General features: G+C 39.3%; 1 protein-coding gene across 1 annotated transcript; it reads right to left on the bottom strand.

Annotated features, from left to right (window-relative positions):
* LOC102183296 (glycerophosphodiester phosphodiesterase domain-containing protein 4-like) lies at positions 4926–102880 on the bottom strand. The gene is made up of 15 exons (XM_005699509.1): positions 102807–102880; positions 95630–95723; positions 89806–89865; positions 85043–85141; positions 84878–84971; positions 83527–83604; positions 79479–79624; positions 79016–79098; positions 64834–64990; positions 48086–48307; positions 46919–47073; positions 25570–25717; positions 14980–15062; positions 14158–14210; positions 4926–5236 (listed from the first exon to the last, which is right to left on the bottom strand). Exons 1-15 carry the CDS (start codon positions 102878–102880, stop codon positions 4926–4928), a joined length of 1857 nt encoding a protein of 618 aa, XP_005699566.1.

Here is a 103989-nt window from a genome sequence, read left to right as displayed (position 1 = left end):
GAGATTAATGGTCCCTTGCATACGAGGGAACATTCCCTTCTTGTGATAAGGGCTCTGGACAGACTCTGCAGTAGGCTGGAATTTCACTCCCTTTTGCTGTACGATAACATTTATGCACATGCGCTATACTGAAAAGGCTTGGTCATACTGTCTGGAACTCTGCCCAGGGGGGCTATATAAAAGTAAACCGCAAGCCTGCTTGCTTGCGCAGTTATTATTTTTCCTCTGGCCAGAGTGTCTGTCTTTTGTGTGTGTGTCTTGTTTTGTGTCATTTCACTCATAATCTCCAACACATGAGCATTCTCCCACTCTGCCATCTTAATCTCTTAATTGTAATTAACAAGTGTATCAACTTCATCAATCCCAGAATCAAGGTGAGTAGTGACAGGGAAAAGAAAGTGGAGTGGACTTCTCTGTCTGTACTTCTAACAAAGGACCTCAGACTCAAATCCTGAAAGACCTTGCAGGCACAATCATCCTCACATCATCCACCCTCCTGGCCACACATCTTGAGAGGCTGTCCATATTTGCTTTGTCTCATTCCTTACCTCTCATCTCTCCATCCAAACCACTCTCTGAGTTACTAATAAAGCCCTTGCTACTAAATCAAATTAACTCTTTAGTTCTTGGTCTTTCAGCATCATCAGACACTACCATCCACTTCCTCCTTCCAGATTGCTCACTGCCAACACTGGTCAGGGTAGCAGGCTGTGCTGGAGTAACTGATGCTCAGATGTGAGAGCCTGAGCAATTCCTACAAAGGGGGCCAGGAGGCAGAGGCCTACTATTGACACAGGAGGGCACAACTGGGGCTGTTGGTGAAGAGAAAATGACTACCATCTTCCCCTTGGCTACATGGGCTGACCTTCCTGGCCACTGAGGTCAACAGCAGAGACATTAGCAATGAGGTCTCCTGGACTGAGCTCAACTGGTACAGCCTTTACGATCACTCCTGGAAATAGGCATCCAGAATTTGAGGGACCCACAAATTAGCACCTTGAAGTGGGGTCACAATAACTTAGAACCCTAGATGTCTGGATGGATGAATCCATACCTTCAGCTGTCTGGCTGGGGAGGCTGAGCCCAGGGGCGGGGCAGGATTTGTCTTTGTCCAGGCTTCTGTCCACTGCAGTTTCCTGGGAGCTGTCTGTGTTCTGGGTCTGAGTGGATGGCCGTGTCCTTCTCAGTACTCTGTTTATCTTCTTGCTGATGTTTTCCAGGCTACAAGATGGATGACCTCCCGACTCCGTATATTAGCCAGATGTTCACAGCCATGAGCAAACAGTGGGGCCCCAGAAGTGGTGAGGGAACAGCAGGAAGGCAGCCCTGGCCCCGTGCCTGCTCTCTAGGCAGCAGCTGGCTCAGGACCATTAGCAACCTCCATAGCCGGGGTAAGACCCTAAATACCCAGGCAGGGAGGCTGGGCTGGCTGGCCACCATGACAGTATCACCAGGGCTTCTGACCCTTCTTCCAGTGAGGTGGCCTTGCCAGGAGGCAGAACTCCCTCCATTCACCCTGAAGCACCTGGTTGGTTCTACTCCTGGCTCGCTGTGACCTTGCCATTGTAAGAGACTGGGCTCCTCGGATGTCATTTGTAACTCAGTCTCGTCCTACCATGTGACCTCCTTTCACTTTGTGTACATGGCCTGGAAATGTAACCAAGAGGACAACCTAGTTCTCCATGCTGGGAACAATCAAACCAAGATTATCCTGAAACCTAAGGGACTGGCTTAATTGACCAAAGTCCTGGAGCCTCAGCTAGGGTAGGGAGATAGACTGCTTTTATATATTACAGTGTGAGTGATGACCCCTGTTCAGATCTCCCCTGATGACCTCAGGCATATAACATGTGCTTTATCTTCTGCCCCCAGGTCTCTTTTGAGGGGGAAGGGAGGGGAAGCAGTGTGTGGCACCAGGACAAGGCCCTGTTGGGGAGTGACTCGTATAACTCTCTCTGTGGTCTGTGGATATAGGATCAAGCTAGTCTGGGATTTGGGATTGGGGTGCCTAAGCCCACAATGTGCTTGAAAGGTGCTTAAAGGGATGGGTTGGGACCAAGGCAGGATGGGCGGGGCAATGCTGGATGTCAGCCTGGGAGGTGGAGACCTATGTATGGTTGGCTGGAGATCCAGAGGGGAACCAGCTTCTGTGCCTTACCTAGGCCAGTGGATCCAGAATGGCCCTTACATCCTGCCAGAAATGTCTCCTTGGTCAATCAAAAAGCCACCAAGAACCCCAGGAACCAGGCTGCCTTGGATTAAATCCTTATGTCCAGTGGGTGCCTGTAAAATATTACTTTTTGACCAGGAGCGAACAGGCAATTTGGAAGATCCCCAAACTACTGCACAATTGCACTCATCTCACACACTAGTAAAGTGATGCTCAAAATTCTCCAAGCCAGGCTTCAGCAATACGTGAACCGTGAACTTCCAGATGTTCAAACTGGTTTTAGAAAAGGCACAGGAACCACAGATCAAATTGCCAACATCCGCTGGATCATCGAAAAATCAAGAGAACTCCAGAAAAACATCTATTTCTGATTTATTGACTGTATCAAAGCCTTGACTGTGTGGATCACAATAAACTGTGGAAAATTCTGAAAGAGATGGGAATACCAGACCACCTGACCTGCCGTTTGAGAAACTTGTATGCAGGTCAGGAAGCAATAGTTAGAACTGGACATGGAACAACAGACTGGTTCCAAATAGGAAAAGGAGTACGTCAAGGCTGTATATTGTTACCCTGATTATTTAACTTATATGCAGAGTACATCATGAGAAATGCTTGGCTGGAAGAAGCACAAGCTGGAATCAAGATTGCCGGAATATGAGGATATCAATAACTTCAGATATGCAGATGACACTACCTTTATGGCAGAAAGTGAAGAAGAACTAAAGAGCCTCTTGATGAAGGTGAAAGGAGAGAGTGAAAAAGTTGGCTTAAAGCTCAACATTTAGAAAACGAAGATATGGCATCTGGTCCCATCACTTCATGACAAATAGATAGGGAAACAGTGGAACAGTGGCTGATTTTATTTTTCTGGGTTCCAAAATCACTGCAGATGGTGATTGCAGCCATGAAATTAAAAGATGCTTACTCCTTGGAAGGAAAGTTATGACCAACCTAGACAGCATATTAAAAAGCAGAGACATTACTTTGCCAACAAAGGTCTGTCTAGTCAAGGGTATGGTTTTTCCAGTAGTCATGTATGATGTGAGAGCTGGACTATAAAGAAAGCTGAGTGCTTAAGAATTGATGCTTTTGAACTGTGGTGTTGGAGAAGACTCTTGAGAGTCCCTTGGACTGAAAAGAGATCCAGCCAGTCCATCCTAAAGGAGCTCAGTCCATCCTAAAGGTGTTCATTGGAAGGACTGATGTTGAAGCTGAAACTCCAATACTTTGGCCACCTGAATCGAAGAGCTGACTCATTGGAAAAGACCCTGATTCTGGGAAAGATTGAGGGCAAAAGGAGAAGGGGATGACAGAGGATGAGATAGTTGGATGACATCACAGACTCAATGGATATTGGTTTCAGTGGACTCCAGGAGTTGGTGATGGACAGAGAGGCCTGGTGTGCTGTGGTTCATGGGGTCACAAAGAGTCGGACACGACTTAGCGACTAAACTGGAGATGGAAATGGGAAGCAACTCCAGTACTCTTGCCTAGAACATTCCATGGACGGAAGAGTCTGGTAAGCTACACTCCATGGGATTGCGAAGAGTCACACATGACCGAGCAACTTCAGTTCTGGGCAGTTCTGGGGTGGGGTCTTCAGACAGGGAAGGTGTGATATGAGGGTGGGGCCTCCCTCTGGACTGTGGCCAGGCTGGGTGCCTGGAGAGATGACAAGGGAGAATCCTCTTGCCTCTGGCATGTTAGGGATCTGTCCTCAAGGCCCCTGATATTTCAGCACAGCCAGCCTAGCTCACTTGTCCTCAAATGCACAAGCATCTGGGGTCACCTGCATGTAGGTGACAAACCACTCCACAGGGAGTGCTATTCCTGGTCTCCAGATGCCTGCATGGGACAAGGAGGGGCTGTTGCTGAAACAAAGTCCCCAAACCACATGGCCCTGCTTTCTGGGATGACAATGAGGCCATCTGAGGCATCCCTGCCCCACCAATGTTTACAGGACTCCACAGTCAGCCCAGGGAAAGTGCTGTGGTGTCTGCCCCTGCCCATCACCATATACATGGGAACATGAGCCCTGGACAAGGAGGGTGAGTAGGTGATCGTCACACAGTGGAACACAACTTCCTGCTTCCAACACAGGGTTCTCAGCTCAAGTCAAAAGTCAGCTTTAAGGTCAAAAGCCACTGGGTGCGCATGGGATTATGCCCATAACCCCACTGGGGAATCAGCCAGTGACAAGCTATGAGGAAGCACCCCACACACACTGTACGACGCTCATATCCATGCCACCTCTCCTTCTCTGACTGGACGGCATCACACTGGCACTCCTCCCTTGACTTTGTCAGCCTGAGGAGGGCCCCAAAGATTGTATCAATTTCCTTCTCAGTTCCTAAGAGGCTGCCTTTATTTATAGGCTGATGTTCACCACAGCCACTCCTTTAGCGGGGAATATTATGAAGGGTTAGAGTGAGACAGATCCTCTGACTCCCGGAGAACAACCAGCTCCAACTCCAGGACCACACTCTTTCCCCTCTGCTCGTTCCCTGGAGAGGAAAGGCGAGACCAGAGTGGTTTTCCTGAGAGCCTCCCTGGCTCCTCCGCACCCCTTTCCTGATCTCTCTCTACCATCAGGTCACCCTGGGCACAGAGAGGGAGAAAAAAAGAGAAGGAGGCAAATTGTGGCTAATTATTCTTTGAAGACAGCCCAAAAGGGGGAGGAGGACATGCTGGGTGTGGTGGAAAACATGAAAGAGGATTACTGGGAGGAGTCAATGGTGGGAGGCTTTTCAGGTTATGTTTCAGGAGGAGGCTTCTCTACAGAGGGAACCACTGGTTCATTTGCCTCCAAGATAGGCAATACAGTTTGGAGGGTGGCCTCTCTGTTGGCTTCCGAAATGGGTGCTTGGATGGGTTCAAAGGCTGGCTCAGTGGGCACTGGTTGTCCAACGTCATTTGTGGGATGCACGGTTGGTGCAGTGGTTTCATTGACAACCTCTGGTATAACAGCTTTAGAACTTGCAGGTTCCCTTTCCCTCTCTGGAAAAGGTGCAGGGGTACCCATAATTTCTAAGACTTCATTTTGGAGGCTTGCACTTGAAGCTTCTGTGGGATAGAAAAGAAAACAACATAGATTCCTCCAAAGTCGATTCTCCAATCTTTGCCAGTAACTTGGTAAAATCCTAGTCATCTTTAAATGTCAGCTCCTCACTTACCATTTTAGAATCTTTCCCCTTAGTTTTCTCCCTACCCAGCCTTTGGGCAGACTTCGCTACATCTATACAACAAGGTGCTTAAGTTTAAGAGTCTATTGGGTGAGGTTCTAACTCACCACAGGAGCACTCAGAAGGGTGAAATCAACATTTGCTTAAGGTTCATGTATTTCCCAATCACTGACTCTGAAGCAGTGTAAATAAAAAACTGAATATATCCTCGATTGGAATGGGAGCTTTTTAAGAATAGAGACTTTGCCTTGCTTGCCACCCCATGTATAGTGCTCAGGAGTGTCTATCACACAGTAATTGCTTAGAAAATAGTTTCAGTTAATTTTCTAACTGAATAATAGAAAAAAATAGATGATGGAGACTTTTTCTTATAATGCAGCTAGGAAATAGACTCTCATCAAAGACAAAAACTGGATCATGTATAAAATGAAGAAAATATCTTAAAATTATTTAAGAATTTACAATATAAGGAGGAACCATGGACACAGAAGAGAGTAAGAATCCGAAGAAGAGAATCCAGTTATTTTTCCCCTGTGTATAATTTCACTCTTGAAGAAACAGTTGCACATACGAGCTTAATTTTAGCTTCACAGGCTGAAGGGGATTTTTAATACACCTGAATTGAATTTGTACTTCAATTCTATGACATCCAATATCTATGATATTAGGTTTTCAAATTTGTGAATGTGTTATGTTGCTCCATTTATCTAGGTCTTTTTTTTCTCACTAAACTTTTGTAGTTTTCAGTGGCCAATCATCTATCTTCTTTGCACGGGCTGACAGTATTTTCCTAAAATTCCTATTAATGTTTTTATACTGTTGTAGATGATGCTATTTCAATTTTTAAAGTATTCACTGATAATATATCAACATACAGTTGATTTTTCTATATTGACCTTGTATCAACATTAAAAAAACTAATGGCATCTGGTCCCATCACTTCAAGGCAAACACATGGGGAAAAAGTGGATACAGTGACAGATTTTATTTTCTTATTTTTCTTATTTTTTCAAAAATCACTGTGGATAGTGACTGCAGCCATGAAATTAAAAGATGCTTGCTACCTTGGGAAAAAAATCTAGACAGCATATTAAAAAGCAGGGCATCGCTTTGTTGACAAAGATCCATATAGTCAAAGCTTGGTTTTTCCAGTAGTCATATATGGATATGAGAGTGGGACCATAAAGGGCTGAGTGCCAAAGATTTGATGCTTTCAAGTTGTGGTGCTGGAGAAGGTTCTATAGAGAGTCCTTTGGGCAGCAAGATCAAACCAAATTCAATCCTGATGAAAATTAATTCTGAATATTCATGGTTTTTCCAGTACTCATGTATGGATGTGAGAGTTGGACTATAAAGAAAGCTGTGTGCTGAAGAATTGATGCTTTTGAACTGTGATATTGGATCTCCTTGGACTCCAAGGAGATCAAACTCGTCAATGCTAAAAGAAATCAGTCCTGAATACTCATTGGAAGGACTGATGCTGAAACTGAAGCTCCAATAATTTGGCTACCTGATGCAGAGAACTGATGCACTGGAAAAGACCCTGATGCTGGGAAAGATTCAAGGCAGGAGGAGAACGAGACGACAGAGGATGAGATGGTTGGCTGGCATCACTGACTCGATGGACATGAGTTTGAACAAGCTCCAGGAGTTGGTGATGGACAGGGAAGCCTGGCATGCTGCAGTCTATGGGGTTGCAAAGAGTCAGATATGACTGAGTGACTGAACTGAATTGAACTGAGCTGATTCATTGGAAGGACTGATGCTGAAGCTGAAGCTCCAAAATTGTGGCTACCTGATGCGAAGAGCCAACACATTGGAAAAGACTCTGATGCTGGGAAAGACTGAGGGCAAGAGGAAAAGGGGATGACAGAGGATGAGATGGCTGAATGGCATCACTGACTCAATGGACATGAGTTTGAGCAAACTTTGGGAGATAGTGAAGGACAGGGAAGCCTGGCATGCTGCAATCCACAGGGCTGCAAAGAGTCAGACATGACTTAGAGCCTGAACAACAACATTCCTGAGCTATTGCTTAAGTCACCAGTTGCAGTAGGTTTGTTTTTTGAGTCCTTTGAATTTTTTACTGTATATAATCATATCTGCAAATTAGGAGTTTTATTTCTCAATTTATGCCTGTTATTTATCTTTATATATATATTTAGTATATAATTTATATGTACTAAACTGGTTATCTTACTAAATGGACATGAGTTTGAGCAAGCTCCAGGAGTTGGTGATAGACAGGGAAGCCTGGCATGCTGTAGTCAATGGGGTCACAAATAGTCAGACATGACTGAGTGACTGAACTAACTGAAACTAGCTAGGATCTTCAGTACAATGCCAAGTAAAAGTAGTGAGAGCAGACAGCCTCGCCTTATTACTGATCGTAGACAGAAAATCCTGTTTCACCATTAAAAATCATACTGGCTGAGGTTTTATTCTTAAGTATCTTTCATCAGATTGAGGAAGTTTCATTCAATAACTAGGCTACTCAGATCTTGATCATAAATAGATGTGGATTTTTGTCAAATACACTTTATTTCTAGTCTATTTTGAATAGATGATAGATTGATTAACCTGCAAATAATATATTCAACTTGTATCACTGCAATAAATCTCACTTGCTCCAGATGTTTTATCCTTTTTTTATACTGATGGATTCAATCTGCTAATATATTGTTTTATGGCTAAGTTGGTGAATGATACTGATACATTCAGATGTTGCACTGTCTTTGTCAGATATTGTTTATATGAGATTATTGCTGACCACAAAAAATCAGCTAAGAAATTCACTTGTTTTTTTAGTGAGTATAAAATTGGTATTACTTCTTAAATATTCACTTAACCAGTGAAGCTTATCAGGCCTGAACTTTCCTTTGTTGTGAGGTTTTTGACACATGAATTTGATTCTGAAAGATTCTGATAGGTTATTAGAATTTCTATTTCTTTTTTCAGTTCTGGAAAATTGAATCATTTGAAGGAATTTTTTTACCTCATTTAAATTTATTGGCTTAAAAATGTTCCATGATTTTCCTTTTTGTGTCTAGGATATGGCGAGATAATCTCTCATTAATCATTCATTATACTGGCAATGAGTCTGTCTCTTCCTCTTTCCCCTTACTAAGCATTTATCAATTTTATTAATCTTTTCTAAGAACTTTTCACTTTAATTTTTCTCTATAGTTTGTATCATTTCTATTTTATTGTCTACGCTATCTTTATCATTTCATTTCTTTTACTTGGCAAAAAAGTAACTCCATTTTCTAGACTGCGACAGTAGACTCTTAATTACTATTAAGCCAGGCTTCCTTCCAAAAGTTAAAGTTACTAATTTCCCTCTAAATTATGGCTTAAGTTGTACCATACAAGTTTTGCTGTTGTATATGCATTACACTTTAAAATAGCTTCCAATTTCCCTTGTGATTAATCTCTTGATCAATAAAATGTTTAGAAATATATCAGTTTCTAATAATTATGAAATTATCTAGATACTTTTATGATTGTTTCTAATTTAACTACTTTAGTACTCAAATACTATATGATTTCAGTCTTTTGAAATATACTGATTGATGACACATTTTATATCTTATTTTAGGCATCCTTTACTAATTATTGCAATTTTAGTAATTTTTACTCCTTTTGTTTTTTAATCTTTATATTTGCTATATGTCATTCCTCCACTACCTTTATTATACATGAACACATTCCAGTGATATTTTTACTTTTGTATGCTTCCAACTTAAAGAACTCCCTTTAATATTTCTTGTAGAATTGGTCTAGTAGTGATGAACTCTTCTAGCTTTTGTTTATCTGGGAAACTCTTGATATCTCCTTCAATTCTGAATGGTAACCTTGCTGGGTAGAGTGTTCTTGTTTGGAAGTTTTTTCCTTTCAACACTTTTAATATATCACACCTTTCCTATCTGGCTTGTAAAGTTTCTACTAAAAAATCTGCTGATGACCTTATGCTGTTTGCCTTGATTACAAGTTGGTTTTTGTGTTCTCCTTTTAGGATTCTGTCTTTATCCTTAAATTTACCATTTTAACTTTAATTTTAACTTTAAGTGTCTTGGTATGTGTCTTTTTGAGATCATCTTATTTGGAACTCTGTGGGCTTTCTAGATCTGGATGTCTTTTTTTTTCCCCTAGATTAGGGACATTTTCAGCCAGTTTCTTCAGTCAATTTTGGGGGCATTTTCTCTTTCTCTTTTCCTTCTGAGAGCACTATAATGTGAATGTTATTACACTGGATGCTGTCACAACAGTCCCATAATGTATCTTTCCTTTTTAAAGTTCTTTTTTCATCCTGCTGCTCTGTCTGGGTGAGTTCCATTGTTTTGTCTTCCAGCTCACTGATTCATTCTACTACCTCACCTGTTCTCCTGCTGAGCCCTTCTAATGTATTTTTTGGTTCAGTTATTACTTCTGTTTGGTACTTTCTTGTACTTTATGTTGAAGTTTGCGCTATGTCCATCCATTTTTCTCCAAAGCTCAATAAGCATATGTTTATGACCATTATTTTTAACTCTGTCAGGTAGATTGCTCATCTCTGTTTCATTTAGTTCTCTTTCTGGGGTTTTGCCTTGTTCTTTTGACTGGAACATATTCCTCTGTCTCCTTATTTTACATAATTCAGTGTGCTTGCATCTGTGTGTTGGGCAAATCAGCTCTATCTTCCAGATCTGCTTTATGGCTTGCCACATGGTCTATTTTGCAACTACGCCATTTACATTTCAAAATATTGTACATTCTGCAGTTGCTGAATATAATATTTTCTGTCAACTAGGTCAGGTTGGCTGGAAGTGTTCAGACTTCTATATCCTTTCTGATTTTACTTTTTGATGAATTTAGTTGTTCTTTCAGGTACTAAGAGAGGGATGTCAAAATCTTTAACTATGATTTTTCCATTTTTTCCATTTTTGTTTAATGTGTTTTTAAGCTCTGTTACTAACTATATAGTTTTGGGCCTTCTTGATATACTGACCTTTCTTTCTTAAGAAATCTTTGTTTCAAGTAAGGCTTCATGTTTTAAAGTTTATCTTTCAGATATTATTTTCATGCTTGCTGTTAGTATGGCATATTATTTTCCATCCTATCTTTTTTCATTTTCCCCCCTTCTGACTTTTTAAATTTTCTGTCCTTTCACTATTAATATGTGTTTTTATATTTCAAGCATTTCTTTTGTGAACTACATATGGTTGGGTCTATCCAATATTACAATCTCTACTACTACTTTGAGTATTTGGTACATTTATGTTAACTGAACTTAATGGTTGAATTTATGACTACCATATTTCAATTTGTTTTCTATTTATTTTGTGTATTATTGTTTCCCTTTGTTCTCTTTCTCCTGAATCCATCTGCTACAAGAGATATTCTTATACTGGGTGTGAAGAAGTAAGATGCTACAATGTGAGAAAGCCTTATGACTAAGACCTGAATGGAATAACTAGATCTCAGAGAAAAGCTCAGTCAAGAGTGATTAAGAAAACACGACTGACTTCAGTTCTTGCAACTGTAAGGAACTAAATTCTGCCAACAATCAATGAGCTTGGAAGAGGCCTCTTAAGTCTCAGATGAGACTGGAGCCCACGCCAAGATCTTCATGAAAGCCTGGTGAAATATGCAGCAGACCTAGAAAACCCATGCCTGGACCCCTGGCCCACAGACTGGGAGATGATAAATTTGTGTTGCTTTATACTGATAGATTTGAGGTAACTTGTTACACAGCAATCAAAAACAACCCAAACTTTAATAGAATATATCCAAAATGAAGCATAGAAATTAATAGGCTAAAGATAAAAATAAACAGTCTTGTTAACTTATGAGATAATATGAAACCATCTAATACCTATGTAATTGGAAACCCAAAAAGAAGGTAATAGCAGAAAGATATTTGAAAAATACAGGCTGAAAATGTATACTCTTACTGATCTAAGAAGTTCAGCAAACCCTAAGCAGGTAGACACACTAATATACATTAAGGTAAATCATAATCAAATTACTGAAAAAAGTAATAAAAGAAACAACCTTAAAAAGGACATATTACAAGTAGAGGAACAATGATTAAAATAAAGGAAGATTTCTTTTTTGGATGACTTTTCATAAGAAACTATACAAGACAAAAGATAAAGGATCAACTTCTTTGAAGGGCTGAAAAATATATCCTAAAGGTGTGTGTGTGTGTGTGTGTGTGTGTGTGTGTGTGTGTGTGTGTGTGTGTCCTAAAGGGAGCAGCAGCAGGTGCAGCAGTACATGTCAATCTAAAAGGTAGTCATGGTGCAAGATGCGACATTAGGCTTAGTATGCAAGGCCGCTCTTCCCACCCTCCATGGCTCCAGGCTGTCATTGGAAGGACTGATGCTGAAGCTGAAACTTCAATATGTTGGCCACCTGATGTGAAGAACTGACCCACTGGAAAAGATCTGGATGCTGGGAAAGATTGAGGGCAGGAGGAGAAGGGGATAACATAGGATGAGATGGTTGGATGGCATCACCAACTCAATGGACCTGAGTTTGAGCAAGCTTTGGGAGTTGGTGATGGACAGGGAAGCCTGGCGTGCTGCAGTCCATGGGGTCACAAAGTGTCAGACACAGTTGAGCAATTGAACTGAACTGATGGCTCTAGGTTGTGGTTTTGGCTTCTTTCCAGTCATCCTTGTTCATTCCCTGATACTAAACTTCATCCCTTGCCTTCTAGTTGTCTCTTTTAGGTACTCAAATGATCTTTCTATATATTTATTTAGATCAGGCAAAATTGGTTTCTGTAAATAAGCAACTAAAATTAAAAACTTGAAAGATTCTTAGTTTATTATCTACTCACCTTATTTTCTTATTCTCATTTAAATATGGTGGGAAGTTGTTGTCAAGTTAATTTATTTTCTAAGGCATGATACCCACCATTCTTCATTCAAATTTAAATGGTTCTTTTGAACTTTCCTTCAGAACTTAGCCCATTCTTGCTTTCCACACCAATTCCATATTCTTTTTATTTCTTGATTAGATTACTATCATGGGCTGAACTGTGTGCCACACAAACTCATATGTTGAAGCCCTAACCACAGAACTTCAATATAGGACTAATTTAGGAGATAAAGCCTTTAAAGGCATGATTAAAATGAGGCCATTATGGTGATTCCTGATCCAGTCTGATCAGAGAGAAAACCTGGAGACACAGAGGACATTGAGGGGTTGTGTGTGCACAGAGGAAGGACTGTGTGATGACACAGCAACAAAGAGTCTATCAGCAAGTCAATTAGAGAGGCTTCAGAAGAAATCAAACCTGCTGACACATTGATCCTGCACCTCCAGCCTCCAGAAATGTGGGAAAAATCAACTTCTGTGGTTTAAGGCATCCAGTCTATGGTATTTTGTTTTGGAAACCCTAGTTTACTGATATAACTTCTGAATATCATAAGGCACCTGGAACACAGCCTTCAGTCTCCTTAACAGCCCGCAGAGTAACCTTCTTAAAATCCATAAAACTCAGAGTCACTGGAGATTACTCTATATCTCAATAAATTAGGGTGACTTGATTTAAACCTTCAGTTTTACAATACAAAAGACCATCACTCTTCAAATTTCTTATTTTTTCATAGTCCCTGATGCTGGGAAAGATTGAGGGCAGGAGGAGAAGGGGACGACAGAGGATGAGATAGCTGGATGGCATCACCAACTAGATGGACATGGATTTGGGTGGACTCTGGGAGTTGGTGATGGATAGGGAGGCCTGGCGTGCTGCGGTTCATGAGGTCGCAGAGTCAGACATGACTGAGCAACTGAACTGAACTGAACTGTGGATACATTCCTGAAAGTCTAAGTAATGTATGTGTTGAAGACTGATGGCTGATACAAAGTATCTCATCATCTTCACAACTGTTCACAAGAAATTAATTCATCAGTTTTGACTGTATCAACTTTACTCAAAGACTCCAAGAGCAATGGGAGGAAGCTGCATCATGTACTGCACCGTCCTCTGCCTCCTAACTGGCTTTCCCTTTAACATTGCGCTGGCTTCCCAAGCCAGTAACTCACTCTGTGATTATCCCCACAACCTTCTGAATAATAAACTCTAGCTTCCCTTCCCTTACTGGACCTATCCCACTTAGTCCTGAGTTATTCTGCTGATTAATAAGTTATTTTGCTATTCTATCCCTTTACACAAGTGTCTAAGCATAGGCTCCCTTGTCTGAAACTCACTTGCCATTTCCTGATGTTTATATGCAGAGTCTAGACTCTAGTCCAGCATTCCAGGATCTTGGCAATTTCCTCCTTCCACCTTCCAACGTACATCACAACTGAAGCCACATAAAGCACATTCAGCCCTGAGGAGCATGTCAGCTTCTCTGTCCTAGAACTAGATGGCTGAACCAAAGATGTCAACTGCTGCTATACCTTTTCCTACTTCCTCACTGCTCTCTGTGGACCAGAGCTTCTATTCTTGAGACACCCTCCATATACAAAGCTTTCAGGTACTTCAGTCTCACACTGCCTGGCACAAAGTCAGTATTCTATAGCTGTGTGATGAATGAATATATGACAAAGCAAGCAAATATACAACCATGTTCAAAGTCTTCCAAGGAGTCTCACTGCTTAGAGGATAAAGTCCACAATGTATTCTGATGTCAAGGGCCTCACAGAGTCTGTGCATAGCCTGTTTTTGCCCAGCTTCTCAGTGGTTCCCACCCTGTAACTTTAGACTCCTTCAATTCTTGTCAGAAATATTAAAGGCAAGCCCTGCCTCATGGAGGCAATGGGGAGGGATGAAGAGATGAGAGGGGGCTAGGCCTCTGACTTTACCTGTGTAACTGGTGATACCCTGGAGAATTTTTTCACTCTGGCTCTCTCTCCACCTAGAAGGAAGCAGAGAGTCCATGAGCCTCACAGACCTCTTCCAAAGCAACAATAACGCAGGCAGTGGCCAGAAAAGAATATTACCAGTCAAATGGTACCTTGGGCAGAGGGTATGAAGTTTCCTCCTTTAAAGGACAACTGAAATGAGGAAACAATGGGCATGATGAGATCTAAAGACCATGGTTTCTTCTAGCTAAAATTCTTTGACCAGATGTTCCCTCTCCCATCTGAACCTTATGATCTTGATGCATTTTTCCCCTCAAGAATTCTCAAATGTCATTTGATTGGGCAGATAAAAAGACTATGATCTGAAAAGGGGCAATGATTTTCCCAGGGTCACCCAGCAACTACAGGAAAAAACAGGACTAAAACCCTGGCTTCCTGGAGTGTGAGCTTGCTCTTTACACAGCACCCTGCTGTGTCCCATTCTGTGGAAGATGGGACACTTGTTCTGAACAACCTTCAGCTCTTGTCCTCTCCCTACTGATCCACAAGGGATATGTAGTTAAAAAAAAAAAAAAAAAGCTTTGATTAAGCTTTAGTGAGAGTCCTTATCCTTAGAATATGGTCTCACATCAAGGAGGTAGAAGGGGTGTGTGGAGCTGCACGAAGTTTGGAAGATAAAACCTTTAAAATCTTGTCTCCCTGAGGATTTGTCATGTGGGATTGTGGGAAGAGTGTAAGTTTTTTCACAAATTTCACAAAGTACAAAATCATTTATATCTTATTTTGGGAAAAAATTATACAAAATTACAAATGCATACTTACCAATGAAAATGAAATATGGAAACAATGAAAACTGCAGAAAGAATATCCATGAAAATCCACAAGAACAGGTAGAAATTTGGTGTCTGCAAAACAAAACACAGTTTTAGGCATTTACAGTTGGAGAACATTGTAGATCATGTGGATCAAGTCCCTTGCTTGAGCAGGAATGGAGAGGGGGCAGAGCAGGAGGAGGAACCTTGATTGCTGGGATTGAAGTCAAACACAGGGAATACCTGCTGCTAACCTAACATGTAATCCCCACTTTACATGTGCCGAGGGCTCTGCAAGGGCTAAAACATGTCACACACCTCATTTCCCTGGACCCTCGACAGAGGTCTGAGGGAGTCGCAGAGATGTCACAGAGCAAGCCTTCTCTGGACCCAGGACTACAGCCCAAGTTCCTGGCTTCCAGTGCGCTATCGGCACAGCTTCCCAAACCTGGCCGCGCATCCAAATCTACCTGAGCGCAGCCTTTCGTAAAACAGCTTCCTGGGCCTCATTAGCAACTCAGGAATCAGAATTTCTGCATCTTTAACAAGCTTCCTAGAAACAAGCAACCAGTCTGTGAACCAGCATTTAGGAATCATTCGTCTTAATCATGCTTCAAATAAAAATGTTGAAATTATCGTTCTTAACTAACATGTCCACTTCTCTAGGCTTCTTGCCTACATCACCCATTTCACAGCTCCATTATCTAGGTTCTACTGAATAAATTTTTTAATTCCCTGGTTTGACCCTCCCTTTCTATCTTCATTTTTCCACCTCCAGTACTACTTGATGGTACTAGGTCTGGCTTTTTTATCTTTCGTATGTCATTTCCATCCTAATTCAAGGTCTTTGCTTGGTCTGATTACTAATTATAACAAGAACAACAACAACAATATGAATGATCAAGTTAATGATGAGAACAACAATTAATATTAATGAGCATTTACAGGAGCTAAGGTAGTATTCTATGCATGTGAGGTATATTTTCACAGCTAATTCTCACAACAGATCTACTAGGCAGGCATAATAAAATCTCTTAACCAACTTCTACTAAGCCAAGGCTCCTAATCCTCAGTGGGCAACTGACTGACTGATGCCTTGGCCTGCTGCAGGCCACCCACCAGATCAGCTGTACAGTCACTAAGAATCAGTTGTTCTTATAATCCATATGACTTAGAACACCTGTACTTGTTATAAATGTACAGTGTAATTATTGTTGTTTTAGTCGCTACGTCATGTCTGACTCTTTTGCAACCCCATGCGCTGCAGCCCCCCAGGCTCCTCCGTCCTTGGGATTTCCCAGGCAACAATACTGGAGTTGCCTTTTCCAGTACTGGAACTGGAGTTGCCATTTCCTTCTCCAAGAAATCTTCCCAATCCAGGGATCCAACTTGTGTCTTCTGCATTGGCAGGCAGATTCTTTACCACTGAACCACCTGGGAAGGAGTTTAATTAATGTTATATGAAATCTGCATGATCAGAGTTTTAAAAGTACATTTTCCAAAAAAAAAAAAAGTCAATGCTTTGAAAAACTCAATGATGACAGAAGAAGTTTTTAAAAAATAAACTGCAACTGAGGGGTGGGAGGATTATAAAAATATGCAGATTCCTCATTCTCCAAATGAACTGAAGTTCTTGTACATCAAGGAAACTAAACTTAGAAGTCACAGTTGGTGCACTGGGAAGCACATACAAGTGACAGAATACAAAATTCAGTCAGCTGAATCCTCTCAAAAGAAAGACTTTGAGGCTATGTCAAAAGGTGAATGATCTAGAGTCATTTTTTTTAACATGATGGTGTACAGTTTTCCAAGCCTCATATATTGAAGAAATTGTCTTATCTCCATTGTATAGTCTTACCTCCTTTGTCATCAGTTAATTGGCCACAGGTGCATGGATTTATTTCTGGGCTTTCTATCCTGTCCCATTTATCTATAACTCTATCCTTGTGCCACTATCATACTGTTTTGATGACTGTAGCTTTTTAATATAGACCAAAGTCAGGGATCCTGATCCTTCCAGCTCCATTCTTTTTTCTCAATATTGCTTGGCTATTCAAGATACTTTGTGTATCCATAAAAATTTTAAGATTTTCTGTTCTAGTTCTGTGAAAAATGTCATTGATAATTTGATAGGAATTGCACTGAATCTGTAGATTGCCTTAGGTAGTATAGCTGTTCCAGAGATACCGATTCTTTCAGTCCATGAATGTGGCATATCTTTCTATTCATTTGTGTCTTCTTTGATTTTCTCATCTACATCGTACAGTTTTTGGAGAACAGGTTTTTTGTCTCCTTAGGTAGATTTATTCCTAGATATTCTATTATTTTGATGTAATGGTAAATGGAATTGTTCCTTGAATTTCTCTTTTGGACCTTTTGCTGTTAGTGTATAGGAATGCAAGAGACTTCTGTATATTAATTTTGTAACCTGCAACTTTACCAGATTCATTGATGAGCTCTAGCAGTTTTCTGGGAGCATCTTTAGGATTTTCTATGTATAATATCATGTCATTTACAAACAGTAACAGTTTAAGTTCTTCAAGTCTGGATCCCCTTTTTCTTTTTCTTTTATGATTGCCATAGGTGCAGTTCAGTTCAGTTCAGTCGCTCAGTTGTGTCCGACTCTTTGCGACCCCGTGAATCGCAGCACGCCAAGCCTCCCTGTGCATCACCAACTCCCGGAGTTCACTCAGACTCACGTTCATCAAGTCAGTGATGCCATCCAGCCATCTCATAGGCAGGATTTCCAAAAACTAGGCTGAATAAAAGTGGTTAGAATGGACACCCTTGTCTTGTTCCTAACCTTAAAGGAAATGTTTTCAGTTTTTCACTGTTGATTTATGATGTTATTTGTAGGTTTGTCAAATACTGCCTTTATTTTGTTGAAGTATGTTCTCTCTATGTCCATTTTCCGGAAAGTTTTTATCATAAATAGGTGCTGAATTTTGTCAAAAGATTTTCTGCATCTATTGAGATTATCATAGGGTTTTTATTTTTCAGTTTGTTGATGTGGTATATTACACTGATTGATTCGTAGGTATTGATAAATTCCTGAATCCCTGGGATAAACGCCACTGGATAATGGTGTATGATCTTTTAATGTGTTGTTGGATTCAGTTTGCTAGTATTGCGTTGAGGATTTTTGTGTCTATGTTCATCAGTGATACTGGCCTGTAATTTTCTTTTTTTGTGATATCTTTTGTTTTAGTATCAGGGTGATGGTGGCCTCATAGAATGAGTTGGGGAGTTTTCATTCCTCTGCCAATTTTTTTTTGGAATAGTTTCAGAACATGTGGTAAATCTTCTCTAAATGTTTAGTAGAATTTGCCTGTTAGGAGAACTTAATCACAGTTTCAGTTTCAGTTTCAGTGCTTGTGATTGGTTCGGTTCAGTTGCTCAGTCGTGTCTGACTCTTTGCGACCCCACGAATTGCAGCACGCCAGGCCTCCCTGTCCATCACCAACTCCCGGAGTTCACTCAGACCCACGTCCATCAAGTCGGTGATGCTATCCAGCCATCTCATCCTCTGTCGGCCCCTTTTCCTCCTGCCCCCAACCCCTCCCAGCATCAGAGTCTTTTCCAATAAGTCAACTCTTCACATGAGGTGGCCAAAGTACTGCAGTTTCAGCTTTAGTATCATTCCTTCCAAAGAACACCCAGGGCTGATCTCCTTGCAGAGAGTCCAAGGGACTCTCAAGAGTCTTCTCCAACACCACAGTTCAAAGGCATCAATGCTTTGACACTCAGCTTTCTTCACAGTCCATTTTCACATCCATACATGACCACTGGAAAAACCACCCTCAGAAGAAGTGGAGTAGCCATCATAGTCAACAAAAGAGTCTGAAATGCAGTACTTGGATGCAATCTCAAAAATGACAGTGATCTCTGTTCATTTCCAAGGAAAACCATTCAATATCATGGTAATCCAAGTCTATGCCCCCACCAGTAACACTGAAGAAGCTGAAGTTGAAAGGTTCTATGAAGAATTACAAGACCTTTTAGAACTAACACCCAAAAAAGATGTCCTTTTAATTATAGGGGACTGGAATGCAAAAGTAGGAAGTCAAGAAACACCTGGAGTAACAGGCAAATTTGGCCATGGAATGTGGAATGAAGCAGGGCAAAGACTAATGGAGTTTTGCCAAGAAAATTCACTGGTCATAGCAAACACCCTCTTCCAACAACACAATACAAGACTCTACACATGGACATCACCAGATGGTCAACACCAAAATCAGACTGATTATATTCTTTGCAGCCAAAGATGGAGAAGCTCTATACAGTCAACAAAAACAAGACCAGGAGCTGACTGTGGCTCAGATCATGAACCCCTTATTACCAAATTCAGACTTAAATTGAAGAAAGGAGGGAAAACTGCTAGACCATTCAAGTATGACCTAAATCAAATCCCTTATGATTATACAGTGGAAGTGAGAAATAGATTTAAGGGCCTAGATCTGATAGATAGAGTGCCTGATGAACTATGGATGGAGGTTCGTGACATTGTACAGGAGACAGGGATCAAGACCATCCCCATGGAAAAGAAATGCAAAAAAGCAAAATGGCTGTCTGCCTTAAAAATACCTGTGAAAAGAAGAGAAGTGAAAAGCAAAGGAGAAAAGGAAAGATATAAGCATCTGAATGCAGAGTTCCAAAGAATAGCAAGAAGAGATAAGAAAGCCTTCCTCAGTGATCAATGCAAAGAAATAGAGGAAAAGAACAGAATGGGAAAGACTAGAGATCTCTTCAAGAAAATTAGAGATACCAAGGGAACATTTCATGCAAAGATGGGCTCGATAAAGGACAGAAATGGCATGGACCTAACAGAAGCAGAAGATATTAAGAAGAGGTGGCAAGAATACACAGAGGAACTATACAAAAAAGATCTTCATGACCTGGATAATCACGATGGTCTGATCACTCATCTAGAGCCAGACGTCCTGGAATGTGAAATCAAGTGGGCCTTAGAAAGCATCACTACGAACAAAGCTAGTGGAGGTGATAGCATTCCAGTTGAGCTATTTCAAATCCTGAAAGATGATGCTGTGAAAGTGTTGCACTCAATATGCCAGCAAATTTGGAAAACTCAGCAGTGGCCACAGGACTGGAAAAGGTCAGTTTTCATTCCAATCCCAAAGAAAGGCAATGCCAAAGAATGCTCAAACTACCACACAATTGCACTCATCTCATGTGCTAGTAAAGTAATGCTCAAAATTCTCCAAGCCAGGCTTCAGCAATACATGAACCATGAACTCCCAGATGTTCAAGCTGGTTTTAGAAAAGGCAGAGGAACCAGAGATCAAATTGCCAACATCCGCTGGATCATGGAAAAAGCAAGAGAGTTCCAGAAAAACATCTACTTCTGCTTTATTGACTATGTCAAAGCCTTTGACTGTGTGGGTCACAATAAACTGTGGAAAATTCTGACCTGACCTGCCTCTTGAGAAATCTGTATGTAGGTCAGGAAGCAACAGTTAGAACTGGACATGGAACAACAGACTGGTTCCAAAAGGAAAAGGAGTATGTCAAGGCTATATATTGTCACCCTGCTTATTTAACTTCTATGCAGAGTACATCATGAGAAATGCTGGACTGGAAGAAACACAAGCTGGAGTCAAGATTGCTGGGAGAAATATCAATAACATCAGATATGCAGATGACACCACCCTTATGGCAGAAAGTGAAGAGGAACTAGAAAGGCTCTTGATGAAATTTAAAGAGGAGAGTGAAAAAGTTGGCTTAAAGCTCAACATTCAGAAAACAAAGATCATGGCATCTGGTCCCATCACTTCATGGGAAATAGATGGGGAAACAGTGGAAACAGTGTCCGACTTTATTTTGGGGGGCTCCAAAATCAATGCAGATGGTGATTGCAGCCATGAAATTAAAAGATGCTTACTCCTTGGAAGAAAATTTATGACCAACCTAGAGAGCATATTCAAAAGCAGAGACATTACTTTGCCGACTAAGGACCATCTAGTCAAGGCTATGCTTTTTCCAGTAGTCATCTATGGATGTGAGAGTTGGACTGTGAAGAAGGCTGAGCGCCGAAGAATAGATGCTTTTGAAATGTGGTGTTGGAGAAGACTCTTGAGAGTCCCTTGGACTGCAAGGAGATCCAACCAGTCCATTCTGAAGGAGATCCGCCCTGAGATTTCTTTGGAAGGAATGATGCTAAGCTGAAACTCCAGTACTTTGGCCACCTCATGCGAAGAGCTGACTCACTGGAGAAGACTCTGATGCTGGGAGGGATTGGGGGCAGGAGGAGAAGGGGACGACAGAGGATGAGATGGCTGGATGGCATCACAGACTCGATGGATGTGAGTCTGAGTGAAATCCAGGAGTTGGTGATGGACAGGGAGACCTGGCGTGCTGCGATTCATGGGGTCACAAAGAGTTGGACACGACTGAGAGACTGAACTGAACTGAACTGACTAGACAGATCTTGCTAAGAATCTGTCCATTTCTTTCAGGTTGTCCTATTTATTGGCATGCAGTTGCCTGTGTTAGTCTCTTATGATCCTTTGTATTTCTTTGATGTTAGTTGTAACTTACTACTTTTTGATTTCTAATTTTATTGATTGTGCCCCATCCCCTTTTGCTTGATGAATCTGGGTAAAGGTTTATCAATTTTTATCTTTTAAAAAGAAAAACAGCTTTTATTTTTCATTGATTGCTCCTATCGTTTTCTTCGTGTCTTTATCATTTATTTCTGCTCTGGTCTTACGATTTCTTTCCTTCTGCCAACTCTGGGTTTTCTTTGTTCCTCTTTCTCTACTTGCTTTAGATGTAATGTTAATTTATTTGTCGGTTTTCTTGTTTCCTGAGGTAAGTTTGTATTGCTATGAACTTGCCTCTTAAAACTGCCTTTGCCATGTCACATAGGTTTTGGATCATTGTATTTTCATTGTCATTTGTCTCTAGGTATCTTTTTACTTCTTTCACTTCTTCAGTGATCTATTGGTTGTTTAGTAACATATTGTTTAGCCTCCACGTGTTTTTGTTTTTTTACATTTTTTCCCTTGTAGTTGATTTCTAGTATCAGTATTGTGATCAGAAAAGATACTTGATATAACTTCAATATTCTTAAATTTACCAAGACTCACTTTGTGGCCCAGCATATGGTCAATCCTGGAGAATGTTCCATGTGCACTTAAGGACAATGTGTATTGTGTTACATTGGGATGGAATGATCTATGGATATTAGTTAATATCTGGTCTAATGTATAATTTAAGGCTTGTGTTTCCTTATCAATTTTTCTGTCAGGAAGCTCAGCCCATTGGTGTAAGTGAAATGTTAAAGTCCCCCACTATTATTGTGTTCCTGTCAATTTCTCACTTTATGGTTGTTATTGTTTGCCTTATGTATTAAGGTGCTTATATTTGGGTGCATATATACTTAAAATTGTTATACCTTCTTCTTGGGCTGTTCCTTTGATTGTTATGTAGTGTCCTTCTTTGTCCCTTATAACAGTCTCTATTTTATAAAGTCTATTTTGTTTGATATGAGTATTGCTACTCCAATTTTCTTTTGATTTTCATTTACATGGAATATCTTTTTCATCCCTTCACTTTCAGTTTATATATATATCCCTGGGTCTGAAGTGGGTTTCATATAAACATCATACATATCCATTCAGCCAGTGTGTGTCTTTTGATAGGAGTATTTAATCCATTTACATTTAAGGTGATTATGGATATGTATTTTCCTATTACAATTTTCTTAATAGTTTCGGGTTTGTTTTTACAGTCTTTTTACTTCTTCTTTTTTTCTCCTGTGATTTAATGACTAATTTTAGTGTTGTGTTTGGATTCTTTTTCTCTTTTGTGTGTGTGTATGTACTGTAGATTTTTGGCTTGTGGTAACCATGGGATTTTGACATAGCAGTCTATATATAAACAAGATTGTTTTAAGGTCTTTTAATTTCACACACATTTCCAATATCCTCCATTTGTGCTCTCCTCACAATTGATGGTTTTTATGTCATATTTTGGCGCACAGATGATTTCCTATCTATACTGTATGTTTGCCTTTACTGGTGAGTCTCTCCATTCGTAATTTCTTCTGTCTCTATTTGTGGCTTTTTCATTTCTGCTTTAAGAAGTTCCTTTAGTACTTGTTGCAATGCTGGTCTGCTGGTGCTGAATTCTCTTAGCTTTTGCTTTTCTATAAAGCTTTTCATTTCTCCAATGAATCTGGATGACAGCCCCACAGGGTAGAGTGTTGTATGCTTTCCTTTAAGAGTTTTAAAGTATATGGTCTTACATCTTTAATCCATTCTGAGTTTGTTTTTTGTGGTAGATTGTTTATAAAAATGGCCACATTATTTAATTCAAAATGCAGGCCTATATGAAATGTGACTGCACTGTCACTTTCCATTAAGAGGTAAAGTCTGTTTTTCCCCCTGACCCACCTTGAACCTGAACTCTTAACCATGTGACTTTCTTTGGCCAATGGTACATTTACAAACATCACACCAGGAGATCCTTAAGAAAGCATGTGCACTGGTGCTTGACCTCTCTTGCTGCTGGAAATCCAGTGCCACCAGGTGAACATGCACAAGCTGGCCTCTTTGAGGATGAGTGACCAAATGAAGAAACCACAGTCATCCCAGGTAAGAACCTAAACATGTGGATGAGGACATCCTAGACCACCTAGTCCAGTCAAACTGTCTCAGGCTGGAGAAACAACTCAGCCATCATATGGAATGTGACAGACAAATATTTGTTACTTTTAAGCCACTAAATATTAGGTGTGCTTTTTAAACATAATAAAATGGTAATAGACTATATATAATTTATTTCATGATGTCCTGTTCTAACTTTTTCAACAAACAGACCATTAAGCAGACCCATGTGTATTGGATAAAACTGCTTCTATTGTACTAGTTTCATCTCCAATTTACAAATAAACAATCTGAGGCCCAGCAGGTTAGATAACATTTCCGAGAGTTAACACAATAAGTAGTAGAGCCAAGATCTGAATCTGCATATTCTGACCCAGAGTATGGGCTCCTTAGGAAAGCCTTTGAGATGCTGGTCCCACCTCCTTGACCAAAGTTACCTTCAGTCCTTTAAACGTCCTTCTTTTAGAAATAAGTTATTTACTTACATCCTTTTACACTCTTTGATTTTGAAACACATGAATTTATTATAAATTTAAATATTATCAATCCAAGTACTGAAGTAAAAAGTTTTATTTACTATATCTGAAGGGACAGTTTTGAGCCATTACTGATTTAGGGGATAGGATTATGAAGGGTGCACTGCTTTCTAATTCACATTTTTGTAGTAACTGAATTTTATATAATGAACAAGTTTTCACTGCAATTTTAAAATCAAAAACATTAGGAAAGGATATAGTACATACAAGAAGAGGGATAATATGGGGAAAGACAAGTGAAGAGGCTTCACTTGTGCCAAGGGACCTGCCATCCTAGGTTTCCTTGAGGATCATCTGTAGAAACCTCCCCAAGCCACCAAATAAGAAGGGGTAGGCAATTTTACACTGCTACCAGAGGGCCTCAATGAAATACCAGCCCTACAAGACTGCCCTTTTCCCTAACTACCTTGCACCTGCTCCTGACCCTGAACAAGTCAGAAAAATAAGGGGGCCAGTAAGGCTGGAAGTATGGAGAAGGCAACCAAAAATATTCAGTCTTTTCATTTAGGTTTCTCTGCCTAAAGCTTTAATTTTCAAGGCAATTTAGAGTTTGAGTTATTATTCTGAACTACACATTTTGATCCTGAATTGAGGCTTTTTGGTGACTAAACAGTATGTTGAAAGATTATATAAGAATGACTAGAAAAACTATGGGATCTGAGAGAAATCTCATTCAGGGTAAGGAAAAGCCTAGCTCACAGAGCAGTTTAGAAAGTCAGAAAAGAGATATTAAGCTGCTTTCTGTTGTTGCCTATTGTGTCTGATGCAGTCATCCTATCTACACACTGATAAGAAAAATGGGCTCTGCAGCAGTTAATTCGTTAGCTGGGGTTCCCTTCATAGATAATAAGTGATGGGATTCAGCTGGAAGTGTAACTCAGGTGTTTGTGTCCCCATGCCTCTGATCATAAGCAGAAGCAGGACAGAAGGGGAAATCAAGCTAGGTGAGGGGCACTCACACTCCTTCTCAAAAGCATTTTGGTCAGGACCCGCAGCTCTCACTTTGGAATTCAAGTTCACTTGAATTCCCACACCTCATGCCACTGTCACTGTTGCTCTGCCTACAGGTGGGGATGCAGCATCAACACACTGGAGTCAGACATTGTGAATCCTGCATCATGTGAAGCTTCAAACTTCAGATTCCCATGTGTTACTCCTAGTGGCCAGCTCAGAGGGTTGAATTACAGTATCCAAGAAAGGCACATTGTGGGGATTCAATACACAGCCAATTATTAATACCAACAGCAATTTCTCCCTGAGAATAACAGGAGGATCTGGATGAGAGAAGGAAAACTGCCATATCTCCAATGTCACATATTGTTTCTGCTCTTAAGTAGCTACTCTGGGGACTGCACAGTGGGCAATGTAGGGGTAAGGTGGGGGACAGAGACTCCTACTGTATCAGTCTAGGAAGAATAATCTGAACAACCAGCTCACCATGAAGTAGTAAGGGTGAGTCATCCCATTCAGGACTTCAATGTTGTCTGTGGTCACGGACTGAATACTGTGGCACCAGACCAATGAGAAGAGCCAAGGTTCATTGACAATGTATAAGTTGATGCTGATGTTAGCTGCTTTATATTCTCTGGGAAGAAAAGGAACCCACAGGAGATTTAGATTTAATCTTATTTTTATCATCTAAAAGGTAAACAGCCACAATATTTGTGAAAGACTGTAGCTTAAATCACCAGAATTAGTTGGGCATGGGATGACTTATGACATGACATGTAGAATGAGCTTATGTTACAGTGAGACACAGAACTGCATTTACTACCTTTCCTCCTCAACCAACAGTAGTATGCATGTCCTAAGGGGAAAAGAAAGACAGGAAGAAAAGAGGAAGGAGGGAAGGAAGTGGGGTACAGAGTGAAGCAAAGATGGAGGAAAAAATGGGAGGAAGGAAAGCCCTACTAGAATTAGCCAATTTCCATGGTATAAATATTCCTACGTATGAGTGCATGCGCTGTCACTTCAGTTGTGTCCGACTCTTTGTGACCCTATGGACTGGAGCCCACCAGGCTCCTCTGTCCATGGGATTCTCCAGGCAAGAATAATGGAGTTTCCATGCCCTCCTCCAAGGGATCTTCCCAACCTAGGGACTGAACCCGCACCTCTTATGTCTCCTGCACTGGTAGGCTGGACTTTTACCACTGGTACCAGCTGGGAAGCCTTAGCCCAATTTCAACCACCACTGTTGAAACAGGTTTGCAAACCTCTTTGGCTCCAATAAGCTGGTATGAGTGAGCTCCACATACTACTATGAAGCAAATATATTTACTTCCTTCGGAGAACTTACCACTCTCTACTCTACCTGCTTTCCTATCAGTCTTCTTTACTTGAGTGTAAGCATATTAAAGCAGAGATTCTGCATTTCCATATGTTCAGTACCTGCTTCATAAAGAGTTAACTGAAGGAATAAGTAAATGAATACCTATCTGGTAAATATTTACATTTCAAATTTTTTAAAGAATTTTCAAAACAACTGAGTAGGAGAAATGGAACCCAAATTTCCCTGTGCACTAAATGTCAGTAGATATGCACACAGTATCTATAGCTATGGAAAGAAAATAAGTAGAAGAACATCTAGTAACTCTAATCAAGTTGTCATCTTCAGAGAAAACTTCTCACAAAATGTACCACATAAATCCCTTCAAAAATTTTTGTTTTAATCCTGAGATGGCACAGTATATTGGAAACAGCTCTGTAGAAGCCTGGGTGTGAGTGCAGTTTTGTCATACACTAGCTTGGCAGGGTCTTAGGCTCAGTGTATAAATTGTAAGATAAAAAATCATACCACTACATTTGCAGGAGTGCTTGCAATTAGTTACCTAGTATGTTGGAATTATCTCTAAGACAATTCTACATATCACCTAAAAGATTCTTTTTAATAGAAATAAGGAAATAGTAACTTTGCCATCTAAGGTCCATTTAGTCAAGGCTATGGTTTTTCCAGTAGTCATGTATGGATGTGAGAGTTGGACTGTGAAGGATGAGCACCAAAGAATTGATGTTTTAGAAATGTGGTGTTGGAGAAGACTCTTGAGAGTCCCTTGGACTGCAAGGAGATCCAACCAGTCCATTCTGAAGGAGATCAACCCTGGGATTTCTTTGGAAGGAATGTTGCTAAAGCTGAAACTCCAGTACTTTGGCCACCTCATGCGAAGAGTTGACTCATTGGAAAAGACTCTGATGCTGGGAGGGACTGGGGGCAGGAGAAGAAGTGGACGACCGAGGATGAGATGGCTGGATGGCATCACTGACGCGATGGACGCGAGTCTGAGTGAACTCCAGGAGTTGGTGATGGACAGGGAGGCCTGGTGTGCTGTGATTCATGGGGTCTCAGAGAGTCGGACACGACTGAGCAACTGAACTGAACTGAACTGAATAAAAACCTACTTTTCAAAACTTTTTGAAACCAATACACAAAACCATTCCATTTCTATATAGAAATTGAAATAATACCATAAACAATTACTCCAAAGAAAAGTAAATACTTAGGTACTAACTTAACAAAACCTGTAAGCCATAAACTACAAAGAACTGACGAAAGTCATCAAAGACGATTTAAAAAGTGAAGAGACATATGGATGTCAGTTCTCACAGTGATCCACAAGCTTAATGCAATTCCTATGAAAATACCAGAAAGGATTTTCGGACAATTAGCCCAGCTGATTCTGAAATGTATATAGTAAGGCACAGCCCAAAATTAACTAAAATGATACTAAAAAAGAATAAAGTGAGAAAGAATCACTCTACCCAATAAAGTTGGTTTAAACCTCAACATTCAGAAAACGAAGATCATGGCATCCGGTCCCATCACTTCATGGAAAATAGATGGGGAAACAGGGGAAACAGTGTCAGACTTTATTTTGGGGGGCTCCAAAATCACTGCAGATGGTGACTGCAGCCATGAAATTAAAAAACGCTTACTACTTGGAAGGAAAGTTATGACCAACCTAGAGAGCATATTCAAAAGCAGAGACATTACTTTGCCAACAAAGGTCCATCTAGTCAAGGCTATGGTTTTTCCAGTGGTCATGTATGGATCTGAGAGTTGGACTATGAAGAATGCTGAGCGCCAAAGAATTGATGCTTTTGAACTGTGGTGTTGGAGAAGACTCTTGAGAGTCCCTTGGACTGCAAGGAGATCCAACCAGTCCATCCTAAAGGAGATCAGTCCTGGGATTTCTTTGGAGGGAATGATGCTAAAGCTGAAACTCCAGTACTTTGGCCACCTCATGTGAAGAGCTGACTCATTGGAAAAGACTCTGATGCTGGGAGGGATTGGGGGCAGGAGGAGAAGGGGACGACCGAGGATGAGATGGCTGGATGGCATCAGTGACTCGATCGATGTGAGTCTGAGTAAACTCCGGGAGTTGGTGATGGACAGGGAGGCCTGGCGTGCTGCGATTCATGGGGTCACAAAGAGTCAGACACAACTGAGTGACTGAAATGAACTGAACTGAACTGATACAGTAATCAAAATACTGTGGTCTTAGAAAAGAAACAGAGATTAGTGGAACATAATTTAAAATCACAACGAGTTGGACACAACTGAGCAACTGAACAACAATTTAAAAGCCATAAACAGACCCACACAAACACATCAAAATGATAATTGTTAAAGGTGCAAAATTAAATCAATGAAAGAAAAAGTTTTTTTTTTTTCAACAAATGGTACTAGAGCAATTGTATAGGCAAAGGCAAAAAAGAAACAGAAAACTTTGACCCACACCACATAATTCATATAAAAATTGACTAAACATGGACCACAGAGTTAAGTACATGATGTAAAACCATAAAACTTTTGGGAAAAAAAGCCAGAAATCTTTGAGATCTAAGGGTTAGACAAAGAGCTCTTAGACTTGACATTAAAAACATGACTCATAAAAGAGAAAATAATCAAAATGTTAAAACTTTTGCTTTGTGGAAGACTCTGTTAAGGAGATGGTACACTCCTGAAACAGACTGGGACAAAATATTTACAAATCAAATATCCAACAAAAAACTATACTCACACAAAGAACTCTCAATATTTAACAATAAAAAATCATGCAGTTCAGTTAAAAATGGTATGATAAGACATTTGACTGAAGAGGATAGACCATGGAAACTTAGCACATGAGAAGATGTTTAATATCATTACTCACCAGGGAATGAAAATTAAAACCACAATGAGATATCACTACACACATAACAGAATGACTACATTTAAAAATAAATCACAGTGCCCTAAACTAGCAAGGATGGAGAACCTCTGGATCATCATACATTGCTGGTGGGAACATAAAATGGTATAGCCCCTCTGAAATTGTTTGGCAGTTCCTCATAAATTATATAAAACTTATAGAGTTCCTTATAAAACTTGCCAAACTATCATACCCCAGGATGCATTCTTGGGCAAACTTATATTCACAGCAGGCAATTCTGGGAAGATGGCAGAAAAAGAAGCACCAGGAACCTGCCCCCATCTAAACTATAATTACACTGGCAAAATCTACCAAATGTAACTGCTTTGGCTCTATGGGGTTTATTGAAGTCTTGCAACTTCCAGGGAAATTTTATAAGTTATACTTAACTTTGGTCAATTTCAGTAATTAGCACAGTATCAATTATCCACTCTTCATTCTCAGCCCTATCACAGGCAGCTGTGCCCATGTTCCTGGAGCAGCTTGCACACAGCCTATGGAAGCCAAGATGGGCCAAAAGGTCACTATCCTCCAATTATTGGAGATCTGTGCTCTGATGAAACATTTGAATCTAGCTGTATCTAGGGTACACCAAGATGAACTCAAAGAGATCCACCCTATGACATATTATAATCAAACTTTCAAAAGCCAAAGGCAAAGAAAAGACTCTTGAAAGCATCTTGTTACATATAAGGATCCTCAATAACATCCTGAGCAGATTTTTCATCAGAAATTTTGGAAGACAGAAGGTAGTGGATCCACATAGTCTAAGTGTTAAAAGAAAAACCAGTCAACCAAGACACTTATATCCAGCAAAGCCTGTCTTTTAAAAATAAGGGGTGTTATAGGAAAAAACAAATCTGACTCCATATTAGATCTGTTTATTCTAATATGCAAGTTAAATTGCATACTCTATTGCTCTGGTGACAAGACAAGAATGCTGCCTATGGCCTGATATATATAGCACAGTTCATTCTCAAGGCTATGACTTATTAAAGGATAACACTTTTCCATTTACGTGGAGATTGTATAACACAGAATAGCACTTATCTTGTTGGAGGTCTTCAGGAACACTGTGATGTGACCTACATGGACAGGTACAACAAAAAAGGATACCAAGAAGTTCCAGCAACCAACCACATTTTCTCTCCTTTTAGAACATAAAAAGCCCAAATTCTAGCTTGGATAAGATGGTGCTTTGGGACACTCATTCACCATATTCTCAGTCTACTAGCTTTCCAGATAAAATTGCTACTCCTTGACAGAGCATCTGTCATGTAGCAAGCAGTATGAGCTTGGATTTAGGTAACAAATTTTGGTGAATTTAGAGAGGATCCCTGTTGCTCATGGCCAGCTATCCCGAACTTAGAAATTATTGGATAAGGCCCTAGCAACTGGTGGGACCACTTATGCTGAAGATCTTCCCTACAAAATTCCCCCAAAGTGGCTCCAGCTATCCCAGCACTTGGCAGTTGGAATAAGCACTTGGTATCTGGAAGTCATTAAGTCAGGTAAGTTATTAATGTGTATAAACCAAAAACTTTTCTCCTCTCTGTTTGGGGCTTTTCTTCTCAGGAATAAGTCAATTTTTTTAATTTGAGTAGGGTACCCTGTTGGAGAGAGGAAACAGTTGCTGATTTTTATCCAATTTTCAAACTGGTTTATCTGTTTCTTTGAATGAAAGCATCTGTGTGTGCCATTTGTTTGTTTGTCTTATATTTCTGTCTTTAAAACCACTATTACTAAAGAAAGTCCTCTGGGGGGTGGTCTGATTACAGCTACAAACCCATGACTAAGAAAAAGAATATTCTATTGTAACAATGTGTGGTCACAGTACCTGTCTGGAACTCCAGTGGGATTTATCTGGTTATCTTGAGACCCTGTGTACCATGTACTGCCACCTTTGCTGTGTTAATTGCATCATCGGTGGTCTCCTGTGTCATTGAAAGTGAAAGTCACTCAGTTATACCTGACTCTTTGCGACACCATGAACTGTAACCCACCAGGCTCCTGTGGCCATGGAATTCTCCAGGCAAGAATGCTGAAGTGGGTTGCCTTTCATTTCTCCAGCCTGTGTCACTGGTATATGTAAAACCCCAAGACCAAACTTAAGGGTTTATTTAGAATTCTCTGTTTGTCTTTGAGCTTTTGTTTCACTTTGTTTTGGAACCATTTCTTCATTTACAGTCAAATCAGTCGGTGATATTTAAAACTCTTACTGATGTCAAATGGAAGAAAGGAACACACACACACACACACAAAATAAAACTTGTCTGTGTCTGAGAGTGGGACATTCCCAGGGAGAAGAGAAAATTCCCACTTTGTTCTTAAAACTGAAAGCCTCAGCCCAGAATTCAGCTGATAGATTTATGCCAAGGCAAAATGGTTAAGAGAAGATCAATTGCTATTTTTTATTTTATAGTAAAACACTCAAAAAGACTATACAACTCTGCAATTAGAGCTATTCTGTAAGGACTGTGGGGAAGAATGATGAAATGCCCTATGTGCAAATATTTGTGGTATTACATCAGGGAAAATTAAAGAAGAAAGGGAACTAGAGTGAGGATATGTTGTTTAAAACCTTCACCCCTCTGCCTGAGCCATCTGTGCCAGCCACTCTAGCTGCTATGTGAATATACCTATGTCTTATTATTTCATTACTTTCCTACAAAGCTAGAGTCAGTTCCCAATGCTGGGGCTCAGGGAATGTTCAAACTAGCTCCCACACCTTATAGGGATCAATTAGAAAGTCCTGAATTAGGTCCAGGAGCACAGAGACCTAGTCTGATATTGCCATCTTAGACCTGTTAGGACACCAAGTTTGGACCACTCCCTGCTCAAGCCAATTTCCCCTATGCCATTATCCTGTGAGGGCCTAAATGCAAACAGCCAGCAGGCTGGTTTTAATAAATTATTTTTAATTCAGTAAAAACCAAATAAAGACTCCTCTGAATTTTTTCAATGAATTTATCAAGCCCACGGCAGATCCTGGGGTCTCTAAAAGTGCTAGAAATGTAAATATGAGAAAACTGCAGACATGAGATGATGCATTTGGAATGAACCCTTCTCAGTTGGTAGATGCTTCTTTTAAAGTACTCGACAGCAGGAAACAATAACAGAAATAAGAAGATGCAAACAGAATGCCATTTTTCTGGCAGCAGCATTTGATTCCCAGAAGACAAGTAACTTGAATAGAGGTAAGCCACCCCTGAGGAAGGAACAATACACTTACTGTAAGGAGGAAGGACAGTGGAAAAAATTATTGCCCTGGGGTAAAATGCTAAAAACAAAACAAAGAAATATAGGAACCTTTCATATGACAGAAATAGATGATGATGAATGAAGAGGCTCAGATTCTCTCTTGGATTTGAGGCACCCAATTACAATTTCCCCACAGGAGCCCAAGGTAAAACTGACAGTGGGGAATGATCTGATTGACTTTCTGATAGACAAGGGTGCAACATACATTATGGTAAACACCGGGGTGGCACAGAAAACATCTCTATCCATCTCAGTCACAAAAGTCTCTAAAGAAGTATAAAATCATTCCTTCTTACAAACTCCAGAATGCCACCTAAGGGACCTCATCCTGAAACACAGCTTCTTATATATGCCAGAGTAACCAATTCCTTTGAGATTTCCTTTGTATATGAAATCCTCAAATAACTTTTTTGCCAGAACAGCTTGAGATCAGAATCCTACCAGAACATGCTTTAAGACTGTATTCTTAAAGACTATATTCTTTAAGCCTATATATTCATGAAATGCCCCCTCCAAAAAAGAGACAGAGCTCTTTAACCCCACCCCCAAGGAAATCATGATCTGAACTACATGGACACCTGCAAGAACAGAGGATTCATAAACCAAGAAATTTGCACCAACCAACCACACCCCTCCACTTGCAGTATAAACGAAGACTAAGTTCTAAGTTGGTGAGATGTTTCTGTGACATACTAGACATCTTCTCAGTCTGCCACTTTTCTGAACAAAGTTGTTAATACTTGCCCCAACAAACCATCTCAATTTACTGGCTTGTTATGGAGCGAGAAGTACGAGCTTGGACCCAAAAAGAGGTGGAAATTAAGACATTCTCAAACGAAAGCTGAGGGAATTCATGGCCACTAGACTGACCCTGTAAGAAAAATTCAAGGGAGTCCTCCAAGGTAAAATAAAGTCATGAGATAGTAAATCAATGCTGTATGGTAACATAAGGATTTCAGTAAAAGTAAATACGTGAGAAAATTTAAACTCTAGCATTGGTTTTGCCATGCCAATACAATATTGTAAAGTAATTAACCTCCAATTAAAATAAATAAATTTATATTTTTAAAAATTTTTTTAAGTATAAAAAAATCTAGCATTACTGTAAAAATGGTCTGTAAACACAACAACTTAAATATGTCTTTATTTTTCACATAATTTAAGACTGAAACACTTAAAGGGAAAAAAAAACACAATCATTAGTCTAAAAGCTAGTATTTTTGTAACTCTGGTTATCACTCCAGATGTTGTTTTCAATATCATTTGAGAAACGACTACATTTAGAAGTATTATTATTTTATATTTAGTGGCACACAATGAAAAAAGATGAAGTTTTCTGACATCAACAAGCAAAAGGGGTAGGACTGGTCCTGTGAAGGAAAAGAGCTATTGCATATCATTGAATTTAAGTTGGTATAAATTCAATCACAGTGTCATAATGTTACATGGTAAGTGCAATTCCCATGGTAACCATAGGGAAATTAGGTATATAATATATTAAAAAAACTGAGGGCTTCTCTGGTGGCTCAGGGGGTAAAGTGTCTGCCTGCAATGCTGGAGACCTGGGTTTGATCCCTGGGTTGGGAAGTTCCCCTGGAGAAAGAAATGGAAACCCACTCTAGTACTCTTGCCTGGAAAATCCCATGGATGGAGGAACCTGGTAGGCTACAGTCCATGGGGTCGCAAAAAGTCAGACACGACTGAGCAACTTCATTTTCTTATATAAAAAAGGAAATGAGAAAAGGATTTAAATGTTCCACTACAAAAATAACTAAACACAAAAGAAAACAGTAAGGCAGGAAATAAAGGGTAAAATATTATAACATATATAGAAATAACAAATTAAAACAGATGACAGAAACAAAATAACAAATATTTACAGACATGATAGAAGTAACATGACAACAGCCCCCCTTATCAGTAATTACTTTAAATGGAAATGGATTAAACTCTCCAATCAAACAGAGATTGGCAGAATGCATAAAACCACATTTCATGGTGTTTACAAGAGACTCAATTTTAGATCTGCTGTACAACAAAGTGAATCAACTATTGGCATACATATATTTCCTCTCTCTTAGACCTTCCTCTTACCCCACACACCCACCCATCTAGGTCATCACTGAGCATACACCTGAGCTCCCTGTTCTATGCAGCAGGTTCCCACTAGCTATTTTTTCCATGGTAGTACATATATGTCAATCCTAACCTTCCAGTTCATCCCACCCTCGCATTTCCACCTTTCCCCCCTTTAGTGTCCACATGTCTGTTCTCTATTCCTGCCTTGCAAACAGGTTCATCTCTGCCCTTTTTCTGGATTCCATATATATGCATTAATATGTGGTATTTGTTTTTCTCCTTCTGACTCATTTCACTCTGTATGACAGACTCTAGGACCATCAACATTTCTACAAACAACCCAGTTTTGTACCTTTTTATGGCTGAGTAATATTACATTGTATAGATTTACCATTTTTCTTTTTTTGTATTTTTTGAACATTAATAAAAGTTTCAATACAGCAAGAAAACATAATAATTATAAACATTTATGCACATAATACAGACAAGCAAAATTTATATAGCAAACACTGACAGAATTGAAACTATATTATAATACTTGGAGATTTTAATACCCCACTCTTATTAACAGACAGAACAACCAGACAGAAGATAAATAGGGAAACAGAGGACTCAATCAATACAAGAAACTAACTGTACATATGCAGACATATGCAAAATGCTCCACCCAACAATAGGATGCACAAACTTCTCAAGTACACATGGGACATTTTCAGGACAGACTAGGTGTTTGGCCACAAAATCTCAATAGACTTAAAAAGATAGGTAACAGGACAAAGTTAGAAGTCAATAACAAAACAAAAATGAAAATTTACATATTTGTGGAACTTAATGCACTTTCAAGCAACCAGTGGATCAAAAACATGTAACCACTAGGCAAACTATAAAATATTTGGATATGTGATGAAAAGAAAAACAAAATCCATGGGATGTAGCAAAAGTAATGCATGGGGGGCAATGCATATCTAAATGCAAACATTAAAAAAAAAAGAAAGCTCTCAAATCAACAACCTACCTTTAAAACTTAAGAAAATGGAAAAAGCAAAAGGAAGAAAATAATAAAGGTCAAACAGAAATACGCAAAATGAAGAACAGAAAACCAACAGAGAAAAATAAAAGAAACCTAAGGTAATTCTCCGAATATATCAACAAAATTGATAAGCTTTTAACATGATATACAACCATGAAAAAGAGAAAAGACTCAAATTACTGAAGTCAGAAATTAAAGTGGGAAAATTACCACCAATTTAACAGAAATATGAGGATTATAAGAGGGTACTATAAGGAATCATATCTCAACAAACTAGATAGACTCAATGAAATGGACAAATTCCTAGAAACATAAAACCTACCAAGACTGAATCAGAAAAGAAATCAGTAATGAATAAGAAAACGCAAATAGACCTACAATGGGTAAAGAAATTGAATCATTAACCAAAACTCTCCAAAGAAAATTCCTGGACCCAATGACTACACTGGTGAACTTCACCAAACATTCCAAGAATAACAAATACCAAACCATTAGGATGGCTACATCAAAAAAACAGAAATCAATTCTGGTTTCCTCCATGTGTATGCCTAGCAGTGGGATTGATGCGTCATAAGGCAGTTCTATTTGTAGTTTTTTAAGGAATCTCCACACTGTTCTCCATAGTGGCTGTACTACTTTGCATTCCCACCAACAGTGTAACAGGGTTCCCTTTTCTCCACACCCTCTCCAGCATTTATTGCTTGTGGACTTTTGGATCGCAGCCATTCTGACTGGTGTGAAATGGTACCTCATTGCGGTCTTGATTTGCACTTCTCTGATAATGAGTGATGTTGAGTATCTTTTCATGTGTTTGTTAGCCATCCGTATGTCTTCTTTGGAGAAATGTCTATTTAGTTCTTTGGCCCATTTTTTGATTGGGTCATTTATTTTTCTGGAATTGAGCTGCATAAGTTGCTTGTATATTTTTGAGATTAGTTGTTTGTCAGTTGCTTCATTTGTGCACCCCAGTGTTCATTGCAGCACTGTTTATAATAGCCAGGACATGGAAGCAACCTAGATGTCCATCAGCAGACGAATGGATAAGAAAGTTGTGGTACATATACACTATGGAGTATTACTCAGCCATTAAAAAGAATGCATTTGAATCAGTTCTAATGAGGTGGATGAAACTGGAGCCGATTATACAGAGTGAAGTAAACCAGAAAGAAAATCACCAATACAGTATACTAACACATATATATGGAATTTAGAAAGATGGTAATGATAACCCTATATTTGAGACAGCAAAAGAGACACAGATGTAAAACAGACTTTTGGACTCTGGGAGAGGCAGAGGGTGGGGTGATTTGGGAGAATGGCATTGAAACATGTATAGTATCATGTAAGAAATGAATCGCTAGTCTAGGTTCGATACAGGATACAGGATGCTTGGGGCTGGTGCACTGGGATGACCCAGAGAGATGATATGGGGAGGGTGGTGGGAGGGGGGTTCAGGGTTGGGAGCTCATGTACACCTGTCGTGGATTCATGTCAATGTATGGCAAAACCAATACAGTATTGTAAAGTAAAAAAATAAATAAAATTTAAATTAAAAAAAAAAACAGAAATCAATAAGGATGTGTTAACATGGAAAACTTGGAACATTTGTGTCCTGTTTTTACAGCCACTGTGGAAAACAGTATGGTGTTTATTCAAAAAATTTAAAAAAAAATGCATACAATTCAGCAATTCTACTTTCTGGTAAATACCCAAAAGAATTGAAAGCAGGGTCTTGAATGGCTATTCATACCCATGTTCCAAGCTGCCTCATTCATAAGAGCTAAGATGTTCAAGCAACCCAAATTCCATCAGCTAATGAATGGATAAGAAAACTGCGGTACATATATACAGTAGACTATTATTCAGCCTTAAAAAGAAATGAAATTCTGTAACGAATGAATTCAACATGGATGGACCTTGAGAACTTCATCCTAAGTGAAATAAGTTAGTCTTAGACAAATATGTGATTCTACTTACATGAATCAAAATCACAAACAGAAACACTCTGATGAGGGATTGATGAAGGTTCATTGTTTAATGAGAACTTGAGTTACAAGATGAAAAGTGTTAGGTAGGTAGATGATGGTGATTGTTGTATAACAGTGAATGTACATTAAAACCACAGTATTTTATATTAAAAATCATTGCAAAAGTAAGTTTTATATATATTTTAACACAATGAAGACACTTTTTAAAGAATGGGGGGTCTGAGTGAGTTATAGACTCTTAGTTAAAAAATCATGTTCTCATGAAAACCTATACTCAAATGTTCATAACATTTATCTATAATAAATACAAACAATCAGATATCTTTCAGTTGATGGATAATTTTACAAATATTAGTACATTCATACAATGGAACACTATCCATCAATGAAACTGAAAAAACTGTAGATGCATGCAAAAATATGGCTAAATGTCAAAGGGAATTATACTGAGTGGAAAAAAGGCCAATCACAACAAGTTGCATACTCTGTGATTCTTCTATATAACTTTCTTAAAATGACAGGATTATAGAAATGCAGAAGAGATTAGTCATTGAGAGGGGTTAGGGTTTGAGGTGAGCAGATGCAGATGGAAGGAAAGGGAGTGTAGTTATCAAAGGGCAACAAAAGTAATACTTCTGGTGACTCCAGTCGAGGTTCGAAGCATGAGACAGAGTGCTCAGCGCTGGTGCACTGGGATGACCCTGAGGGATGGGATGGGGAAGGAGATGGGAGGGGGGTTCACCCATGGCTGATTCATGTCAATGTATGGCAAAAACCACTACAATATTGTAAAGTAATTAGCCTCCAATTAAAATAAATAAATTAAAACACACACACATTTGTTTAAAAAAAAAAGAAAGAAAGAAAAGAAAAACTGGAGCTGGAAACTAAGAGCTTTGAATCCAAGGCTAAGGAGATTGAACTCTTTCCTATAAGTAGTGGGGGAATCCTCAGGGTGTTTGAGTGAAACACGGACATTTACATGTTTAGAAGCAACTTCCTATAGCACTGTGGCTAATAAGGAGGCCAGGCTAGTGGTATCTTAAGAATCTTTCTTTACCTCTCCAAAATACTGGAAATGATCATTCATGGGGTATGTTTACTGAGCCTATGCAAAACTGAAGGTATTCCTAGCAACTTTTCCCTACCTTACCTCCACATCTTTAAAATTCAGTAAGTCTGTATTATCTTAGGTCTTGAGATGTTAATGACTTTGAATAATTGTCAACACTTGCAATTATAATGACTGATACTTTATCATTTCTCATAATGAGCAATGCTAATTAAAATTGATTGTGCTAGAAAAAAAAAAAGTAATACTTCTGGTGATTAAACCAGTCTATCTTGGTTGTGCTGTTAAGATCCACAAACATATATATGATAAAACTGCACAGAACTATATATACAAAACATACATAAAATGAATGTAAGTAAAACTTGGGAAATTTGAGTAAGATAGGTGGGTTTTATCAATATCAATAGCTTGGTTTTGATATCATACCATTACAAGTTTTACCAATGGAATAACACATCATCACATCATCATTTGTATTATTTCCTACATGTTAACATGCAATAATTTCAAAATAAAAAGTTTAAAAAATACTATAGACTATTTTTCAAAATACACTACAAATGTACTCTGGGTCTGGTTTTTCTAGCAGTCACATATGGATGTGAGAGTTGGACCATACAAAAGGCTGGAGCACCGAAGAATTGATGCTTTTGAACTGGTAGTGTTGGAGAAGACTCTTGAGGGTCCCTTGGACTGCAAGGAGATCAAACCAGTCAGTCCTAAAGGAAATCAATCCTGAATATTCATTGGAAAGATTGATGCTGAAGCTGATACTCCAGCACTTTGGCCACCTGATAAGAAGAGCTGATTCATTATAAAAGACCCTGATGCTGGGAAAGATTGAAGGCAGGAGGAGAAGGGGACAACATAGGACAAGATGGTTGGATGGCATCACCAACTCAACGAACATGAGTTTGGGCAAGCACCAGGAAATGGTGAAGGACAGGGAAGCCTGGCATGTTGCAGTCCATGGGGTCACAAAGAGTCAGACATGACTGCGTGACTAAGCAACAACAACTTTGGGTTTTATATCAAAAGTATTATAACTTCACACCAGTCAGAATGTCTGCAATCCAAAAGTCTGCAAGCAATAAATGCTGGAGAGGGTGTGGAGAAAAGGGAACCCTCCTACAATGTTGGTGGGAATGCAAACTTGTACAGCCACTATGGAAAACAGTGTGGAGATTCCTTAAAATACTGGAAATAGAACTGCCTTATGACCCAGCAATCCCACTGCTGGGCATACACACTGAGGAAACCAGAATTGAAAGAGACACATGTACTCCAATGTTCATCGCAGCACTGTTTATAATAGCCAGGACATGGAAACAACCTAGATGTCCATCAGCAGATGAATGGATAAGAAAGCTGTGGTACATATACACAATGGAGTATTACTCAGCCATTAAAAAGAATACATTTGAATCAGTTCTGATGAGATGGATGAAACTAGAGCTGATTATACAGAGTGAAGTAAGCCAGAAAGAAAAACACCAATACAGTATACTAACACATATATATGGAATTTGGAAAGATGGCAATGATGACCCTGTATGCAAGACAGCAAAGGAGATACAGATGTGTAGAGCAGACTTTTGGACTCAGAGGGAGAGGGAGAGGGTGGGATGATTTGGGAGAATGGCATTGAAATATGTATACTATCATGTAGGAAACGAATCACCAGTCTATGCCCGATGCAGGATACAGCATGCTTGGGGCTGGTGTATGGGGATGACCCAGGGAGATGTTATGGGGAGGGAGGTGGGAGGGGGGTTCATGTTTGGGAACACATGTACACCCGTGGTTGATTCATGTCAATGTATGGTAAAACCAATACAGTATTGTAAAGTAAAATAAAGTAAAAATAAAAATTAAAAAAAAATAAAAATAAAAAATAGAAAAAAAATGCTGAATTAGGAGAAATGAAGAGACCACATGACAGTACAAGTGAGTGAAGCACAGAAGTGAAAGATAGTTGGTAAAAAATGTAAGCAAAAGACAATAACGGCTTATTTATGAGAGTGAAAAAAAAAACCCAAAAGTATTATAACAAGAAGAGCACAAAGGGCAGAAGGTAGTAAATAGAACTGTGTTGTCTTAAGGCTTTAATATTTTGTATTTTATATTATAGAATAATATTAATTTACAGATTATAATAATAATTATAATCCCTAGAGCAACCACTAAAAAATAATTCAGAAATGTAAAAGCCTATAGAAGAGACAGAAAAGAACACCAAAGAATTAGAAATTAACTAAAAAATTAAAACATAGGAAAGAACAACCAAAACAACTCACCAAGATTAGAGAGGATACATAGGAAAAAATGGTCCTAATTATAATGTAAACCCAAGTATATCAGGTATACTAAATATTAATGGACCAATGATTCTCATTAAAAAATAGACATTATCCTTATAAATATAAAAGCAAGAACCAATATTCTGTTTATAAAAGATGCACTTTAAACATAAATATGCAAAGCAGTTGAAAGACAAAGGACAAAAAAAAAACATAAACACTAACTATAAGAAAATGTAGCAATATTAATAAAAGCAATCTTTAGACACGAATTATAACCAGAGACCATGGATATTTCATAATGAAAGGGTGAATTCACCAAGAAGATCCAACAATTCTAAATGTAAATGTATTTTTTGAAGTGTTTAAAATATAAGAAGCCAAACAACCACCACAGAGCTAAAGTGAGAAATAACACAAATCAGCAACCAGAGTGGGAGATATCAATAGCTCTGTCTCCATAATTGACAGATGAGGCATTTGGAGACCTTAATTTCTCTGGTGTGGCAGACTGCTCACAGAAGAAGGCAGGTGACAATGTTCTAATCTTGTCAATATGAAAACTACTTCTATTCTAAAGAGAATAATATTTACTGCGAAGAGAGGCCTCATGCATAGAATATTTTTAAAAAAGAATTTCCTAGTTGAATGTTTATTATATATTTTGTAAGTAATTATAGAATGTGGATTTATGAGGCATGGTTCCCTGGAGAAGGTCACATAAACTACATATCTCTTTGGGAACATTAAATGCAGATGTTCTGTAATGTAAATGCTCCCCTCTAAGTGAAACAGCTCTGCAAAAACTCACTTGGAGCTCTTATCTATTACCGTAGGCCATAGAGTATGAATCCAGTAAAAGAAAAAGCCTGCAAAGCTGAAATCAATGACTGACCTTTCCTTGCTTTCTCTAAACCTCTTGATTGACTGCTGTACCTTTGAAATTAATAATGAAGCTTCAGAGTAGGTAAGTTCTATGCTGTGTGGGAGTTTGATATGCAACAAACAAAGCATTAGAAAAGAAGGGGAAAATACTGTATAAATGTTTAAAAAGACTGTCAACCGAACTAAACTGACCAATATTTACAGAATACCACTTCCATGAAATGAAGAGAGCTCATCATTTTTAGGTGGACATGGGAAATTCATCAAGACAAATGATTTAGTAGGCAAGGAGACCAGTTTAACTACATTTAAAGTATTGAAGTCATAGAGACTTGTTCTTTGGTCACAATGAATTTGGAGAAGGAAATGGCAACCCACTCCAGTATTCCTGCCTGGAAAATCCCATGGACAGAGGAGCCTGGCGGGCTATAGTCCATGGGTCACAAAGAGTCGGACACAACTGCATGACTAACACACAAACACACACACACACACACACACACACACACACAATGAATTTAAGTCAAAAACAAATAACACTAAGGATATGTGCAGTAATACATCTTTAAAAGGTTAGCAATTCATTTCTAAGTAATCTATGAGTCAAGTGTGAAATAAAACACTTTTTAAATATTTTAAATTAGATGTTGTGGAATGTAAGTAATGCTGGTATGGTAATTTATAGCTTTAAACGTTTATGCTAGAAGAGAAAATTTAGACTCAAACGCGCCTAATTTTCCACCTAAAGAAACTAATAAAAGAAGAGCAAAGTAAACCTAAAGAAAATATAAAAAAGAAAATAAAAACAACAGCAGTCAATGAAATAGGAAAGAAAATTTGCAACAGAATATAGCTAATGAAGCTAAAATTTGGTTTTTTGAAATGGTTAGTACAATTCATAAACCTCTATAAATAAAAATGTCTAACACTAATACTAAAATGTACTGGACCTAGAGGTGACAGCTGAACAACATTCTGAATGTACTAAATTCTCCTGAATTGTTACTTTAAATTGGTTAATTTTATGGGAATTTTCATCTCAAAATTAAAATTTTTTTAAACATTTAAAATCCCCACATCAGAAACAAATCAGAGGACATCTTTGTATGCATATAGTTTTGGTTCAGTTTAGTTCAGTCGCTCAGTTGTGTCCGACTCTTTGTGATCCCATGAATCACAGCACGCCAGGCCTCCCTGTCCATCACCAACTCCCAGAGTTCACTCAGACTCGCGTCCATTGAGTCTGTGATGCCATCCAGCCATCTCATCCTCTGTCGTCCCCTTCTCCTCCTGCCCCCAATCCCTCCCAGCATCAGAGTCTTTTACAATGAGTCAACTCTTCGCATGAGGTGGCCAAAGTACTGGAGTTTCAGCTTTAGCAACATTCCTTCCAAAGAAATCCCAGGGTTGATCTCCTTCAGAATGGACTGGTTGGATCTCCTTGCAGTCCAAGGGACTCTCAAGAGTCTTCTCCAACACCACAGTTCAAAAGCCTCAATTCTTCGGCGCTCAGCTTCTTCACAGTCCAACTCTCACATCCATACACGACCACAGGAAAAACCATAGCCTTGACTAGACGGACCTTAGTCAGCAAAGTAATGTCCCTGCTTTTGAATATGCTATCTAGGTTGGTCATAACTTTTCTTTCAAGGAGTAAGCATCTTTTAATTTCATGGCTGCAGTCACCATCTGCAGTGATTTGGGAGCCCAAAAAAATAAAGTCTGACACTGTTTTCACTGTTTCCCCATCTATCTGCCATGAAGTGATGGGACCAGATGCCATGATCTTCATTTTCTGAATATTGAGCTTTAAGCCAACTTTTTCACTCTTCACTTTCACTTTCATCAAGAGGCTTTTTAGTTCCTGTTAAAACACTGTTGGGAACTCATGTACACCCGTGGCTGATTTATGTCAATGTATGGCAAAACCAATACAGTATTGTAAAGCAAAATAAAGTAAAAATAAAAATAAATAAATAAATAAAGCATTCTCAGTCAAAATGGCAAGGTCACAATGTCTTGCATTAGTGGTCTGATCAAAATGAACACAGAGACTGCATTGGAAATGTGATTGGAATAAATATTCTGATTTAAACAGTATACGACTAACAAGGTGCAACTGCTGAATTTCTTAAAATTCAGTGTTTCTTGAGAAGTGTTTGGAATAAAGTCTGGCTCATGAATAATCATGATCTAGCCTGTAGTATAGTTATATTTAAAAAACCCTTATACTCCTCTACTAGACTATATGGATTTCCTTACAAAAAGAATCATATCTTGCTTGTGTTGGCTTTTCACTAAAACTAGTTGGTCTATATACATATTACTATTTGGGAAATATTTGCTGAGCTAAATTAAACTGCTTTTCTTTTTTGATGTTCAAAAACAAGATTCATTATAGACAATTTTTCAAAACAAGTAACTTCCAAAGTGTCATATTAAACCATGTAAAGTTTAGATAGTGAAATAAGTCACTGAATCATCAGAAATAGCACTATTCAGTTTCAGTATTTCTACTGCTTATGGCTGCTGATTTCAAGTACCTAGCCTTGAGGTTGGCAAGCTTGCCCTACAGCAGCAACAAACAAGTTGCAGGTCTCAAAATCTTTCAATAGTGAGATACAGGTTAGTTCAAATGAGATATGGCTTTTATTTTCAAACTAAGTGGGTTCTCAAATTGGACTAATACTCTATCATTTTGCTGGCTACGTAAGAAGTCACATATGGAAACCTGAGTTTTTTGGTGCCATTTTTGTGATATGTCTTTGTGCTGAGGGTACACCATTTTTGACTGCCTGACTGGCGTGCCACGTGGACAGCCCCTGCTTACCAGTTCCTAAGAGTGAAGATATGCCTGAGTGTTGGGACAGCATTTGCATCTCCTTAAATAATCACAAAATCCTGGGCTGAAGTTGAACATGCATCTGGACACATTCATCTAGCCTATGGTTCTCAATGAGAGCAATAATCATTTTCTCAGATGACATGTGGAAATATCTAGGGCATTTGAGATTGTCACAATGATGCAGTAACATCACTGGATGCTAAATATCCTACAATGTGGAGGAAGAGTCCTGATCAACACAGAACTGAACACTCTCCAAAGTTAGTAGTGTCTCCTATTGGTCCAACCCACCTTCAACCAAAACTAAACAAAAAGAGAAACTTCTCCAAGGACACGCTGCTTCTCAGAACCATTCACAGGAATAAACTAATTAGTCAAGACAGGAATAAGGGGTAAGATCCTTCAGACAGAAACTCTAGAAAATACCCTATTTGATTATAAAAATTTTGTTATGGGGATAACGCTTTGCTGAAACTTGTCCAAGTCATCAGTGTGGTCATCACTTGTCTGATGGGTAGGCCAGGATTTGAAAATGAGTCTGTGGTCTACCAACCACTTGACACATACTAAAATCTCAATAAATGGAAGCTATTATAATTAATTTCAACTACTAGTAATCTAAATAATAATTATGAGAAAAAAATTTAACTAGAAACATTTCCTATATGAAAATAAGTAAAAGGAGACAGAAATACATATACATATATAATTTTCTAATGTTGAAAGAAAAAAAAAATGACATATTTTTGATCAATTCACCTATGGTCAAAGAGCCAGGAAAAGTAAAACAAGTGCATCCAGCAGCCAAGTTCATGGCTTTAAATACAAAAAGGTATCTATGGGAACTCCTAATAACCCCAAGAGATTTTGGATATACATCTATAACTACAGCTATGGTGATATCTACATCTCTTAACTGATGCCTATGTACATCTACATCTGTATCTCCAAGGAAGCTGTGTCTTGGAAGCATTTAGAATTATCTGAAAAATTATTTTAAAATTGAATAGAAAGGGTATAGGGATTAACATGAGCAATGGCTAATAACAGTTGAATTTGCAGAAGTTACCATTTCATTCCCAGGTGCTTTTAATTCAGAAAATCTGTCCCTAATTATATATTTATAAATGTGGTATATAAATGATTTTACTTTATTCTCATACTAGGCTGTTTTAAGTTGTTTTTTTCCCTTTTATTTTTTTAAATTTATTTCTTTTAATTGGAGGCTAATTATAATATTGTAGTGGTTTTTGCCATACATTGACATGAATCTACCAAGGGTGAACATGTGTTCCTTATTCTGAACCCCCCTTTCACCTCCCTCCCCATCCCATCCCTCAGGGTCATCCCAGTGCACCAACCCTGTCTCATGCATTGAACGTGGACTGGCAATCTGTTTCACATATGATAATATACGTTTCAATGCTATTCTCTCAAATCATCCCACCCTTGCCTTCTACAGAGTCCAAAAGTCTGTTCTTTACATCTGTGTCTCTCTTGCTGTCTCACATATAGGGTCATCATTACCATCTTTCTAAATTACATATGCATGCGAAAATATACTATATTGGTGTCTTTCTTTCTGACTTACTTCACTCTGTATAATAAGCTCCAGTTTCATCCACCTTATTAGAACTGATTCAAATGCACTTTTTAATAGTTGAGTAATATTTCACTGTGTATATGCACCACAGCTTTCTTATCCATTTGTCTGCCAATTTTATGGTTTTGGAAATAATGATTTAATTATGCCCTGGGTTATTTCTATGAGATCTAGATATCTGCATCAAAAAGCCATTTATAAGGTACTGTAATCTATCTGGTAATGGCAGAGGAAATCATCAACTTTTTGAGCTCTGACTTCCACTGATATAACATTATATAAAAAGAAAAAGAGCAACAGTGATAAGAGATTGGAGCACAAGGATAAGGGGCTGAAGACTGTCCCAGGAAGAGAGCCTATAATTGATAAATGTTTGTTGGCAGAGGATGGGAGGGGCAGGAGGAGGAAAATAGGGGATTCCAAACAGATAACCACACACAGATATCCTGAGGAGGAACCTAAGTACCTTGGCTGGGATGAAGATTTTGTACAAGTAAGGCAATACATACCAAAAGAGGTATGATCAGTTACCTCAATCCATTGTAGTACAATCTCTTATAGTCAACATTTATTCTAGTGATATTTTCCTCCGCAAGTTCCTGAAGGGTATAAAATGTGCCCACGTGCTGAAAACCAGGAGCTTTGCTCTTGATATACTTTCTCTCAGAACCTGGTAACCAAGCAATCTATAAGGAGAAATAGGACGTCTTTCAGTGGATAATCAGCAGTCTAGACACAAACAGCCCCATGTAGAATGGGAGGAGACCCATTCCAGCATGGGTACATTTTACAGGGAGCAGAGAGATTCCAGCCTTTGGTGAAAGAGTCAACCTGACTTAACATTGTCTAATGAACTTTTTTACAATTTATTTTAAATTGGAAGATAATTGCTTTAGATTGTTGTGTTGGTTTCTGCCATACAGCATTTAATGAACTCCTATAATGAGGCTTTCACCAAGGTTGTTCTGGAGCTGAGTTTTCCCAGTTAACATCACGGGACCAAGGGTCCATGGTGATATCATACTAGCCAAAGTGGATGAGGAGTTGGTAGGTGTGGATAAAAAGTCAGACTTATAAACATCTCCTCTGGCTGATGATGCTAAAAGTCATCTTTGAGCGGAGTCATATCCTGCTAACAGGGGATGCTACTATGACTCATCTGTAGAAATAGTTCTATTTGCAGAGATACAAACTTGTTTTACTCATAGCATTTTTCCATATTTTGAAATTTTAAGACATTTGGAATGATTAGCTGCCAAAATGCAGCAAATTCTCAGAAACATGATGAACAAATCTCTGCTCAAATAAGAACCAGATGTCCTTTCTATATTACTAATGAAAACCAAATCCTCAAAGCCTTAGTGTTCCATGCCCAGGCCCTTTCTAATAGATGTATGTTGGTGATGGTGAAGGTCACATTGTGTAGCAATCATACACATTCCCTTTTAACACCCTGGTGACATTTCATTTGGTTTGGAACAGCAAACAGCCTCAATGTTTTCCCCAATGATGTAAATTGAACTGGGTCATTCTTAGATTGCCACATGTAGCTGTATAAGCAACCAACTCCCATTTCTATAGAGAGCAGAATTATTTAAGGATCCCAGGAAAGATCTACAAGGTAGGTCAGGCTCAAGTGCTATGCTCTTGGGACAAGCCACCTCCCAACCTCTATCATAAATACTGAGATAGACATACCAGATGTTGCTCAATCTTGGAGTCAAGGATCACTCTTACTACAAGGTGGATATATGATGATCTGGAAGGATGTCTTGAAGGAGGAGATTCAAGATCAAATATCACCAATTTTTTTTCCTTCTGTGCAATTGCCAATAAATCAGTTAGTTTAGCAATCTTCTGATTTCTTGCTCTTTCCTTATCAGCTTCTGATAAGGGTTTCATACGAAAAAATGGTTTGATCTAAAAATAAGTATATCAGAGAAAACATTGGCTCCTATCAGAAGCATTTTCCAATTCTCCTGCATTTAGCCCCACACCCAGCCCTACCTCCGTGTTGATCCATTACCATTCAACCCACCAGGACTTCTGAAATACTGGTCCTGAGATAAGAGTTGCCAAGAAGAGAAATTAGATGTAATTTCCATTGGAAGTGATGGTATTTGCAATGATTTAATCTATATCATAGAACCTGTTTTATTTGCACTAAAGGTTCTTCCTATTCTTTTCTACAGCTCCCTTTTCAAACTTTTTTAAAACTCAAGGTAATACAATTCATTTTTAGTTTCAATGGTTTCCCACATTCCCTCTCACTGTTCCAGTTATGGGCAATGAAAAAAAAAAAAAAAAGAAGAAATACGCTTTAGCTTCAGATTGAATTGGATTCAAACCCACCTCTATCATACATCTGCCTCCCTTGCCACATTCACCTGTTAAAAACCTTTCCTCTACTTGCACAGCTTAGTTCAAATGCTACCTCCTCATGAAGACATCCTGCAATATTTCTGAACTAAAGAGGCTTTGATGGCATTAAACTCCAATGACTAATTTTATGCCTCTTTAATTCTGTTCTCTATACTTACTTATTTATATATGTCTTAAACCAAATTCAAATCTTGGCTTCATATGCTTCTTGCTTTGTAACCTTGGTAAAATCATTTATATTCTCAAAGTCTTTATTGTTCAAACTACAAAATGGGAAAGGGGAGGAATAATCTATGTATTTCTCTTGATTATTTTGATGATTAAATACAGTAAAATATTTTCTGGTTCTAGGAAAATGTCTGGTACACAGAATACTGCACAATTCACAACAGTCCCCTCACTTTTCTACTTCTACTCAGTGTAACTTTCTCACAGCAGGAACTGTCAGCTTTTTTAAGACGCAGCATTTTATCTTACACCTCAGTCCATATATATATATACATAGTCTATATTAAACTTAGTAGATGGCTACTTTTACCATTATTTGCCAATTTTAGATCACTTGTTGGTAAAGTTGGTGACAGATGGATATCTTTCAGAAGGAAGCAGTAGCTACCTCACATTTTCTCAAGACTAAAGTATTCTTCCTTTGTCTCAACACAACTTAATCTTCATTTTATTCTACCCTCTGTATTTCTTCTCATTCCCATAACACCCTAAGAAAGCTGCCCTTTCTCACTTTTTTCTCAAGAAAGAAAGAATCATATTTCATAATGCCAACAAGGAAGATCATCAGTATTGAATTAAACCATGATCGAGATCTGAGCTGAGTAAATAATTGAGTCTTTTCTTAATCCTCATAAACATAGGAATTTGCTTCATAACTCAAGATTTCCTTAGACTCTACCAGTTCTAGACTAAATGATTCACTTAACTGCAAGACCTTCCTGTGGGGAAAACAGTGGAAAAAACTGGACGGGAAAGATAAAAAACAGATTTAAATAACTCATTTGTGCTTAATTTCTAAAATGCCCCCAAATGGCAAAGGGAATAGGAAATCCATTATACAAGGATATTCATGAAGCCTTTCCCTTAAGGACAACTTGAACAAAAAAAAAAAATTGAAATAGCAAAAACTATCAAGATTAACAGGAGGGTTTAAAACTAGATTCCAGTAGTTTTGAGTAGTAATATGGGTAATCTAATAGTTTATATAAATCAGGTCTCACCTTAAAATACTCAGAAAAATATACTGGAATGGGACAAAGCCAATTTAGACTATCTCTAGCCTATGACTGAACATTTGAAGGCTCTAGTAAGTAACACGCTAGAAATAAAGACAAATTCTCCACAAAACACCTTGTTTCTCAAGTAAAAAACAGTATTAAATGGTTCTCAGTTCTCTATGTCTGTGCTTAGAGAAATTACAAGTAGATGGGCTGCTAGATGATCCAGCTTATTAATTTGTTAAGAAACAGGACAATTAGAGTCGTGGCCAGTATGGCAGCGTAGAAAAACCCTCCACTGTCCTTTTCCCATTGACACACCAGAACTACAACCACTGGCAGAACAAGTATCTATGAGAAGAACCTAAAGACTTGTGGTGGTACAGGGGATAGAAATCCACCTGCCAATGCAGGAGACATGGGTTCAATCCCTAGTCCAGAAGGTTCCACATGCCGTGGGGCAACTAAGACTGTGTGTCACAACTAGTGGAGCCCATGCTGTAGGGCCCACAAGCCACAGCTAAGGAGACCCTGTGCCACAACTACTGAAGCCTGAGTGCTGCAACTACAGAAGCTTGTGCACCTAGAGCCTGTGCTGAGCAACAAAAGAAGCCACGGCAAGGGGAAGCATGTATACTACCATGTAAAGTGGCTCCCACTCACTGCAACTAGAGAAAGCCAGAACACAACAATGAAGATCCAGCACAGCCAAAATAAATTAATTTTTTTTAAAAACTAGTAGAGAACATCTCCACAATTACAGATATAAAAAAGGAATCTAGAGACGTTATACAGTTAAGACCCATATGTCAGGGAGGCAATCCACAAAAGGAAGGATAATCACAACTGCAGAATATTCTCCCCAGAATTATGGGGTCTAGGCCCCACATAAGACTCTCCAGTCCAAGGGTCCTCTACTGTCACTCAACAGAAGAATGGATAAAGAAGATAGGATACATATATACAATGGAATATTACTCAGCTGTAAAAAGGAACAAAATTGGGTCATTTGTAGAGATGTGGATGTATCTAGATGGTCACAGAGAGTGAAGTCAGTCAGAAAGAAAAAAACAAATATCATATATGAACATTAGCATATATGTGGAATATAAAAATGGTATAATTATTTTATTTGCAAAACAGAGAGATACAGATGTGGAGAACAAATGTTCCAACACCAAGGGGAAAAGGGCGATGTGTGGGATGAATTAGGAAGTTGGCATTGACATATACACACTATTGGTACTATGTATAAAATATATAACTAAGGAGAACCTACTGTATACCTAAGGGAACCCCATTCAGTGCTCTATGGTGACAAATGGGAAGGAAATCCAAACAAGAGGGGATATATGTATATGTATAGCTGATTCACTTTGCTATACAGTAGAAACACAATAGGGTAAAGCAACTATACTCTGATAAAAATTAATTTTAAAACACAAACACATGGATGCTAAACAATATGCTGTTGAACAGTCAATGAGTGACCAACAGATCAGAAAGACAAAATTTTAAAAATAGCTGGAGACAAATGGAAACCCTGAGATCCAAAAATCTATTGGATGCAGAAAAGACAATTCTTGTTATATTAAGTCTGCCATTACAGTTGGGTTAGATCTTCCTTAAATTCAGCACTAGGAAGATTTTAGGCAAAAGTTATCAACACAGATAATGTGAACTCTTACAGGTTTGATTCTAATTATTCCTGCTCTTTTCCCCTCAGGAATTCTGCTGCCATGACCATTTATTTACTTTTTGAATCAATATACTAGTGTCCATACTGATAGTCAAATAATATTCAGTAGAATTTTCTGCAACTCCTGATACTAATTTTTCTGTGGTCCTTTTATTCTGGCTATTCTTTTGCAAAGAGGATTCCTAGCATAAAAATTTTAGGAAAGGGCTGAGGAGAACAAAGAGGTGTTAAGACAGTGGTCTCAAAGTAAAAGTTATAGGTTGGTTCATGGAAAAGGACTTAATATTGTTAAAAATTCCCACCATTTGAGTGGTTTTAAGCACTAAGCAATCTGATTTTTTACCATAGTGGGATGAATAGTAAAGGTAGTGGTATTTGTTTCAATAAAAAGTGATATTGCTATTTATATTTTTGGCTAGTTCTCAGGATTACTTGTTGAGTGGTAGTGTTTCCTTCTAAATGGAGTCATTGAGAAGATTTTGCATAATTGTTCTTTTTTTAAAAAAAATGAAGTATAATTGACTTAGAATATTATATTAGCTTCAGATGGACAACACAGTGATTTGATATTTTTATGCTTTACAAAATGATCACAGTACGTCTGTTTACCCTCTCACCATAAAAATTATTACAGTATTATTGACTATATTCCCAATGCTTTATAACCTCCTTATTATTGCTTATTTAACTTTTATGCAGAGTACATCATGAGAAATGCTGGGCTGGAAGAAGCACAAGTTCGAATCAAGATTGCCGGGAGAAATATCAATAACCTCAGATATGCAGATGACACCATCCTTATGGCAGAAAGTGAAGAAGAACTAAAAAGCCTCTTGATGAAAGTGAAAGAGGAGAGTGAAAAAGTTGGCTTAAAGCTCAACATTTAGAAAATGAAGATCATGGCATCTGGTCCCATCACTTCATGGGAAATAGATGGGGAAACAGTGGAAACAGTGTCAGACTTTATCTTTTGGGGCTCCAAAATCACTGCAGATGGTGATTGCAGCCATGAAATTAAAAGACGCTTACTCCTTGGAAGAAAAGTTATGACCAATCTAGATAGCATATTGAAAAGCAGAGACATTACTTTGCAAACAAAGGTCCGTCTAGTCAAGGCTATGGTTTTTCCAGTCGTCATGTATGGATGTGAGAGATGGACTGTGAAGAAAGCTGAGTGCCAAAGAACTGATGCTTTTGAACTGTGGTGTTGGAGAAGACTCTTGAGAGTCCCTTGGACTGCAAGGAGATCCAACCAGTCCATTCTGAAGATCAGTCCTGGGATTTCTTTGGAGGGAATGATGCTAAAGCTGAAACTCCAGTACTTTGGCCACCTCATGTGAAGAGTTGACTCACTGGAAAGGACTCTGATGCTAGGAGGGATTGGGGGCAGGAGGAAGAGGGGATGACAGAGGATGAGATGGCCGGATGGCATCACCAACTCGATGGACATGAGTTTGAGTGAACTCTGAGAGTTGGTGATGGACAGGGAGGCCTGGCATGCTGTGATTCATGCGGTTGCAAAGAGTCGGACACGACTGAGTGACTGAACTGAACTGAACTGAACTGAATGGAAAGAAAAAATAACTAAAGTAACCTAAAATTGACCCTTTTGCAAGCTACATAAGACCTAAAATCAAACCCAAAACAAACAAAAGAAAGAAAACCATAGAGATCTGAGCAGAAATCAACAAAATCACATACTGTATCTCTAATTAGATCAATACAATGCATAAATCTCTAGGGCAGGGGAGGAGAGACAATTACAAACTATGAAAATCAAGAATGAAAAAATGGAATATAACCATTGATTCCAAAGTCATTACAAGGATAATAAAAAATCTTATAAACAACTCTATATCCATTCATTCAACCACCTTGGTGATATAGAGCCATTACTCAAAATACACAAACTATCAACAAATACTGAAGAATTTCAGGTGGCATAGAAATTTCAGTTCTAGAAATTCTATTCAGTTATTTTTATATCTTACATCTCTCTCATTATGTTATTTTTCTTTAAATCCTTGATACACCTTGAATAGCTTTTGAAAACTCCCTTTCTCTTAATTCTATCAACTCTTTCCACCCCCTCCCCCCACCCTGGATCTTTATGTATAATTTTTCCCTGGCTTTAAGCCACATTTTCAACCTTCTTTGTAGGCACAGTAACTTTATTACTGGATCTTGTACACTGTAATTGTTACACTGTTAGATGTCTGAGTATTATTGTCTCTCCTAGTTTGTTTGTTTGTTTGTTTGCTTGGTGGTGGTGATTTAGTCGCTAAGTTGTATCTGACTCTTGGGACCCCATGAACTGTATCCTGCCAGGTTCCTTTGTCCATGGTATCCTCCAGGCAAGAAAGCTGGAGTGGATTGCTATTTCCTTCTACTGGGGATCTTCCCAACCCAGAGACTGAACACGGGTCTCCTGCAGTGTAGGCAGATTCTTTACCAACTGAGCTACAAGGGAAGTGCTTTTTTTTGGGGGAGGGGGGGATGAACAAATCAATTGGATTTTTTCTAAGTGGGTCTAAAATAGCCTTTAATTTAGAGCTGGTTTAGGCTTGTTATTATGGTGTGACCTTTCTGGGGTTTTTACTGAAGTTCCCATATGTCCAAAAAAGTCTATCTTCTAATACGGCTAGTTAGAACTTGAGTATCTTCCAGACACAAGTGAGCTCTTGTTCAGTCACTCAGTCATGTCCAACTCTTTGTGACCCCATAGACTGCAGCATACCTGGCTTTATTTTCTTGGGCTCCAAAATCACTGTGGACAGTGACTGCAGCCATGAAATTAAAAGATGCTTGCACTCTTTCCATTGTTTTCCCATCTGTTTGCCATGAAGTGATGGGACTGGATGCCATGATCTTCATTTTCTGAATGTTGAGCTTTAAGCCAACTTTTTCACTCTCCTCTTTTACTTTCATCAAGAGGCTCTTTAGCTCCTCTTCACTTTCTGCCATAAGGGTGGTATCATCTGCTATCTGAGGTTATTGATGCTTCTCCCTGCAACCTTGATTCCAGCTCATGCTCACCCAGCCCGGCATTTCACATGATTCTGCACGTAAGTTAAATAAGCAGGGTGACAATATACAGCCTTGATGTGCTCTCTTCCCAATTTGGAACCAGCCCGTTGTTTCATGGCCAATTCTAATGATTGCTTCTTGACCTGCATACAGGTTTCTCAGGAGGCAGGTAAAGTGGTCTGATATTCCCATCTCTTTAAGAATTTTCCACAGTTTGTTTTATTCCACACAAAAGCTTTAGCATAGTTAATGAAGCAGAATTAGATGCTTTTCTGGAATTCTCTAGCTTCTTCTATGATCCAATGAATGTTGGCAATGGATGTGAGCTCTTGATGATGTTGTTGTCGTTCAGTTGCCTAGTTGTGTCTGACTCTTTGCAACCTCATGGACTGCAGCACGTCAGAACTCCCTATCCCTCACTGTCTCCCAGAGTTTGCCCAAGTTCATGTTCATTGCATCAGTGACGCCATCCAGCCATCTCGTCCTCTGATGCCCTCTTTTCCTTCTGCCCTTGATCTTTCCCAACATCAGGGACTTTTCCAGTAAGTCATCTATTTGCATCAGATGACCAATATACTGGAGCTTCAGCTTCAGCATCAGTCATTCCAGTGAATATTCAGGGTAGATTTCCCTTAAGACTGACTGGTTTGATCTCCTTGCTGGAGTCTTCTCCAGTACCACAGTTCAAAGGCATCAATTCTTTGGTGTTCTGACTTCTTTACAGTCCAGCTCTCATAACTGTATGTTCTCAGAATGGTTCAGATAAAAGCTCCCTATTAGTACTTTGACCAGCCTTGTAGAACTTCACCCTATTTCTGTGTCTCATAGATACTAACAACATACTCAAGCCAGTCCCATGCAGATTTCTAGAGGCCTTTCTCTGGAAAGCTTTCTCACTTTTGAACTTCATCCCTCAAAATTCCAGACACTCTTATCTCCCAAAAATCCAATCTCTTTCTCCTCAAATCCACAAGACAGCTATCCTTTGCTTAGGGTCCTCCTGCTATAAGACCTGGAAAGTACATCCAGGCAAAACACGAGGGCAATTATAAGGCTCTCCTAGTATTTCCTTCTCTCATGGATCACAGTTCTGCACTGATTATTGCCCAGTATCTAAGAATGACTATTTAAGCTCTTTGGTTTAATTTTCTAGTTGTTTAAGGCAGGAGAATACAACCAGCACGTGCAAATAGTCATGGCTAGAAGTAGAAATGTCCATGCTTCATATATAGCTCAACATTGTGCATTAAGCCCTCAATATGGGAGGAGTTGTTAAAAAGGAAAATTTTAAATTCCTAGTTAATACTGTGCAGGTAAAATGACAATAGAAATACATTTCAGAGATGGACAATTTTTTAATGTAATAAAGAATGGATTGGAAGTACCAGGAGAGCTGTTCAATGCCCATAATATGATCTTTCTTTTTGGGTGGGTTGGGGTGCTGAGTGGAATGCAGGATCTTAGTTCCTTGACCAGGGACTAAACCTGTGTCCCCTGTATTGGAAGCATGAAGTCTCAACCACTGAACCAAGACAAAAGTCACAACATGTTCTTACTTTTAAGGGAAAGAGAAACAGACCAAATCTTTTGAAAATAGTTATGCATTATAGCCTATTAGTAGACTACTTTATTCTCCTTTCTGACACTGCTATTTAGTATCATATAATAATCAAATTAATTTTAATTATCATGTGATTTCTGCTTTATTCCCATGTTCATCTGAAGGTTTTTCCTACATGATACAGAACAGAAATAGAAGGTAACCTCAAAATCATGTTTGAGGGGACCTTACAGATACTCTCTTATCTCCTGACATGCAAGGAAGAAACTCATGGAAGCAGCTTTCCTAGTGTAAGCTGACACTGCCACCTCAATTAGATACCAATCCAACTGATCAGGGGACTGAGTCAGAATTTCCAAGATTAAATTTTAGAGAAGAGCAGATAACTCCCCAGAAGTACATTGATAACCCTAGATATAGTAGGACATTACCTACATCAGATTGAACAAACTGATGAGGGCAATCTAATCATGCATATTCATTTTTTCTTTTTTTTTAAATTTTTAATATAAATTTATTTATTTTAATTGGAGATTAATTACTTTACAATATTGTATTGCTTTTGCCATACATCAACATGAATCCGCCATAGGTATACATGTGTTCCCCATCCTGAACCCCCCTCCCTCCTCCCTCCCCATACCATCCCTCTGGGTCGTCTCAGTGCACCAGCCCCAAGCATCCTGTATCCTGCACTGAACCTGGACTGGCAATTCATTTCATATATGATATTATACATGTTTCAGTGCCATTCTCCCAAATCATCCCACCCTCTCCCTCTCCCACAGAGTCCAAAAGACTGTTCTATACATCTGTGTCTCTTTTGCTGTCTCACATACAGGGTTATCATTACCATCTTTCTAGATTCCATATATATGCATTAGTATACTGTATTGGTGTTTTTCTTTCTGCTTACTTCACTTTGTGTAATAAACTCCAGTTTCATCTACCTCATTAGAACTGATTCAAATGTATTCTTTTTAATGGCTGAGTAATACTCCATTTTGTATATGTACCACAGCTTTCTTATCTGTTCATCGGCTGATGGACATCTAGGTTGCTTCCATATCCTGGCTATTATCAACAGTGCTCTGACATACATGATAGCAGGATTCTCTATGACCCATCTCCCAGAATATTGGAAATAGAAACTGGAGCCAATTATACAGAGTGAAGTAAGCCAGAAAGAAAAACACCAATACAGTATACTAACACATATATATGGAATTTAGGAAGATGGCAATGACGACCCTGTATGCAAGACAGGAAAAAAGACACAGATGTGTATACCGGACTTTTGGACTCAGAGGGAGAGGGAGAGGGTGGGATGATTTGGGAGAATGGGAATTCTAACATGTATAGTCATGTAAGAATTGAATCGCCAGTCCATGTCTGACGTAGGGTGCAGCTTGCTTGGGGCTGGTGCATGGGGATGACCCAGAGAGATGTTGTGGGGAGGGAGGTGGGAGGGGGGTTCATGTTTGGGAACGCATGTAAGAATTAAAGATTTTAAAATTTAAAAAAAATTAAAAAAATTAAAAAAAAAATAAAAAATTAAAAAAAAATAAAATAAAAACCTGACAACACTAAATGTTGTCTAGGATGGAAGCAGGTAGGATTCTCATGCATTGGTAATAGGAGTGCAAAATGGTACTACCAATTTGGAATCTGGAAGTTTCTTAGATATCAAAACATACTACTTACCTATGATCACATAAATCCCATGTATTTACCCAGGATAAATAAAAGAATATGTCTACAAAAAAAATAATAAATTTAAAAAAAAAATAAAGTTTGGCCAAACTGCACAGCATGTGGGATCTTGGTTCCCTGATTAGGGATTGAACTCATGCCCCCACATTGACAGGCAGATTCTTAACCACGGGACCTCCAGGGAAATCCGTGATATGTGTTGTTTGATTAAGTTAATAGGAAGAATGAGCAGGGAATCAGACAGTTTTCTTTTAAAAAAAAATTATAAATCTATTCATTTATTTATTTTCAAATGAAACAAAATGAATATTTTTTAATAAATAAAGGCAAAATTAAAAAGATTTTTAATTTTAGTTTTAAAATTAAAGATAGTTAGTTCTTTGCCCACTTTTTGATTGGGTCATTTATTTTTCTGGAGTTGAGCTACAGGAGTTTCTTATATGTTTTTGAGATTAGTTGTTTGTCACTTGCTTCATTTGTTATTATTTTCTCCCATTCTGAAGGCTGTCTTTTCACCTTGCTTATAGTTTCCTTTGTTGTGCAGAAGCTTTTAAGTTTAATTAGGTCCCGTTTGTTCATTTTTTCTTTTTGGAAATTGTTGGTACTCCTTTCTTCTTATTTGGCCACATCATGTGACTTGTGGGATCTTCGTTCCCTGAATAGGGACTGAACCCAGGCCTTCAGCACTGAAAGTGCTGAGTCCTAACTACTGTACCACCAGGTGGAGATTCCCTGTTAGTACTCTTTTAAACAGTCTACTTCCTCATGGGTGTATGAGAAAACTCATTCTCCTTTGACATTTTTTTCTGTTACACTTGTGCAAAACATTCTTTTATTTAGCAACTTGTTCTCACCACACCTCTGAATTCAGGTAAAATTTGTTTTTACTGAGCCACTATGTTTCATGGCAATGCAGTCTTTTGCAAAAGCTGAAAATATGTACTCCTTTACACCGGGAGTTGGCAATTCCCAGTTGGACACAATTGGAAAAATTGATTGTGTCATCAAGCTCATAACTGAAGGATCATATTTGAGAATACATGTCATTCAATCTGAAAGAACAAGCCACCAGTCCCCACTAAGGACACATGCATAATTGGTATTTAGAATCAAAGCCTACAGCTTTCCTAGGCAAACAGTTTGGTGTCCCTTGTTGTACTCTATCCCAGTATTACAGTAGGAAGAAAGATAACTGATTACCAGGAACAGGAGAGAGAAAGTTGCCCATATTTGTAGGTATATATGTGAAACCTGATTCAAGTGAACTTCTCAAGTTGTAGTAAGAATAAGAGTCTGGAACAGTAGGGACTATTTAAAATAAAATTCTAGACTCCCTATACATGCTCTAGACAGAACCTCATTTATTAAGCTTAATAGTTATTTAACACAATCTGAATCAAGATTTGCTGATTATACAACAATAAACCTTATGTGTATTAACTGATCCTTTAAACTGCACTGGATACAAATTGATAAGGTTAAATAACACAAAATCACACTAAGACCCTCCTCTAAATAATCTACAGAGGTTATTTATGAGCACAAGAGGGAACCTAAATTTTCAAAACTCAGAAATGAAGCATAAGTTCATCGTTGAACCCTCCAGTATCATTGTAGTACACTGTTTAACATGCACACCTAAAGATCATCTGATTCTTATGGGAATGTGCCTTTCTTTGAATTTCTGTGTCCAATACTTTGGCTACCTGATGCAAAGAACTGACTCATTGGAAAAGACCCTGATGCTGGGAAAGATTGAAGGCAGGAGAAGGGGATGACAGAGGATGAGATGGTTGGATGGCATCACCAACTCAATGGACATGAGTTTGAGTAAACTCTGGGAGTTGGTGATGGACAGGCAGGCCTGGCATGCTGCAGTTCATGGGGTTGTGAAGAGTCGGGCATGACTGAGCGACTGAACTGAACTGAACTGATTTACAATATAAAGTTAGATGTTGACTTCTAGAAAACTGATAAAAGAGGACAGGATTTTTGTCTAGTAGAGATGCAAATGAGTTTTCATAGAGAAGACAACTCTAAAATTAAGTTTTATTGTCACAGAGTGTATTAACTGAAATAATACACTAGGTTTGTATTCAACTTAGCAATGCAATTCTTAGCATTTCTTTGTTGCACTGAGAATTTTGCATGTTGGTTTCTCACTTTTCTGTTGACTGGGTTTCGTCATCGTGTTTGTTTCCATATTAATGTGCTAAATAAAACTTGTACCTAGTTCATTATCTTTATGCATGAGATAAATTTCTCAAGTAATTCCTCTGTAATCTTGAGATTTATCCTTTCACAAAAGGATATGAAAATATTCCACACAAAGGTTGGTTTTACTAAAAAATAGGAACTCAGCTGAGCTTCCAGGGACAACTCCCAGAACTTCAGTATCTATTTTTATTTCATTATAGATCAGATTAGGTATTTAATTTTCACAAGTAATCTCAAGAATAGTAATTATACTGACAAATAATAATCAACTCACCACCACCATCAATCCATTAACCATACCCAACCAATAAAGAACAACCAGAAAAACCTTCACAAACAAAACCAATTTCTTTACTATGAAAAATTATCCAAATATCCAAATCTTTTAAATCATGTGCCAACACCACTTTGACTTCCTGCCTGCACAACATGGAATCAAAGAAAGCTCTACTATGAAACCTAAAAATAAAGCCTCCTAGATAATCATATTTGAAGTCAAGCTTTCAGATACCTTCAGTAACCAGAATAATTGAGAAACTAAACACTGTAAACTTACCACCTAAACAAGCTAAAATAAAACTATTAATCCTATAAAATAAACAAAACTTTATAATAACATATCCAATTCCATCACTTACAATAAACACATCAGATTAATAACGGCCTTTTCATTTGGAATACATGTTTATTAAAACATTACCTATGGCAAACTAGTGAAAGTCGCTCAGTCATGTCTGACTCTACAGACTATGGAATTCTCCAGGGGTAGCCTTTCCCTTCTCCAGGAAATCTTCCTAACCCAGGGATTGAACCCAGGTCTCCCACATTGTGGGTGGATTCTTTATGAGCTGAGATGCAAGAGAAGAGTTTCCTATATGGCAAACTAAGCCTATATACATTATACATACTAAAGAAGCCTCTCAAGTCTGTATGTTCTATTCATTCATGTATGATGAGATTTACATACAGAGCCTACACACGCACACAGAAGCCTGGTATATCAGATGGATACCACTATTTCACACATGCAAACAGCATTTGTAGGCTATATACTCAAATGAGAATAAGTATTCTGAGGTGATACACTCATTATAAACCAACATTTAGCTGTCCCTTATAGTAATACTTGTTAACAGAATGAATTTGAGGTGGATAATCTCTCTTTACCTAAGTCTTAACTTGTCACTTTTTTAACATGAAAAAGGATCAAGTCAGTCTTCAGGATTAACATGCAATATAAATAAAAATCCATTCCACCTAGATAATAAACAAAATTATCTGAAGGTTTATTTTCCTAATTACACAATTATGTAATAAGAGAGCTATTACCACAGCTGACCCTCAAGTATTGTAGCCCTGTTTCCATAGGGGCTAGCAATATGAATGTCTGCTGTCTGTCCTCCTCAGATATTTGTTGTTAAAATCAAAGACTCAAAATGAGTATATCTGATTGGTAAAACCTAGGTTGCATGGATTCCCTGTAAACATATGATAACCTGGAAAATGTCACTTGTTTTTTCTTAAACTATCTTGAAAAGACAGGCGTGACTTTTTTACCCACTTTAAAATATTCAGGATAACTCTAAACTGTCTTATTTACACACTGCTATATTTTCCTCATATCCAATGCAGTACTTGTATGCAATCTCAAAAACGACAGAATGATCTCTGTTCATTTCCAAAGTAAACCATTCAGTATCACAGTAATCCAAGTCTATACGCCAACCAGTAATGTTGAAGAAGATGAAGTTGAACGGTTCTTTGAAGACTTACAAGACGTTTTAGAACAAATACCCAAGAAAGATATCCTTTTCATTATAGGGGACTGGAATGCAAAAGTAGGAAGTCAAGAAACACCTGGAGTAACAGGCAAATTTGGCCTTGGAATACAGAATGAAGCAGGGCAAAGGCTAAGAGAATTTTGCCAAGAGAACGTACTGGTCATAGCAAACACCCTCTGCCAAAAACACAAGAGAAGACTACACATGGACATCACCAGATGGTCAACACCAAAATCAGATTGATTATATTCTTTGCAGCCAAAGATGGAGAAGCTCTATACAGTCAGCAAAAACAAGACTGGGTGATGACTGTGGCTCAGATTATGAAATCCATATTGCCAAATTCAGACTTAAATTGAAGAAAGTGGGGAAAACCACTAGACCATTCAGGAATGACCTAAATCAAATCACTTATGATTATACAGTAGAAGTGATAAATAAATTTAAGCCTAGATCTGATAGATAGAGTGCCTGATTAACTATGGAATGAGGTTCGTGACATTGTTCAGGAGACAGGGATCAAGACGATCCCCATGGAAAAGAAATGCAAAAAAAGCAAAATGGCTGTTTGGGGAGGCCTTACAAATATCTGTGAAAAGAAGATAAGCAAAAAGCAAAGGAGAAAAGGAAAGATATAAGCATCTGAATGCAGAGTTCCAAAGAATAGCAAGAAGAGATAAGAACGCCTTCCTCAGTGATCAATGCAAAGAAATAGAGGAAAACAACAGAATGGGAAAGACTAGAGATCCCTTCAAGGAAATTGGAGATACCAAGGGAACATTTCATGCAAAGATGGGCTCGATAAAGGACAGAAACTGGACCTGACAGAAGCAGAAGATATTAAGAAGAGGTGGCAAGAATACACGGAAGAATTGTACAAAAAAAAATCTTCATGACCAAGATAATCACAATGGTATAATCACTCACCAAGAGCCAGACATCCTGGAATGTGAAGTTAAGTGGGCCGTAGAAAGCATCACTACGAACAAAGCTAGTGGAGGTGATGGCATTCCAGTTGAGCTATTTCAAATCCTGAAAGATGATGCTGTGACAGTGCTGTACTCAATATGCCAACAAATTTGGAAAACTCAGCAGTGGCCACAGGACTGGAAAAGGTCAGTTTTCATTCCAATCCCAAAGAAAGGCAATGCCAAAGAATGCTCAAACTACCACTCAATTGCACTCATCTCACATGCTAGTAAAGTAATGCTCAAAATTCTCCAAGCCAGGCTTCAGCAATACGTGAACCGTGAACTTCCAGATGTTCAAGCTGGTTTTAGAAAAGGCAGAGGAACCAGATATCAAATTGCCAACATCCACTGAATCATCGAAAAAGCAACAGTTTCAGAAAAAATCTATTTCAGCCTTATTGACTATGCCAAAGCCTTTGACTGTGTGGATCACAATAAACTGTGGAAAATTCTTTAAGAGATGGGAATACCAGACCACCTGACCTGCCTCTTGAGGAACCTGTATGCAGGCCAGGAAGCAACAGTTAGAACTGGACATGGAACAACAGACTGGTTCCAAATAGGAAAAGGAGTACATCAAGGCTGTATATTGTCACCCTGCTTATTTAACTTCTATGCAGAGTACATCATGAGAAATGCTGGGCTGGAAGAAGCACAAGTTCGAATCAGGATTGCCGGGAGAAATATCAATAACCTCAGATATTCAGATGACACCACCCTTATGGCAGAAAGTGAAGAGGAACTAAAACGCCTCTTGATGAAAGTGAAAGAGGAGAGTGAAAAAGTTGGCTTAAAGCTCAACATTCAGAAAATGAAGACCATAGCATCTGGTCCCAGCACTTCATGGGAAATAGATGGGCAAACAGTGGAAACAGTGTCAGACTTTATCTTTCTGGGCTCCAAAATCACTGCAGATGGTAATTGCAGCCATGAAATTAAAAGACACTTACTCCTTGGAAGAAAAGTTATGACCAACCTAGATAGCATATGGAAAGCAGAGACATTACTTTGCAAACAAAGGTCCGTCTAGTCAAGGCTATGGTTTTTCCTGTGGTCATGTATGGATGTGAGAGTTGGACTGTGAAGAAAGCTGAGTGCCAAAGAATTGATGCTTTTGAACTGTGGTGTTGGAGAAGACTCTTGAGAGTCCCTTGGACTGCAAGGAGATCCAACCAGTGCATTCTAAAGATCAGTCCTGGGTGTTCTTTGGAAACAATGATGCTAAAGCTGAAACTCCAGTACTTTGGCCACCTCATGCAAAGAGTTGACTCATTGGAAAAGACTCTGATGCTGGGAGGGATTGGGGGCAGGAGGAAAAGGGGATGACAGAGAATGAGATGGCTGGATTGCATCACTGACTCAATGGACGTAGGTTTGAGTGAATTCCGGGAGATGGTGATGGACAGTGAGGCCTGGCGTGCTGCGATTCGTGGGGTCACAAAGAGTCGGACATGACTGAGTGCCTGAATTGAACTGAACTGATATTCTCCTCATAACTTTTTTCTGATTCTTTTCCCAGTGTATATCCAGTCTCCTCTGTACCTCTCCTTTTGTCTCTCTCTCCCTCCCTTCACCTTTCCTTTCCTCTTTCATAAAGACACACACACACACACACACACTACACACCTTCTTGCTCCAGTCTACTGTAATATATGAGACAAACCACCATTATTGCCCATGGTTCCCCTCAGCAATAATCTTCTTTTAGATCAAATGATAACTTTGCATGACCTTCTCCAATTCTCTCAGGTAGTACCACCTCACAAGGGCATCAAAATTATACTGTACACAGTGTATTTATTTCTAGGAGAGTGTGTGACCATGTGTAATAAAAGGATTCAGTTTTTTGACCTGGGAAATGCATCTTACCCATGCATCTGAAAACCATTTGCCTGCATTCAGAGTCGTCAGGAAACTCCATTGAAACAAGGAAGGGTGTCTACTGGAGGCATTTGGCAGGACCTCCTTTATATTGGTTGTTCTTGTCAAGTCATAGTCATGCATGAGAAAAGGCACCCCATCAAAACTGTAGGCATGGGGAGAAAGGGAAAATGGGAGAATTGGCAAAATACAGTCAACTTGGCAGACAGAGTTCTCAGAAAGCCCATCAAGGTCAAAAGTCTAACTAAGGTTCCTTACTCCCTCCCATATCACAACAAAGGACTAAGTGCCAATAATTCACATGATATCAGTATTTTTCTGCCCTAGGGATCTCTTTTTGGGCTTTGTAAATATCATATTATTTAAGGTGAAAGTGTAGCTTCCCTATCCAGGGATTGTTAGAATGAAGAAAAAGGTATGGTTTGAGAGTAAGTAAGCAGGGTAGGGATGAGGTAAGGCCCTGTGCTCCCTGGGGCCATACGAACCAGTTCAGTTCAGTCGCTCAGTCCTATCCAACTCTTTGCAAACCCATGGACTGCAGCATGACAGGACTCCCTGCATATCACAAACTCCTGGAATGAACTTAAAAGTCACATCCATCCAGTCGGTGATGCCATCCAACCATCTCATCCTCTGTTGCCCCTTCTCCTCCTGCCTTCAATCTTTCCCAGGATCAGGGTCTTTTTCAGTGAGTCAGTTCTTCACCTCAGGTGACCAAAGTATTAGAGTTTAAGCTTCAGCATCAGTCCTTCCAATGAATATTCAGGACCAATTTCCTTTAGGATACACTGGTTGGATCTCCTTGCCGTCCAAGGGACTCTCAAAAGTCTTCTCCAACACCACAGTTCAAAAACATCAATACTTTGGCACTCAGCTTTCTTTATACTACAACTCTCACATCCATACATGACTACTGGAAAAACCATAGCTTTGACTAGACAGACCTTTGTAGGCAAAGTAATGTCTCTGCTTTTTAATATGCTCTCTAGGATGGTCATAGCTTTTCTTCCAAGGAGCAAGCATCTTTTTAATTTCAAGGCTGCAGTCACCATCTGCAGTGATTTTGGAACCTCCAAAACTAAAGTTAGTCACAGTTTCCATTATTTCCCTATCTATTTGCCATGAAGTGATGGAACTGGATGCCATAACCTTAGTCTTCTGAATGCTGAGGGTTTTTTTTCTTTTTTAATACAAATTTATTTATTATAATTGATGGCTAATTACTTTACAATATTATATTGGTTTTGCCATACATGACATGAATCTGCCACAGGTGTATGTGTGTTACCAATCCTAAACCCCCTCCCACCTCCCTCCCCATCCCATCCCTCTGGGTCATCCCAGTGCACCAGCCCAGAGCACCCTGTATCATGCATCGAACCTGGACTGGCGATTTGTTTCACATATGATAATATACATGTTTCAATGCCATTCTCCCAAACCATCCCACCCTTGCCGTCTCCCACAGAGTCCAAAAGACTGTTCTATACATCTGTCTCTTTTGCTGTCTTGCATACAGGGTTATTGTTACCATCTTTCTAAATTCCATATATATGTGTTAGTATACTGTATTGGCGTTTTTCTTTCTGGCTTAGTTCACTCTGTATAATCGGCTCCAGTTGCCTCCACCTCATTAGAACTAATTCAAATGTATTCTTTTTAATGGCTGAGTAACACTCCATTGTGTATATATACCACAGCTTTTTATCCATTCATCTGCTGATGGACATCTAGGTTGCTTCCACATCCTGGCTATTATAAACAGTGCTAGATGAACATTGGGGTACACGTGTCTCTTTCAATTCTGGTTTCCTCAGTGTGTATGCCCAGCAGTGGGATTGCTAGATCATATGGCAGGTCTATTTCAGTTGTTTAAGGAATTTCCACACTGTTCTCCATAGGGGCTGTACTAATTTGCATTTCCACCAACACTGTAAGAGGGTTCCCTTTTCTCCACACCCTCTCCAGCATTTATTGCTTGTAGACTTTTGGATCACAGCCATTCTGACTGGCGTGAAATGGTACCTCATTGTGGTTTTGATTTGCGTTTCCTGAGAATGAGTGATGTTGAGCATCTTTTCATACGTTTGTTAGCCATCTGTTTGTCTTCTTTGGAGAAATGTCTGTTTAGTTCTTCGCCCCACTTTTTGACTGGGTCATTTATTTTTCTGGAATTGAGCTGCAGGAGTTGCTTGTATATTTTTGAGATTAATTCTTTGTCCATTGCTTCATTTGCTATTATTTCCTCCCATTCTGAAGGCTGTCTTTTCACCTTGCTTATAGTTTCCTTTGTTGTGCAGAAGCTTTTAAGTTTAATTAGGCCCCATTTGTTTATTTTTCCTCTTATTTCCAATATTCTGGGAGGCGGGTCATAGAGGATCCTGCTGTAGTTTATGTCGGAGAGGGTTTTGCCTATGTCTTTCTCTAGGAGTTTAATAGTTTCTGGTCTTACATTTAGATCTTTAATCCATTTTCAGTTTATTTTTGTGTATGGTGTTAGAAAGTGTTCTAGTTTCATTCTTTTATGGGTGGTTGACTAGTTTTCCCAGCACCACTTGTTAAAGAGATTGTCTTTTCTCCATTGCATATTCTTGCCTCCTTTGTCAAAGATAAGGTGTCCATAGATGTGTGGATTTATCTCTGGGCTTTCTATTTTGTTCCATTGATCTATATTTCTGTCTTTGTGCCAGTACCGTACTGTCTTGATGACTGTGGTTTTGTAGTAGAGCCTGAAGTCAGGCAGGTTGATTCCTCCAGTTCCATTCTTCTTTCTCTAGATTGGTTTGGCTATTCGAGTTTTTTTTCTATTTCCATACAAATTGTGAAATTATTTGTTCTAGCGCTGTGAAAAATACTGCTGGTAGCTTGATAGGGATTACATTGATTCTATAGATTGCTTTGTGTAGTATACTCATTTTCACTATATTGATCCTTCCGATCCATGAACACGGTATATTTCTCCATCTATTTGTGTCTTCTTTGATTACTTTCACCAGTGTTTTATAATTTTCTATATATAGGTCTTTTGTTTCTTTAGGTAGATATATTCCTAAGTATTTTATTCTTTTGTTGCAATGATTAATGGAATTGTTTCCTTAATTTCTTTTTCTCACTATTAGGGCACAGGAGTGCAAGAGATTTATGTGTGTTGATTTTATATCCTGAAACTTTACTATATTCATTAATTAGTTCTAGTAATGTTCTGGTGGAGTCTTCAGGGTTTTCTATGTAGAGGATCATGTCATCTGCAAACAGAGTTTTATTTCTTCTTTTCCAATTTAGATTCCTTTTATTTCTTTTTCTGCTCTGATTGCTGTGGCCAAAACTTCCAAAACTATGTTGAATAGTAGTTGTGAGAATGGGCAGTCTTGTCTTGTTCCTGACTTTAGGGGAAATGCTTTCAATTTTTCACCATTGAGGATAATGTTTGCTGTGGATTTGTCATTCAGTTCAGTTCAGTCGCTCAGTCGTGTCCAACTCTTTGTGACCCCATGATCGCAGCACGCCAGGCCTCCCTGTCCACCACCAACTCCCAGAGTTCACTCAGACTCGCGTCTATCGAGTCCATGATGCCATCCAGCCATCTCATCCTCGGTCGTCCCCTTCTCCTCCTGCCCCCAATCCCTCCCAGCATCAAAGTCTTTTCCAATGAGTCAACTCTCCACATGAGGTGGCCAAAGTACTGGAGTTTCAGCTTTAGCATCATTCCTTCCAAAGAAATCCCAAGGTTGATCTCCTTCAGAATGGACTGGTTGGATCTCCTTGCAGTCCAAGGGACTCTCAAGAGTCTTCTCCAACACCACAGTTCAAAATCATCAGTTCTTCGGCGCTCAGCCTTCTTCACAGTCCAACTCTCACATCCATACATGACCACAGGAAAAACCATAGCCTTGACTAGACAGACCTTAGTCAGCAAAGTAATGTCTCTGCTTTTCAATATGCTATCTAGATTGGTCATAACTTTTCTTCCAAGGAGTAAGAGTCTTTTAATTTGATGGCTGCAAGCACCATCTGCAGTGATTTTGGAGCCCAAAAAAATAAAGTCTGACACTGTTTCCACTGTTTCCCCATCTATTTCCCATGAAGTGATGGGACCAGATGCCATGATCTTCGTTTTCTGAATGTTGAGCTTTAAGCCAGCTTTTTCACTCTCCTCTTTTACTTTCATCAAGAGGCTTTTTAGTTCCTCTTCACTTTCTGCCATAAGGGTGGTGTCATCTGCATATCTGAGGTTATTGATATTTCTTCCAGCAATCTTGACTTGAACTTGTGTTTTTTCCAGTCCAGCGTTTCTCATGATGTGCTCTGCATATAAGTTAAATAAGCAGGGTGACAATATACAGCCTTGACGTACTCCTTTTCCTATCTGGAACCAGTCTGTTGTTCCATGTCCAGTTCGAACTGTTGCTTCCTGACCTCCATACAGATTTCTCAAGAGGCAGGTCAGGTGGTCTGGTATTCCCATCTCTCTCAGAATTTTCCAGTTTATTGTTATCCACACAGTCAAGGCTTTGGCATAGTCAATAAAGCAGAAATAGATGTTTTTCTGGAACTCTCTTGCTTTTTCCATGATCCAGCAGATGTTGGCAATTTGATCTGTGGTTCCTGTGCCTTTTCTAAAACCGGCTTGAATATCAGGAAGTTCACAGTTCACATATTGCTGAAGCCTGTCTGGAGAATTTTATATAGCTTTTGTTATGTTGAGGTATGTTCCTTCTATTCCTGCTTTCTGGAGAGTTTTTATCATAAATGGATGTTGAATTTTTCAAAGGCTTTCTCTGCATCTATTGTGATAATCATATGGCTTTTATTTTTCAATTTGTTAATGTGGTGTATTGCACTGATTGACTTGCAGATATTGAAGAATCCTCGCATCCCTGGGATAAAGCCCACTTGGTCATGATGTATGATCTTTTTAATGTGTTGTTGGATTCTGATTGCTAGAATTTTGTTAAGGATTTTTGCATCTATGTTCATCAGTGATATTAGCCTGTAGTTTTCTTTTTTTGTGGCATCTTTGTCAGGTTTTGGTATTAGGGTGATGGTGGCTTCATAGAATGAGTTTGGAAGTTTACCTTCCTCTGCAATTTTCTGGAAGAGGTTGAATAGGATACGTGTTAGCTCTTCTCTAAATTTTGGTAGAATTCAGCTGTGAAGCCATCTGGACCTGGGCTTTTGTTTGCTGGAAGATTTCTGATTACGGTTTTAATTTCCATGCTTGTGATGGATTTGTTAAGATTTTCTATTTCTTCCTGGTTCAGGTTTGGAAAGCTGTACTTTTCTAAAAATTTGTCCATTTCTTCCATGTTGTCCATTTTATTGGCATATAATTGCTGATAGTAGTCTCTTATGATCCTTTGTATTTCTGTGTTGTGTTATGATCTCCCATTTTCATTTATAATTTTATTGATTTGATTTTTCTCCCTTTGTTTCTAAATGAGTCTGGCTAATGGTTTGTCAATTTTATTTATCCTCTCAAAGAACCAGTTTTTGGCTTTGTTGATTTTTGCTACAGTCTCTTTTGTTTCTTTTGCATTTATTTCTACCCTAATTTTTACGGTTTCTTTCCTTCTACTAACCCTCGGGTACTTGATTTCTTCCTTTTCTAGTTGCTTTAGGTGTAGAGGTAGGTTATTTATTTGAATTTTTTCATGATTCTTGAGGTATGCCTGTATTGCTAGGAACCTTCCCCTTAGCACTGTTTTTATAGTGTCCCACTGTTCCAAATAGGAAAAGGAGTACGTCAAGGCTGTATATTGTCACCCTGCTTATTTAACTTCTATGCAGAGTACATCATGAGAAACGCTGGGCTGGAAGAAGCACAAGTTTGAATCAAGATTGCCAGGAGAAATATCAATAACCTAAGATATTCAGATGACACCACCCTTATGGCAGAAAGTGAAGAAGAACTAAAAAGCCTCTTGATGAAAGTAAAAGAGGAGAGTGAAAAAGCTGGCTTAAAGCTCAACATTCAGAAAACAAAGATCATGGCATCCAGTCCCATCACTCTATGGGAAATTGATGGGGAAACAGTGGAAACAGTGTCAGACTTTATTCTTGGGGCCTCCAAAATCACTGCAGATGGTGATTGCAGCCATGAAATTAAAAGATGCTTACTCCTTGGAAGAAAAGTTATGACCAACCTAGATAGCATATTGAAAAGCAGAGAAATTACTTTGCTGACTAAGGTCCATCTAGTCAAGGCTGTTTTTCCTGTGGTCATGTATGGATGTGAGAGTTGGACTGTGAAGAAGGCTGAGCGCCAAAGAACTGATGCTTTTGAACTGTGGTGTTGGAGAAGACTCTTGAGAGTCCCTTGGACTGCAAGGAGATCCAACCAGTCCATTCTGAAGGAGATCAGCCATGGGATTTCTTTGGAAGGAATGATGCTAAAGCTGAAACTCCAGTACTTTGGCCACCTCATGTGGAGAGTTGACTCATTGGAAAAGACTTTGATGCTGGGAGGGATTGGGGGCAGGAGGAGAAGGGGACGACCGAGGATGAGATGGCTGGATGGCATCATGGACTCGATGGACGCGAGTCTGAGTGAACTCTGGGAGTTGGTGGTGGACAGGGAAGGCCTGGCGTGCTGCGATTCATGGGGTCGCAAAGAGTTGAGCGACCTAACTGGACTGAACTGAACTGACAGGTTTTGGATTATTGTGTTTTCATTTTCATTCGTTTCTGATATCTATAGGACATTTCACCCCAAAACAATGAATTTCACCTTTTTCTCAAGAACACACGGAACCCTCTCCAGGATAGATCACACCCTGGGCCATAAACCTAGCCTTGCTAAATTCAAAAAAACTGAAATCATTCCAAGCATCTTTTCTGACCACAATGCAGTAATATTAGATCTAAACTACAGGAGAAAAACTATTAAAAATTCCAACATATGGAGGCTGAACAACACGCTGCTGAATAACAAACAAATCACAGAAGAAACCAAAAAGAAATCAAAATACGAATGTTGAGTTTAAAGCCAACTTTTTCACTGTCTTCTTTCACTTTCATCAAAAGGCTCTTTAGTTCTTCTTTGCTTTCTGCCATAAGGGTGGTGTCATCTGTGTATCTGAGGTTATTGTTATCTTTCCTGGCAATCTTGATTCCAGCTTGTGCCTCATCCAGCTCAGCATTTTGCGTGATGTACTCTGCATATAAGTTATATGAGCGGGGTGACAATATACAGCCTTGATTTACTCCTTTACCTATTTGGAACCAGTCTGTTGTTCCATGTCCAGTTCTAACTGCTGCTTCTTGACTTGCATACAGATTTCTCAGAAGGCAGGTAAGGTGGCCCGGTATTCCATCTCTTTAAGTATTTTTTACAGCTTGTTATGATCCACATAGTCAAAGGCTTCAGCATAGTCAATAAAGCAGAAGTAGTTTTTTCTGGAACTCCCTTGCTTTTTCAATGAACCAATGGATGTTGGCAATTTATCTCTGGTTCCTCTGACTTTTCTAAATCCAGCTTGTTAATCTGGTAGTTCTCGGTTCAGGTACTGTTGAAGCCTTGCTTGGAGAATTTTGAGCATTACTTTGCTAGCATGTGAGATGAGTGCAACTGTGCAGTAATTTGAACATTCTTTGTCATTGCCTTTCTTTGGGATTGTAATGAAAACTGACCCTTACCATTCCCATGGCCACTGCTGAGTTTTCCCAATTTGCCGGCATGTTGAGTGCAGCACTTCAACAGCATCATCTTTTAGGTTGAAATAGCTCAACTGGAATTCCATCACCTTCACTAGCTTTGTTCATAGTGATGTTTCCTAAGGCCCACTTGACTTCGCATTCCAGGATGTCTGGCTCTAGGCGAGTGACCATACCATCATGGTTATCCGGGTCATGAAGATGTTTTCTGTATAGTTCTTCTGTATATTCTTGCCACCTTTTCTTAATAACTTTTGCTTCTGGTAAGTCCATACCATTTCTGTCCTTTATTGTTCCCATCTTTGCATGAAATTTTCCCTTGGTATCTCTAATTTTCTTGAAGAGGTCTCTCATCTTTCCCATTCTGTTGTTTCCTCTATTTCTTTGCATCGATCACTGAGGAAGGCTTTCTTATCTTTCCTTGCTATTCTTTGGAACTCTGCATTTAAATGGGTATATCTTTGCTTTTCTTCTTTGCCTTTAGCTTCTCTTCTTTTCACAGCTATTTGTAAGGCTTCCTCAGACTACCATTTTCCCTTTCTCCATTTCTTTTTCTTGGGGATGATCTTGATCAGTTCCTCCTGTGCAATGTCATGAACCTCCATCCATAGTTCTTCAGGCACTGTGTCAGATCTAGTCCCTTGAATCTATTTGTCAATTCCACTGTACAATCATGAGTAGTTTGATTCAGGTCATCCCTGAATGGTCTACTGGTTTTCCCTACTTTCTTCAAGTCTGAATTTTGCAATAAGGAATTCATGATCTGAGCTACAGTCAGCTCCAAGTCTTGCTTTTGCTGACTGTATAGAGCTTCTCCATCTTTGGCTGCAAAGAATATAATCAATCTGACTTCAATATTGACAATCTGGTGATGTCCATGTAGGGAGTCGTCTCTTGTGTTGTTGGAAGAGGGTGTTTGCTATGACCAGTGCATTCTCTTGGCAAAGCTCTGTTAGCTTTTGCCCGCTTCATTTTGTACCTGCCTGCTGAGAAATCTGTAAGCAAGTCAAGAAGCAAGTTAGAACGAGACATGGAAGAGCAAACTGGTTACAAGTTGAGGAAGGACTATGTGAAGGCTATATATTATCACCCTGATTATTTAACTTATATGCAGAGTATATCATGTTAAATGCCAAGCTGGATGAAACACAAGCTGGAATCAAGATTGCCAGGAGAAATATCAATAATCTCAGATATGCATATGACACCACCCCTATGGCAGAAAGCAAAGAACTAAAGAGCCTCTTGATGAAAGTGGAAGAGGAGAGTGAAAGAGTTGGCTTAAAACTCAACATTCAAAAAACAAAGATCTTGACATCTGGTCCCATCACTCCATGGCAAATAGATGGGGAAACAATGGAAACAGTGAGAGACTATTTTCTTGGGCTCAAAATCACTGTGGAATGTGACTGAAGCCAGGAAATTAAAAGATGCTTGCTCCTTGGAATAAAAGCTGTGACAAACCTAGACAGCATATTAAAAAGCAGAGACATCACTTTGCTGAAAAAGGTCCATCTAGTCAAAGCTATGGTTTTTCCATTAGCCATCTATGAATGTGAGAGTTGGACCATAAAGAAAGTTGACCACCAAGGAACCTATGCTTTTGAACTGTGGTGTTGTAGAAGACTCTTGAGAGTTCCTTGGACTGCAAGGAGATCAAACCTGTCAATCCTAAAGGAACTCAGTCCTGAATATTCATTGGAAAGACTGATGCTGAAGCTGAAACTCCAATACTTTGGTCACCTGATGGGAAGAACTGACTCACTGGAAAAGACCCTGATGCTGAGAAAGACTGGAGGCAGGAGGAGAAGGGGACAACAGAGGATAAAATGGATTTGATTGACATGAGTTTGAGCAAGCTCCTGGAGTTGGTAATGGACAGGGAAGCCTGGTGTGCTGCAGTCCATGGGTTCCAAAGAGTTGGACATGACTGAGTGAATGAAATGAACTGAAGGGCACTTCAATCTCCTGTTGTTCAAGGGTCAACTGTGTATCTCTGTATAATTTTGTGGTTGCCCCAAAGATTCCAAATACGTCCCATAGATCACATTCTACTAGTGTCAACCATCTACCACTTCAAGTATTGTGTAGAAAACTGAATACTTTTTAGGTCCCTTTACCCAATCTCCTTCCATTATGATATACATGTCTTAAATATCTAAAAATAGATTGAGACCCATATATCAAACAATATTATCACTTTTGTCTTTAACCACTGAACACAATTTTTAAACTCTGGAATAGAAGAATCACCTATTAATATTTATCTTTTTAAAATACATTTATTATTTCTGGCTGGGCTGGGCCTCAGTTGCTGCACACGGGCTTTCTCTAGTTTTAGGAGTGGGCTTACTTTTCTTTGTGGTGGGCATGCTTCTCATTGTGGTGGATTCTGTTGTTCCAGAGCACAAGCTCTAGGCATGTATAGTTCATTAGTTGTAGCATGCAGGCTCAACAGTTGTGATGCACAGACTTAGTTATCCACAGTTTCTGTGATCTTCCCAGACCAGGGATCGAACTGTGTCCCCTGCAGTGGCAAGTGTCTCCTTAACCACTGGACCACCAGAGCAGTTCCCACCTATGTATTTTTTACCCTTTCCTTTGCTTTTTTTTATTCCTCATGTTCCAAGTTGTTTTCCTTACCCTTGTTTTATTGAGCTATAAGTGACATATAGCATTGTATTATTTTTAGGTGTACAGCATGATTTGATATGCGCTGCTAAGTTGCTTCAGTCATGTCTGACTCTGTGCAACCCCATAGATGGCAGCCCACCAGGCTCCCCCGTCCCTGGGATTCTCCAGCCAAGAACACTGGAGTGGGTTGTCATTGCAACATCATTATCTTTTGTCTAAAGAATTTTTCATTTCCACTTGATTCTTCTTTACTTCTCTTTCTCTGCTAACACCTTCTACTTTTTCAATTAACAAGTGTTCATAATTGTTTGTTGGATACATTTTATGATAGCTGCTTTAACATTCTTAGAAATAATTCCAACATCTGTTTCTCCTGCTGTTCACATATATTTATTACCTTTTCTCAATGAAGCTGAGTTTTTTCTAGATCTTGGTATGGAAAACTCTGGGTTGTATCCTGAGCATTTTGAGTATTCGGAGATTAGAAATCTCATTAAAATTTATTTTAACAGAGATTCAATATGTCTAGGTTCAGAAAACATGTCCTGGACCACATTTGTAAGATACGGTTTTAACGCCAACTGTCTTCAAAGGCTCTGCAGAAATCAGTCTACAACACAGATAGTGTTCCAATCGATTCTCAAACCTTCTGCTGTGTTGTGCCTGTGTGGTTTCATGCATAGGTTATGCAAAGGTCTGCCCAGGATTTTATGAACAGATTTTTAAATTCCCTTTCTCTAGCATGGCAATTCCTCAGAAAACTAAACATAGATTTACCACGTGATACAGTAATTCCACTTTGGGCTACACACTTAAAAGCACTGAAAACAAGTTCTTGAAAATATACTTGTACTCTTAATGTTCATAGCAGCATTTTTCAAAACAGCCAAGAGGCAGAAGCAAGCCAAATGTCTATCAGAGGATAAATGGAGAAGCAAAATGTGATATCTATTCAATCTAAAAAGGGAAGGAAATCCTGTCACATGCCACAACATAGATGAAATCTGAGGACATTATGCTAAATCAAACAAGATAGTCACGAAAAGACAAATACTGTATGATTCCACTTATGGATGTTATTTACGTAGTCAGATTCATAGGAGCAAAAAGTAGAATTGTGGTAAGCAGGGGCTGAGGGCAGAAGGAAAGGTGGAATTGTTATTTAACAGGTATGAAGTTTCAGATTTGCAAGATGAACAAGTTCTATAGATTTGTTTCCAAACAATGTGAATATATTTGATACTACTAAATTGTACACTTAAAAGAGTTATGATGGCAAATTGTGTTATGTGCTTTTTAAGAGAACTTTTAAACGACGGAAATTCTAACAGATGCTACAATATAGATGAGTCTTGACATGCTAAAGTGAAATGAGCTATACTGACATCATGCTGATGTGAAATGAGCTTAACACAAAATAACACATACTGCATGATTTCACAGAACAATCAAACACATAGACAGAGAAAAAAGAATGATGGTTGCAAAGGCTTGGGTGGAGTTAGTATTAACATCTAACAAATAGTTTTAGTCTGAGAAGATGAAAAGTGCTAGAGATCTATGTGGTGATGCTTAAAAGAAGGTGGAGGTACTTAATGCCATTAAACTGTACCCTAAAAATGGTTTAAATGGTAAATTTTATGTTAAGAATATTTTACAATAAAAAAATAATTTTTTCTGGAAAACTTTTCTCAATAATTCTCTGCTCACTCTCTAGCTGAAGAAGAAAGGAAATGGGTACCACCACTTACATCAGTACACAAATAGTTACAGGGATCTGCTCACAGTCTCCAGAGCCTCAGTGGCAAGCTGTGACAGGGTAGGGAGTGGTTTCTGTGTGGTGTTCCCCTGAGTAGGACTGGTATGATCAAAACATTTATATCATATTGGATGACCCTTCTACCAGTTATTGGGCTAGATATAACAGATTTCTGTGGAGCTTTTTTCTGTCTACAGCTATAGGTGCTTCCAGGTCAGCTCTCTTCAGAGCTCATGTCAGGATACATGAGGAGAAACAGAAATTAGCATGTGGAAACTCGCTCCCTATTATGAAGCTGCTTTGGTCTTATGAACCAAGCCAGTCCGCATTCTATTCTTCACCATTCAGAGTCTTCTGTTAGCTGCTTTGTGAATTTTGTCCAGTGTCTTATATTTTTAATGTTTTTTGGTAATTAATGGAGAGAATATGGTGGAATACACAGTAGTAGTTGTAATTTGCACACTCTCCAGAGTCCTATGTCCCACTTTCAGTAGTTTGCATTTTTACTATTTAGTAAATATAATATGATTTTACCTGTTCTAGATACTTTTGTGGTATTCATGTCCTGACTAGACTATGACTGGTAGGCAATATTTGTTAATGATGAGTATAGACTGTAGCCATCAGTGTGAGTGGTGGAGATACGCGGATGGTGGTCATGGGAAACGAAGATGCCAACAGAGAAACTGAGCAGTTGGGAAGATCATCTACAATGAAGTTAAAGTCACAGAAGAGAAAAGGACAATGTGCCAGGAGCTCACTTGTCTCAGCACCATGACCACATTAGGCCATGACCATGGGGAACTTGCACAATGAAATGGAAGCTCTGAAAGGGCATTCAGTTTCAATCCTGATTCAAATATTCTGCGTGGAATAGTTGTCACCATTGATACGAACCCTAGTCTGGGGTCAGGAAATCCAGTTCGAATTCTGGCTTTATCATGTACATTCTAGCCTTATGTCCTCAGGAATACATTTCTCTTCTTTGAATTCAGGCTCAAACCACAGTTCTTCACTGTGAAATAGGATGTTCATTTCTTTCCTGTTTGCCTCACAGAAGGCTGGGAAGGGAGTAGTACATGCCACATTCTCTAATATAACCATCCGACGGTTCGTCTCTATTTTCGGCTGCCCAAGGACATACATTCTACAGAAAAGCATGTGTTTTTTGCCCTCATTCCTGCTATGATCCAACTCTTCCTTTGTTGTCCCTTGGACATTGCTAGAACCTACTGCCCAAATCCAGAATGATTCTCCCTCACACATTCTCAGACAAGTCCTTCTAAAACAATAAGCTAATCTATTCTCTAAAACCTACCATGGCTGCCCAGTACACATTTAGGGATCTCTGTGATCCAGTCTCAGTAAGCCTTGCAGCCATACCTTCCCCCTCACATAGGCCCCTCACGTCCCCAAAGTGGACTACTCTTGGCATCCATACAGACCAGCTCACGGATCTACAAACTTCCTATTCGTCCTTTGGATGCCTTTAACTAAGCTGCTACCTCTGCCTAGAATATTCTCGCTCTCCATATCTGCTTAGAAAAACAGTATTTTTCCTTCAAGGCTCAACCCAAACACTGTTCTGAGCACATAGATCATTTTTCACAAAAGAGGTGGCCTCTTCCTCCTCCACTGAGGTTCCATTGCATTTGCCTTACTCTTCTCTGCAAGGCACTCACTCACCACAAATGGTCCTATACTGTGTAAACATGCCATGTCTCCTTCACTGGCTGCAAACAGCTCTTAGGCATGACTCTGTCTCACTCATCTGCCTCTCACTCAGAAGGATATAGTAGGAATACAGATGATGCCTAGGAAATGTTAGTGAAATAGATTGCTAAGGTAGGGCATAGAGGTAAGCTCCATGCATGTTTGCAGGGAGGACAAATTTGAGCTATGTGTGGAGACTATATAGAGTGTGTGATTTATAAGCCTGTGACTGACAATGTAGAGATGCAGATATGTGGTTTGTAAAGGAGAAGTGATTCATATATAGTATTACGTGCAGATGTGCCAGGTGAATAAGGGAGAAACTCCCAGGGCTTGCCCTCTCTACAGCTTGGGCCAGGCTGGAGTCATCCACTGTCTTTTCTCCTCCCACCCTGGTCCCTTTTTTCCTACCTTATTCGTACATCACTCTCCAGTCCATGGGCCCCATATTCAACAGCCTTCTCAAAGGACATTATGGTATTCTCAGGCCCCAGCTGTGGAAGAAAAGGACATCAGGCCTTTAATCTCATAGTCTTTTCTGCCAATATCCATTTTAGCATAGGAAAGGGGAACAGTAATGAAAGGACTTTAGGAAGCAGAGTTTGGTTCTCTTGGCTCTTTGTTCTAAGAACCTGCCTACATTCTCCTCTCACAAATCTGGTTTGGGAATTCTGCTCATCTGAGACAATGCCACTGGACATAATAAAGAGAAATGGACTGAGAATTAGAAGAATGAAGTCCAACCTCTATAATTAATTACTCATCTTGTCATCTCAAGCCAACTTCTTTATTTCTCCAGGGGTTTCTGAGAATCTGATGTGCCCTTGTCTCATCCACACCCATGCACACCCACTTCCATCAAGCTCAGACTTACCATGGGTGCACCTCTATGTCCAAAGAAGGTTGGCTTGGGTGCCAATTTCTCCTTCTCCTGAAGGCAGGGAGAGTAAGTCCCAAATGGTACCACATAGAGACATAAAAGGATAAGAAAAAAGGGCACTCCAACGGCCACTTGTAGAGCTGAAAAAGTTGGAATGAAAAAGTGATGAAAAAGAAAAAAGGAATGGAGAACCATCCCAAGCAAATAAGTATTCCCCCAAAATAGTTATAGTAAATATCTAATCCATGGGTTCACTGACTCTGTGAGCTCACAGATTTACTATTTTTCTCAGGTCCCCCACATTTCAGTTATTTGAAAGCAAAAGGCTACTCAAATACAAGCATGATTATTAAGTTAAAATTATTGCAAATGCATCTTGGAGAGTGAAGTCAAGTGGGCCTCAGGAACCATTACTACCAATAAAGCTAGTGGAAGTGATGGAATTCCATCTGTGCTAATTAAAATACTAAAAGATAGATGGTGTTTAAGTGTTGCACTCAATATGCCAGCAAATTTAGAAAATCCAGCAACGGCCACAGGACTAGAAAATGTAAGTTTTCATCCAAATTCCAAAGAAGGATCGTGCTAAAGGATATTCAAACTACTGGACAATTATGCTCACTTTCCATGCTAGTAAGGTTATGCTCAAAATCCTTCAAGCTAGGTTTCAGTAGTACTTGAATCAAGAACTTCCCGATGAACAAGCAGGGTTTTGAAAAAGCAGTGGAACCAGAGATTAAATTGCCAACATCCGTTGGATCATAGAGAAACCAAGGGAATTCCAGAAAAACATCCACTGCTGCCTCATTGACTACAAGAAAGCCTTTGACTGTGTGGATCAGAACAAACTCTTGAAAATTCTTAAAGAGATGGGAATACCAGACCATCTTACCCATCTCCTAAGAAACCTGTATGCGAGCCAAGAAGCAACAGTTACATACATTGAACAATGGACTGGTTCCAAATTGGGAAAGGAGTACAACAAAGCTATATACTGTCACCTTGTTTATTTAACTTATATGCAGAGTATATCATGCAAAATGCCAGGCTGGATGAGCTACAAACTGGAATCAAGACTGTTGGGAATAATATTAACAATCTCAAATATTTAGATGATACCACTCTAATAGGAAAAAGTGAAGACAAACTAAACAGTTTCTTGATGAGGGTGAAAGAGAAGAGTGAAAAAGCTAGCTTAAAACTCAACATTAAAAAAACTAAGATCATGGCATCCAGTCACATCACTTCATGGGAAAAAGTGAAACTTGTGACAGATTTTCTCTTCTTGGGCTCTAAAATCACTGGGGATGTTGACTGCAGCCATGAAATTAGAAGACACTTGCTTCTTGGAAGGAAGGCTATAACAAACCTAGACAGCATATTAAAAAGCAAAGACATCACTTTGCTGACAAAAGTCTGTATAGTCAAAAATATGGTCTTTCCAGTAGTCAAGTAAAGATGTGAGAGTTGGACAATAAAGAAGGCTGAACACTGAAAAATTTGTTTTCAAATTGTGGTGCTCAAGAAGACTCCTGAGAGTCCCTTGGACAGTAAGGAGATCAAAACAATCAATCCTAAAGGAAATCAACCCTGAATATTGATTGGAAGGACTTATGCTGAAGCGCCAATACTTTGGCCACCTGATGCAAAGAGCCGACTCACTGGAAAAGATCTTATTACTGGGAAAGAATGAGAACAAGAGGAGATGGGGGTGACCAAGGATGAGACGGTTGGATGGCATTACCAATTCAATGGACATGAACTTGGGTGAACTCCAGGAGATGGTGACGGACAGTGAGGCCTGGCATGCTACAGTCCATGAGGTCACAAAAAGTCAGACATGACTTAGCAACTGAACAACTACAAAAAATTACAAATACAAATTAACAATGGAATAAATTGTACAGGAGGCAGGAAGGAGAGGGAATGTTAAGGAGTAGCTTCTCAGAAGGAGGAGGAGTTTGATTGGTTCTGAAAAAGCTCTCAAGCCCTTAAAGATCAGCCTAAAATGCCCAGGTATTGACAGAAGACAGACATAGCGGAAGGAATATTAGTTGAAAGAAATCCAAATACAAAGCACACTTTACTACTTTCTAATTATGTGACTCAGACTTATTGTTTAACCTCTCTGGGTATTCATTTTCTTCATTTCAAAAAATGGACATGTTCACTGCTCAGTCATGTTTGCTGCTATTATTATTATGCTCTTTCTGATTCTGGCATCCCACCTCCATCCTCTGCCCATCTGCTTGACACCCCCAAGACCTGGCCTGTGCTTTGGGCTGCACCGTCCTGCCTGGTGGGTTTTTTAAAAATACATTTTGTTAAATTGTAATAAATTTATTTCGTTGGTTGTTAAAAAAAAAAAAAAAAAAAATGGAGCTATTCTGCTACTAATATTACCTCATGCAATTGATATGACACTATTGACTCATCATAGACCAAAGATGATGCTGTGAAAGTGCTGCACTCAATATGCCAGCAAATTTGGAAAACTCAGCAGTGGCCACAGGACTGGAAAAGGTCAGTTTTCATTCCAATCCCAAAGAAAGGCAATGCCAAAGAATGCTCACACTACCTCACAATTGCACTCATCTCACATGCTAGTAAAATAATGCTCAAAATTCTCCAAGCCAGCTTCAGCAATACGTGAACAGTGAACTTCCAGATGTTCAAGCTGGTTTTAGAAAAGGCAGAGGAACCAAAGATCAAATTGCCAACATCCCTAGATCATGGGAAAAGCAAGAGAGTTCCAGAAAAACATCTATTTCTTTTTTATTGACTATGGTAAAGCCTTTGACTGTGTGGATCACAGTAAACTGTGGAAAATTCTCCAAGAGATGGCAATACCAGACCACCTGAACTGCCTCTTGAGAAACTTGTGTGCAGGCCAGGAAGCAACAGTAAGAACTGGACATGGAACAACAGACTGGTTCCAAATAAGATAGGGAGTACTTCAAGGCTGTATATTGTCACCCTGCTTATTTAACTTCTATGCAGAGTACATCATGAGAAATGCTGGGCTGGAAGAAGCACAAGCTGGCATCAAGATTGCCGGGAGAAATATCAATAAACTCAGATATGCAGATGACACCACCCTTATGGCAGAACATGATGAAAGTGAAAGAGGAGAGTGAAAAAGTTGGCTTAAAGCTCAACATTCAGAAAACAAAGATCATGGTATCCGGTCCAATCACTTCATGGGAAATAGATGGGGAAACAGGGGAAACAGTGTCAGACTTTATTTTGGGGGGCTCCAAAATCACTGCAGATGGTGACTGCAGCCATGAAATTAAAAGACGCTTACTCCTTGGAAGAAAAGTTATGACCAACCTGGATAGCATATTCAAAAGCAGAGACATTACTTTGCCAGCAAAGGTCCGTCTAGTCAAGGCTATGGTTTTTCCAGTGGTCATGTGTGGATGTAAGAGTTGGACTGTGAAGAAAGCTGAGTGCCAAAAAATTGATGCTTTTGGACTGTGGTGTTGGAGAAGACTCTTGAGAGTCCCTTGGACTACAAGGAGATCCAACCAGTCCATTCTGAAGGAGATCAGCCCTGGATGTTCTTTGGAAGGAATGAAGCTAAAACTGAAACTCCAATACTTTGGCCACCTCATGTGAAGATTTGACTCACTGGAAAAGACTTTGATGCTGGGAGGGATTGGGGGCAGGAGGAAAAGGGAATGACAGAGGATGAGATGGCTGGATGGCATCATCAACTCTATGGACGTGAGTTTGAGTGAACTCCAGGAGTTAGTGATGGACAGGGAGGCCTGGTATGCTGCGATTCTTGGGGTCGCAAAGAGTCGAACACAACTAAGCGACGGAACTGAACTGAACTGAAATCGTTGTATTTCTCTCTCTCCCCCACTCCTCTCTTAAACGCACACACACATACACAAACACACAGACCAATCACAATACCTGTTATCACTGGCAATACCTCAACATTTACTATTTTATACGTTTGAGGATTTAACCTATTTGTACATTTTAAAATTATCATCCATGTCACTTTCAAATCTAGCTCTCCAGCTCTAACCTCTCAATTTCGTGAGCATACTACAGCATGTATTTCTTCTTCTTTCATTACTTGTAATCTGGTAACGTCTCATTCTAGCTAAAATTCAGGAAATAAAAAAGAAAAGAGTTCATTATTGTCCCCTGTAAGTTCCTGCCCCCAGAAACATTTCCTAAAATTCACCAGCTTACATACACATACACACATAATGGCAATCCTGTTTTTCTCTTTCTGAGTCCTTGGACACGTCAGGAAGCAAGCACTCCTTGTTTAACCAGTAATAATAAAAAGAGACATAGACAGAAGCAGGTTCTCCTGGTTTCTCAGTAAGGATGCTGAGAGTTAACTCCATTCTCAAAACAGCTTCACATACAGCTCTGATTCTTATTTGCTTCCATGATATTAGGACAAAGAATGAAGAAGAAAGTAGTGGCAGAGGCAGATTTCTGCTTCTGTGGAAGTCCTCAAAGGTGACAGACTCACCATGGACTGCTTTGAAGGACTAAGATGTATCCAGGGAATATCTGCACCTGTTTCTTGAGTTGAAAATAGTAATATCTGGAGGCTAATTACTTTACAATATTGTATTGGTTTTGCCATACATCAACATGAATCCACCACGGGTGTACACATGTTCCCAATCCTGAACCCCCCTCCCACCTCCCTCCCCATACCATCCCTCTGGGTCATCCCAGTGCACCAGCCCCAAGCATCCTGTATCCTGCATTGAACCTAGACTGGTGATTCATTTCTTATATGATATTATACATGTTTCAATGCCATTCTCCCAAATCATCCACCCTCTTCATCTCCCACAGAGTCCAAAAGACTGTTCTATACATCTGTGTCTCTTTTGCTGTCTTGCACAATTAGCCTCCAATTAAAAATAAATAAAATTAAATTTTTTAAAAAAGTCTCAGTGCTGATACCATCAATAGAATGTTATACAGAAGAGAAAAAATAAACAAAATATAGCAACACACACACACACACAAAGAAAATAGTAATATCTGAATACAAACTTAAAGAACTATGACGTGTAACATCACTAGCCAAATAAAAATAAAATGCCCTCTACCCTCCCTAAAACTACTCCAATCTATTCCCTGAAAGTTAATGAGAGAAAATACTTATTTTTCTAAAAGGAGAATGTCTCTTTAGAAGACGGACTGCTTAGCCTGGGAAATGCTATGACAGGATGTTATGACAGACCATGTATGGTTGTGAGTTTGATCACAAGGAGCATGCTTGAGTAACAAGATAAATGAGTTTCAAAAAGATACAGTGGTGCTTTGCTTGTTCTGCTGAGTAAAGTACAGAAGTTAAAGCCAGAGCTGGAAGAATCAGGGAAGGCTCCACCCACAGGACATACCTTCTCCTTCCAAATGGATCAAGTAGAAGGCCACAGGCCATGAAAGCAAAACCATCACAGATATGCTGCTCAGGTGTATGTAGGGAGAAAAGACCTGTGAGGAAATTGAAAAGTCAGCCTGAACACATCTGGACAGACAGGACTACAACTAAGTATGGTGCTTACCTGAAGTGACAGCCCGATGGTGAGCCACCTGTCTTTCCAGTAAGTTAACAAAATCCATAACAAAAATAAGAAAAATGGAATCATTATCAGAACCAGGATCTGGGGAAACAAAAAGAGTGTTCTGACTTCCATGCAGTAGGCTTTGATCATAACTGTGCTTGAGAAATGTGTATTTGTTCTCACAATTTCAGTGACCATATTCCTCATCTCCTAATCTAACCACCCCTCAGACCCCCAGTACTACTTGGATTTAATCTTATTGCTGCCAAGTCTAAGTTATGTAGCATGGCTGGAAAAAAATTATACAGCTATATGGTCTGATGTTTTTACTAATTAATTATTTCCACCTCAGCTGGGTCTTCAATACTCTTTGGCATATCTCACCAAGTTTCAACAATGGCCATTTTAAATATTCAATATCACTTTAAGTGACTCAGTATAATCACAAGTCAACAGTATTTGTAATTGCCTTTTCAACATATGTTTTTTCCCAAATAGACTATAAGCTTATGAGGTCAAGGACAATATTTGGGTAAGATCATATTCTCACTGCCTTTAAGAGGCAGTGTCTCACTGCCTGACACACAGTAATCATTCAGCAAATATCTGTCGGACAGATTTAAAAAATCTACTATTACACTGAAACCAAGAAGACACAATTTTAACTTGTTCTCCTTCAAATGTAGTTTTCCTACATCTGTGGTGCCCTCTAGAGACTTCTGTACCTATGAAAGCAATTGAATCCATGATCAAACCTCACAAAATAATTTCAGGCCTTGCTGCCTTAAATGGTTAATTTTCAAAATTCCAGCTGAGTTATTTCCAGTCCTGAAAGATGATGCTGTTAAAGTGCTACACTTAACATGCCAGCAAATTTGGAAAACACAGCAGTGGCACAGGACTGGAAAAAGTCAGTTTTCATTCCAATCTCAAAAAAGGGCAATGCAAACGAATATTCAAACTACCACTCAACTGCACTCATTTCACATGCTAGCAAGGTAAAGCTCAAAATCCTTTTAGCTAGGCTTCAACAATATGTGACCCAAGAACTTCCAGATGTACAAGCTGGATTTAGAAAAGACAGAGGAAACAGAGATCAAATTGCCAACATCTCTTGGATCATAGAAAAAGCAAGGGAATTCCAGAAAAACATCTGCTTCATTGACTATGCTAAAGCTTTTGACTGTGTGGATCACAGCAAACTGCGGAAAATTTTTAAAGAGATGGGAATACCAGACCACCTTACCTGTGTCCTGAGAAACCTGTATGCAGGTCAAGAAGCAGCAGTTAGAACTGGACATGGAACAGACTGGTTCCAAACTGGGAAAGGAGTACGTCAACACTGTATATTGTCACCCTGTTTATTTAACTTATATGCAGAGTACATCGTGCAAAATGCCAGGCTTGATGAAGCTCAAGCTGGAGTCAAGGTTGCAGGGAGAAATATCAACAACCTCAGATACGCAGATGACACAACTCTAATAGAAAAAAAATAAAACAAGACAAATTATAGAGCCTCTTGACAAGAGTGAAAGAGGAGATTGAAAAAGTAGGCTTAAAACTCAGCATTCAAAAAACTAACCTCTTGGCATCTGGTCCCATCACTTCATGTCAAATAGATGGGGTGGGGGGGAAGGAAATAGTGACAGACTTTATTTTCCTGGGCTCCAAAATTACTGCAGATGGTGACTGCAGCCACGAAATTAAAAGACACTTGCTCCTTGTAAGGAAAGCTATGACAAACCTATAAAAAGCAGAGGCATCACTTTGTTGACAAAGGTCCGTCTAGCTAAAGCTATGGTTTTTCCAGTAGTCATATATGGATATGAGAGTTGGACCATAAAGAAGGCTGAGCACCAAGTACTGATGCTTTTCAACTGTAGTGCTGGAAAGAACTCCTGGGAGTCCTTTGAACAGCAAGATAATCAAACCAGTCAATCCTCAAGGAAATCAACCCTGAATATTCTTTGGAAGGACTGATGCTGAAGCTGAAGCTCTGATACTTTGGTCACCTGATGCAAAGAGTCAACTCATTGGAAAATACTCTGATACTGGGAAAGACTGAAGACAGAAGGAGAATTTGGCCACAGAGGATGAGATTGTCGGATGGCATAATAGACTCAATCAAGATGAGTTTGAGCAAACTCTGGGAGATAGTAAAAGACAGGGAACCCTGGTGTGTGGCAGTCCATGGGGTTGCAACTGAACAACAACAAAGGAAGAAATATTTCAATTTTCACCAACTCTTCCTGAGAATAAAGAGGGAATTCTCTCTAACTTGTTTTTTGAAGATAACAAAAACACTGATACTCAAACTGAACAAGACAATTACAGGAAACAAAACCTATAGTCCAATGTCTTCTATACAAAGACAAAAATAGATGTGAAAATCTGAAAAAAAAAAAAAAAACCCGTTAGCAGACCAAATGCCTCATAACACAAATATTTAAATCAGGGTTGATTTCTTGGGATTGACTGGTTTGATCTCCGTGCTATCCAAGAGACTCCCAAGAGTCTTCTCCAACACCACAATTCAAAGGCATCAATTCTTCAGAGATCAGCCTTGTTTATGGTCCAACTCTCACATCCATATATGACTACTGGAAAAACCATAGCTTTGACTATATGGACCTTAGTCGGCAAAGTGATGCCTCTGCTTTTTAACATGCTGTCTAGGTTTGTCACAGCTTTCCTTCCAAGGAGCTAGCTTTTTTTTTTTTTATAAATTTATTTATTTTAATTGGAGGTTAATTACTTTACAATATGGTATTGGTTTTGCCATACTTCAATTTGTGGCTGCAGTTACCATCTACAGTGATTTTGGAGCCCAGGAAAATAAAATCTGCCTCTTTCCCCTGTTTCCCTATCTATTTGCCATGAAGTGATGGGACCAGAAGCCATGTTCTTCATTTTTTGAATGTTGAGTTTTAAGCCAAGTTTTTCACTCTCCTCTTTCGCCTTCATCAAGAAGCTCTTTAGTTCTTCACTTTTTATCATTGAAGTGGTATCATCTGCATATCTGAGGTTGTTGATATTTCTCCCAGCAATCTTGATTTCAGCTTGATTCATCCAGCCCAGCATTTTGCATGATATACTCTGCATATAAGTTAAATAAGCAAGGTGACAATATACAGTCTTGATGTACTCCTTTCCCAATTTTGAACCAGTCTGTTGTTTCACTTCCAGTTATAACTGTTGCTTCTTGCTCTGCATTCAGGTTTCTCAGAGGGCAGATAAGGTGATCTAGTATTCCCATCTCTTCCACTTCACTGACTATGCCACAGCCTTTGACTGTGTGGATTAAAACAAACTGAGAATAATTTTAAAGAGAAAATGTTGTTGAAATGCTATCACCTATGGTCAGCTAACCCACTCCATATTGTGCCCTACAGGCAGTCTCAGAGGACACTGAGAAACACATTGGTGAGGAGAGTGTCAGCATCCTTGAAAAGCACCATAGTGGCCATGCTTTATGCCTGGATAAAGGCGAGAGATGCTGACACAGAAACTGGCTTCCTGAGATCAAAGGCAATGATGAGATTCTGCTGTGGCAGAGGCCAAGTAGCAGCGCTCACTGTCAGAGGCAAGGTAAGCACGGTTTCTGGAATAGTAATCAGAATGGTTTAACCCGCAGGGACCCTTTGTAGTGACAAATTGCTCACGGTATCCAAACTCCAAAACCTATGGGAATCTCAGTAACACCTATATGTTCATGCTTCAATTTCCTCTTTCCCTGCATGATCTTATTACTTCAATTTCCATTATTTTAACTCTTAAATGTATACTTTCAATTCATACTTCCCTTTTGAGGGAAATTTTCCTCTTAAGGAAATTTAAGGGGACCACTCAAGGAGTTTGACATGTTTCTGGATTTGAGGAAATACAAGGAAAACCATGCCTGAAAAAGTATAAATACCAAGAGGCTATGCTGGAGATGTTCAAGCCCATAGCAAAACAAGACAAGGGAGGCAATGATGGAAAAGAGTTGCATGTCTTCAGATGCTGGGTCAGTAATGTCTGTCTCCTCAGAACAAAAACAGATCCATTGTACTTTCTTGTGTATTTTTAAAGGGCTCCAAACTCAGGGAGAATAAAAAGGACATCAGCAGAGAAATTTTAGAGGGTACAGGAAGACAGGCATTGAATCCACCAAGAGTTGCAGTCAAGATCTCAACAGAAGGGTCTCTGAAAACACACATGGAAAAATCCATGCGGTAAAGAGCCAAAAATTGCAATTTATTGGTCCTAATAGAACCAAACCCTCCCTGTGGGACTGTGTTCTTTACCCTATCTCTCCTTCCCCTGACCCTTACTCTGCAAGAAAGGTAAAAGGTCATGTTCTCTTCACCACTGTTGGTTTCCAGGCCTGGGTCATGTGAAATAGGGTAAAGGAAATGTCTCACAAAGTTGGAATTCATTACAATGAACTGAAATATTTAGTAATTGAAGTGGAATGCCCTTGTAACTATGAAGGACTGGGAAATTAATGGAGCTTGCTCAAGATTTTATGGGGATGGGAATAACAAACACACATAGTAAGTTTAACACAGAGTAGTGAGAAAAAATAAAGTTTGGGTTCATCATGGTCAGTAAGCCAGTTCCACCTGTTAGGAACTGAATCATTTCAGTTGAAATAGTATAAGCAGATTTCTTTTTTGCTAAGGGAGACAAAGAAAGGGAAGCTCTGTATTAAATACTTAGTGCCAAAGAGGCACATTCAGTCCTGGTCTCGGGTCTCCTATTTGAATTTTCGGATGTCCTACCTTATGGTACCAGTGCAGGTACAGTTGCTGTTTTTCCCAACACAACAAAAATCCAAGTACCTGAAACCAAAAAAAAAAAAAAAAAAAAAGGAGGAGAATAATTTGAAATGAAATCATCAAGATGCTACCCAAAACACTGTTGTCAACTCAACATTCCTTTCAGCCCAGCATTACATTCACTTCTTGCTACACCTGCCCTTTTCAGCATCAAGGGTTTGTCACACTATTCCTCTGCCTACAAAGCTCTCCCTTTCCATGCCACCAACCCTTCAAACAGTGCTCCATGTGACCTCCTACTTGTAACTTTCACCAGCAACCCAGAGAGAGTTTATTATCTTCTCTGCAAATTTGTAACAATCACCACACTGATATTCTTCCAGAGTTCCTACCAACTTATTTGCCGAGTGATGGAGCTTATTCCTAGTATTATGCAGAACTAGTAATAAGAGTGAGGGGCCAGCTCTTTGATAGTCTCATTGAATTTCCTTAAATTTTGCTTCCTCTTCTCATCTAATCAAGTTTCTCCTATAAATGTGCCAACAATAAAATAATAATAATACTGAAATGTTAAAAAAAAAAGCGCTCTTCTTTGAGGAACCAGTGCCATTGTTACAATTGTTAACACTATTGTTAACATTGGTATTAGTCAATAAATCTTAATTAGATTTGAATCTAAGTCTACGCAATCATGAAGTCAGTGTGCAGATGGAGACTGAAAACTGGAGTCTTTAGATGCTAAGGATATTAAAGAGAGTTTGAGTGCATAAGGCACTCACCTTTTTATCAAAGCAATGTTATGGATATTATTTTATCCATATTATTTTGTATTATTTTGTACTTTACCAATGTACAATACAGGCAAGCTGGTTGGTCTATCGAATATGGTTCTTGCCTCCAGCACGAGAGGTCCTGAGTTCAGGTCCCAGACAAGACCTTGGGCTTCCCTAGCGGCTCAGACAGTAAAGAACCTGCCTGCAATGTGGGAGACCTGGGTTCAATCCCTAGATTGGGAAGAGGCCCTGGAGGAGGGCAAGGCAATACACTCCAGTATTCTTGCCTGTAGAATCCCAATGGACAGAGGTGCCTGGAGGGCTACAATCCATGGGGTTGCAAAGAGTTGGATGTGACTAAACAACTAACACTTTCACTTTTAGGCCCTATAAAATACCACTTTATTAAATATCATTATCACTCTCAGTTGAAAGAAAAGAAACTGAGAATTAGAAGAGTTATGAGACTTTGTTAAGGTTACAAATAACTGAAAGATAAAGAAATAGAAACCTGGTCTCCTCTGTTGCTGCCACTATATCCAAAAAGAGGTAGGACAGAGTAGAAGCTTGTTAAAATACATAGCTTACTAGACACCGCAAGTCCATCTTAGAATATACCATATACTAAGATATCCATGCTGTGAAAGTGCTGCACTCAATATGCCAGCAAATTTGGAAAACTCAGCAGTGGCCACAGGACTGGAAAAGGTCAGTTTTCGTTCCAATTCCAAAGAAAGGCAATGCCAAAGAATGCGCAAACTACCGCACAATTGCACTCATCTCACATGCTAGTACGGAGAAGGCAATGGCAACCCACTCCAGTACTCTTGCCTGGAAAATCCCACGGGCAGAGGAGCCTGGTGGGCTGCAGTCCGTGGGGCCGCTAGGAGTTGGACACAACTGAGCGACTTCATTTTCACTTTCCACTTTCATGCGTTGGAGAAGGAAATGGCAACCCACTCCAGTGTTCTTGCCTGGAGAATCCCAGGGACGGGGGAGCCTGGTGAGCTGCCATCTATGGGGTCGCACAGAGTCGGACACGACTGAAATGACTTAGCTGCAGCAGCAGCACATGCTAGTAAAGTAATGCTCAAAATTCTCCAAGCCAGGCTTCAGCAATATGTGAACCATGAACTTCCTGATGTGCAAGCTGGTTTTAGAAAAGGCACAGGAACCACAGATCAAATTGCCAACATCCGCTGGATCATGGAAAAAGCAAGAGAGTTCCAGAAAAACATCTCTTTCTGCTTTATTGACTATGCCAAAGCCTTTGACTGTGTGGATCACAATAAACTGTGGAAAATTCTGAAAGAGATGGGAATACCAGACCACCTGACCTGACCTGCCTCTTGAGAAATCTGTATGCAGATCAGGAAGCAACAGTTAGAACTGGACATGGAACAACAGACTGGTTCCAAATAGGAAAAGGAGTACGTCAAGGCTGTATATTGTCCCCTGCTTATTTAACTTATATGCAGAGTACATCATGAGAAATGCTGGACTGGAAGAAACACAAGCTGGAATCAAGATTGCTGGGAGAAATATCAATAACCTCAGATATGCAGATGACACCATCCTTATGGCAGAAAGTGAAGAAGAACTAAAAAGCCTCTTGATGAAAGTGAAAGAGGAGAGTGAAAAAGTTAGCTTAAAGCTCAACATTCAGAAAACGAAGATCATGGCATCTGGTCCCATCACTCCATGGGAAATAGATGGGGAAACAGTGGAAACAGTGTCAGACTTTATTTTGGGGGGATCCAAAATCGCTGCAGATGGTGATTGCAGCCATGAAATTAAAAGACGCTTACTCCTTGGAAGGAAAGTTATGACCAACCTAGATAGCATATGGAAAGCAGAGACATTACTTTGCCGACTAAGGTCCGTCTAGTCAAGGCTATGGTTTTTCCAGTAGTCATGTATGGATGTGAAAGTTGGACTGTGAAGAAGGCTGAAAGCTGAAGAATTGATGCTTTTGAACTGTGGTGTTGGAGAAGACTCTTGAGAGTCCCTTGGACTGCAAGGAGATCCAACCAGTCCATTCTGAAGATCAGCCCTGGGATTTCTTTGGAAGGAATGATGCTAAAGCTGAAACTCCAGTACTCTGGCCACCTCATACGAAGAGTTGACTCATTGGAAAAGACTCTGATGCTGGGAGGAATTGGGGGCAGGAGGAGAAGGGGATGACAGAGGATGAGATGACTGGATGGTATCACTGACTCAATGGACGTGAGTCTGAATGAACTCCGGGAGTTGGTGATGGACAGGGAGGCCTGGCGTCCTGCGATTCATGGGGTCACAAAGAGTCAGACATGACTGAGCGACTGAACTGAGCTGAACTGAACTGAAGATAGCCATATCCTATACCATTTTGTTTACTGTGTATGAGTGAAGTACAGTTTGGTGGACCCAAGCACATCATTCATCCACATCTTCCTCATTAAAAAGTTTCTTACTAATCTCTGTCTACATACAGTTTCCATACAATGACTTCGAGAATGATTATCCTAACTAGAAATCTGATTTATGCTAAATGTCTTGGCCTATTTTTAGGCCTTCCAAAATCTTTGAAAATCCTATTATTTTATCCATATTTCAGATTATTCTACATTATACCTTATATGTTAACAGTACTGATTCTTCTGGAGAAGGAAATGGCAACCTACTCCAGTATTCTTGCCTGGAGAATCCCTTGGACAAAGGAGCCTGGCAGGCTACAGTCCATGGGGTTACAAGAGTCAAACACAACCTAGCGACTAAACCACCACCATCACTGATTCTTCCATCTTATCAAGTCAAACTGTATGTATGTCTGTCTTCCTGACTTTGTCATGATACCCCCATGTTCTGGAACTTTTTTTCCTCCATCCTCATAAACATGTCTAAATCTAACATCGCTTCAAGATCCTCCTCCTGTGCCACCTCTTCCAAGAAGCCTCACTTAATCTTCCTGGCTGGAAGTTAACGCTTCCTTCTCAGTACCCAGGTAGAACTTTATTTAGGACCCTCTAATTCCAAAGCCTTTGACTGTGTGGATCACAATAAACTGTGGAAAATTCTTCAAGAGATGGGAATACCAGACCACCTGGCCTGGCCTGCCTCTTGAGAAACCTGTATGCAGGTCAGGAAGCAACAGTTAGAACTGGACATGGAACAACAGACTGGCTCCAAATAGGAAAAGGAGTAAATCAAGGCTCTATATTATCATCCTGCTTATTTAACTTACATGCAGGTACATCATGAGAAACGCTGGGCTGGAAGAAGCACAAGCTGGAATCAAGATTGCCGGGAGAAATATCAATAACCTCAGATATGCAGATGACACCACCCTTATGGCAGAAAGTGAAGAGGAACTAAAAAGACTCTTGATGAAAGTGAAAGAGGAGAGTGAAAAAGTTGGCATAAAGCTCAACATTCAGAAAACGAAGATCATGGCATCCAGTCCCATCACTTCATGGCAGATAGATGGGGAAACAGTGGAAACAGTGTCAGACTTTACTTTTTCGGGCTCCAAAATCACTGTAGATGGTGACTGCAACCATGAAATTAAAAGACACTTACTCCTTGGAAGGAAGGTTATGACCAACCTAGATAGCATATTGAAAAGCTAGATACTACTTTGCCAACAAAGTTCCATCTAATCAAGGCTATGGTTTTTCCAGTGGTCATGTATGGATTTGAGTGTTGGACTGTGAAGAAAGCTGAGCACCAAAGAATTGGTGCTTTTGAACTGTGGTGTTGGAGAAGACTCTTGAGAGTCCCTTGGACTGCAAGGAGATCCAACCAGCGCATCCTAAAGGAGATCAGTCCTGGGTGTTCATTGGAAGGACTGATGCTGAAGCTCAAACTCCAGTACTTTGGCCACCTCATGTGAAGAGTTGACTCATTGGAAAAGACCCTAATGCTGAGAGGGATTGGAGGCAGGAGGCAAAGGGGACGACAGAGAATGAGATGGCTGGATGACATCACTGACTCGATGGGCATGAGTTTGAGTGAACTCCAGGAGTTGGTGACGGACAGGGAGGCCTGGCATGTTGTGATTTACGGGCTTGCAATGAGTCGGACACAACTGAGTGACTGAACTGAACTGAAGTGAATGACAATTATAATGCTCTTTGTTCCTTACTTTTGTCTATGGTCTAGTTCCCTATTAGATTCTACACTCATTTTATTAAGGACAACTGTAACTTTATTTTTCATACTTACCTTTGAAGTGCCCTGTATGAAAACAGAAATCAAATGCTTTTGATCTCTGTAACCTAAGTACTTATCACTCATATAATATATTTTGCTGAAAGAAAAATTAATCCAAATGTAAACTCTTGTGGGAGTTGTGTTCTTTAGTATCAGAGAGGAAATCTGTGGAGACAAGAAATTATGAAACCAGAGAAAGATATACATGTCCTATGTGTAAGTGGGCACAGAAAAATGCTAGTTACCTAAAAGTCTCCCATAAGCTTTCCAGTTCTGAAGACTCCTCTGCTGCCTGGCCTACGTTTCTCACACTACATGACACTACTCTGTTTGGTGTGAATTTTCCACACTACACAACACTACTATGTCAGGAAACAGGCAGGGTCTCTATTACCTAAATATATTTGCTAAAATGTAATTTGCACCTGGATTAGGGGATTAGCATTTGCAGAGCAGAACAGGTTTAACTCACTAGATAATTTGTAAGATCCAGAAAGACTGATCCTCAAGAGATGGGCTATGAAATGAGCAGTTCAACGAACAAGTGTATTGCCATGTGAAGATGCAGGTATCTAAAATGACAACACTAAATGAATCAGAAAATAAGCCATGAAACACAGAAAGAAAAAAAGGATGTTCTGCCACCCTTTCAAAGGATCAAAGTGAAAAGACACACCATCTAACAGCACGAGCCTTTTTACCCCTCTATCCCTCCTGCCTAATATTTAAGTGGCTGATGAAGACCCAGACTCTGTGAAGAGTGATCTGAGGGCTCCCAGCACCAATTGGGAACCATATGACAGACAGAGCACCTCATGAGACTACTCAGGAAGGGAGTGGGAGAAATGGGAAACATTACTCACCAGTAGGAGTGTTGTGTAGGCAGCCAGGATCCCAAGGAAACTCAGCAAGACAATGGACCAAAAGAACCAGACTCCTGTACCTAGGAAAACAACCCTGCAAAAATGTGTTTCAATTTCTAAAATAAAGAAGTTAGTAGTATCTCTGTCAAGGATAGGGGATATGATTGGACTAGATGAGGCATAAGGAAACAGGGGAATAAGAAGAGGAGCAATTTGGGAACAGTTACCCTTTACAGGTATTTAGTTGAGAAGTTTTAATTTTGCTCTACAATCAGGTACATTAATAGGATTCTGTACAACTGCTATGCTTTTTAAAGTTATTTAGAATTAAGACTCAAAAACTATACACTCTTTAAAAAAACAATAAAATACAGGAATTATGGAATATCAAAAGAGAAAAAGTCATCCATAAGTTCACTGCCTTCATATAGCTAATACATGCCTATTTGGCAGATTCCTTGTCCTTATAAATATGTTCTCTTACACAATAGCAAGCCACTATATTAACATATATATCTTGTGTAAGAGATTTGTAGTCCTCCTTGTTACTAAAGTAGGTTATAACTTAAAACTGCTAACAAACTGATTTAAGTTAAACAATGTTACAATTACTCTAAATACTATATGTCATAGAATTTAGACTCTTCATTTCAAGATAACAGAAATTATTTCCTCTCCTTATGAGACCTAGAGAAATTATGTTTTAATAATATAAAATACAGATTATTGAACATATTACCACATTAAATATAAGAAAAAATTCTCTTAGGTCAGGGGTGAGAAGACATGCCAAAAGAAAAAGTTAGACAAGCAGTCAACCTAGCAAGGCTAATCCCAGATCAAGACACTGAGAAGAGTATCCTGTAAAACATGATCTCACAGCCAGGAATCAGAAAATGTGTAAGTGATGTTAACAAATTAACCTAATAATGCCAACTAATACAATAACTTCCACAAAAATATAAGATAACAATCAGAAAAGAACAATAAAAAATATATTCAAGATCTTCAGAGAGATAAAGGACTCATATCCATATGCAAGCAGAGTAATGATCAAAAAATGAAATGCAGGGGATAAGAACATATAGGATAGACATAAAGCAGTCTAAAGACAGCCAAAGAATTAGCTACATGACTTTTATAGCAGCAATATTGACTTTATATTCCAAATGAGAAAGAAAAGTTTGGTTTTGCCTTCAATGGTACCTCTCTCTTTTCTAATAATTTCTCTAGCCACATTATTTTCTGCCCTCATCAACATAATGGCCTTCTTATCTATTTTCAGTTCAGTTTAGTTCAGTCACTCAGTCGTGTCCAACTCTTTGCAACCCCATGAGTCGCAGCACGCCAGGCCTCCCTGTTCATCACCATCGCCTGGAGTTCACTGAGACTCATGTCCATCGAGTCCGTGATGCCATCCAGCCATCTCATCCTCAGTCGTCCCCTTCTCCTCCTGCCCCCAATCCCTCCCAGCATCAGAGTCTTTTCCAATGAGTCACCTCTTCGCATGAGGTGGCCAAAGTACTGGAGCTTCCGCTTTAGCATCATTCCTTTCAAAGAAATCCCAGGGCTGATCTCCTTCAGAATGGACTGGTTGGATCTCCTTGCAGTCCAAGGGACTCTCAAGAGTCTTCTCCAACACCACCGTTCAAAAGCATCAATTCTTCGGTGCTCAGCCTTCTTCATAGTCCAACTCTCACATCCATACATGACCACAGGAAAAACCATAGCCTTGACTAGACGGACCTTAGTCAGCAAAGTAATGTCTCTGCTTTTGAATATGCTATCTAGGTTGGTCATAACTTTCCTTCCAAGGAGTAAGCGTCTTTTAATTTCATGGCTGCAATCACCATCTACAGTGATTTTGGAGCCCCCCAAAATAAAGTCTGACACTGTTTCCACTAAATATTTAATATTAGGTCATTTCCAAATTCTCACACCAAACAGGTGAAGGTCCCATCTACCTGCTGGGTACTGCTGGCAAAGGAAAAATTGTGGGAGAGCTGCAATGTGGGAGACTTGGGTTCGATCCCTGGGTTGAGAAGATCCCCTGGAGGAGGGCATGGCAACCCACTCCAATATTCCTGCCTGGAGGATCCCATGGACAGAGGGAGCCTGGTGGGCTAGAGTTCATAGGGTTACAAAGAGTTGGACTGAGTGACAAAGCACAGAGACCTATTAAAAAGAGAACCAATTAAGAATTCTACAAAGGAAAATACAACAACAAAAATTAAGAATGCAGTGGACAAATTTAATAGCAGGCAAAACACAGCCAAAATAATTAGTTTAGCAAAAAACCAAGTCAGGAGACAAATATCAAGAAGGAAACAGAGACACAAAAAAACATGAAAAGTACAGAAGAAAGAATATGACACTTATGGGAAGAAGAGAAAAGGCCTAACACACATGAAACTAAAGTTTCAAAAGGAGAGGCAGTAGAAAATGGGATGAAGGCTTTGCTGGTGGCTCAGTGGTAAAGATCCACCTGTCAATGCAGAAGACATGGGTTCAACCCTTTATCCGGGAAGATCCCACAGGCTATGGGGCAGCTAAGCCCATGAGCCACACTACTGAGCCCACATGCTGCAACTACTAAAGCCCACACATCCTAGAGTCTATGTTCCACAGTAAGAGAAGCCACCACAATGAGAAGTCCGTGCACTGAAACTAAAGAGTAGCCCCTACTCATCACAACTAGAAAAAAGCCCACATGCATCAACAAAGACTCAATGAAGCCAAAAATAAATAAGCAGATACTTTAAAACTAGTTTAAAAAGAAAAATGAAAGATGAAGCCTAAGAATTTTCAAAATGATTAAAAATATTGGCTTGGTCTGGGATGATTCAGAGAAGTATTCATTGTTGGGATTAGACCGTATGCTATTACAGAAAATGCTAGAGAAGGTTGTTACATCTGTTCTGACAATTGATCACTGGATGATGTTTATGCCTCTAATTTAAGTACTAGCACGCTAGTAAAGTAATGCTCAAAATTCTCCAAGCCAGGCTTCAGCAATACGTGAACCGTGAACTTCCTGATGTTCAAGCTGGTTTTAGAAAAGGCACAGGAACCACAGATCAAATTGCCAACATCCGCTGGATCATGGAAAAAGCAAGAGAGTTCCAGGAAAACATCTCTTTCTGCTTTATTGACTATGCCAAAGCCTTTGACTGTGTGGATCACAATAAACTGTGGAAAATTCTTCAAGAGATGGGAATACCAGACCACCTGACCTGCTTCTTGAGAAATATGTATGCAGGCCAGGAAGCAACAGTTCGAACTGGACATTTAACAACAGACTGGTTCCAAATAGGAAAAGGAGTACGTCAAGGCTGTATATTGTCATCCTGCTTATTTAACTTATATGCAGAGTACACCATGAGAAATGCTGGACTGGAAGAAACACAAGCGGGAATCAAGATTGCCGGGAGAAATATCAATAACCTCAGATATGCAGAAGACACCACCCTTATGGCAGAAAGTGAAAAGGAACTAAAAAGCCTCTTGATGAAAGTGAAAGAGGACAGTGAAAAAGTTGACCTAAAGCTCAACATTCAGAAAATGAAGATCATGGCATCCAGTCCCATCACTCCATGGGAAATAGATGGGGAAACAGTGGAAACAGTGTCAGACTTTATTTTGGGGGGCTCCAAAATCACTGCAGATGGTGACTGCAGCCATGAAATTAAAAGGCACTTACTCCTTGGAAGGAAAGTTATGACCAACCTAGACAGCATATTCAAAAGCAGAGACATTACTTTGCTGACTAAGTTCCTTCTAGTCAAAGCTACGGTTTTTCCAGTAGTCACGTATGGATGTGAGAGTTGGACTGTGGAGAAGGCTGAGTGCCAAAGAATTGATGCTTTTGAACTATGGTGTTGGAGAAGACTCTTGAGAGTCCCTTGGACTGCAAGGAGATCCAACCAGTCCATTCTGAAGGAGATCAGCCCTGGGATTTCTTTGGAGGTAATGATGCTAAAGCTGAAACTCCAGTACTGTGGGCACCTCATGTGAAGAGTTGACTCATTGGAAAAGACTTTGATGCTGGGAGGGATTGAGGGCAGGTGGAGAAGGGGATGACCGAGGATGAGATGGCTGGATGGCATCACTGACTCGATGGACGTGAGTCTGAGTGAACTCTGGGAGTTGGTGATAGACAGGGAGGCCTGGCATGCTGCGATTCATGGGGTCACAAAGAGTCAGACATGACTGAGCGACTGAACTGATATACGATTAACTAATAGTCACACATCTTATTTTCAATGACAGAGAAATGGGTAAAGCAAAAATTCATATATATATATATTTCCTTACATATCATATATATTATAAACATACATTTTATTCATATATATATCATTTAAATACATATATATGTGTGTATATAAACACACATATATATGTATGTTGTTGTTCAGTCTTTAAGTCAAATCCAATTCTTGTGACCCCACGGACTGCAACATGCCAGGCCTCTCTATCCTTCACTATCCTCTGGAGTTTGCCCAGGTTCATGTCCATTGAGTTGGTGATGCCATCCAACCATCTCATCCTCTTGTCACCCTCTTATTCTGCCTTCAATCTTTCCCTGCATCAGGGTCTGAGAAACATATATCTTTGTCCTCTGGTGTCACTAGTGATGATGTTATGTTAGACTATAAGAGGAACATTTTCAATTAAGGTTACTATTCAGCTGCCTTTAAAGTAGGAAGATTATTCTGGATTATCAGATTGAATCCAGTGTAGTCACATGAGCTCTTAAAATAAGTAAAGAAGGCAGAAAAGGAACTCAGAGACATGAGAAATGAGAAATCAGAGAAATTTGAAGCATGTGAAGGAGTTGAAACACCACTGTTAGATTTGAAGATAGAGAAGGTCACAAGCTAGAAGCTGGGAACAACTCCCATCTGACAATCACTAATGAATGAACACTTCATTTCAACAACCAGAAGAAACTGGATTCTGCCAACAACTTAAATAAACCTGGAAGTGAGTCTCACTCAGAGCCCCAGTTAAAAGCACAGGCCAGCTAAGCACCTTGAGTACCCAGATCATACCTCACTTCTGACCAACAAAACTGTGAGATAAGAAATGGTATTCTTTGGTGTCACTCAATCTGTGGTAATTTGCCATGGCAGCCATGGAACTGCCTATGAAACCTACTGTGGCTTTAGGATCAGGGGGAGCTTCTCTTATATTTACATCTCCTATTTGATGATGGAGTATTGCTGTGGGGATTATGAATGATTTTGAGTATGTTTATTGGAGTATGCATTCCAGAACTAGAGAAATAACCACAGGGTGGTCTAGGGACCCACTATGCCCAATGAAGATATGAGTCTGAACCAGAATTTTATTGACTACCTAATACTCAAAAGTTCCTACTCTTACTAAGGAATCATAGCAGCATTTTATATCTCCAGTTTTACATTTCAGAAAGTTCACAGTCAGTGTCCAGGAATCCCATAAAAGTATTTCTTCTTCCCCAATGACAAAAAATCTGGTAAATTATTAAAAGTTCTTGTAGGAGAAAACTAGGAGTAAGATTGGTAGCATACTTTCATCATTTGTCAATGCCTTTTCTCCATTCAAGGGCCAATTTACTTGGTAAATAAGTGAAATAAAGAACAGGAAAACAATGACAGAATCAACAAAACTAAAATTTAGTTTTTCAAAAAGATAAGCAAAATGACAAACCTTTAACAAGACTAACCAAAAGAAATGCCCAAAACAACAACAGCAACAAAACAGCCCTAATCAGACCCAAGAATCAAGATTGCTGGGAAAAATATCAACAACCTCAGATATGCAGATGACACCACTTTAATGGCAAAAAGTGAAGAGGAACTAAAGAGTCTCTTGATGAGGGCAAAAGAGGAGAGTGAAAAAGCTGGCTTAAAACTCAACGTTCAAAAAATGAAGATCATGGCATCTGGTCTTATCACTTCTTGGCAAATAGATGGGAAAAATGTGGAAATTAGTGTCAGATTTCATTTTCTTGGGTTCCAAAATCAATGTGGATGGTGACTGCAGCCATGAAATTAAAAGATGCTAGCTTCTTGGAAGAATTACATGACAGTATATTAAAAAGCAAAGACATCACTTCACTGACAAAGGTCCATATAGTCAAAGTTAGGGGTTTACCAGTAGTCATGTATGGATATGCGAGCTGGACAATAAAGAAGGCTGAGCACCGAAGAATTGATGCTTTTGAACTGTGGTATTGGAGAAGAATCTTGAGAGTCCCCTGGAAAACAAGGAGTTCAAACCAGATATCCTAAAGGAAATCAACCCTGAATATTCATTGGAAGGATTTATGTTGAAGCTCCAATACTTTGGCGACCTGATGCAAAGAGCCAACTCCTTGGAAAAGACTCTGATGCTGGGAAAGGTTCAGGGTAGGAGGAGAATTGGGTGACAGGGGATGAGATGGTTGGATGGTATCACTGACTCAGTGGACATGAGTTTGAGCAAATTCTGAGATATAGTGAAGGACAGGGAATCCTGGCATGCTGCAGTCCATGGGGTCACAAAGAATCAGACATGACTTAGCACCTGAACAAAAACAATAAATTACATTTTTAAAAAGCCTCATACTTAAACAGACCCATTTCTCCATCAAACACTAAATAATGGGTAAGATACATAACAATTAAGGCTAGAGAAGCTGGAAGAACTGAGAGTTGTCTTGGAGTTTGGCCAGAAGGGTGCTCAGATCACACATCACACCCGTCTGTAGAGTTTTAGGAAGCCCCGTAAGGACAGAGAAAGAGTAAGAGGCTGGAGGTGAGACAGATATCAGGGTTCATGCACAGAGATCATGAAGACCAACTAGTGTAGGCATCAGTAACCCAAATCAAGAAGTTGAGGAACAAGGTATCAGGGAGTCATCTGAAAAGAAGGACTGGGGGCACTGGAAGCACAGAGAAAGCTTCCCCCTGAGCCAGATTTGGTCTAAGAGTGAGAGTGAGCACAGGTGGAAGGGAAGTATAGTAGCTGAGGGTGCTGAGCATGCTTACGCTTCCCCAGAGTCAGGCCTCCCATACACCAGACGCAGAAACTCCAACTTTGTCCACCCTCCCTCTTATGTAACCAGATCTTTTCAGCCTGAAGTAAGATCCATGTGGTAATTATACCAAAGAGCCCTTACACAAATGAAAATACAAAAAGTAAAACTCACCAGTCAAAGCCATTGAATTCATTTGAAGTTTCTATCCATGTGAAAAATAAAAGCACAGACAAGCAAAATGACATAATCAGCCATGGGTAAAATAATCGCTCTCTCTGGGAAGAGACAGAAGGAAATCTCATTTAACTCCATTTATTTATGGTACTTCTGCAACATTTGTTTATACTCCTCAGAGGCCTCCATAGTTACAATGTAGCATTACCCTCCCCTGACTGGAGAGACCGCTGTATTCTTTTAATCCTATGGAATTTTACAAAACTTTATTTATAACATTATCCTGAACTAGAGTTGGTTGCATATGTTTATATCTGATGTCACAGTTTCTTCTTTGAGGAAAAGGAACTTTCACTACACTTCTATGTATTGCCAATCATGGTCTCTCAACAATCATCTGTTGAATTCATCTACCTCTCCATGTACCAAATGTATGTTCATTCACTGAGTAATTCATTCATTCATTATTCATCAGTTCTCTAATGAATAGTCACTTATCTATCCACATTTTGAGGAGAAGAGCACTAGATTAGGGAATAAATCTTTTTTCCCCAGTAGCTATAACGCTAGGGACTTCACAAATTACTTACATTTATTTTAATTCTCATATATGAGTTATACAAGTTAGGTATTGTTAATCTCATTTTGTAGAATAAAGAGTTAAAACTCAGAGAGGTTAGGTTAAATGACTCAAGGTCACACAACCAAGCAGGGAAACAGCCTGGATCTGTCAGCTCAAAACCAATATGGAAATGATCTTTCTGCAAACGTGTACACACTGAACCTTGAAGACAACCCCTGCACTGAAAACTGTACCACAAACTAGAACAATACACTGTCAAACTTGTCCCAGGGCTATGACTGTATCACAAGAATGAGAAATTTTGCCTTGTTGGGACACTGCATCCAAACTATTCAAAATGTATGGAATAATCCCCGCCCTGTACAAATTATACAGTTATTGTGAGCACTAAGAATAAGGAAACAAAATGGAAAACAGAGTTCTTCAAAATGGTGAGAGATATTATAGGTAACAAGGCACTAAACCACCACTTCTGGAGTAGGAATACGAAGAGAACAGGTTTTGACTCGGATTATACTCACCCTCTACACAAATCATGTGTGGACTTTTAAAAATATGTATCACATGGTCACTCCCCTGCTTACAACCCTCCCAGAA

The sequence above is a fragment of the Capra hircus genome, chromosome 29 (genome assembly GCF_001704415.2).
Source record: "Capra hircus breed San Clemente chromosome 29, ASM170441v1, whole genome shotgun sequence".
Lineage (NCBI taxonomy): Eukaryota > Metazoa > Chordata > Mammalia > Artiodactyla > Bovidae > Capra > Capra hircus.
Note: the sequence above shows the minus strand (reverse complement) of the source record. Positions and strands in the feature narration are given on the sequence as shown.

What these genes read in the sequence shown, in the direction of transcription:
- LOC102183296 (XM_005699509.1), bottom strand. Translation starts at nt 102,880, where the DNA reads ATGTCATTTTGCTTGTCTGTGCTTTTATTTTTCACATGGATAGAAACT. An exon ending in ACCTGCACTGGTACCATAAG is followed by an intron (nt 85,142 to 89,805) that starts GTAGGACATCCG and finishes TTGTTTCCCCAG; the next exon opens with ATCCTGGTTCTGATAATGAT. An exon ending in CCAAGATTGAGCAACATCTG is followed by an intron (nt 47,074 to 48,085) that starts GTATGTCTATCT and finishes TTCTCCTTATAG; the next exon opens with ATTGCTTGGTTACCAGGTTC.